The sequence below is a fragment of the Dermochelys coriacea genome, chromosome 2 (genome assembly GCF_009764565.3).
Source record: "Dermochelys coriacea isolate rDerCor1 chromosome 2, rDerCor1.pri.v4, whole genome shotgun sequence".
Taxonomy (NCBI): domain Eukaryota; kingdom Metazoa; phylum Chordata; order Testudines; family Dermochelyidae; genus Dermochelys; species Dermochelys coriacea.
In genome coordinates this window covers 66,686,748-66,830,926 of record NC_050069.1, presented here as the reverse complement: position 1 = coordinate 66,830,926, position 144,179 = coordinate 66,686,748, and the positions used below count along the sequence as shown (strand labels likewise).

The 144,179-nt window shown below is 42.2% G+C and overlaps 1 protein-coding gene and 1 long non-coding RNA gene across 4 annotated transcripts; both read right to left on the bottom strand.

Moving 5' to 3' along the window:
• Nucleotides 1-54,651: 54,651 nt before the first annotated feature.
• Nucleotides 54,652-58,766, bottom strand: LOC122458518. The gene is made up of 3 exons (XR_006278559.1): nt 58,702-58,766; nt 58,327-58,503; nt 54,652-54,795 (listed from the first exon to the last, which is right to left on the bottom strand). It is a non-coding gene; the product is annotated as an uncharacterized LOC122458518 (long non-coding RNA).
• Nucleotides 58,767-82,524: 23,758 nt separating this feature from the next.
• On the bottom strand, nt 82,525-138,013 carry CA8 (carbonic anhydrase 8). 3 transcript variants are annotated; one of them, XM_038391094.2, is made up of 9 exons: nt 137,701-138,013; nt 136,475-136,666; nt 131,889-132,013; nt 103,528-103,623; nt 98,912-98,974; nt 96,810-96,858; nt 94,838-94,950; nt 86,154-86,327; nt 82,526-85,744 (listed from the first exon to the last, which is right to left on the bottom strand). In XM_038391094.2, exons 1-8 carry the CDS (start codon nt 137,777-137,779, stop codon nt 86,193-86,195), a joined length of 852 nt encoding a protein of 283 aa, XP_038247022.1. In that variant the 5' UTR covers nt 137,780-138,013; the 3' UTR covers nt 82,526-85,744; nt 86,154-86,192. The 3 variants fall into 3 exon arrangements, 2 of the variants coding, with proteins under 2 accessions (XP_043363754.1, XP_038247022.1); XR_006278821.1 differs by lacking the exon at nt 82,526-85,744 and adding an exon at nt 88,897-89,066 and having other exon boundaries at nt 86,200-86,327; nt 137,701-137,980; XM_043507819.1 differs by lacking the exon at nt 98,912-98,974 and having other exon boundaries at nt 82,525-85,744; nt 137,701-137,975.
• Nucleotides 138,014-144,179: the final 6,166 nt, after the last annotated feature.

Here is a 144,179-nt window from a genome sequence, read left to right as displayed (position 1 = left end):
ATCATATTACAGGATAAGGTGTAATGGGAGTAAAACTGCATTTCTCAAGAAGTAGCATGAAGACTATTTTCTGTAAAGCCAGGTGCCTATGTTTCCATTAATCTAACTGTATACCTTGGAGGAAGCCATAAACTCTACTACAAAAGGTTTGAAATTGTTTTTCTGGACCTATAAATGTTGAATATCTCTGGACCCTGTGAGGCTGGAAGCAAGTCCTACTGGAAAGCAATGTAGGGCAGAGACAGATCCATCTTCATGGCATTTTTAGGTACAGAAAAGCTATTACTGGTCCACATTAGGTAGGTGGAAGGGGAAAATTTCTAGATTTGGTGAGAGGAGGAAATGTTTTTGCGTAAGGTTGTGGTGTTTTTAAAAAACAAGAACCCAGCAGCCCTTCGCTCAGTGGGTTGGCATGTTGGAATAAGACACAGAAGATGGATTAGTGGGCAGAACGCAGCTGATGCACCAAAGGTGCACGGATAGCAAAGCCACACTTCTCTGTGGGGGGGGGGGTGCACCATCAACAATAGAGCAATGACCTCTGTGTGTATAGATATATATAAATGCATGTAAATATGTGACCACGGATCATTACAGATTAGTGCCTGTCTAATGGAAAGAACTCCTATATCCTGGAAAGATTTTCTGCTATGAGCTCAAGGACAATCTTTGCCTTACCCAGGGGATAATATATGATTTTGGAGTTTTGCGTGAAATTCCTCTACTGGGTGGGATGGATTCAAGTTTACTCCTGTGTTCTCACAAATGGCTGAGCTGTTCTTTGAACTCATGCCATAGAAGTATGTGTTCTAGGAGCTGAAGGTGAGTTCTAGTCCCATGTAACCTGTATCCAGTTAGTGATTGCTATGATGTGGTGTATGCTTTCTGCCATTGATTGCTGCAGATTGATATGTAGCTGTAGGGTTGATGTCGTCATGTGAATCCTAGATGTAAAGTTTTTCCTGTACCTGTAATTTTCTTTTCTTTTCCTAAGATTACTTTAATGGGTAGATGATATGAAAATAATATTCTGCATTGCTATGGTGCCTTCTCTCTGAGGATCTCAAAGAATATAGATATACTTTAGAAAACACCCCATAAGGTGGATAAATATTATCCTCATTTTACAATGATACTTGCAAAGTTAAGTAATTTGGTCAAGATCTCATAGGAAATGATACCAGATCCCTTGACTCCCAAACCCATGCTTTAAATAAGAAGACCATATTTCCTCTCAAATATAAGTGAGCAGTAAGTACAAATAGACTTGAATATTTTGAAGCTTATACCTAGAATCTGATCTGGATCTGAATTTCAACTAAATTAAGACCAGGGAGTTCAGAGCTAGTATTCCATTATGGATCCTTTTCTAACAGTGGTCAAAAGTGATGGCTGTTCAGGCACCTGTGTGAAATGAATGTATGGAAGTATTCTAATTCCCAGTGGACAGATGCTTATTTCACATTAACAACCATTAAAAATGGCACTCTCTGGCAGCTGTATCAGCAGCCTTGTAAGAAAGATATAAAAACATGGAGTTTATACTGCCCTCTAATCTCTAGGGAAGGTCATGTTGATGGTACAGTCTGGAAAATCAATATGCTGACATTACAACTTCTGTACCTCTGTGAACATGACTTCAGGTCAATATAAAAGGGACTTCATTTTCAGAACGTGCAGAGCACCTACTCTCTGAAAACCAAGATTTTTAAGATGTCTCAAGTTGGGCACCCAAAACTTGAGAGTCCCAAAATCATTATCACTTTTTGAAACCTTGGCTTCAATCTTGGAGGCCATTTAATTTCAAGACTACTGACCTGCATATTTTTTTTGAAATGTATTGTAGTACAATATTAAACTAATTAGATGGTTTAATGATCGATCTAGCAGAGAGACAGATGTGGCAAGTAAAACTTAATTGTTCAGTGACTGGCTTACGAAAGCTTTGGGATATAAGAGTGTCAGAAGGTACCAGGCCCTCTCAAGGGGTCAGGGGCTCAGCCTACAGGCTCTACCAGGCGGAATAAGGCAACTCAGGGTCACCTGGGACTAATTAACTCACTAAGTATCTGGGAGGCATTTAATTAGGCAGAGGAGCACCGGGGCACAATAAAAGGAAATTACTCCCAGTGGTGCTAGGTAGGGGAACAGAGGCTTTGGGGGAGAGGAATAGTTCACATAATGTAGAAAGAGAAAAGTCCTCTAGAGAAGGCCTCTCTGAGGGAAGTTCATGAAGGGGGGCAGGAGCTCACCAGATAAGGAAACCAAGGAAGAATACTTCTGGGTGGGAGAGTTTCTGAAAGGAAGGGACTATGAATGCTAAGTCTCAGAGAAACATGACTCTCATGAAAGACTTTATCAAGCCACACCAGAAACCCTAGATTACAGGAATTACATGATGTCCTGAGGAAGAATCATCACAGTTGAGCCTCCGTGGGGACCTTCCCCCAGCTAGTGACAAGGGGCCCCCGACTCTACAAAACACTTCTGAGTCATGAAGATCTCACTGGTAAGGGACCTTGGACATAACTGGGGTTGATGGACAAAGGTTGACTGAACCCCTGCTCTCTCCTGCTAGGGATGCTGAGTGAGAGGCCTATTCAAGTGATGTTCTGCCTTTTGGATTGAATAAATTAGACCCTGAAAGGGGCCCTGTTCAATATACAGGGCTTATTAAAATAGAACGTATTACAAATCTTACTTAGGAAAACTGAGGCAACAATGCAATGCCAGCGCTGAACTGAGCTGCTAGGGGTGAGGGCCCCCATTACAAAGAGAAATAGAAAAACTGATGCATACTTTTATAACAAAGAAAATGGAGCAATTCTATTTTACCCATCCACACAGAAAAATATACTGGTGGCCTAAACCTTCAAGGTTTCCCTTCATTTTGTTAATGGAGAATTAGAGGAACAAAGATGATGTCTGACCCATATTTATCAGAAAGATCTGTCCAGAACTCACACCCTCATCAGGAATAAATATAAGGACACAAATGGAATGGCTGTGTTTTCTGTTTGAAAGAATTTTTTTTCTCCATGATTTTTAAAGGAAGGTGAATGTACCATGGAATGAAACAATGTTCTAAATAATGTATGTAACAGTTGTGTTATGGTAATTGGTAAGTGATATTATTATTATTTCTTCTGGGAACGTCCAACAGAACTTCATAGAGTATGATCTTCCTACAGAATTTTTAAACCAGCATATTTATCATTTTGTTAGGACTATCATACTCTATAAATCCTAAAAGACTTCAGAGTACTAGCCACAGAACCCTGTTTAATTTATATAGAACCCTACTGATTTAATCTGTAATTCTGTAGGATTTTCCATAAAGGAACTAATAAATAACTGGGGAAGAATCCAGGCTCTAGGCTCCAGCTTGAGAATCCAGACCAGTTGTTTGGGGAGATGCCAGTAAGGATAACAAAGCTCTGTCCTTCACTCACCTGGAGATCATGGAGCAGTTGCAAAGCCATAGGCTGAAGTAGTCTTTATGGGTTACTTTAGGCAGGGAAGAGAAGATGTGCAGAATTATGGTGCAGAGCAATTGTGCAGAGCTGGTTCAGATACACCTCCCCTCCATCAATGTCTGGCAGGGCTTCATGAGTTCTGCTATACAAGGACTTTCTGCAGCCACAGAGAAAGGGGCTGGATTTGCCGCTCATAAAGAAAAGGATTTCCACACACTTTACAAGGGAGAATAAATACAGCAGACTATAGCCTCCCATCTTGCATAACTACCACTGATGTTAATGGGAGTGTTGTTTGCTAATGAAGACCACATCATGACCCAGTATTAACCCCATTTCACAAGTGGGAAAACTGAGGCACAGAACAGTGATGCCCAAGGTTAATACGGTGAGTGACTGGCAATGCCCGCAATAGAAAATTGGTCTTCTGAGTCTCAGTTCCAAACTCTATTAAACTAGTTTGCCTAAATATAAGTGTAAACAGGTGGAGTTTCCAGTCTGCTCTCATCAGAATATATAAACTTGCTGCATAATCCAATTTTAATCCCTTCCTGGAGTTTGTCTTTATTTGTAATACAAGTAGCAATACAAGAACAAACTTCTGACTAAGACTTTTTCCACAAACTTGGCTGTTCCTTGGTTTCCCTTCAGGACCTCCTTTGTCCCAGCCCCTACTTCCCTCTGAATCAGGGAGAGGTATTTCAAACCCTCCACATTCAAGTTGGATTTAACAAAATGCACCAGTCATTATGACTCAGCAGTAACTACTTGCATCTCCATACATGTTTCAAGCACCGGGCATATGGATTACTCATCAAAAGAGTCCTGCTTCCATATATAGGGCCTTGTTTAGGGCCTTCTCTTCCTCTTTATTTCAGTTTTATTCAACAGAAAGTTAAAAAAGGGAGCTTCAAAATTGTAAAACAGAAGTAATACAATGGTGAGTCAGACTCTTGGATTCTACCAGTACTGTAGTTCCATTCCCTAGTAACTATCCTATTTTCTCATCTTGTTATGAAATATAATCAAGTGTCACTAGGTTTGCCAGGATTCCGGTTTTCAACCGGAACACCAGGTCAAAAAGGGACTCTGGTGGCTCTGGTCAGCATGGCTGACCGGGCCATTAAAAGTCAGTCAGCAGTGCAGCAGGGCTAAGGCAGGCTCCCTGCCTGTCATGGCTCTGTGTGACTTCCATAAGCAGTGGCATGTTCCCTCTCCAGCTCCTATGCATAGGGGCAGCCAGGTGGATCCGCACACTGCCCCCACCCCAAGCACCAGCTTCGCAGCTCCCATTGGCTGCCTGGTCACGCCTCCGCATAGGAGCTGGAGGAGGGACATGCCACTGCTTCCAGGAGCTGCCTGAGGTAAGTGCTGCCTGGAGTCTGCACCCCTGACCCCCTCCTGAACCTCAACCCTCTGCCCGAGCTCTGATCCCTCTCCTGCCCTAAGAACCCCTTGGTCCCAGCCCAAAGCACCCTCCTACACCCCACCCCAAACCTCTCATCCTCAGCCCCACCCCAAAGCCTGCACCCCCAGCCAAAGCCCTTACACCCTCTTGCATCCTTACCCCCTGCCCCAGCCTAGAGCCACCTCCTGCACCTCAAATCCCTCATCCCTGGCTCTACACCAGAACCCACACTCCCAGATGGACCCCAATCCCCTGCCTCAGTGTCGAGCCCCCTCCCATATGCTGAACCCCTCAACTCCACCTCTCAGCCTGGAGCCCCCTCCTGGTCTCCAAACCCCTCATCCCTGGCCCCACCCAGAGCCTTCACCCCCTGCTGCACCCTAACCCCTGAGACAGCCCAGTGCAAATGAGTGAGTGAGTGAGGGTGGGGTGAGCAAGCAAAAGAGGGAGGAAGGTTGGAGTGAGCATGAGGTGGGGGGGCAGGGTAGGGGCAGGGCAAGTGTTTTTGGATTTGTGCAAGTAGAAAGTTGGCAACCCTAAGGGCTTGTCTACACTGGCAATTGACAGTGCTGCAACTTTCACTCCCCTGAGCACAGCAAGTTTCAGCACTGTAAAGCACCAGTGTAGACAGTGCACTAGCACTGGGAGCTATGCCCTTCGTGGAGCTGTTTTTTTTAGAGCGCTGGGAGAGCTCTCTCCCAGCGCTCTGTCGCGACGATGACACAAGCCACATTAAAGTGCTGCCGCGGCAGTGCTTTAATGTTGCCAGCGTAGACTAGCCCTAAGTGTCAAGAGACGAAGACATGAGAGTTGTAATGCCTCCAAAAGCCCATTGAAAATATAGTGGTATAAAGCATAAATGCACTGCTTTAATTTTTGAAAATGTTGTATTTTGATTGAAGGGTGATTCCTCCTCGGGCTTATAAGCAGTACAAAAAATAAGAGTACTTAGCCAGTCAAAACAGAAGGCCAGATCTTCACCTAGTGGAAATCAATCTATGCTGATTTAGACCAGCTGAGGATCTGGCCCTCTAGACAATGTTGAAAAGATGAAAGATCTGAAGTTTGATGCTGATGTTACATGTATAAAGCAGAATGAAATTCTCATACCTCATTCTCGTGAAAGATTATAATTGTCACATGCAATGGTATATCTATATTAGAGCAGCCAAAGAAGTTCAAAAAGTGAGAATCCTCTTCTCATGCGTGAATTAAGGATCACAGCTAAGGCAATTACAGCAAGTTCTTCAGTGCTGGTTGCATTATACCACAGCATCTTGACACACAATCTCTGAAAAGAAAGGCTGACATATAAATGCAGAGAGACAAACAGAAGGAATGCAAGCATACCCTAACCTCTTGTTACAGTGGATCAGTTTGAACAAGGTTGCAGTCTATCCATCTGTCAAACACTCAGTTGTGAATTTGAATGAAACAAAATTCTGTTGCCAAACAGTTCATTGAAATGCCAAAACTAGCACTTAGCTGAAACATATATACAGAGTATTTTGTTTTTCTAGTCGCATTCCAGTGTTGTAGTCCAGCTGTTCCCAAGTATACCAACTTAATCACTACAGATGAGGGATTATAAGGTTGGGAGAGCAGAAGAATAGTACCTCTATGAAATTTCACATGTGAAATTTAAGATATAGCATTTTTTAGTTGGCCTGTAAATGACAAGAAATGGAAATACTTTAATTAATCAGCCTTAAATGCATGTTAAAATTATTTATGATGTGCTTACTAATAGATAAATTCCACTTTGATGGAATGCAGAATTTGTTTAAGAGGTAAAACTTGCTTTAGCATCAGAGTGGAAATATATTTTGGACTGCATCTGGTCTTTGAATTGACTCAGTAATGAAAAAAACTACTTTGAAAAAGCAATCAATTAGCTACTCCGTGACAAAACAAATATTTCAGAGTAGCAGCCATGTTAGTCTGTATTCGCAAAAAGAAAAGGAGTACTTGTGGCACCTTAGAGACTATCAAATTTATTTGAGCATAAGCTTTCGTGAGCTACAGCTCACTTCATCGGATGCATTTGATGGAAAATACAGTGGGGAGATTTATATACACACATAGAGAACATGAAACAATGGGTTTTATCATACACACTGTAAGGAGAGTGATCACTTAAGATGAGCCATCACCAGCAGCAGGGTGGGGAAGGAGGAAAACCTTTCATGGTGACAAGCAAGGTAGGCCATCTCCAGCAGTTAACAAGAACATCTGAGGAACAGTGTGTGGGGGGGTGAGAAATAATATGGGAAAATAGTTTTACTTTGTGTAATGACTCATCCATTCCCAGTCTCTATTCAAGCCTAAATTAATTGTATCCAGTTTGCAAATTAATTCCAATTCAGCAGTCTCTCGTTGGAGTCTGTTTCTGAAGTTTTTTTGTTGAAGGATAGCCACCCTCAGGTCTGTAATCGAGTGACCGGAGAGATTGAATGTTATAATTCTTGACGTCTGATTTGTGTCCATTGATTCTTTTACGTAGAGACTATCCAGTTTGGCCAATGTACATAGCAAAGGGGCATTGCTGGCACATGATGGCATATATCACATTGGTAGATGCGCAGGTGAACGAGCCTCTGATAGTGTGGCTGATGTGATTAGGCCTATGATGATGTCCCCTGAATAGGTATGTGGACAGAGTTGGCAAAGGGCTTTGTTGCAAGGATAGGTTCCTGGGTTAGTGGTTCTGTTGTGTGGTGTGTGGTTGCTGGTGAGTATTTGCTTCAGGTTGGGGGAGCTGTCTGTAAGCAAGGACTGGCCTGTCTCTCAAGATCTGTGAGAGTGATGGATTGTCCTTCAGGATAGGTTGTAGATCTTTGATGTTGCGTTGAAGAGGTTTTAGATGGGGGCTGAAAGTGATGGCTAGTGGCGTTCTGTTATTTTCTTTGTTGGGCCTGTCCTGTAGTAGGTGACTTCTGGGTACTCTTCTGGCTCTGTCAATCTGTTTCTTCACTTCAGCAAGTGGGTATTGTAGTTGTAAGAATGCTTGATAGAGATCTTGTAGGTGTTTGTCTCTGTCTGAGGGGTTGGAGCAAATACGGTTATATTGTAGAGTTTGGCTATAGACAATGGATCGTGTGGTATGATCTGGATGAAAGCTAGAGGCATGTAGGTAGGAATAGCGGTCAGTAGGTTTCCGATATAGGATGGTGTTTTTGTGACAATCGCGTATTAGCACCGTAGTGTCCAGGAAGTGGATCTCTTGTGTGGACTGGTCCAGGCTGAGGTTGATGGTGGGATGGAAACTGTTGAAATCATGGTGGAATTCCTCAAGGGCTTCCTTTCCATGGGTGCAGATGATGAAGATGTCATCAATGTAGCACGAGTAGGGGCATTAGGGGACGAGAGCTGAGGAAGCCTTGTTCTAAGTCAGCCATAAAAATGTTGGCATACTGTGGGGCCATGCGGGTACACATTGCAGTGCCGCTGATTTGAAGGTATACATTGTCCCCAAATGTGAAATAGTTATGGGTGAGGACAAAGTCACAAAGTTCAGCCACCAGGTTAGCCGTGACAGTATCGGGGATACTGTTCCTGACGGCTTGTAGTCTATCTTTGTGTGGAATGTTGGTGTAAAGGGCTTCTACATCCATAGTGGCCAGGATGATGTTTTCAGGAAGATCACCAATGGATTGTAGTTTCCTCAGGAAGTCAGTGGTGTCTCGAAGATAGCTGGGAGTGCTGGTAACGTAGGGCCTGAGGAGGGAGTCTACATAGCCAGACAATCCTGCTGTCAGGGTGCCAACGCCTGAGATGATGGGGCGTCCAGGATTTCCAGGTTTATGGATATTGGGTCGCAGATAGAATACCCCAGGTCGGGATTCTAGGGGTGTTTCTGTGCGGATTTGTTCTTGTGCTTTTTCAGGGATAAAATAACAGAACGCCACTAGCCATCACCTTCAGCCCTCAACTAAAACCTCTCCAATGCATCATCAAGAATCTACAACCTATCCTGAAGGACGACCCATCACTCTCACAGATCTTGAGAGACAGGCCAGTCCTTGCTTACAGACAGCCCCCCCAACCTGAAGCAAATACTCACCAGCAACCACACACCACACAACAGAACCACTAACCCAGGAACCAATCGTTGCAACAAAGCCCTTTGCCAACTCTGTCCACATATCTATTCAGGGGACACCATTATAGGCCTAATCACATCAGCCATGCTATCAGAGGCTCGTTCACCTGCGCATCTTACCAATGTGATGTATGCCATCATGTGCCAGCAATGCCTCTCTGCCATGTACATTGGTCAAACTGGACAGTCTCTACGTAAAAGAATAAATGGACACAAATCAAATGTCAAGATTTATAACATTCAAAAACCAGTCGGAGAACACTTCAATCTCTCCAGTCACTCGATTACAGACCTGAGGGTGGCTATCCTTCAACAAAAAAACTTCAGAAACAGACTCCAACAAGAGACTGCTGAATTGGAATTAATTTGCAAACAGGATACAATTAACTTAGGCTTGAATAGAGACTGGGAATGGATGAGTCATTACACAAAGGAAAACTGTTTCCCCATGTTATTTCTCCATCCCACCCCACCCCTCACTGTTCCTCAGATGTTCTTGTTAACTGCTGGAAATGGCCTACCTTGCTTGTCACCATGAAAGGTTTTCCTCCTTCCCCCGCCCCCGCTGCTGGTGATGGCTTATCTTCAGTGATCATTGATAAAACCCATTGTTTCATGTTCTCTTTGTGTGTATATAAATCTCCCCACTGTATTTTTCACCAAATGCATCCGATGAAGTGAGCTGTAGCTCACGAAAGCTTATGCTCAAATAAATTTGTTAGTCTCTAAGGTGCCACAAGTATTCCTTTTCTTAAAACAAATATTGTCACAATATTTAATATGATCTTCCATTAAGAAATCTTTAATTGTAAGATAATCAGTGAAACAATTGCCATTGCATTCCTATCTAACCAATTCTGCAATAACCTATAAAAACACATGCAATTTGGGAAACACAGAGTCAAAAAACCCTGTCTGCCTGCATTCTTATTCCAGTCCATTGTACCCCTTTACTCATATAAGCCTTTCATAATATAAAATATTTCTTCATTTCCAACAGATAATACTTTCAGTTGAAAGGTAATTTTTGAAGTCTATTACTTGCATTCTTAGTGCAGGGTACAATGTAGCATTTTGTTCTAATATGCCATTGAAATTGTTTGAGTAGGTACACCATGGAATCAAATATAAAATGTCAAAATGGTTTCCATTAACTATGCACATTTGCACTGCTTCAGTTAATGGGCATGTTTTTGTTCTTCTCCTTCATCTTTGCATCTATAAGATGAAATGATTCAGTTAATGTAACTGAAAAGTACATTGAAAAGGTAGGACAAATTACAAAAGCATCAAACCACAATTCCACCCACATACTTTATTTCATAATGAAGTTTAATAATGACAAAAATTGTCTTTAGATTTAAACATCAGTCATTTCTGCAATTGTGGTTAATGTGAAAATTTCACCCACAGTATTGTTTTATGAAAACACAGTAGAAATTGTACATCACATTTTAGACTGAAATGTCATAATGAAACCTTAACTAGATATTATTGAAATATATAGTATGTTAAAAGTAATTTGCCATAACTTGAGGGATTGAAACAGAGACTTTGTCCCCATCAGCATAACAGATGTGAAAAGGTTCTTTCTCTTTTATAAACTCTGTATTGTGCTTCACTGCCATTATGGTGAGAGACTCTTTGATACCATGTATCATATAAAATACTGTTGTAATAGCTAAATGACTTGTTTTGTGCTGATAGTGTCATAAAATGGAGAGGGTTTTATGAGAGTGAACAGCACCACAAATATTATTTTCTCCAAAGGACACAAAATAGATTTGTCTTCCCTTCATTCTCCTACTTCTATACATTTTTTTTTATTTGCTACATAGCCATATGAGGCATGACATGTACCAAAAATGTTAGCCCTTGAGTGGGCTGTATTCAGAAGCAAACATCTCTGCAACTTGGAGGTCACAGCTCAGGCTTCTGCACCCAGCTGAGTGATTCAGCAGCACAAACTTTCTTCATGTTTACATACGTTCTTGCTGCAAGGAGCAAAACCGGGATGGAGACTTAATTGAAATGTTCTCAGTCAGCTCTGAGCCTGGTTCAGGGGAGGCTAAAGGTTATCCTTCTCTGGTTGGATGAATTTTTAGATATTGAAATTTAATTTGGGTCAAAGTTGGATTAGCTGCCATGGAAATTATACTGAAGTCACTCTTAAAAAAAATACATTTAAAAATACCTAATGTCCTGCATGTTCAGGTTCTGTTAGCTGTCAAATGAGAGCACCACTTCTTTCGATAAATACATTTAAAGCTAGTTTTCTGGGAAACCTATAACTAAGCACCAGCAGGGTGAGATGAGGCAGGCCAGCATGAAGCTTTCCAAGAAGAAACAGGTGAACCAGCCCTACTGTGCCGATCAACAAAAGAGCAGTTTCAGCAACTCTGTCTATTAAGGTATGCACCATAACAGAGTTCTTGTCTATATTTGTTGCTTCTTTATACTTTGCTGGTGGACTGGTGTTTTCTCCAGTGCTGATCAGTGGAATTCTAGATGTCTTTTGCTGTAATGAACTAAATTCTCAGGAAAATGTTATCATTCGTCAGCAGATGGCAGTATAATATCATGATCCTGCATTTTTTTTCCCCCTAGATGCATGAAGATTTAAGAAGCAAAAATGGGTTCAAGTGACTTAGGACTGGTACTACTGATCACAGTGACACTGGAGAGATGACATTGCATCCCAAACACAGGGCACATTTGGATTTGACTATATCACAGAAGGAGAGTGTTCTGTTGTTTTTACTGAAGAAATATTTGTTTTGTTATTACTGAGAAGTGGTGAAAACTAATAGAATACTGACACATTCTTATAATATGATCTGTCCTGTGAATTGCTAGTTTCATGACATCTGAACAGTCAGGATGCTCTATATTAAAAGGAGGGGCATATTTCTTTTTGAGAAGAAAATGTGTAATATTATTAGAGTGAAAAGGGACACAAAGACATTTATGGGTAATGAGGGTACTTGGCATCTTTGAAAATCAGAATTAATAACTATCCTAGTGTACTTTATTTACAGTATGTGCCATTCCCTCAGAACATAACTTCCCAAAGGCCCCCGTACTCCTAAACTAGCTTAATCTGAGGAACCACTGACTCAATTATTTAAGCCAGCAGCTCAGACTAGGACCTCTCTGCTTCCAACCTGTTAATAATGGACCCTTTTCATTTCTAAAAGGCTGTATGCTTAAATTCCCACAATAAATTAAAATATTTAGTTCTTTATGCCCATAAACTCCAGGTATGTCACACACAGTTCCTGGGCTGATTCCTGAGGAACCTCTAGGATTAATTTGGCAACACTAAACACTCTCTATCCCTCTTTCAGATACAAGTGGCCAACCTGATTTTGGCTTTAACCCCACTCGCTTCAAGGGGGTTGCAGAAGGCTCCGAGCAAAAATAGGCTCAAAGGTCACAAGTGTGCTGCTAACTTCCCTTCAGACTTAAAGTCCCGCATTGTTTTGCTAGTCTTATAAAAATGTTTATTTTTAATGGTAGTAGTAGCCTGTAATGGAAAAAGGAAATGGATTTCGAGCTGTGAGGGTGGGACCACAGATGTGGGAACTAGCAGTCAAATTACCTGTTACGTTCCATGTGTCAACACACTTCACCATGACTGGAAGTTTGTGAAGCCACATATTGCTAGTGACATTGTGTGAAGTATCATTAAAGTGGCTGATGCCTTCCTTCCTCCCAGGTTTGTAGCTCAGTACATGGGCAAATCACGGCAGGGCAACCATTTGCCTCATACATCATGCTTAGGGCATTTCCTAAACCTGGTGGCAAAGGTCTTTCTCACAGGGAATGCAGCCGGGGGTGGGGGAGGTGTTCTTGATATTATCTGGAAGATCAGCGCGTACTTTGGCCTGTGCATCATGTACTCACAGACTTGGTGACACCGTATATAGTTCATGGATTTGTGTTGGTTTTTCCTGTTCATGTTGGGGGGGAAAAGATCCACAAATGTCAATTTTTCATTTTGATATTTTCTAAACAAAATATTTTAATTTTTCAGTTCAAAATGGACTTTATATTTAGAAATTTCCTTCAAATTTGTTTTGAATTTTTTTCTAAAATATCAAAACACTCAAATTTGAAATGAAATGTTTCATTTTGGATTGAATGAAATATTTCATTCAACTCAAAATGATTTTTTTCCAGCTTTTTGATTTGATGCAGATTTCTACCAATTTCATTTTTGGTTTAACCCACAATAATTTTTTTATCAATTTTTTTTTTCGAAACTGCCAGCAAACTGCAAAATCTGGTATTCATGAAGCTCTACTTCCAGAACACCCATTAAAGCTTTATCTTCCTTTCCACCAAATGAAGCAGGAGGGGGTGTAATTCCCCATGTCACATGGTGGATTAGCTCTATGAACAGCATAGTCAACTCATATCAGACCAGGAAAACAGCAGTGTGCACATTGCACTGGCTGAATGACTGCAACTGCAGACTCTGTAGTCCTGCCTATACCAGTGTTTTGGGGGAATCTCTTGCCACTGCAACTCCCTCAGGGTAGCTAGTGCAATCAGGCCACTGATGTTTCTAAAGCTAGAGCAGGATTAGACTACGCAGCAGTCAAAACCAGTGTTCTGCTGCTTTCACTGGTAGTGAAAGGGGGATGATTTCCCCGAAAATGCTAGACGCAGCTTAAGAGGTGACAAGCTGTGACCCTTTGACAATGCCATGAGGCGTCTCACTTGGGGCGATGTTAGCATTAGTCATGTTGTTCTATTGATCTGTCTGTATGGGGCAGGGGGCCCACAACCTCTTTGGCTGAAAAGTGCAAATGGCAGAAAAAAATTCTACGTGGAAGCTAATGAAGTGATTCCTGGGGCTTATTCTCCAGAATATTCATGAAGACTCTGATGCTGCATTCACCCATCTCTAATTCAGTGTAAAACACCATCTCCTTTCATTAAGGTTAAGGTGGAATTGCTTGCCCTAAATGCACATGGGTTGGGTCATTTGTTATTGACTTGTTGAATGGTGACAGTGCTCAACTCTGTACAGAGCAAGGACTACATAAGGTCCCCAACAAGCTCACTAGATATTGTGTTGAAAAGGGGATGTCTCAGGCCCAGCAAGGAATAAGAAATTAATGAAACCCTTATTCACTGTTACAATATTAACCAAAAAGAAAAGGAGTACTTGTGGCACCTTAGAGACTAACAAATTTATTAGAGCATAAGCTTTCGTGAGCTACAGCTCACTTCATCGGATGAAGTGAGCTGTAGCTCACGAAAGCTTATGCTCTAATAAATTTGAGCTGTAGCTCACGAAAGCTTATGCTCTAATAAATTTGTTAGTCTCTAAGGTGCCACAAGTACTCCTTTTCTTTTTGCGAATACAGACTAACACGGCTGCTACTCTGAAACCTGTGAATATTAACCAGTTAAGTGTGGTCCATAGTTTCAACTCAAATGATTGCTGGCTTACTCCCATTATAACAGCCACCACTAAACATCTTTTTAATCTCTTGTGAAAGATGCAGAAAAAGTAGGAAAACAGTAAAAACATTTTGAAATGTAAAGTATTAAGGAAGGGGTTCATTTTAATAATGTCCCTTAGCCTCTTTTTCCTTTCAGTGTAGAGGTTTTTTAATAGGGACTGTTTGACAGTCTTTTAGATAGTATTAAAGACAGAATTAACTGGTGTATTTGGGGTTATTTTGTCTTTTTTTGTTTGTTTGTTTGTTTTTGGCGGGGGAGGGAGTTAATTTACAGAGTCTGGAGCTCTCATAGTTAGTGGAGTCTGCTCCTGCTTCCATTAAGACAAACCAAGGCAAACACACACAAAAGGGAAGAGAAAAGGATAACAAATGCAGCTTCTGTCTTTGATGTTGACTGTAACTAGCAACCTCACTGCTGGACAAACAAGGTCCCAACACGAAGTCTGATCAGCCACCATAAGACCTGGCAAACTTGTAGTGTTAGGCTGTTTTTAAGGCATTGCTTTTATCTGCCTCTGGCCACAGGTTCACAGCAAGTTTGCAAGAAATGGAGTTGTCTTGGCTGGCTAAGCCAGACTCTTATTAGAAGTCAAAAAGAGACGGAGAGAGGAAAGAAGAGAAATAAGATGGGGAAGGGAAATGACACATGAGGGAGGGGGTGACAGCAGGAATCCGAGTCTCAGACATGGGATTTAGCTGAAGCTGGTAGAGGTGGCGATGTCATCAGTATGTTCTCTCTGGCCTGGTTGGCTAAGAACATCTTTCAGGATCAGGATAAAAAGGCCCAATGGTCTCATGGTGGAATCTAGGGTCCCAGAAGACAGTGAGTGTGCCAGCCAGGATGGAAAAACTGGCTTTTTCCAGTCAGTATGTCCTATTCCGTTCCATTTAGTGACCCTATATGTCCAAGAAGAAGTGGCTGCCTCAGCCCATTAACATTAACCAATCAAAACACATTTTGGTGGTTTCTACTGTAAACATTTCCTCCCATGTTTAGAATCTTTCAGCTCATTGTCATGCCAACCCGTGACTACCAGGACCTTGCCTGGCCCTTTATCAAGTGTCTATTAAGCAATCCAATTTGTCCCAGTCTATTTATCTCCAACTTATATTAAATTTTATAAATAATTTTAGGTACCAGGCTGATTTGCACTTTTGTCTGCACAATGTAGCTAAGAGGCAAACGAACAATGCATGGGACACTAAGTGACTCGGGTTCATGGCACAGCAGTGCAGCAGTTCATTTTTTTTAATGGCTGAATGAGAGTATTGCTTATTAAGGCTAATAGGCTGCATGGAAGATGGATATTTTTGAAGAGGGATTTGAATGAGGAAAATCCGAGATCGTTGTGCACAGGGATCAGGATGGAGCTCCAGGGTTGGGGGAAGCATGACAAAATGCACCAGGGTGAGAAGACCAGAGAGAAGTGAGGTGTGAATGGGGAGGGAGGAAAAAGCAGGGAGAAAGGAGAGCAGAGACACAGGTCAGAGCAGAGTGGTCCAAAGGTCTGAAAGTGAGGCCAAAGATCTTCAGACTTGATATAGAAAGCAAGAGGGAGCAGTGGAGACACTGAAGAGGAGGGTGATTTTTGTGTGCTAGTTGGACTGGGACTGCAATGACTTGAACTCCTTGTTAGGAATTTCCTTCTTGCCTTTGATTAAACCTATTTGATTGTGTGCCCTAGAGGAATGCACAGTGGACTGGGATTTAGGAGACATGGTTTCTATTCCTGGCACTACCAATGGCATGCTTGGTAACCTGGGGCAAGTCCCTTTGCTGACCTGTGCCTCAGTTTCCCCTTCTGTAAAGTGGGGTTAATGATGCTGACCTGGTTTGTAAAGCTTTGAGCTCCACTGCTAAGAGTAAGGTACTATTATTACTAAACATGATTTTCATACTTTACCTGCCAGAATACCAGTCAGTCTCTGAAGCTTGCTTCTCCCATGAGCTGACAACAGAGCCACTGCACCCAGTCAGGGTGAGTCCACCTGAGGTCATAAAAATTTGCATTAGTTTGTAAATATGGACTGGTTGAAGGTTTCTTTCGGTGCATATGGAGGTGTGTGGTGGTCTGGCGGTTATGGAAATTACATGCCTTCACTTTAAGCATTCAAACAGAGCCTCAATAATTAGCATCCTTTTGGATCCTGGACAAAGTTTTCATTCATAGGTGCTTCACAATTGGACCCATGGAAATCAATTATTTTACTCAGCAGAATCCATTTTAAGCTTTTGTGTTAATACTATGTCAATCACTCCTACTTTCTTTTTGTAACAACTGTACATTGATTTCCAGTGACTGTATATTCAAATAAAACTTATTGCAATACTTTCACTATTCTTGGCTGCTAAAGTTGGTGTGAGAATGCCTGCATTTGTTTTTTCTATCAGCTAAAGTTAAGTCTCCTAAGCAGGACAAAGCTCCTGTAGTTAGAACTGGATTTTTTTCATGACTGTGAATGTATATAAGGACTGCATATAACAACTGCTGCAAGTTACCATGTTGCTCCTTTACATCAAATGAAAATCAAATATTGAGAACTGAAAGCCTTCAGGGCATCCCATTAAACTATTTTGTATGGAAATTAGAGAAAGCCTGCTGTGGTAACTGATGCATTCTGGTCTTCCTCCTGACCCTTTGATTGAACTCAAAGCAAAATAAAGAAAAACACATGTCTAAAATATGACTTTTGGCTTTTGATTAAACAGCAAGCTGACAGAGACACAGTTCCTGAGACTGGGCTAAAAACAGTTGTTATGATAGTCACAACCCAGCATTTATGGGATATTGTGGTGGGATATTGTACTCAGAACTGTCAAAATCAGATTTGCATGGCAAGAAACACAGTTTTTTCCCCTAAAAAACCCTTCTTACCATCATTACACTAACTGCTCCAATTTCAGCATAACTTCAAAGCCAGCCAAACAAATGGGCCAATAGGGCCTCCAATCTCAAAAGATTATTTAATAAGGTTGCAATAGTGTCCCATTGGATGTTACCTTCTGACATTTAGAAGGCCCCAGGTACCCCTCCTCTTTTCCTTTCTCCTCCTTCTCTTTGTGAACTATCTACGGTATTTCTAAGGTGTCTATTGCCTTGTATCTAAGTTGACCCTGCATCAGGAGATGATACAAAAGACCATCCCTGGAGTGGCCAATTTGCCAGCTAGTTCTACCAAAGATCATTCAAAGAGAGCTCTTCATTGGGTCACTCATCATTACCACTGAAGATGTATTAAGAAAGCTCCCTTTCCACATTGCTAAAACCACCCGAAATCATGAACATCATAGTCCCTGTCAAGGTGGCTATACCCTGCAGAAAATCCTCAATGGTGCAATCTCTGTGAGTATTTCACTGAAGAGCATCTAATGAGCAGCCCACACAGGGTTCCAAAGTCCACCAGAAGAAATACATTGAGCAGCAAGATTAATTCACAGTTTGCAAATTCTGCTCACTGGACTCTTGGAGGTTTTTTTGTTATAAATGAATATTGAGACCGCCATTATATTCCTCTATCTGTTGCCAGTGCCGTTAACCCTCTAATTCATTATGCTAGCTAACCCTTAATCAGAGATTAGATCTGAAAACATATAGTGAATTTAAAAATAAAGTATAAAAACCAAGTTATACCATAGAGCTATCGCAAAAAAACCCAAAAAAAGTACACACTTTTGTAATACAGATATGGCAAATGATGAAGATGCTGCTATCATTTATGATTTCCTTCAAAATGGACACTTTTATTTATAAATGAATGGTTTTGTAATAACCCAGTTGCACCTTCATAAATCTTACCAATTTACAGCTTTCTGTAAGGCATCTGATGAGAAATGTGTTCACTCTTTCTGGATTTAAAATAGAAAAACACAATAGAACAACTTCATTGGCAGGTTCAGGCGGTCACTTAATATATAATAAAATCAGGAAATGAAAGTGCCCTGTGGCACAGGGAGAAAGACCACAAGAACCCATTTTTAGAGGACACAAGAAAGTATTTCCTGTGTTTCCTCAGTTTTCAGCCTTAAAAAAAATTAACTGTGCCTCTTTTCAATAAACTAAATATTTATTCAAACCTTCAACTTGTTATTTCTTCATTAACAAGGTTTCCCCTGCTGCTCTGTGGAATATATGAGTAACTTTGCAAATGTCAGAAGCGCTCAAGTTGAATCAACCGGGGGAAGTGATAACAAGGCTCATAATCAAGTGGAAGTACAATAGTGGCACATTTCAAGCTGAGAAATAATAGATCAATACAGAAGGCTCTTTCCCATGAGATAATACTGCCATTTGTTCTTATTTTGAGATCTGTTTCTACTCACCACGTCACAAGAATAATGCATTTTTGTTGTAACCTCCAATTTGTAGATGGTAATTTGAATTATAATCGTAGACAACTGGACATTATTTCAGAAGGGAAATTTTGCATTGGAAATATAGAGAAAGTGAGTTTGAAGTAAAGGAGTGTTTAAAAAATCACGATTTAATTCTGAGAATCTTGCACTTAATATATGCATGAGTTCTAATTACCTGGAATTTCAGCAATGCAGTGAAACTATCCAATGTCTTATTAGGAAAATAAGAAGGTATTGCAATGCTGGAATTTATTCTGGCATAAGGAAAAAGACTGTGCAATCAAACTAAACATGCCTATGGGGTTTTTATGAAAATTGGTCTTTTAATCTTGAAACCATATGGGTTTTACATTTAATTTTGGGGATCTATAAAGGTGTTACAATTGTGTGATTTAGGAAGAGACTGATATGAAGGTTTCTTTTGGACTTGTTTATCTTTGAATTTATATTGTCTACAGTATCAATAAAATTGCAGTGCATTAACCTCATTAATATCATTTAGCATGAATATTATCTCAGGATCCTTCTTCAGTGTAATTAGTGGCCAGAGTTAAAGTAAGCGCATTGTTTCAGAATTACAACTCCCATGTCTCTCTCCAGTTCCTGTTAGTTAATAATAGAGTGCATTCTGAGTCACTTTAGTACTTTTTCATTTCTAAACTGGACTGAATTGCATGTGCAGAATATTGTTCTTTCTCTATGGAAAAATATGTACATCACATTCCCTTCACATTATACACCGGATCCTATAGGTCTTTCTTCATAGGAATAATCACACTGAAGACTAAGGAGCTACATAAGTGAATAAAGGCTAGAGGATCAAATCTTTGTATGAATGCTGAGATGGTTTGTTCTCCTCTGGCCAAGGGAATTTGTAGCAGACATTTTTTAGTAAAAGTCCTTTCCTTCATTTCATCATGGGCCACATCCCCAGCTTTTAAATGAGCACAGCTCCATTGAAATCATTGGGACTACACTGATTTATACCAACTGAAAATCTGGTTTTATAAAACATAAATGTGCACACACATGTGCATCTCCCTTTGGCTGATCAATGGTCTTTTCATTTAAGAAATTAGTAATCTGTTATTTATACTTCGGACATATATCTCAAGAGAAGACCAGCAATCAAAAAGAAGGGAAATAGCCTACTTATTCAACACATCTTGCAAACCAGGGACCAGAACATCTGGACAATATGGCCTGCATAGGGGGTTCCTCCATAAAGATCTACTCTCCACCACACCAACATACATCCTAAACAGATGAGAGAGGAGGCAAGGTGTCTCCATGGCTCCTTTTTTTTTTTTTTGATACCTCTCCAATTGCCTGGATCCCACCATGGCTATCTTTGCAGGGTCAGGGATCTACAGCCTAGTGTCACATCAACCCCTCCTTGGTCTCCTCCATGCTAGAGAAATTTTTTGAGGCCAATGACTGAGCAGGATACAGAAAATGATTGGACATTTATTTTCATAAGAAGTGTATCCAGAGTTAAGTTAAATAGGATTTGTTTTAAGTTACCAATGCTTCTGGATATAGACTAACCTCCCTGGCTGATTGATTTAGAAAGAACTTTCCCCCATGGACAGGTTCATTCATTACCTCTAGCTTCAGGGGTACCGCTGGTACAGGCCTCTGCTGGAGACAGGATACTGAACAAGATGCAATTATATGCTATGACAAGACCTGAATTCTATCTTAAAATGGGGGAGGGTGTTGAGACAGCAGTGTGGCTTGGGGGATGGCTTATTAGACCTGTCTAGTCAGAAAGCCGGCACAGAGACACAGGAGATCCATGAGGCTGGGGACAGAACCTCCCTGCCCATTCTATAGAGTCAAAACATCCCATCCAAATGATTTAGGGAAACCACACAAGACACTCTACCCAGCAGTTCCTAACCTTGGAATCATAGAATATCAGGGTTGGAAGGGACCTCAGGAGGTCATCTAGTCCAACCCCCTGCTCAAAGCAGGACCAATCCCCAACTAAATCATCCCAGCCAGGGCTTTGTCAAGCCTGACCTTAAAAACTTCTAAGGAAGGAGATTCCACCACCTCCCTAGGTAACGCATTCCAGTGTTTCACCACCCTCCTAGTGAAAAAGTTTTTCCTAATATCCAACCTAAACCTCTCCCACTGCAACTTGAACTCCTCCCTGAGAGTGTCTCTCCATGTGGTCACACTCTTCGTACAGAGTATTTTGTTTCATTAACAGCTATGTATGGTGCGTGTGCATGCATGTGGAGTAGAGGGTGATATTTCATATTACTAACACTTTATCTTCTGTATACTGGAGATTCATGAAGTCTGTAGCAAGCACATAACAATACTGGAAACTGCAGGAAGAGTGGATAAGGTGCCTTTACTAATTTAGAAAAAATCCTGCCAGTAGTAACCAAGTAAAAACACATGTGAGCTGCCCCCTTCACTGAGTTCATTAACATTACCCCACATGGATAATAGAGAGACAAGGTGGGTGAGGTAGTATATTTTATTGGACCAACTTCTATGAGCGAAAGAGACAAGCTTTCAAGCTTACACAGAGCTCTTCTTAAGGACATTTTGGGGATCACCCAGACCAGTAAGAGATTTTCTTACTGCCTGCTTTATAACTTTGGTGCCTCAGTGCTGTCTTGCTATGACTCAGAGCCTGAACACCAGTAGCCAGCCTACCAGCAAAAAGGTCTCCCCCTGGCTTCCACCAGCCTAGATGCTCTTTATAGGGTGACCTCAACAGCCCTTCTGGTCCTGAGTCTCTCCAAATACATCTCTGCCAAGTTCATAACTACCAGACACTTACACATTTCCCCTCTGGTTCATCACCCCTGAATATGTGAAACCTGCTTCCCAGTTATCAGTTCACTTTGGGAGACACACTCCACACACAACAGTTTGCACAACAGAGACCTGCTTGGGATGAAAATAAACAAATCATAGATTCAGTGATGAAACAGTAAGGACAATTACACATACAGGCTATACAGAAAAAAAAACAAAAATGCAACCTCTTACACTTATACATTAGATCAAAATCCCTTTTCTAATGCAAGTTACCTATTGCCTTTGCTCCATTTCCCAGCATGCCCTCTGTCACAGAGGTGATGCCACGTTTCACGGAAAGCACCTTGTCTACATGCTAGCCCTCAGTTTCTTACCCAACAGAGATAAGTCACTTTCCTTCAAGACGCTAGGCTGAGGGAGAGAAGAATAAGGATTTCTGCCATGATCCCTGAGGCACTTTAGAAGTGTCAAGCTGCTTGAGATAGATGTGAAGTGAAAGTGGTGAATTCAGTTGATGACCGCTCTTCTTCTCATGGCAATGATGCCTGTGAGCTGAAAAACCCTCTTTCCTCAATGTGTTTAGAGGTGTAAATCTTACTCCCAGTTTGATGCACCTGGCATGAGGTACTTATAGATTATCAGTGGCTGTGCTTGTTAGGTTTCAGAGTAGCAGCCGTGTTAGTCTGTATTCGCAAAAAGAAAAGGAGTACTTGTGGCACCTTAGAGACTAACAAATTTATTAGAGCATAAGCTTTCGTGAGCTACAGCTCATTTCATCGGATGCATTGTTAGGTTATGATCTAGAAGTTTGCTATGATGTCTTGAAGAGTAAGAAACATATTCTTTAGAAACAATGGTAAATTAGGAGCAGACTCTGTTGTTGCTACTCTGGACTATGGTGATTGTTTTAATACCAAGGAGATCCTGTATTAAAAATCAATTACAAATAACATTATTCAAAAGTACATGCTATTGCCACCCAAGGGACTGGAAATGAAACCACATAACTATCACCTCCTAGAAATAGTATAACTTTATCCTCTCTTCTTTATTCTAATGGAAATTATATTACTTTGTAGGCAAGGTCACCTGGATGCAGAACTTTGTATTTACCACTCTTCTGTACTATGTGATACCATGATCATACTCAACTAAATATGAATCTAATGTGCTGGGGGAAACCAGACTGTTTATTTTCAATGATCTACAATAGTCCAGCCAACTCCCACTTTCTCCAGAATTTGATGATGTTATGATGCAAAACTCTAGCACAGCCCTAAGACTGGCCTTTCCATAAAATGAGACTGTTTTAAAAGATAGAATAGGTTTATTTTCAATTTATATGAAAATTTTATAGAAGCCTAATTGTACAGAAAGGCTGCCCAATATTATTTCTAACAACCAGTGATGATAATATGGTTCACATTGTATTATACACAAAGACACTATATTAAAAAAGCATTATTAAGGTTGAAAAGTCAAGCACTCAAAAATCAGGAAGTGCCAGAATTAGAATTGCCCATGAACCCTTAATTTAGTCCTCTTGAGTATATGTCTTATTTTACAGTCTCTAATTACATGATCACATACTATTTTTATAGGCCCCTTGCCTCACTCAGTGCACAGAACGGACCTGCTCTGGGAATGAATCAGGGTTGTAGTGCGAACGAGGCTGTTGTTTGTAAGATCCTGGCCTCATTTGTTTCAGAAGTTGGTATGCATGTAGCAAATGAGGCAGGGGGTTGTAGAAAGAGGATAGGTGGTCTCATGGTTAAGGCAGTTGAATGCTGGAGGTTGGAATTCTATCTCTGCCTCTGCCACAGAGCTCATCCCCTCACCTCAGGGGAACATTGTGAAAATAAATTCATTAATGTTTGTGAAGCATTTGGATCCAATAGTGAGGAACACCACAGAAAAACCCATGGGGACGTTAATAATTCTGTCTTCGGAGCAGTGTTTGAACAGTGTGCAGTAAATAAGGCCTGGGGCCACCCACTGAACAGTGAGGAGAAAACAAAATATTGAATAGCTGCTCATTAACTGAGAACCATTCATCCTGTGCACAGAATGAGGCAGGGGTATTGTGGAAATAGTATGGGAGCATGTAATTAAAGATTGAATCATAATGCACATGCACAAGGGGGTGAAATTAAGGGTGCACAGGCATTTCCTGACTTTTGAGTTTTTGAAATGTCATTTTTTGGCTGTAATTTCCTAGATTTTTAAAAAAGCAAACTGAAAAAAAAAAACCAGAAATGTTGTCATAGGGCATCACATTGATACCCATATGGATCATCAAGGTTGGAACCTTTAGCTCCACTACACAGACTTCTGCCAATTAAGCTACCCAAGTAACTGATAGGAATAGTAGCTGTCCTCCTCTGTGCAGCACAGAATTAGAGCAGGGTGAGTTTCACAGATATTTACTGACAGCAGAGGAATAGTGAGATTCAGGAATCTTGGGTTCCATTCCAGGCTCTGGAGGGGCATGTGCTCTAGTGGGCACAGACTCTTCTGCCCTTCCCCCCGATCCTTGGCCATTCTGCCCAGAGGTGCTGACTTTCTAATGTGCTGGGGGATGCTTGAACCCAGGCCCCACCCCTGCCCTGCGTCATTCTGTCCCCTACTCCGAGTGCCCCACCCTCACTCCTCCCGCCTCCTGCACATCGCTGAACAGCTGATCATGGTGGGAAGGAGGCGCTGGGAGGGAAGGGAAGGCACAAATCGGGGGGGGGGACGCTGCCAGTGGGTGCTCAGCACCCACCATTTTTCCCCCCTGTGCTTCACCCACAGAGTTGGCGCTTATGATTCTGCCCCATCCCTTCAACCTGATCCTATCCTAATATTGCCTCTTTCCTTCCTTGTCCCACCTCCACTCCTCAGACTTCTCATCCCAGTCTCCATGCCCATCTAGTCCTAGTCTCTGCCTCCAGATTTGCTGTACAAATCTCAGTCTACCTGCGTCAATCCCAGCCCCTCCCTTGCCCACGCCAGTATTCTTACTAAGCCAGTGCCAATTTCCCCCAATTTCCCCCAGCTTCTCCTTTCCCCTTTCTCCCCCACTCTTTCCCTGGCTTCTTGTACCTGTCTCATTGCCCAGCCGGTTCTAGTTCCCCCCACTACCTTGTAACATCTGTCTCCCCTCCCTTAACCTTGTTTTCCCCCATTTTGAGTCCCAGTCTCCTTTGTTGTTTGTTTGTTTGTATTCCCACAGTGCCTAGAAGTCCCCATCATGGACCAGGACCCCATTGTGCTAGGTGCTGTACAGATACATAATAATAAGATGCTCCCTGTCCTAAAGACCTTGCCCATCCAGTCTTCACTCTCGCCCCTTTCTTCATCTGATCTCAGTTTACTCCACCCAGCCTACCGGCTCTATGTTCCTCACCCACATTTTCCTCACAAGCTCCCAGTCCCAGCCTCCCCTCCTTCCTCTTTCCCTGTCCTAGGCTCCTGGCCAGCCAGTCCAACCCACCCCCACTCCCTCCTAGCCCCAGTCACCTTTTTCCTCCCTCCACAAGCTCCTAGTCTCTTTGCCGAGCCAATCCAAACCACCGGTTCTCTCCTTTCACCACCCAGTCCCAGTGTCACCACACTCCTTGTCCCACTCCATTCCTTTCCCTCCTCCCTAGTCCAGATTTTGTCTCCTCTACATTCAAATCATACGGCTTCCTCCTCCACACTGCTTGGGCCTAGCAGGAGGATCACTGAGAACAAAGGAGTGACAGGCTCCTTGCTTTCAGCTCCAGTGCCCAGCCCCAGGCTGGCCTGAAGTAGCTATTACAGGGAAAGTCTGGCTTCATCCCTGTAACCCTCGGCTGGAGTATGTTCAGTCACTCTGTGGGGATGGCACATGAGCAGTCCAGTCCCATATAGGTTCTATGAGGGGGATGTCATGTAGTGTGCTCAGTCACACTGTGGAGCTGGTGCATGCACACTTGAAGCTGTGGGAGGCCTGAGCATGCTCAATGAGGAAGGAGCCTTCAGAAAATTTAGCTGCTAAAATTTAAGAAGTTTCTACTGAGCATATGCAAACTTTGATATTTAATAGATTTATAATTTGGACAAATTTGGGTGGATTTTCACAGGATTCAAAAAGACGCATCCCTGACAAAAGGCCTCCCCCTGCCAAATTTCAAGTCCATGCTCCAGAGAGGGTATTTAAAGATATGGTTGCCATTTTTTAAAATATGGGTAAACACTGTATTTTCCTCTTAGCCTCATTCTCAGAAATGGCTAAATCAATTTGGCTGAAATTTTCCAAAACTTTCAGCGTTAGACAGACAGGTGGCATGTAAAATTTCAACCCAACTGGTTAAAGTTTGACCAAGTTATAAGTAACTGAAAACATAATTTTACAATGGGAAATGTTAGACAATCTTAATAAAAGGTGGCACTGCCAGTTCTGCCTTTAATACCTTCTTTTAAAGGAGTCCTTTCTAAATATGTGTTTCGAGAGCTCATGTCATATAAAGGGGAGCTATTAAGAGGAACCACAGGGTATCAGTGATGTTAAGGGGGAAATAACCTGATAGCTTTCAATTTTTAAATTCATGCTAATATAAATCATTTCATGCAACCCAACATCCATAACAAATGTACATCTTTCTACCACCAGCCCCCAAGCACCTTCTGAAGGGGTGGCACTGTTATAAACTCACAGAACTTACCTTGTGTCGCTTAGAGAAATAGGATATTAGCCATACTCACATCTCTTTTTTTCTTCTTTCTCTTTGGCTTTACAGAAGCTTCAGATTGGAAATCACTCCCTAAGTATCAGTTCTTAATAATGCTATGCCCAGTGTTATGAATAATTAAATATATCTTTGGCAAGGAACTCTGGGTCTATGCTTTCAGAACCCAACATTCAGGGAGGTCCTCAGCAAAATCATGAACATAATTTGAATCTTATACTTAGTTCAGGTTTCATTCTCTGCCCTTACACTGCAGAGCCCATGAATAGAACATTGTCTTCTCGGTGCAGAGTCTCAATAACTGGACATTTTCTGGGTCCCTGGATTTGTACAATGAGATATCTACTCCAATCTGTGTGCATAATGCTCCAATGACTGCTAGGAATGGCTGCAATATTGATGCCTTTCAATGTAGATCACATCATTCACAGAGCAAACTTCAATAAAATGATACTGTAGTTAACAAGTTTTATAACACAAAGTTACTTTAAAACATGGAACTAATCAGAGGGAAGCTAGTTTATGCATGTCACAGTTACATTGAATTGTCAATTTATAAACAAAGGTTTGCTTCACCCATTGTCATGTATATCAAGTAAGTCATTAATCTAAACTAATGAACCTTAAGCTTTATGGCAGACAGTTTTTATGGAGCTCCTTCTTAATGATATGTTTGCTTTTCATTACAATTCCAAGAGAGCCCATTATCAAGAAAGAAGCACATTATAGCCAAAAAGCCTAGAAACCCACTGCTTCTGCTCTTTGTTGAGGGCTCACAATAAGCAGCACTTACATTTATATATTCATAGAGCTCTCTAGAATGAAAAACATTAGTGAGAAACGAATAACGAATTCAAATAAGAACCGAAACAGGAAAATAATGCATCTGTTGCCTGATCTTTAGTTAGTTAGTTAGCTATTGATTTTTTGATCGTGCCCGAAAAACAAAAATGGAGTAACTTCAAACAGATCCATACCCATGTCTATTATGGATTCATGTGCATGTCCATTATGGAAAAGTATAAGTGACTGCATGCTGTTGGCACAAAGCTATCATTATTATGGGGTAGTGTAGGATATTATAAAATGCCCTAGCAACAGCAACTAAAAATCATGTGTATTTTTGCAGCTGTCTCAAGGATAAGATTGTTTAAATGGCCGCTGTGTATGACTTTGATATCAGAGGGCAGAGGAATAAACTGGTGGACTGTTCCTTGTTCCATTCTGTTCATTCAAAGGGTACTGCAAACTTTGAGATTAAATGCATAGATTTTTAAGGAATGAAAGGACCATTTGATCATCTAGTCTGACCTCCTGTATAACACAGGCCATAGAATGACATGCATTTACCCTTTGTATTAAGCCAAATAACTTATTTTTGACTAAAGCATGTTTTCTAGAAAGGCATCCAGTCTAGATTTGAGGACATCAAGAGATAGAGAATCTATCATATCACTTGGTAGTTTGTTCCAATGATTAAACACCCTCACTACTAAAAATGTGTGCCTTATTTCTAATTTGAATTTTTCTAGCTTTAATGTCCAACAATTGGTTCTTTTTATGCCTTTCTCCTCTAGATTAAAGAGCCCTTTAGTGCCTGATGTTTTCTCCCCCTGACAGTGCTTATACATAATCACAATAAAATCAATAATGTATTATTGTGAACAAAATTTTATTGAAAGAAAAGGAAAATAATGAGATATATAGGTTACCCCACCTGGTTAGCTGTCTGCAGGCTGCCTCCAGACATTGTCCTATCATATCCTGTAAATTGGTGAGGAACACGATCTTTTCAAAAAAGAAAAGGAGTATTTGTGGCACCTTAGAGACTAACAAATTTATTTGAGCATAAGCTTTTGTAAGCTACAGCTCACTTCATCAGATGCATTCAGTGGAAAATACAGTGGGGAGATTTAAATACACACACAGAGAACATGAAACAATGGGTTTTATCATACACACTGTAAGGAGAAAAGGAGTACTTGTGGCACCTTAGAGACTAACAAATTTATTAGAGCATAAGCTGTAGCTCACGAAAGCTTATGCTCTAATAAATTTGTTAGTCTCTAAGGTGCCACAAGTACTCCTTTTCTTTTTGCGAATACAGACTAACATGGCTGCTACTCTGAAAACTGTAAGGAGAGTGATCACTTAAGATGAGCTATTACCAACAGGAAGGAGGCGGGGAAGGAGGAAAACTTTTTGTGGTGATAATCAAAGTGGGCCATTTCCAGCAGTTAACAAGAATGTCTGAGGAACAGTGAGGGGTGGGGGGGGGATAACATGGGGAAATAGTTTTACTTTATGTAATGACCCATCCACTCCCAGTCTCTATTCAAGCCTAAGTTAATTGTATCCAGTTTGCAAATTAATTCCAATTCAGCAGTCTCTCGTTGGAGTCTGTTTCTGAAGTTTTTTTTGTTGAAGGATAGCCACCCTCCGGTCTGTAATCGAGTGACCGGAGAGATTGAAGTGTTCTCCGACTGGTTTTTGAATGTTATAATTCTTGATGTCTGATTTGTGTCCATTGATTCTTTTACGTAGAGACTATCCAGTTTGACCAATGTATATGGCAGAGAGGCATTGCTGGCATATGATGGCATATATCACATTGGTAGATGTGCAGGTGAACGAGCCTCTGATAGTGTGGCTGATGTGATTAGGCCCTATGATGGTGTCCCCTGAATAGATATGTGGACAGAGTTGGCAACGGGCTTTGTTGCAAGGATAGGTTCCTGGGTTAGTGGTTCTGTTGTGTGGTGTGTGGTTGCTGGTGAGTATTTGCTTCAGGTTGGGGCACTGTCTATAAGCAAGGACTGGCCTGTCTCCCAAGATCTGTGAGAGTGATGGGTCATTCTTCAGGATAGGTTGTAGATCCTTGATGATGCGTTGGAGAGGTTTTAGTTGGGGGCTGAAGATGATGGCTAGTGGCGTTCTGTTGTTTTCTTTGTTGGGCCTGTCCTGTAGTAGGTGACTTCTGGGTACTCTTCTGGCTCTGTCAATCTGTTTCTTCACTTCAGCAGGTGGGTATTGTAGTTGTAAGAATGCATGATAGAGATCTTGTAGGTGTTTGTCTCTGTCTGAGGGGTTGGAGCAAATATGGTTATATTGTAGAGCTTGGCTGTAGACAATGGATCGTGTGGTGTGATCTGGATTAAAGCTAGAGGCGTGTAGGTAGGAATAGCGGTCAGTAGGTTTCCGATATAGGGTGGTGTTTATGTGACCATCACGTATTAGCACCATAGTGTCCAGGAAGTGGATCTCTTGTGTGGACTGATCCAGACTGAGATTGATGGTGGGATGGAAATTGTTGAAATCATGGAGGAATTCCTCAAGGGCTTCTTTTCCATGGGTCCAGATGATGAAGATGTCATCAATGTAGCACAAGTGGAGTAGGGGCATTAGGGGATGAAAACTGAGGAAGCGTTGTTCTAAGTCAGCCATAAAAATGTTGGCATACTGTGGGGCCATGAGGGTACCCATCGCAGTGCCGCTGATTTGAAGGTATACATTGTCCCCAAATGTGAAATAGTTATGGGTGAGGACAAAGTCACGAAGTTCAGCCACCAGGTTAACCGTGACATTATCAGGTATACTGTTCCTGATGGCTTGTAGTCCATCTTTGTGTGGAATGTTGGTGTACAGGGCTTCTACATTCATAGTGGCTAGGATGGTATTTTTAGGAAGATCACCGATGGATTGTAGTTTCCTCAGGAAGTCAGTGGTGTCTCGAAGATAGCTGGGAGTGTTGGTAGTGTAGGGCCTGAGAGTCTACATAGCCAGACAGTTCTGCTGTCAGGGTGCCAATGCCTGAGATGATGGGGTGTCCAGGATTTCCAGGTTTATGGATCTTGGGTAGCAGATAAAATACCCCAGGTCGGGGATCCAGGATGTGTGGATTTGTTCTTGTGCTTTTTCAGAGAGTTTCTTGAGCAAATGCTGTAGTTTCTTTTGGTAACCCTCAGTGGGATCAGAGGGTAATGGCTTGTAGAAAGTGGTGTTGGAGAGCTGCCTAGTAGCCTCTTGTTCATATTCGGAGCTATTCATGATGACGACAGCACCTCCTTTGTCAGCCTTTTTGATTATGATGTCAGAGTTGTTTCTGAGGCTGTGGATGGCATTGTGTTCTGCACAGCTGAGGTTATGGGGCAAATGATGCTACTTTTCCACAATTTCAGCCTGTGCACGTCAACGGAAGCACTCTATGTAGAAGTCCAGTCTGTTATTTCTACCTTCAGGAGGAGTTCACCCAGAGTCCTTCTTTTTGTAGTGTTAGTAGGAAGGTCTCTGTGGGTTAATATGTTGGTTAGAGGTGTGTTGGAAATATTCCTTGAGTCGGAGATGTTGAAAAAGGGATTCTAGGTCACCACAGAACTGTATCATATTTCTGGGGGTGGAGGGGCAAAAGGAGAGGCCCCGAGATAGGACAGATTCTTTGGCTGGGCTAAGAGTATAGTTGGACAGATTAACAATATTGCTGGGTGGGTTAAGGGTACCACTGTTGTGGCCCCTTGTGGCATGTAGTAGTTTCGAGAGTTTAGTGTCCTTTTTCTTTTGTAGAGAAGCAAAGTGTGTGTTGTAGATGGCTTGTCTAGTTTTTGTAAAGTCCAGCCATGAGGAAGTTTGTGTGGAAGGTTGATTCTTTATGAGAGTATCCAGTTTTGAGAGCTCATTCTTAATCTTTCCCTGTTTGCTGTAAAGGATGTTGATCAGGTGGTTCCACAGTTTCTTTGAGAGTGTGTGGCACAAGTTGTCAGCATAGTCTGTGTGGTATGTAGATTGTAATGGATTTTTTACCTTCAGTCCTTTTGATATGATGTCCATCTGTTTTCATTTGGAGAGGAAGATGATGTCTGTCTGTATCTGTATGAGTTTTTTCATGAAGTTGATAGATTTCTACTCCATAAGGCTAAATTCAGTGCCTTGCATAATAACAGGTTTCAGATTTGCAGCCGTGTTAGAAAGGAGAGTACTTGTGGCACCTTAGAGACTAACAACTTTATCTGAGCATAAGCTACAGCTCACTTCATCGTATGCATTCGGTGGAAAATACAGTGGGGAGATTTCCCCATGTTATTTCTCCCCCCACCCCACCCCCCACTGTTCCTCAGACGTTCTTGTTAACTGCTGGAAATGGCCCACCTTGATTATCACCACAAAAGGTTTTCCTCCTTCCCCCCCTCCTTCCTGCTGGTAATAGCTCATCTTAAGTGATCACTCTCCTTACAGTGTGTATGATAAAACCCATTGTTTCATGTTCTCTGTGTGTGTATATAAATCTCCCCACTGTATTTTCCACCGAATGCATCCAATGAAGTGAGCTGTAGCTCACGAAAGCTTATGCTCAAATAAATTTGTTAGTCTCTAAGGTGCCACAAGTACTCCTTTTCTTTTTTGCAAATACAGACTAACACGGCTGCTACTCTGAAAACTATCTTTTCACACACAATAAGACTTTGAATTGAAATTAAACAGCTTCCATCAATCTGTGGTGTATTGAAAACTATTTTCACATTTTGAACTACCACTTTAAATATTCCAGGATTTCCTGGTCTTGCTTGCAGGCTATGGGGCACTATAGGGAAACATGTGATCTGGGTTTCACAGTAGTCAGTCAGCAGAGAGCCAGCCTACAGCAAGGGTCTTGAGTTGTGACTCTGTTCCTTAAAAGCATCCTGTTTTGTCTCTCTCTGTTTTTGGTTCTTGTGGGGTAAGATTCTGGATTTTAAAGAAACAAAGTCATATTACTTTGCAACTTTTCATAAAGAATATTTCATGTTTTTAATCCATCTTCTCCATTTGTATGACATGAACATTACACAATCCAGGTTATATGAAGATGTTGTGACAGTTGGGGAGATATGTGTATCAACTTATGAATCCCATTTTTATTTTGTGAACACCATTTATTCCCATAACCTTTCATTGTGGCTTTGAGCCTTTATTTTTGTAGCAGGAACTTGACAATGACTACAGAGATTACATCTGGGAAGCTTTGCCAGAGGAATTGATGACCTTCAGCATTGAATGGTTTTACCCTGGTGGACTGCCGGTTTGTTATCAGCAGGGACATTGCTGTTGAAAGACGCTGCCCAGATGCTGACAGGGTGTTGGAGTCTGGAACTTCCCAAGCAGAAGCACATGGGCAAGAAGCTGTTTTAAAAGAGGAATACTCTCAGAACAAAGGGAAGCCATTATTCCACCACGAACAAGACAGCCGGGTCAAGAAAATAGAAAGGATGACTAGCCTGAAAGACTCGGACCAAAAATCAGATCTCAAAAGGGTGGTGAGATCACTGAGGGAGATTGCATACTGGAGCTTTTTTTTTCCATAGATCTGTAACTCCCTTGAGCTTGTTTATGAGTAAAATAAGTGGGTATATGAAATTCCTTTGCTAAGCCTGTCTCTCCTTGATTTACTGCCATGTCTAGAAAACCAGAGCCATCACAGCAGGTGGACTCTGGGTGAACATATCTAAATAATTGAAGGCCCAGGAGAGCTAAAATATTGGTTCCAAGGTCTAGGCAGCCAGACTGCAGGATCCCACTATTCAAGAAGGGTGTCAGGCATGGGGTCATGTTTCTGAGAGACATAGAGTTAGGAACAGTGATCAGTCACCACCCAGACCCCCCAGGGCTTACAGGCATGTGGGATTCAGCAGTTGCATCCCATCACAATAGACTGTGTCTTTTCACAGAAAAAGACTGGCCCAGTGTAACAGGTGGTATAAAACAAGACTGGTGATTTTCCGAGTTTACAATTATATTGTATCCCATTTTGTGTTCATGGGCCAGGCTCCCAGGCTGCACCATATTTCCCATGATGCACACAAAGACATGTGAATCCCCTGACATATCATGCAACTCAGTCTGCATTGCACTGTGGACAAAATAGGGGTCCAAACTACAACTCCTGTAAGGCAAGAGAAAGAACAGTTTAATGTTGATCTGACTTGAAAGGAAGTGTTTCAGGTCAATTCAACAAAACAAGATGAAACATTTCAATTTCAGGAATGTCAAAAGTTTAATTTTGATCAAAATATTTCTGAGTCAAAATTTTTAAGAATTTCCGTTCTGGGAAAAATTTCAAAATGTCAGCTTTTTGTCTAATTTTATTGGGTCAGAAACAAATATTGTAATGTCAGAATTTCCCATGGGAAGTACATTTTTATTGTGGCTCTGCTCTACTTCAGAATTTCAATGATCTCCTAGCTAAAATTCTGCCACCAAAAAAAAGAAAAAGAAAAAAACAGAACAAAGATAACGAAACATGAGATAAACTAGTTTTTCAGCTCTCGGGGTTTTCAAAGAGTCAACTGCACTTTAAAGAGTAAACCATCAAATAATCCAAAGAGCATATCATGATAATCCACCAAGCAAGAAGTATGTAATGTGCCATAAAATGTATTTTTTAAAAAACTACACAGCTTTTAAATGTGACCTTCATCTGGTTGTCTGGACTGGTTGCTCTGCAAAGACTTAAGTCTATATTTAACTCTAAGTATATAAATAGTCCCACTGAGTTCAGTTATACACATGTTTAGATATTTGCTGGATCAGGACCTCAGACTGCAAGTGCCCATGTTCAAGGACAGTGACCTCCTTTATTTTATATGTCACCATGATGGCACTCAGTTAACAGTAGTACTGTTAGCTTCCATGAATGAAGCAAAAATGTATAATGAATTATGCTGTACATTGAAAATACATTTTGTAGGAATTAGGTCTCAGAATTAGTCATTCAGCATTGTTCAACACTGTAACTTTTCAAAAAATACCATTTTAGCACCTCTTTTCTCTGGCCATACAGTGAAAATTGTACAAGAGCTCACCCTCATTAAAAAACCTCCTGCCTTGGTGCAATCTGAAAGTATTCTCAAAAGTATTTAGCACCTTTCTGCTGCAACTTTATTAGCTTATAAAGATCCTCAGCTGGTGTAAATTGGCATCGCTTCATTGAACTCAGACACTATTTACTAACACTACTTCATTAAGTTGAGAACCAACCCTTCAGAGATGCTATAAAATTAACTTCCAGAGTATCTGAGATTTTTATTTAGTACTAGGCATTAGAATAGTACTTCTGGGAATCACTATAGGGAATCTGTCTGAAGTTCTTCCTCCATTTGTAAATACTTCACCATGCTGTAATTTATGTGGATATCAAATCCCTACGTCTATAAACTATAAATATTGGTACTTGCATGTGCAGTCCATTCACGTCTAGTAGATATTTAAAAATAAAACCTACAGAGAAAAAAAATCTTCTTTCAGTACACTGACATAGACCTGCAGTGAGACTTTTTTTCTTCTTTTCCATGGGAATAAAAAAAAAGTCTGCTTACTACATACCCATTTACATCTTGGCTTTGGATTTACAAGAAGACAAAAAAAGTCTGTTTACATTAGCATTAAAATCAAAGAGAGGCTTTCACTCTAGAAATGTCAGGCACCATTACTTTCTGTATGGTATGATAGTGCTGCATCTGTTGATGTCAAATATGGGCATTATGTCTATCTATATATGAACAATGAGGCCTGTGAACAGCCTTTGTGGCAAGCCATAGAAAATTGTTTTCATATATGGAAAATATAAGTGCTGTTGAAAAAAATACCAGAATTACATGCTGTAAGGAAACTATACACAACTGACTAAAGAAACTACTTACATTGCATTCTTCATTTTTTGGAGGAAAAGGAAACAGTTCCCATTATGGAGTGAAGTGACTTCTAAAGTTTTGTAATAAAATCAGATGTGTTACAACATTGGCATAAAATTAACCACATCCATCAGTCTTCTAAACAACTGGTATCAGTTGGAGTGTAAGGAAGGATGAAGTAAACTCCAAAGATAGAATATAGGTAATTTTTAAAGAACGCTGTTGTTTTTAAGATTCAGTATAAATTTGTTTTTACAAAATATGTAAAGAAGTGCCTATCAGAGGATGATGTGTAAATAAAGGACCAGAATCATTATCTTTTAGGATTTAATCATGCAAACCTTTTCTCATGCAAGTAATCCTTACTCATATGGCAGTCCCATTAACTTCTATGGGATCATTAATGTACATAAGCTTTGCAGGACCAGGTCCTTAGTTAATAACATACATAGTCAATTACTGATCTATGCCTATTTTCCTATACCTTGGTGCTAAATTGTATTCAATCAATTGCAGTATATGCACCTCTTGTTCTGTTTTATTTACCTGGGTATTCATGCAATTAGTGTTATCACACATTTCACTCTTTCACTGAGGCATCCAAACTCCCTGAGTAGTGAGATTAGCATTACAAGCACATATTTTATAGATCCAGTGTTTTTAAAATAGTCCAATTTGGACTGAGACAGATTAAAATGACACAGTCTAGCAAAATATAAATCTCAGATCTGCCCTGCTATTTAAATTTATTTGCTTCAAATTTCTTCTCTATATTTTAACAAGATATCATAAAGGGATTTTTTTAAGCTGTGAAATCCATTATCTTCAAATGAATCATGCCTACTTCATTTTAAAGATACTCCATACTCAGAAAATTCCTGTAACTTCACTTTTGACTCAATAGATTTTATTGTTTTTCAGGTTAAAGTAAACATTGTGAAGTAAAATAAAACTAATAAAATAAAGGAATGGTGCTAATGGACAAGATGCACTCAGAGTTTAAAACAAAGGGAGTTTAAAATAAACTCAAAGATTGTAGTATTCAGGATAAAAATCCAAGAACCTGTCAATAAAATCCTTCTGAGGAAGGAAGATATACTTCGGTTGCTGCTGTTCTGCACTTCTTTAAACTTTGTATCAAAATTGCCCATTTTCTCATTTTTCCAACATTAGTTTCTTAGATTTGGCAATGATTCATGGACATGGGTCAGGAAAAATTCTGAATATGGAAGGGGATTATGTCCAAGGGTTTCACTACTATTAGAAAACATTCTGAATCTAAAAGCTTTGGGATTCCCAGTAATGTGCTGGAATTATATTTCATTTAAAAAACAAAAAAAATCATTTTCAAGTGGGGAGAGAGCCACTGTGTGATGTAAGGAGCACACCTTAGTCATTCCATAGGCCTCTAATTTCCCTTTTTATGGTATTCTAAAGACAAGTACTCATTATGGATGAAATCGTGGACCCATTGAAGTCTACATCAAAAGTCACATTGACTTCAGCAGGGGAAGGATTTTGCTCAGTATGTCTAAAATTCTAGTGAAAGCTACTTAGAGATTAGTCAATATAAGTAAATATTGTCTAAAGTTATGAAACCTTTCATTAGGGTCATTTTTAAAATGTATCACAAATGTGTATGTGCACTCTGGAATTGAATATATTATGGAAATTGAATGGTCATTGCAATATTGTCAGCCTGCATATATGGCTAATTGAAAATACATTCCCCTGCAGTTTCAGCTATAAACATCATGGTAATAGCTTTTCTTGGGCTATAGGGGGAAGTTTGTTTTGGTTCTGATTTTGGTTCAAACTGAAGCCAGGAATATCAGAGATTTAAAAAAAATTAAAATAAATAAAATTAGCCAAATATTTATGAGCTTCCAGGAATGTTTGGTTCTAACTGATACTTGAACTCATTTTCCAGTCCCTAAAACTAGCATTGATCTAAGCAGGAAGTATCTATTAACAATTTTCCATCATTCTAAGAAAGTGATACACTTTAGGCTTGAATATCACATGCAATAGCTCATATCAGAGCAATCCATATGCTACTTATCTCTGTTAATCTGTCAATTGGAAGTGCTAAACCAGAAATGTATGAGAAGACGTTTTATCATGGCATAGAGTTTGGGATCCTTCTTTAGGTTTTTTTTTTCCATCTAACCAAGACCTTGGACAAATTACAAATTATACTCCTGTCAATACTTACTTATGACTCTGCTTCCTCTGATATCAGTGTTCAGTTTCTCTTACCAAGGCACCAATTAATGACTGCCCCAGTTACCAGTTCAGAAACTCAGTACAGGCCATTTTAAGTAAAACAATATTTATTGGCAAGTCTAAAGATATACAGAGAAATTAATAATATAAAAGAGAAGGATAAAAATAAATTGTGTAGATGAATTATAGCAAGCAAGTATTATGAGTCTGGCATTGAATTTCTGTTACAAATTAGAGTATCAGACTTCTGACATATAGTATTAAGATTAGTCTGTCTCATCCACATAGCCAAAGCTACTTTCTCACTGATGTAAAGTCACAAGTCCAGAAGAATTTATGTCAATGTAACCAGAATTCCTATTTCATACAGCCCACTTTTGGTTGTATAACTTCAACAATGAAGTCTAATTGAGCAACTAACATTACACCAGCTCATCCCAGACTAAATCAAGATAGTCGTTTTATTTTGTGAATACCAGCTTCACTGATTCAAATTCCATCCGCCGTCAAAGAGGTTTCAATATTAGGGTTTTTTTTTTAAGTGTCACTTCCTCTAGCAAGGTCTTTACTCAACAGCAAATAACAGTTTGTGACTGGACCTTTCTTGGGTAGTTTGTTCCAACTGAGTTTCACGTCCTAAGAGAAAGCAGTTTTTTGTATCAGGTATATTTTACCATCAGATGAGCTCACTGATCTAATACAAAGCCTACCACCCTTAAAAAGTTAACAGTCACAAATTGGGCATGTGGCTTTCTTTCTTGCTTATGGCAGAGAAGTCACCTCTGACCTCACAGAAAGCTTAGAGAAGTGACTCAGTAACTTAGGAGTCTATTACAGGAGAGGGGGAGTGAGGTTCTGTGGCCTGAAATATGCAGGAGGTTAGACTAGATGATCGTGATGGTCTCTTCTGACTGTAGAGTCTACAAGTCTATGCTGAAGCCCAAGTGTCTCTACATCCTTCCAAGTTGTGATCTCACACGATAACTGCCTCCGATGGCATCCTATCTGTTTTGATTGTTTTTCTTACATTGCTACTGTTTGGCTGTTTCACAGTTGTTAACGTGTAACTTCTCTGACAATTTTCTGGTTGGTTTCTCTTTTGTTCTCCCTGGACAAAGCATTTTACAGGGTTAATTCATTGATATTGCTGAACAGACTGATTGAGTTCTTCAGCCTTTCACCAAGTAAACCATGAAGAGGTCACTTCTCAGGTGCTGGAAGGTCTATTTAAGATTAATAGCAAACTGTGCAATGTCTCTAAGGCATGCCCTCACTGCTTGCTCCTGCCTAGCATAGAACATAAATATTCACTAAAATTCCCTGATCACAACTCAGTTCTTTATCCTTCAGTCTGTGCTCTGGGCCTCATTAACCTACAAAAACTCCCCCTCCTTGTTCCAAGACTTGTTTTTTTGTTTGTGTTTGTGTTTTTGCTTTTTGTTTTTGCATTGGTTTAATAGAGAGATGTTAGGAGAACACATCACATGTCAGAAAATCATGCTAGCTACCAGGCTGCCAGACCAGGAAGAGATGGAGTTATTCATGTCTGAGGGAATGAAAGATGAAGATATGCTGTCTGGGAAAGCCAAAGTGAGCTTTTACAAGAGATGTGATATATCTTGAATTTAGTAAGGATTTGACACAGTCTCACATGACATTCTCAAAAGCAAACTAGGGAAATGCAATCTAGATTAAATTACTATAAAATGAGTGCACAACTGATTGGAAAACCATACTCAATGTATAATTATCAATGGTTCGCTGTCAAACTGGGAGCATGTACCTGGTGGGGTCCCACAAGGGTCTGTCCTGGGTCCAGGTCTATTTAGTATTTTCATTAATGACTTGAATAACAGAGTGGAGAATATGCTTATAAAATTTGCAGGTTTCATGAAGCTGAGAGGGGTTGCATGCACTTTGGAGGACAGGATTAGAATTCAAAATGACCTTGACAAATTGGAAAATTGGCTTGAAATCAAAAAGATAAAATTCAATAAAGACAAGTCCAAAGTACTGCACTTAGGAAGGACAAATCAAATGCACAGCTACACAGTGGGAAATAACTGAATAGGCTGCAGTACTGCTGAAAAGGATCCAGGGTTATAGTGGATCACAAATTAAAATATGAATCAAAAACGTGATGCAGTTGTGAAAAGGGCTAATATAATTCTGGAGTATATTAACAGGAGTGTTGTATGTAAGACATGAGAGATAATTGTCCAACTCTACTTGACACTGGTGGGGCCTCATCTGGAGTACTGTGTCCAATTCTGGGCACCACACTTTAGGAAAGATGTGGACAAATTGGAGAGAATCCAGAGGAGAGCTACAAAAATGATAAAATGTTGAGAAAACCTGATTTACAAGGAAAGGTTAAAAAATCTGGACATGTTTAGTGTTAAGAAAAGAAGACTGAGGGGGATCTGATAATAGTTTTCAAATATGTTAAGGGCTGTTATAAAAAGGATGGTGATCAATTGTTCTGTATGTGCATTAAAGGTAGGACAAGAAGCAATTGGATTAAATTTCTAACTTTCTAACTACATGAATTGTTAAGTCTTCCCAGAGAGGTTGTGGAATACCCATTTTTTGGGGAGTTTAAGAACAGGTTACACAGATACATTTTAGCCATGGTTTAGGTATGTTTGGTCCTGCCTCAGCACAGGTGACTGGACTGGATGACCTCTTGGGGTCCCTTCCAGCCATACATTTCTCTGGTTCTATGGCCTCCAGTTATGATATCCAGTTTTCCAGATCAAAAGCTGAGGTAGCAATGCTGAGTCCTCTCTGTAATGAGTGGGATATATGCTTAAAAGAGCTGTAAAATGGAGTGTATCCTCAAAAGAGAGAATATTATCCCTGGTGGAATAGATGAATACAAAAATCCAAGCCATGACCAACCTACAACTGTCTAGCTTCTCTTTAGTAGACATTTTTGCTCAATTTTAGCTACATATTTTTTAAAAAAAAGAACCAATTCCCTCACAATAAAGTAAATAGCACGACTGGTAAACGTTCAAGAAACACTGGCAGAAAGCCCCACTTTCAATATTTTGATTAGTTCTGCTTGGCTTGTAGCACCAGTTGACTGAATTTAAGATTGTGCACATTAAATAGAATAATGTCTTTATGGTAACCTGGCAATTATTTAACCAGTGCGTTGTATCCCAGACTTCATCTTTCCCAAATAAATGAAATAAATTCCTCAGCCTTCATCCAAAGTGAGAGAGAATTATTATGACACAAATACAATTCATAGTAAAAGATAATACACTTTTAACATGCCTCACTTTGTACTTGAAAAGCATACAGCATACTGCAGAAAAATCACACATATACAGCATTCTGACTTTTCCAGCAGGCTGGGCACCCAAAGCTCTAGGCGAAGTCAGTGGGAGTTGTAGATACTCAGCACCTCTGGAAATAAGGCCCTATTTACTGCAAAAGTGGAGTCACAGCAAACCTTATGTAGATCTAGAGTTCCATGATATACTGCCAAAATTTTAACAGGGTCCCTTAAATTTCTGCCAGAGTCAGTGATAGGTATGATGTTCCCTGGCTAAAATAGTCTTCAGAAAATCCATCAGTTCCATACCCACTCCCGCCATCAGCCCTTCCATCCTCACCTCTGACTCCCAGACCTGGCAGCCATTCCTCAGAGCAGCAGTGATTTTTTCAGATACTCTGCAGTCTCTCATGGTGTAGAGATTTGTTGGGGTGGGGAGCAGGTTGTAGGCTGGGTGGTCGGTTGGGAAATGGGTCTCCATTTTTTTCTGGTGGTAGGTAGTTCTTCAACTGCAGATGGTCTCTCTTAGCAGGTGTAGGGCTGAAATTAATGAGTCTCCAGGCTCCCTCAACCTTCAGGTTGAGGTTGGGTGGGCAGGCACTGACAGATTACTCCCATTTAGTGTAACAGCAGCTTGATGCTGCCTCCTCCTTGTATGCTGTGGAGTAGCTGTGATTGGGGCCACGGAACTATGCTATGTGTCCCCTTATAGGTATGGACGGTGGGCACATAAGCAAACTTCCCCTTCTAATGGATGCCACAGCCATAGTAATAACAGGTGCATGGCAGTTGCCTGATTGAGCCCCACAATTCCCATTTTAAACATCACTGCTAGGAACCGTTTTGCCTTTGGTGCACTGTTAGTCTGGAAGTCAAATATCCCAAACACCTGAGAACTGAGAGTTTCTCAGCCCATACCCTGAAGCATTTTCTAAAATGCTTAGAAAATGAATTTTAATGTTCATTTTTAGTTGAACCAGAATGGAGAGAAAAAACTTTTAAAAACTATAAGATTGTATTAAATATATTAATACATTTCTGAAAAGCCTTTCTATTAACTCATTGTGATATTTTTATTGTTTTAGATTTCATTTAATCTGAATGTAAAATCAGACTTAGGGCCTTGCAGGAGCCTACAGCCTTCCCCAGTTTTAGGAAATCAGACACATACACTTTCAACACAAGTTGACATGCCTTCATGTGACATTTCTAAGGGCAGTTCTACATTCAAATTAGATTCCATATTGGGTGACTCTAAACAAAAAATATTCATCATATCAATCTGAAAGTACATTTTTTTTGTTTTGAATTGTTTGTCAAAAAATCAGCACATTTTTATTTGACTGAAATGAGTGATTTTCATTTTGTTCAAAATATTTTGTGGAAATTAACTCCTGTTGAGTCAAACAGTATGGAATTGAAAGGGAAAAATCATTTTTCTGGATTTTCCTCCCATTTTTCTCTTCCTTCCCTCTCTTCTTAAATGGAAAAAAGCAGTAAAGAGAGGGGAGGGAATAAAAACTACCAACAAAAGGGTTTCATTTTTATTCCATTCACTTTTAATAAAAATGATTTTTTTAAATTTCTAATCAGTTTGAAAATATTTTTTTCATTTCGAATCATTTAGTTAAAAAAATTAGAAATGTTCAAACAATATAAAAATGTAACAAGAAATGTTCATGTCATTTGAAAAGGCCTTTTTTTTGTCAAAAAACCTTTTTGATGAAAATGTTTCAAACAGCACTATCTGAAACTGTAAATTACTTTGTGTAGCTGTAGCCCTGTGCTGCACATACTCTGGCTCTGCCAATGTGATATATGCCATCCTGGTGCCATCAATGCCCCTCTGTCATGTACATTGGCCAAACTGGACAGTCTCTACGTAAAAGAATCAATGGACACAAATCAGACATCAAGAATTATAACATTCAAAAGCAGTCGGAGAACACTTCAATCTCTTTGATCACTCGATTACAGACCTAAAAGTGGCAATTCTTCAACAAAAAACTTCAAAAACAGACTCCAGCGAGAGACTGCTGAATTGGAATTAATTTGCAAACTGGATACAATTAACTTAGGCTTCAATAAAGACTGGGAATGGATGGGTCATTACACAAAGTAAAACTATTTTCCCATGTTATTTCTCACCCCCCCCCCACTGTTCCTCAGATGTTCTTGTCAACTGCTGGAAATGGCCCATCCACAGTGTGCATGGTAACACCCATTGTTTCATGTTCTCCATGTATATAAAATCTCCCCACTGTATTTTCTACTGAATGCATCCGATGAAGTGAGCTGTAGCTCATGAAAGCTTATGCTCAAATAAATTTGTTAGTCTCTAAGGTGCCAGAGGTCCTCCTTTTCTTTTTGTGGATACAGACTAGCATGGCTGCTACTCTGAAACTCCAGAAATTGGCTCCATATATCGCCATTGCAGAGGATAGAATACCACATGAATAATAACTGAAAGCTCCCACATACAGTCAAACCAAAACTCTTTTGGGATTTCTGGCATCACAGTGGTTGGAAAAAGTCAGTTCTGGGAATACACATTTGCTAGAAGGCTTACCAGGATAGAACTGTTCACTAGGAGGGTGGTGAGGCACTGGAATGCATTACCAAGGGATGTGGTGTAATCTCCTTTCTTAGAAGTTTTTAAGGTCAGGCTTGACAAAGCCCTGGCTGCGATGATTTAGTTGGGGATTGGTCCTGTTTTGAGAAGGGGGTTGAACTAGATGACCTCCTGAGGTCCCTTCCAACCCTGATATTCTATGATTCTATGAACTCTCAGTTCCTTTTATGGGGGAAAAGCCTGTTCTGGACAGATTTATTTATAATAATCATGATGATCTGATTGTGTAAATTATAATAAATTATGTGACAAAGCTCTGTCCTTGCCTCCACAGGTTCCGCATTTCCTGGTGGATTTCACTAGCCTCGGACGCTCACTGTGACCCTCCACGTAACCCTTCTCTCTCTAGAGACAAGGGTCACAGTCTACTGAGCCATTTTCATCATAAGCCAGCAAGGGAGGTGAGGAGAAGTTATCCTTCCTTGCACAGTCTCTGTTGTCTCCCAGTCTCAGTGATTAATCAGGAGGCAAAGGGGCGGGGGGGAGAAGAGCCCCGGCCCACCCTCTACTCCAGGTTGCAGCCTAATAGTATCAGCTATGGTAGCTGACCTTTTAGAAACATGACATGTACAATTCTCTGGGCTACTTCCCCCACAGCAGCCCTCACTTTCTCAAGCTCCATTTCACCCTTACCTCAAGGCCTCCTTCCTTGTGTCTGATATGGTGTGTACTACTCAGCCTCTCCAACCGCGCAACTTCTTCCCACAGCTCCTGACATGCACACCCACCTGACTAACTGGGAGGCTTTTAACTAGTTTCAGCCAGCCCCTGATTGGCTTCAAGTGTCCCAATCAACCTAGCATTCTCCCTGCCTTCTGGAAAGTTCTTAATTGGCCCCAGGTGTCTTAATTGACCTGGAGCAGCTACCATTTCACTTATCTTGGTACCAGGGATTTGTTTAGCCTGGAGCTAATATATCTATCTCCCACTACTTTTCTATAGCCATCTGGCCTTGCCCCGTCGATGCAGCTCCTGTTCTGATCACTCAGGAACCAGCAACCTGTTCACCCAGTGGCTAGTAGATCTGCCTCTGACTCCTCTGCTGAACCCAACTGGCTTGAAGGAAGGAAGGAGGGAGATTGCTGCTGCTGCTGCTGGCCCTTGGGCTCTTGCTGCTGCTGCTACCACCGCTCCAGCTACTTCCCTGTCTGGGCTGGGCCAGACACCACCCACCCCCCTTCTCTGCTACCTGGTTGCTGACTAGCTGCTGGACTCCCCCCCCTTGGGTGCTGCTGCTGCTCCATTTGCAGCCCCTTGGGAGGGGGGCTGCTGGCCCGCTCCCTGGAGGGGGGAGTGAGGGACCCCTACTCCAGCCATCGCTACTGCTGCTGCAGACACCACCACCACCACCACTTGCGAGAGGTCCTTTCTGCCTGCCTGGCCACCGGGCTGCTGCTGCCTTTGCTGTCTGGGAGCTGCTGGACCCCAAAGGAGGAGGAGACGAGGCCATCTGCTGCTGGGGGAGCACACAGGGACTCTGCAGACCACTGTGGAGGGGGCCTTAAGACTGAGTAACTTTTGAACTGTGCTCTTGTGGTGGGGGTTTTGACTGTGTTTGTGGGGACACCAGGGGTGTGGCATGGAGCCTACCCCCCAGTCCATCCACGTGTCTCCCCCAACCCTTACCACCACCATTGTCGTCGCTGCCCCCTCCACCACCCCCAGTGGACGCTTACCATCTGCCTCAAGCTCCTGCCTCTGGGACTCCACTGCTTGCTTGGCCAGCCGCGCCCTTTCACGACCTTTTGGGCCTGAAGCAGCAGCCAGCCCGTACTGATTTTTTGAAAGCGCACGTGGGCGCACGTGCCCCCCCACCATCCCCCTGGACTGGACCCCTTTAGTGAACCCCCAGCTTTGTCCCTTGCTACCTACCCCATTTGCCCCTTGCAGCCTTTTTGCCCTCCCCTTTACCCCAACACTCGCTGGCTTCAGTTTTGTTTTGCCTGCCCCTCACTTTTCCCTCTGCAGGTTTTGTTTGTTTATCCAGCCCCAGCCTCTGAAGTTAGCTCCTCAGTTCCCTGTCCTGCCTCCAGCCTGCTTCTCCCCCATCCCCGCGGGGTACCCCTTCCCTGATTGGCCCCTTACTCAGTGCGCCCATGCCCCCGCCCATGCGCTTGTGCTCTTCCCCTGTTTGAGTTTGCCTCTATCTCACTGCACCCCCCTAACATTGTTGTGACCTCCCTCCCCTAGTGCAGCTAGAGGAACCGGATTCCTATCCTGAGTCAGTGACTGTCCCCTACGAGCCCTTGATACCCCCTGTCCAGCCCCCCGCTTTTGGCGCCCTCCTACCCTGCCTGCAGCCTAGCGGGGAGGAGCGGTTGACCTGCCTCCCCTTTCCCCTCCTCTCTCTGGTGTTTTCCCCTCCCTCCCTGCTTATTATGACAGGGGACACGACGGGTGGGGCTCCTCCAGCAGCCCCAGATACCCCTCCCCTGTCTGCCCCTCCGTCACCCCCCCAAGCCTCTAGCTCCACTGCTGCCAAACCACCTGACACCACCCCCACTGGGGCACTGGCAGCGGCGGGCACCGGGGTGACCTCTGCTGCTGCCACGTCCCTCGGCCCTTCGGATTCCAGGGGAGCCCCCCCAGCTGGCGGGAAGGGCCAGGGGAAGAAGAAGGGGAAGGGCCCCGCCAAAAAGATCAGGCCCTCCATGGCAGGGACTGCCCCCACTGCCGCAGCCCAGCCACCGGCCGCGGCGTCCCTACCCGCTGCTCCCTCCACCAGCTCTGTGGGTGTCCCTCTCTCGGCCCCCAGGGCGCACGCCCAGGTGGTGGCGGCCCCCCCACCTGCCGCTACATCATCTCTCCTGCCCACCGTTTCTGCTACCAGCTATAGCGGCCGGGGCCCCTTTCCCACCATGACCAGGGGGCTCATTACTGGATGCACTATTCCACGGGGGAGGCCCGGTGCTACCTCTGCCGGGCGATGGGGCACATCCGGAGGGACTGCCCCTTGGCCCAGCAAGGAGGGGCATCCAGGACCCCTGAATCCCAGCGGGTTTGTCGACCCCATCATCGCTGGCGCCCCTGGTTGCCCGGCGCCTGGAGCCGCCCCTCCTCCCTCTCAGTCCACCACTGCTCTCGCTCGGCCCAAGGGGCGCTCCCCCCAGCATGCCCAGACGAGCGGGACAGCCCCGCCTCTGCTGCCTGCAGTCCGGCGGGGCATCTAGAGGAGGGTGCAGCAGGGATACCACCGAGCGTGGGAGAGGGCCTGCCCCAGGGGGATTTTTCCCTCCCTCATGCTGCCCCACCGCTGTCTCCCACAGTCCCTGAGCCATCGTCCCTGCCTCCCGACCCGATCCCTGTTAGCCGGCCTCTTGATGATGCCATGGAGAGCTGAGCCCTAGTCCAGGGGAAGCGGGGCAAGCAGAAGGCTTGAGCCCCGATCCCTTCCACCGATGCAGAAGCCCCCCGGAAGACCAGAAAAGGGGGCACTGATGCCGAGCCCTCTGCTTTGACAATGGGCGCGTTCCATCCCCCAGTGCCTGCTGGGGAGGGCGTGGCAGCACGGGAGGGCAGTACCGTACCTCCATTGGAGCCCCTTCCCTTCCAGACCCCCAATGGACCCCTCCTGTCCCGTTACCATCCGGAGCCCCTGTGAGCCCCGAGGCGAGTGTCACTTCGGGCATTGGCGGGGAGACCTCCAGGGTGGTGGAAGGGGAGCTCCCCTCCATCTACGAGGAGATCGAGGCTCTGGGTCTGACCCCAGTCACCCAGGGGGAGGACAACCCTCTGCCAGCGGGCCTCGATCTGAGCGACTTCATCCTGACCCCCCCTTCTCCATGCTCCTCCTCTAACTGCTGCTTCTGTTCCTGCCCCCGAGGGTTGCCTGGGCTCCTCCATCTGCCCAGCTGCAGGTGGCACCCTGCTGTCGGCCGCCGAGCCCATTGAGGCGACGGCCGGTGCCATGCGGGTGGGACCCAGGCCCCACGGGCTGCCCCTTGTGGGCGTGGGGCAATTGACCTCTTTTCCGGGCGGGGACCCCACTGGAGATGCTGTGGCTTTTCCGCCAGCCATGGTGCCAGAGCCCAGCATCGTGGAGGGCCCCCTTCCCACCCCACAGTCCCTTGAGCTCCACCACGGGGGGCCAATCTCCAGCTGCGTGGCTCCTGGAGCCCAGGATCCTGCCTTTGCCCCTTTCCCTACCTCTGCTTCCAACCCCCATCCTGCTCCTACTCTGGATCCCTGCCCTGCGCTTGTTATCAATCCCGTCCCTGTCCCCTCCACCTCCCATGATATCATTGCCTCCCCTGGGGCCACCACCTCCTCGCCCCCAGAGGATAGTCCCCAGGGAGCGGCCTCTGTATTTCCCAGTCCCACCTAAACAGGGGCTGCTATCTTCCCTCCGCCGCCCCCAATTGAGCTGGGGTTTGAGGGGGGCCATGTGGTGCCAGCCCATCGGGCGCCACATCGGGTGTCTGCCCCTTGCCTGCCCATCTCGGTGGGCCACGGGGCTGTGTCGTGGTCCCTCCGGAGCAAAGCCGGGGGCTAGTGACCCCGGCCCCCCATACGCTGCGAGAGGAGCTGTGGGAGTTCCTTGAGGACATCTGTGGCTCCCGTAACAAGGTGCAGCTCGCTCTCCAGCGATGGGGGGACTTCCATCTTATCCTCTGGGCCGCGAAGGCCCTCACGGGGAAGGGCAAAAGGACCAGGAAGCAGGGCATCGCGGCCTACCGGCGGGTCCACCTCTTCCATGACTCCTTACTCACCTATGGGGTAGGTCACGGACTGTTGCGCGGCCCATCGGGAGCCGCAAGCGTCCCTGCTGGCGAGGATCCCCTCCAGCCCTCCTCATGACACCTCTTACCATCACAACGTTGAACACCCGCGGCTGTAGGATGGGTCTCCGCAGGTCCCAGGCCTTCCTTCGTGGGGGGGGGGGGTACTCTGGGTTTTCCTGCAGGAGACCCATACGGTTCTGGCTGCCGAAGACAGCTGGCAGCTGGTTTGGGGGGACAGGGTCTACTTTAGCCATCTCACAGCTCGTACGACTGGAGTGGCAACCCTGTTCTCCCCCAACCTACGGCCCGAGGTGCTGGGGGTCGCCGAGGCTGTGCCAGGCCGCCTGCTGCACCTCCGGGTCCATATGGTCAATCTTGTCAACGTCTATGCCCCGACATCAGGCCCGGAGCAGCTGCGTTTCTTTCAGCAGGCTTCCGCCTTCCTCTGCACTTTGGATCCTCGCGAGTGCCTGGTCCTGGGCGGGAACTTTAATACGACCCTTGAGGAGCAGGACTGCTCGGGAACCGAGCAGTGCCTGGCCGCCGCGGATGTCCTCCGGGAGATAGTCAACCATCACTCCCTGGTGGACGTCTGGCGCGACCACCACCCGGACAACATCTCGACGTTCACCTTTGTCTAGGTGGAGGTCCATCGGTCGCGCCACTCCCAGTTGGACTGCATCTACTTATCACGTTTCCACCTTTCACGGGCCCACTCCTCCATCATTCGGCCGGCCCCCTTCTCTGATCACCATTTAGCCACCGTGACGGTCTCTCTCTGCGCGGAGAGTCCAGGGCCGGCCTATTGGCACTTTAACAACAGCTTGTTCGAGGATGTGGGCTTTGTGGAGTCCTTCCGGGAGTTTTAGCTGGCCTGGCGAGGTCAGCGGCATGCCTTTCCCTCGGCACAGCAGTGGTGGGACCTGGGGAAAGTGCGTGCCCGGCTCTTCTGCGGTGACTACACCCGGGGTGCCAGCCAACGGAGGGATGTGGTGATAGGGCAATTGGAACGGGAGGTCTTAGAGCTGGAGAGGCATCTGGCCACCATCCCCGAGGATCCATCCCTCTGCAGGGCATGCCGGGAGAAGAGGGAGGAGCTCCGGGCCCTCGAGGACCATTGGGCCCGGGGTGCCTTTGTTCGATCCCACGTCCGCCTCCTTCGGGAGATGAATTGAGGCTCCTGCTTCTTCTACGCCCTGGAGAAAAAGATGGGGGCTAAGAAGCATGTCACCTGCCTCCTCGCGGAGGATGGCACCCCGTCACGGATCCAGCGGAGATGTGCGGGAGGGCCAGGGCCTTCTATGCACGCCTTTTCGCCCTCGATCTGAGCGATCCTAACGCTTGCAGAGTGCTCTGGAACGGACTCCTGATGGTCAGCGCGGGCGATTGAGACCGGCTAGAGCTGCCTCTCACTCTGGCTGAGTTGTCAGAAGCCCTCCGCCGCATGCCCACTAATAAATCTCCAGGCATGGACGGACTGACCGTGGAGTTCTACCGTGTGTTCTGGGACGTCCTCGGCCCAGACCTAGTCACTGTCTGGGCTGAGTCTTTGCAGAGCAGGGTCCTCCCTCTTTCGTGCAGGCGAGCCGTGCTCGCCTTATTGCCAAAGAAGGGGGACCTCCGTGATTTACGGAATTGGTGTCCCGTCTCGCTCCTCAGCATGGACTACAAGATAGCGAAAGCCATCTTGCTGCAGCTAGGGTCCGTGCTGGCGGACATGATCCACCCAGACCAGACCTACACCATCCCAGGCCACACCATCTTCGACAACCTGTATCTGGTCCGGGACCTCTTGGAACTTGGGTGTAGGGTGTCGTTCGCTCTCCTGTTCCTGGATCAGGAGAAGGTGTTCGACAGGGTGGATCACGGGTGAATCATGGGTATCTCCTGAGCACTCTGCAAGTGTTTGGCTTTGGACCCCGGTTTGTGGGTTTTCTCCAGGTGCTGTATGCCTCTGCAGAGTGTCTGGTCAGGCTCAACTGGACCCTGACCGAACCGGTCAGCTTCGGGCAAGGAGTACGGCAGGGGTGCCCCCTCTCAGGCCATCTGTACGCTCTGGTGATCGAGCCCTTCCTCTGTCTCCTCTGCAGAAGGTTGACGGGGTTGGTGCTGCAGGAGCCAGAGCTGCGGCTGGTCCTGTCGGCGTACGCCGATGATGCTCCTCGTGGTCCAGGACCCGGGCGACTTGGCACGGATGGAGACCTGCCAGGCTGTTTACTCGGCAGCCTCCTCCGCCCAAGTCAACTGGGTCAAGAGCTCTGGCTTGGGGGTATGGGACTGGTGGCAGGCGAGCTCCCTCCCACCTGCGCTTCAGGCCATCCGGTGGAGTGCGGGTCCGCTGCTCTATCTCGGCATTTACCTTTCTGCCACGCATCCGTCTCCACCGGAGAACTGACACGGTTTAGAGGGCAGGGTGGTAGAGCGGCTCCAGAGCTGGACAGGACTACTCCAGTGTCTCTCCCTTCGAGGGAGGGCACTGATGCTTAATCAACTAGTCCTGTCCATGCTCTGGTATCGGCTCAATACCCTGGTCCTGGCCCCGGATTTCCTGGCCAACCTCCGGAGTTGATTCTGGAGTTCTTCTGGTCAGGACTGCACTGGGTCTCTGCAGGGGTCCTCCATCTACCCCTGGAGAAGGGAGGGCAGGGCCTGAAGTGTCTTTGCACTCAGGTCCGTGTCTTCTGCCTCCAGGCCCTGCAGAGGCTCCTTTATGGTGCAGGTAATCCTGCGTGGAGCATATTGGTGCACGCCTTCCTGCACCACATCCGGGGGCTCCGATATGACCAGCAGCTCCTTTATCTCCATCTGAGAGGTCTTCCGCGAGACCTCTCCTAGCTGCCGGTCTTCTACCAAGACCTCCTTCGGACCTGGAAACTGTTCACAGTGACCAGGTCCGTGGCGGCCTCCGTGGGGGAAGATCTCCTCGCGGAGCCCCTGCTACACATCCCCCAGCTCCATATGCAGGTGGCAGAGTCCCCCACGGTGCGCCGGAAGTTGGTCCTGGCAGAAGTCACCAGAGTCGGAGACCTCCTGGACTATGACCGGGGAGACTGGCTGGACTCACTCAGCGCATGGGGCTTTCCAGACCTCGTACTCCCCTGTGCGTATTTCAGGAGGTGAGGGCCGCTTTGCCGCCCGCTGCTCAGGTTTATCTCGACCGGGTCCTAAGGGAGGGTGTGCCCCGCCCACCCTCCACACCACGTCCTCCGGACCTTTTCATCGGGCCCCTGTTCCGTGGACCCAACTGGCCCCCCCTCCCCTTCACTGTGAGCCGGCTACACCAGCTGCAGCCAGTCCGTTTCCAGATCGCACCAAGGAAACATCTACACATGCTCGTGCTCCTTCACATCCTCACCCTCGCGTCCCGCCCTGATACAAAATGGTGGGACCTCCTGCCACCCCTAGAGGGTGAGGAGCCCCAGTGGGCCGGCCTCTATTCCACCTTGGTCCCGAGACCCGCCGGGGATATCAGTTGGCGGCTCCTTCACGGGGCCGTGAGCATGGGCGTGTACTTGGTGCAGTTCACCCCAATCCCGGACACCTGCCCCTTTTGTGGCGTGAGGGAAACCCTGGTGCACGTCTACCTAGAGTGCGCCAGGCTGCAGCCCCTATTCTGGCTCCTCACGAATATTTTGTTAGGATTTTGGTTGCACTTTTCCCCTCACCTTCTTCTCTATGCACTCCCTGTCCGTGGCCCCACCAAATCACGGGGCCTCCTGGTCAACCTCCTCCTGGCCCTGGCTAAAGTGGCCATCTATAAAACCAGGGTGAGGAGGTTGGCCAATGGAGTCTCCTGTGACTGTGGGGCCTATTTCCAATCCTCTATCAGTTCACGCCTCTGGGCAGAGTTCCTCTGGCCAGCGTCCGCTGACTCCCTTAACACCTTTGAGGAGCAGTGGGCACTGTCCGGGGTGCTCTGCTCGGTGTCCCCATTTGGTTCCCTTCGCTTGACCCTTTTAACCGCATCCCTGACCCTGTTGTTCATTAGTTGTCCCCCCTTAATTATTTGGCTTTCCAGGTCCTGTGGACCCCCCTCTTAGGCTGGGGGGGGGGGGGAATCCTTTAATAGTGGACAGGCTTCACCGACCCACTTCATTGATCCCAATACGACTACTTTTCTATAGCCATCTGGCCTTGCCCCATCACAATTGTTATTGCAATTGTACTCATGAAAGGCCAAAAGACTTGTGCCTAATATATCCTGGCATAAGAGAGTTGCCCTAAGAGTATAGGCAGTGGACTATATTTTGGGAATGGGATCCAAGCTCTACAAGAAAGAGGAGAGTGCTTTGCCCTAGACATCCACTTTATTTCAGAAACTTTTCCCAAGGGTTGTGTTTTGCTCTCGGTTCCGCCCACCTCTGGAGATTCTGAACCCTGTGTGGAAGGATTCTGTGGGATTGGACTGGACTGGATCAGACTGGACCAGGCCAGTGGGAGTGGAACAGAGCTGTCTTCATAGCAAGGATCTGACTGGACCTGAGGTGGCAGTTCAGATCTGGTTTCACTAAGACCTGAGAGATGGGGTGGTGCAGGCTTGACTTTTCAACAAGGACCAATCAGACCACCAGGGGCAGAGTCGATGTTCCAGAGTTGGACCACTAGCTTCACATTGGAGCAGAACCTGCTTGTGTGGACTTCTTTGGACTGGAGCACACAGGTAGAGTAGAGTCAATTCCTGATCCTCCCCTGACAATTCAGTCTAACTGGACCCATGAATAAGGTTTTAGGAGGGTAGGGATTGTTTTGTGACTAATCAGCCCAGATCATCATTATTTACAGGTATTGATTACAATGCAATAGAAGTTAGGAGTCTACATATCTCTGAGGATCTGAGCCTAAGTTCTGGACCACAACAAACCCGACGACTAATTCTTTGAGCTTTGCTATATCCATGCTTTTGATACTGGTTGACTTTTGCTCATTTAATTGTGTGTGTACCCTAAATAGGGATTTCCCATAATGGACTATAGAAACAGCTTTATGATTTGTTGACACACAACAAAAGTAGGGTACTAAACTGCCAGAGGATTTTATGGGCTGCAGTTTACTTCTGTTATCTGGTCCTGCTGCAAGGAGACACTGGCTGGTGAGTTATCATCCACCTTCAGAGGGAGAGATTGGGCCACCTGATGTGTTACATGTCCCAGCAGACATATATATGTGCTTTTGGCTGACATCCTGTGTTCAAAATTGGAGTAAGTGACAAGTTATAGTGTTTAAAAAATCTAATGGGTTTGAAAAATGAATCCTAGTGGGAAATAATATGCCGTTAGTTAACAGAATTCACTGTATTGACTATATGACTTTATTCCTAATATAATATCTTTGTCAAATTAATGTTAATCCACTATTTTTACTACTGCAACTGAAGCTGCTCTTAGCACTATAATTGGGACAAAATTATTCTACAAATTTTTATATTGACAAAGCCATAAAAAATAAATGAAATTGCAACTTGTAATACACCCAGAATAACTTTTTTTCCACAGACTTTCAATATTCTGTTTATTTGATATACTACCATAAGGCAAATCTGTACTAGGGAAATAGGTTGTATTTAAAATATTTGCTAAGGTGTTTTAACTAAAACAGTTTTAAATAAGACACAAGATTTTGTTTAGTGTAAGAAGGGCAAATCATGTTTTAAAATGTTAGCTAGTCATGGTCAAAGTAAAATACAACCAGCTAAAGTTTTCAAACATCGTTTGTTCAGCCTACATTAGATGCAGAGACCTGTTAAAAATCATCTTGGTTACAATGTGCTAGCACAATCAATTTTTCTGGTCTGGAAAAATAGCTAAATTAGGGTTTGATCTTGCACTATTGGAGCCAGTTGTATGGGATCAGGGTCGGACCCTTAATGAGGTATAAAAGCAGAATTAGTGCATGGTAAGCATACCTGAAATCTATCTGTATGATACATTCTCAAAGTACATATATTCTAGAAGTATACTATTTATTTAATAACAGGCAAAATTGGAGGGTGCTGAAATGAAATGTGCTTTTTCAGCTACAAAGTATATACTTTCTTGTTGACATAGGATGTAACTTAAGTAGTCTTTGACATTTCGCTTTGAGAAGATAACAGACCTTGCTCTAAGACACCAATTTTAAAGGCTATCCTATTATCTACCGCTGAGGCTCTTACTACTCCTTTTTACAGTAACCATTTTTCAAATGACTGGGAGTCACTTTTTCAGTCTAGTAAACATTGTACTAGACTGTTACTTTAAGCACTCCTCATTCTTTGCTGTTCCTAAATAGCTGACTGTCCCAGATCTACCACATGAATTAGTGCAATGGAAAAAAAAATTCAACCACTACAATGGCTGCTGTTTTTTCGAGAAGCTGCAATGGAGAATGGACTTTGATCTTGAATAGACATTCCCACTATTAACAGTGTTTTCAAGTAATGAATCAGACATTTGGGTCATTTAGTATTATGCTAATAACTCAAGAATTATTGGGAACAAGGCATCAGAAAATCTAACACATAACAACCCTTTTTGCTTCTCACTATGTTCTGTCTTTTTTATGACCTGTTGTTTACAATGAAATTTCCAATGTCGTTAGAGAAGTTATACTACCTCTGGTGGAAAGTCTGGTTATTTTAATCTGTTTATATGTTGATCCAGCAAAAAATGTGCTTGGTACATCCTCTGGTGGCAGCATTTGGAAACATCAGTTTGATCTGTAAAGAACCAATTCTTTAGCTCATGAACTTGTTGCATCTGAGCTACCTTTTACTATTTACACAGCTCTAACTCTGAACAACACATATTTCACAATGAAAGCATACAAGCACCAAGAAAAGCCACAGTCCCTCAATATACTAAAGTGGCTCAAGTTAACCATGGGAATGCATATTGGCTATATAGATTCGGAACAGCTGATGGCACTGTCACTCCACAGGTCTGAATTTGTATGTTGCTGTTATTCCATAATCCAAAATTTAGGAGTACAACTGTAATTCTAAAATGGAAAAGAGACAAAGTTATGTAGGTCATAATTCCACCACCCTTAGACTAGTTAAGACTTAAACAAATAGTCACAGTGAACTCAGTGGCACTGCCCGTAGGAAAAAATACTACCCAGTGTGAATAAGGGTAGCAAAATCAGGTGCCAGAGTATGTGGTCTCAACCTTGCTTCTCTGTGTATTTCAATAAACAATACAAATGGACAAAATTATTATTGCAGCACTTTTCCACTAGGCCAACTGGTCTAATTTGATTGTTTAGAAGTTGTGATGTCTCCTCACTTTTACTATATTTTTCATTGCTTAGTATGACAGATGCCAATCCACCACAGACAGTTTGTTGTAATTTAGTAAACAACATTGACAGCAGTACTTGGAGTTGGATAAGATAGGCGTGAAGTGATATTAATTTTAAATCTGCTAATAAAAGACAGCATGATTCATGATCAGGAAAGTGTTTCCTCCTCCCAAAATAGGACTTTTTTTTCGTTTAGGGAGATACTTATATAAAAAGTTTTTGAATATATATATTTTTTCAAAAAGTAATATAACTATATATTCGTGGTGTGTCTGTGTAGATATACATATATATATATACACACACACATACACATAGCTGTAAGGGAGTAAGCAGTATTGAAAACTAACTTTTGTCATGAAAGTGAGCAGATCTTACTCTAAATACATACCCTGCAGAGTCAGAAGGTGCCCTTTTTACACACACACACACACACACACACACACACACACACACACACACACACACTTCCTTAGAGAAGTACTACACTTTAGTCAAAACCATATTTCCAGCATCAGCCAGAGCAATAACCTAACTGGGCCTAGGAAATAAAATAGGGAAGAAGAGAGGAAGAAACCCCTCTCCCGCAATGTGACAGAATCCAGGGAGTCCCAAGAGAATCAGGCTCTGTACTGTACGGGGACAGTTCACAATCCAACTACCGGCTTCACAAATCCTAATCTCCCACACCAAATACATCTTTGGACAGCAAAACTGAGCTGGCTTTGTTGCACCAGGGACCTTGACATACTTGCACAAAGGGGGGAAAGACTATAAGCGCACTCCTGCTAGCTATGATTTATTTTCTCTATAGTATCATTAGGAACAGAAATTCTTGGATATCTGCTAGGTGTCACCAATCCCTATTTTTAGGCTGGGATATAAAAAGTATTTGATTAATAATGGGCTGTCTGCACACTATTGTTTATTGTTTATTGTTGTGGAAGGGCGAGGTTACATTAAAGAAGACACAAACACTGAAGAACAGATTTTAAAAAGTATTTTAATAATTAAGGAAATGTCCAAAACTTTTGGGGGTCCATCCATTTATTAGTAACTGCCATCCACACTACTGGAGTCCCAGTACATTTGCTGTGCATCAATGGAAAAAGAACCATATTGTGTTCAGTGAATTGATTTAGTCCAAAGCAGACTAAACCTCAGCCTTTGCAGGTGTCTAACCTGAACCCAATCTTCTGCTGAAATTTGGATTTGCTCTTCCCACCCAATGTCTGATCTCCAGCTGTGGCCATCCCAGATGCTTCAGAGGAATGAGGTAAAAAAAGCAACCCCAGAATACACTGAGTGTGGGGAAATCCCTTTCTGACCCATGTCAGTGGCCAGTTGAAACCCTGAAGCATGAGCTTTTAGAAACCTAAAACATAAACCAGAAGTTTTAATATACAATAAAGCAAAAAAGCTGAGTCCTGCCCTCTGCCATTATAAGCAAATTGTCATATAATTGCACTCAAATTTTCCCAGGTCTCTCTTAAAACCAATTACATTGTTTGCCCCCCACAACTCCTATTGGGAGGTTGTTGCAAAAATCTCACCCTTAGATAGTTAGAAACATTATTCTAATTTTCAGCTTGAATGTGTTCATGTTTATATTCATTTGTTCTCCTACCAACATTGTTCTTCAGCTTAAATAGCTCTTCACCCTCCCTTGTATTTACCCCATTAATGTCTATACAGAGAGCAATCCTAACCCCTCTCAACCTTCTTTTTGCTAACCTAAACAAGCCGAGCTCTTCCAGGCTCCACTCATAAGATAAGTTTCAGAGTAGCAGCCGTGTTAGTCTGTATTCGCAAAAAAAAATTTTCCACCAAATACATCCGATGAAGTGAGCTGTAGCTCACGAAAGCTTATGCTCTAATACATTTGTTAGTCTCTAAGGTGCCACAAGTACTCCTTTTCTTTTTACTCATAAGATAGGCTCTCCATTCCTTTGATCATCCTAGTAGCTCTTCTCCGTTACTTGATCCAGTTTGAATTCATCTGTCTTAAACATGAGTGACCAGAATTGTACACAGTATTCCAAATGAGGTCTTACCCAGGGGTGAAAGTAATAATAAATTCTTACCACTATGGGGGCTGGCTCCGGCCCCTGGAAGGGGCGGGGCCTTGGTGGAAGGGGTGGGGCCTCGGGGGTCAGCCTCCCCCAGCCAGCCCATCTGTGCTGCCCTGCCCAGGGCTCTGGCAGCAATTTAAAAGGGCCCAGGACTCTGGCCACTGCTGCGGTAGCTGCAGCAACCAGGAGCCCTGGGCCCTTTTAAATTGCCAGCCCCAGGGCAGCTGCCCTTCTGTACCCCCCTCCCCCTGTCGGTGGCCTGGAGGGGGCAAAAGGGGCAATGACATTAAAGCACTGCCACGGCAAAGAATCCTCCTTAAAACGCTGCCACGGCAGTGCTTTAACATCTCCGTCCCTTCCCCACCACCTCCACCCCCCTGTCGGTGGCACTGCCTGTACGGACCCTACCGGCAGTGCCTCTGAAGGGGGAGGCAAAAGGGGCAGGGATGTTAAAACACTGCTGCGGCAGTGCTTTAACATGGGCTGCATACGGGCAGGTACCAGCTTCTTACTGGTATGCTGTACCGGCCCGTACCGGCTCACTTTCACCCCTGGTCTTACCAGTGCCCTGTACAATGGCATTAATATTTCTCTCTCCCTACTGGAAATACCTCTCCTGACACTTTTGCCTTTTTCACAGCTGCATCACACTGGTGGCTCATAATCATCCTGTGACTGACCCATTCAACCAGGTCAGGTTGGATAGCCAACTGAACATGAGCTCCCAGTGTGATGACATGACTAAGAGAGCAATTTCAGTTCTTGGATGTAGAAGCGGGGGCTATCAAATCAAACTATGGAAACATTATTACCACTATATATGGCATTAGTGAGACTTATTATGGTACCGTGTTCTGGTGTCCACGTTTTTAAAAGGGTGTGGACAAACTGGAAGGGATTCAGCAAAAAGCTACAAGAGTGATCTGAGGTCTGGAAAAAACAGCTTTATAATAGACACTAAAGAAGCTCAATCTATTTGGTTTATCCAAGAGAAGGTTAAGAGGTGACTTGATCACAGACTATAAGTGACTACATGGGGAGCTGACTGCTGACACAAGAGGGCTCTGCAATAAGGATGGTCAAGCTAGACAAATTAAACGGGAAATAAAATGCAAATTTTCAACAATCAGGATAAGTGATCATTGAAACAACTTACCTGGGTATGTGTTGGCTTCTCCATCACTTGAAGTCTTTAAATCAAGACTGGAAGTCTTTCTAGAAGATATGCTCTAGTTCAAACATCTATTATGGGCCTGATGCAGAAATCACTTGGTCAAATTCTATGGCTTGTGTTCGGAGATGAGGCTACATGAATATAATGCTCCCTTCTGGTCTTCGAATTTATGAAAAAAGTATTTAGGAACAACTAAGAGGACACAAAACTTTTATAACACTAGAGAAAAAACATACTACGTAGGTGATTTGGACTGGATGGACTTATTAATCTCTTTCTTATTTCTAGACCCAGATCCTCCAAGCCTGGTATGACCACTTTGTGTTGGTATGTTATGTTATATTAACCCGGGCATACCTGGACATGGGAGGATCATCACCAAGTAGTGGAATTTTCTGGTATCAAGAAGTCTTTGTTTTTGGATACCCTTCTACCGACTTCTGTCACTCAGGGCCTGGGAAAGCAGAGGTGGTTGGGCATCCCACTACTTTCTGATCCCCAACTACTACAGCAGTGTCTACGTTTAGTAACTGGGGTCTGCTTTCAGACCCCATTGCTCTTTCCCTGGACTCCTTTCCACATCTTCTGGCTCACCCCCTCTCTGGGTTTACCAGCCCAAACTCCCTCATCCCAGGGAGTGACTGCAGATTATTTCCCGTCACCCTTTTCTGCTGCCATCTTCCTGGCTTTATACCAGCCTTGCCCATTCCTTCTCAGCTGGGCTCCATCAACAATCAGTTTTTCAAGCTCTGGCTCTCCCTCAGGTGCAGCCTATCAGGTTAATTAACCTAAATTAGCCTGCTCTGCCTTGGGTAGGGTGGATGCTCGATTACAGCTTGTGATGGTAGAGGGAGCTACTGGCTGTTCTATACTTTTCAAAATCAGTCCACATACTTAAGTGCCTAAATATGGATTTTGAAACCTAATTTTAGGCCCTCACTTTTAAAAATCTTGGTCCAGGTGTTTATTTACTTAGAGTACAGGGGGAAAAATCATTCTATTTGTAGAGCCTGATATGACTGGCTGGGATTTCAGTTGTTTTCCTGTTCTAGTAACTACTACATGTAAATTTAGGTTATTTAAAAAAATCACCTCTTTCTATTTTTGGGACTTTCTCTCCATAAAAATTGATAAAGTCAGAGATTTATTTTTACGTCAGTTGAAGGTAAAACTTGGAACTCTTCTTTAACAAAATGCCAAAAACTTTAACATCATGTCTCCTAATGAGATAAATTAATTAGCATATAATGGGCAAAAACACATGAAAAACAGATGAGAAATTTCTATCAAATAGAGTCATAGAGTTTAAGGCCAGAAGGGACCACCAGATCATTTAGTCTGACCGCCTGTATAGCACAGACCACCAATACCACATAGCACCCAGATGCTAAGCCCAACAATCAAAATTAGAGATTAAGAGGGACCAATGCTAGAGGCCTCCATAGTGGCAAGGAAATGATTAAGTGAGATGTCCCCAGATAATCCTGTCAAGTGACTGCACCATATACTACAGAGGAGAGCAAAACAAACCCAAGATCACTGCCGATCTGATGTGGGGGGAAATTCCTTCCTGATTCCACGTATGGCAATCAATTAGACCCTGAGCAGGTGAGCAAGAACCAGCCAAGTACCTGAGACCATGCTCCATGCCACCTCAACTGTCTGGCCTCCCCCACCCAATGTCTCATCTCCAGCTGTGGTCATCTCTGATGCTTCAGATTAAGGAGATCAAAAAACCTTGCATTCTGGGATGTCTACTGCATTTCCAAATCCCTGTGTACATGTAGGATGGTCTTCTGTTATTTGCTCATATATCTATATGTTCCTCAATTCCCCCAATTTCTACCTCTAATAGAAAGAGGGAGGATAGTTTCTTTCTGAGACCTAAGTACGATGGGAGAAGATTTAGGGTTGATCTCCAATAGACTTTCCTTAATACCAGTAGGGGTTTCACACCCCTAAAACCAGAATCTTTATATTTTTTTAACATTTGAATGTTGATTTACACAGGGACAAAAAGGGTGTGTGTGGTGGGGGGAAGCTTTCCATCCCTCCCTGCCCTGTAACGTTTAATGTCGCTTATGCCTACTGTTGCAACACTGGGATTAGGAAACATTGTAGGCTTTTCTTGTAAACTAGTTCATCCACCAACAATAATTTCAGAATTTTTGTAAATAAGAAAAGATGTCCCAGTAATGGAATGCAATGAACCTGGTCTGGTTTATCACTCCCACAAAAACGGAAAAGGAATGCATGCAACTGCTCTGGTTTAAAAAGAGGTGGCTGTTACTGGGTCTATGAGGCTTTCTCCCTGCTAGGGAAAGATACCACTTAAAAGGAAAGGCTAAACTAATTGAAAAACTGTTCCCTGCTCAATCCCTCTCCCAGCTTAATTTAAGTGAAACAGTCATAGTTTGATGCTCACTGTTACCAATGACTAAAGAAAACCTCTGGAACTATCGGCCAGAAAGAAAAGGAATTTTCTCTTCTTTCACTGTGTTTAACAAACGAAATGAGTCTGAAATGAACTTTTATAATGCTCATTAGCCATTCACTGACCCCCCCCCAAATGTAAATCTTGATGGTACGGTAAGCTTAGCTATAGAAATCGATCCTAAAATGAGAATGAATGCTCTAGGATGAGATTAGATTTTGTAGTTTTGTAAACAACTAGTGTATTTTAATTGATCAACAGCTGTAAGAAAATGGGCAAATCCTGAAAATGACTTGTCAGCCATATCTATACAGAAATGAGAAATTGCACAATACTGCTACAAGGTAGAAAATCAGGCATGTTATAGACTATGCATCCACTGACTGAATCTATTTGAAAAAGGAATCCATAATACTAGGAATTGGCTCTATTAGGGAAAAGCGATAGGAACGTGCATCTTGCAACGAAGAAAGAAAAGCAGGGTGAGAAGAAAGGCTGAAAGCCAGTGAAGACAGGAGTGGTTGTAAGCCCAGAATAACAGGATGTTGAAGATGATCTGGGAATTTGCAATTTCTTCAGAGCAGACCTAGGCTTCCTGATGGAGGAAGGTTAAAAAATTATGTTGTTTGCCACTAGAATGCCTTGACATCTGCTAGTGTTTATCACAGAGGCAACTTCCATCCTGAATGTGTGAAGCATAGATGACAGGGACCTTTGCATTTGTGTCTCAAACCTAGAGCAAAATTTGAGGTTCATTAAATTGAAAAGCTCTTTGCCAATTCATATACTCTTCTGGATTAAATTCTTGTAACTCTGACATAGTGTGCATCCAGAAAGGAAACACTGGGCAATGTACCATCAGTTGTCTCTTAGATAATTCAGTAAGAAAATGTCTGAAATAGAAATCTCAGATATTTCCTTATACACAATTTCTGCTTTTTGGTTAAGCATCTTGCTTGGGCTAGGATGTTCTGTCACACAGAAAAAGTAGTATGGGCAAAAAGGTATGTTAGTTGCATTAAATTAGCTCATAGTTAAAAATAAGAAAAATTTGACCTCTAGATGTCCCAGTTTGTTCTGTCTTCTCAGTGGGCTCTATTCTGTGAAGCACTGGGCACCCTCAAGTCTCACTTGAGTACTTCTGTACTTCTTGACTATCTTTGTTTCTTGCATAGTGCTGAACACATGATTTGCAATGGACAAATAAATAATAACAGTTAACTTGCACAAATAATAGCCAGCATAAAAATCCAGCGAGAATGCCTTGCAGTTTGCCACAAAGACAACTTCTGAAAGCATGGCAGGGGCTAAAAGTAACTGGAAGTTCAGCTACAGGCCTCCACAATAAATAGATCTCCATCGCAGTACAAGTGCTGCCAAGGAAACGGATGCTAGAAGCAGCAAATATGTGGAACACCCACAGAGGGAGCAGAATTGCACAGCTGCAGTTGCTACAGTACCTATGGCTACTTGCTAGGGTATGTCTCAGTGAGTCTGTGTCATGGCTGGAGTTCTCAGATCTCAGGACCCGGTTCTGCCAGGGAGGTGGTGACCCTGCCCATTTCCCATGCTGAGTCTCTAACTTTCCTCTTGACAACCCTCTTGTTAACATTGACATTGCATCCACCCTTACCCACATGTACACTTGCTACAGCTGCCTCACAGCAATCTTTGTTATGTTTACTGCCTCTTCTTTTGAGCCAAATACCCTGCTTAATGGGAATTCATGCCAATTTAGGCAGCAGTAATTTCTATTTGATTGTAGCCATCTCTTTCTGAATTTTCTCTGGGACATGATATGACCAAGAGAAAAGGTCCTATCCATAGATTCCTCTTAATTTTTATGGCTCTGTTTTTCCATATATAGGACTTCCCTGCAGGGTCTGTCCAAACCTAATCAAAATTTTTCTTAAGCCAGGGGCACTTGTAAGACAACACAGCTTCCAACTTCAGACAGAATCCACACAGCTTGAGTTTCATCTTTGTATCTCTTGTTTACCAAGGACCACGCCCTGTCTGGAATGCTATATAGCACACAGCCATCTACTGGCTGAATTTCAAGTAAACATCAGATCCATGCAAACTTTTCTCAAACTCCTCTTGGTCTGAAGGCATCATGCATAGGACCCTATCAACTTAGACTTCCGCTGCATTTGAGTTTCTGTGTGAAATAAATCCCTTCACTTTGGCCCTTGCTGTGCTGTGGATCCTTTGGGATACTCTTGCCTCTTATGTTTCAAGAGGTGATTTTTTTTATAGTTTACTTATGGTGGGTTGGCTAAAACATACAGTGCTATGAAATCAAGTGGTTCAAAATGCTGAAGCACTTTTGCTAAATCACTCTCTCTAATTTCACTCTAAACCTCATGCACTAGGTAATTGTTACTGTCTTCCTTCCCAATACTAGATTGCTTTCAGGATTTTTTGTGTTTGTTTTTTATTTGTTTCTTGAGTAAACATTTCCTTATCTGTGTGAGTTACTGCAATTTTCTGAACCCCAACTAAACCTTTCCCCTAGTTCTGGCTTGCTTTTTGCTCAACCCATATTAGATTGTTCAGCTAAAGAGATCAAGCCTTTCTCTAATTATGATCCACAATCACGGAATTCATTTTCCACTGATATTCTTTAATCCATCAAAAATAAAAATCAAGTTACACACACATTTTTTCAAAGTTGCTTTTAAATATATCATATAAAATATTGTTGACATGACATACAGTATGCAATTGTATGTGTTTCACTCTGTTTCCATACCTTTCATCTGTTTTATATTCAGCACTGTCAGATGTTTACAGAGGAGGCAGTTTAGAAAGCTCTATTTGTAGTGTATATTTATATTAAAGCCCATGGGAAACAGTGGGCTTTACCTCTGTGTAAGATTAAGATGTTTTTGTCTCTGACACAGACACAGATATCATCTGAAATAATGAGGACATGCAATTCCTTTTGTGCTTCCGAAGCTCCATCCTTAGAAAACGCTTTGCTTTATAAATGCTGGAATGTACGGTAACAAAGGGTGTTTGTTGCATGTGGGATGAAATGCAGTTTCTCAAGTAAAGCTTTGTTTACTGTCTTCCTGGAGGAAACAAAGCAGGGAGTAATGATGGGCAATGGACATGGGAACTTCCAAGATGTAAGTCTTAAATTAATAATAATAATAATAATTAATAATAGAAGAGTTCCCAACCACAGACTTGCTGCAAAGATGGAGACTTAATAAGCAAATTCCTTTTTCCCCTGTGATATGAACAGCTGATAATATATATAGGCAGGGTAACACTACCTTTATTTAGGTTGCCTGATACTTCCCATTATAGGGCCGTGTTTTCAGTTGCTTATAACATTGCCAAACTTAAATCATTTGGGCTGAAATTTTCCATACTGGGTATCTGCCTCAGGTTGAACATGTTGGAAAATTCTAGCCAAAACAGTTCAGTTGTTTCTTAGTATAAGGCTAGGGAAAAATTCATTATTTTGCCTAAGTTAAAAAAATCTGGTGACCTTTTATCTGAAAAGGATCAGCGCCCCTCTGCTTTGGAGCAGGGACTTGAAATTTAAGAGGTAGGGGGGCCTTTGTGTCATGAATGCAGCTTTTGGTATCCTTGTGAAATTTGGCCAAGTTATAACCACTTTGAAAAACTGAATTCACGCACGCTCAGAGACTTCTTAGAATATAGCAGCTAAAATCTCCACAGCCCTGTGTGCACTGGACATGCTCTAGCCTGAGTCTGAGCATGACTTTCTCAGCAATTGTAGCTCTGGGCTGCTCTGAGTCAAGGAAGGACTGGACACCAGAACCAAGAGCAGGGAGCTTGTCTCTCCTATGCTCTCAATAACCCCCTGCTAGGCCCAGCAGTGTGGAGGAGGAAGCTGCCTGATTTAAATGCAGTGGGGACAAAAGCATGACTGGGGGGAGGAGAATAGATTGGGACAAGGAATCTGGGGAGGAGACTGGAACAGGAATCTGTTGTGGTGGAGAGCTAAATGGGGACTGGCAGTTGGGGAGAGTGGGAGTCAGGGGAAGGAGACTGGGAGCTTGAGGGAGATTGGGACTGGCTGGGCAAGGAAACTGGGACTGGGAGCCAGGGGGACACTTGAACTGGCTAAGCAAGGATACTGGAACTGGGAACAGAAGAGGGGAATAGAGGGAAGCTAGGAGCCAGTGAGTTAAGAGAGAGACTGAGATCAGACAAGGAGCTGGATCAGGGGAGACTGGGACTGGTTGGGCATGGAGACTGGATTAACAACCTCAGGGCACAGGGGAGACACACTGATGAGAAGCTGGGCTGTGAGGGGAGGACTAAGATAAGGAGATGGAGAGAGGGGGTAATGAGATTAGACAAAGAGCCTGGGGAGGAAGACTGGTACTTGGAGTCAGGAGAAACAGGAAACCGGGAGAGGGGCAGGGAAGAAAGGGTGCCTAGAGGCCAAGACTAAGAGACAGATAGGATAAAGAGAAGAGCCCATGAGAAAATGAATAATTCTATCTTCAGAGCAGAGTTTGAATAGTGTGTGGTAAATAAGGTCTGGGGCCACACACTGAACAACAAGGAAAAAACAAACAGTTGAATCAGCACAATCCATCTTGTGCACTGAATGAATGAGGATTCCTGAGGAAAAAAATAGTATCTGATCATGTAATTAAACACTGTATTATAATGCCTATGCATTGGGGGTGCGGGGCAGTTAAGGTTGTGCAGGCAACCTTAATTCTAGTATTTCCTAACTTCCTGAGTGCTTGACTTTGCAATCTTAACAAAGTTCTTTTAATGCATTTTGTATGCAATATATATAAAATTCTATATAGACACATACACACTATCTGTGCATTGTCCACCAGTCCAACATCATGAGATGTGGTGTGAATTCTTCCCCAGCCGCCTGACATTCAGTCAGCAGGGCAAGACTGTAAAGGACTGACCCATCCCAAAGACCAATGCCTGGCTGACAGTTCCATTGTGGAATTCAATCAGGGAGGAAAAAGCCATCATCAGGTCAAAGATTTTCCTCGTGCCACACTTCCAAACCAAACCAAGTGAAATCTCTCCTCTTTTTCCCTCCCCAAACCTGACAGTAAGGGAGTCCCTCATTTTTACAAGGTAGGAAGTCCTTCCTCTCTCCCGCTTTGGTGTACATGACAACCATGGAAGGATTAATTTGTACAAGGCGGCTGCCTCCACAATAACGAAGCAACAGCATCATGTTCTCCAGGTACAATCAAACAATGAGAGTTTGGTCTCATGATGTAATGCTCAACTTGGTAGGCTGTGGCAGAGTTTTGGTGGGTGGGGTTTCTGTGAGACAAGAAAGATCTGGAACTCACCCTCTCCAACTTGCTTATGCAGTGTCAATTAAGTTCAGTTTAACAATTCTCTCAATAAAATTTATTTTTCTAAGTTGCATCCTCATTTTTAAGCATTTTTTCACTAAGCTCAACTCATCTATAACAATGATGGGCCCTCAGTTACTCTTTGGAGATCAAGCACACACACCAGATAGTCCTTTCTGAGACAACTTGTATGCACCTGGAGCCTGTTACTCTTCTCCTGTTGGAGTTACATCAGCTGGAGGGCTGTAAGAATTCCTGTGGGCTATCGAATGGGTCAAGGAAAAAAAAATTCAGCCCCTAGGCAGTGGGAAGACCAATTAAAGAAAAGGTTCTTCCCCACACACTTTCCTGCCCAGAGTTGGATTTCTTTTGGTTTTCTGCCGCAAGACTAACTTTCTCTTGAAGGCTATACATGGTTGGTTTGGATCATGCCAGGAATCTTTTGTCCTACACTGCAGAAATTTTGTCTGTGAAATTATTTTATGCCGAACACCCTTAAATCAGTTTCAAAGAAGTCTTTAAAATTGTATTGAGAACCATAAAAAATAAACATATATCCTAAATATTCTTTAAGTGTTATATGGCAATCTGGATCAGAAATGTGTGTAGTTTTAAAAAAGAAATTATTAGTCTGTGGCCATATATTATCCTCAGTACACATTTATCATGTACTATTGTTTCTTGGAATTTTTCAAATATATTAATAGGCACCCATACCTCTAGATGTCTCACTGAGGTGTTCTATTATTGATAGAAGCTGTGTGTGCAGAATGATGGTAGCATAAGACAGAGGACCAGATCTACAGACCTCACACCTGAAGAATTCATATTGAAGCCAGAGAGATTTATCCATCTTTATTTACCAAAAGGAAAGCTTTCTTAACACACAGAAATTGGTTTGACAACAACCCTTTATAATTAGGACAGTATGATATATGACCATGTTTACTGTTAGGGTGAGGTTTAGCTGTAAATGCAAAATACTTATGCGATTGCTTTTTTGTTTTTCTTTTCTTCAAAAGTCTAACCTTCAAAAATAAAAATAATGTTGAAGAGCCAGGTCTGCTAAGCTCCCTCCCTTCCTCAGTTGTAGCACTTTAACCATTATGAGCATCAGTGCACAAAGCAATGCAACAAAGTACAGTAAACACGGGAATGGAACACAGGAAAGGGAAATAATGGTTATTTTTAAGGGAGACATTACATCATTTGCTTGACAATGTATTCCCTATTTCACAGCCAGGATAACATAGTACAGCCCAAGATAAGGGACATATTTTATTTGGAGAACATATATAGCTCAGATTTCATCATAATTTGTCTTATTAAAATTATAGATCCATAAGCTAATATTCAGCTGTTAACATGTTATGTGCAAATGGGGAAAGAACTATCACCAGTTTTCTTTTGAATGAGCTAAGTTTAGAGCTTGGTTAGTTTACATTTTGGAGGTTTCCCAAAGGCTAGAGACCCAGGGCCAGATGCCCAGCTGCCAAAAATTGGCCTAGGTCCATTGACTTCTGGCCCCTGATTATTTTTTAAAGGAAAGCTGAGCTACTGGAGCACACCATGGCAGGTAGGAAACTAGCAGTTCACTGACAAAAGTCTAGCCGATCCAATCCAGTCCCTGCGGAGTAGAGGCTGCTTTACGTTTGCCAGCTCTGACCCTTTTTCCTGGAGGGCGAGTCAGAGACGCCACCTTCCCTGACAGATAGAGGCTCCTCAGTGGAGGAAGGATTTCAGGCACTTATTTTGTTGTTATCAGTGGTTGCTAACTGCTGCTGCAGATAGTGGGAGTTGCTGTCCAAGAGAGGAGAAAGCAGCAGCAGCAGAAGGCACTGAAGTGGCTCCTTTGTTAACAAGGTGGTAGGGGTAGCTGATGCTCCAATTATGTGCATGCTGATTGCCAGTACTGAACATTTGAGTCCCAACCAGACAACATGGTTGTTGGCCCCATGGGGAAAAGGTTTTAAAACCAGGTAAAAAATTGAGGGTGGCAGCAAGTTTAACCCTAAAAATTCAGGGTGAATTTTTCATAGGCATCGAATTCCCCTTTGAAAATCTCACCCAGTTACTAGTTATAAGGAATTGGCCTCTTGTATGATGAAAACAAATGGGCAATTTCATTATGAACATGTGTCACATCTGCTGCTTATTGCATGTCGTCTGTGCATTTGTTGCATTGTATGGTATGACAGTCAGCCTTATTTATGTCTGTGTTCTCTCTATGTGATAGTGATGGCTTCTGTTATGTACAGCATGCCCCTGACACATACGGTAGTGCATCGCATTCACTCTGCTTCCCCACCTTTGTTTGATGTTTGGGTCTGCTCTATTGTTCCCAGCTGCCCTAGTATGCACATAAATGATTGCGAGACTCCATAACTGTTTATGCAGTAACTGCTCATTATGCAGTTCTGAAAACCTGGATCAAACATGCATTGTGACACTGCGCCTAGCATAGCCCGCTGATGCCTTCGTGATTGATGATTCACCAGTCTGCTCCTCTGTATTAACCCTCCTTTTGTGAGCCCTGTGTTTGCATCTCCATTGTGCCCCTGCATGGGGCTCACCATCTGTGACTGAGAGTTTTTCTGCTCACTCAGAACCATGAAGCAACGTGCCCTCTCAATCCCTGGGTCCAGCATTGATGATACAGGGTATGCTGTTACCTATGTAGATCCAAGCCACCACTGACAGCTTTACTTTACATGATATTTTCATCATCTAGGCTGCAGGTTTCATCAGTCTGGCTCTGCTTCCCTTTCCAAAAGCCACGCCCTTCTTCCCCATGTTGTGTGTGGACTGGGCTCAGACACCAGATAGTGCTGCCCTCACTACAGTACACAGTGCTAAGAGGCAGCACAGCATTGCACCGGTTTTAATCTAACTTGCCCCTTTCATCAATGTGCAGCACCATGTATAACCTCTCCCTCCCTTGTGAATGACAAAGCACATACGTGGATGAAGCCGTGAAATTTTCTGTGTAAGGACTGAATATTTCTCTTCAAAACTCAGCTATTCAATGCATAGAAAATAATCAACACAATTGTTTACTTCAACATCAGTTAATTTTCCAGACTTTAAAAAGAATCCTAATAATGCAAATTGCATTCTGCTACATTTCAAATAAACTATACATTGAGGTTTAAGGGCACAGTTTTTGCAGGGATGGTGAAGGGAGATTCCAACCAAGTTCTTTCCATCTGTGCAATTATTTCTGAAGTTGTATAAACTTCCCCATGAACAAACAATTATTTTATTAACATTGTAGACTGCATCTTCGATCCCTCCTCTTCAAGAGAACTGTTCGATAGTGCCAACACATGAAGAGATATTACTAAATAAAATAAAAAAATCAAATGTCCAAAACACGTGCATTTGATGTGTGTGTGTGTATATTCACATTCAAACTTAAAATTAGTATTATTTGTATTGTAGGCAGCTACAAAGTTCGACAATACATCCGATGAAGTGAGCTGTAGCTCACGAAAGCTTATGCTCTAATAAATTTGTTAGTCTCTAAGGTGCCACAAGTACTCCTTTTCTTTATGTCAGTAATAGTAATTAAAATGTAAAAAGATAACAGCAGTGACTGGGAGGTTTTTAATGTGTTTTTCTTTTTTAATGTACAGCCCATTCCCAGAATTTCACTGGACCATGTGGATAGGCCAACTGTCACAGCTGTCTATCAAGACTGAATTAGATGAAGGCAGACAATACAGGCTTTGTGGTTAAACTGAAGCAGTAGTCTCAAAAGTTTCCATTTCTCATCCCAGGGCACTGTGGGAGCATTCCCTCTCTGAAAGGAGAGTGGAACAATTATGTTACTGAAATTCCTCCACAGTGGGTCTGAAGGACTGTTTATGTCTTGCTAGGGAGACAGAGGAAACTGAAGCAGGAGTTTAATGACAGCAGGTGGGGAGAGTTGCAGAGTGAATCCTTCAATGACAGTATGGACTGATACTCACTTACACCAGTGTAAATCAGAAGGAAATTCACTGAAAGCAATGGAGAAAAACTGGTGTGAGGAAGATCAGTCATGCCTGATATTTCTGTGTAAGTGTTCCACAAAACCCACTGCAAAAAATTAAGCCTTTGTTGATCTGAATTTTATAGCAGTTACTTCTCCTCTATTTCCAGGAGAATGTGAAACATTTAATAGAGAAGGAAAAAAAGTCTACATGAACATGTTAAAATGTTAAACATACTGGTAAAATAGTACCATCATCATAACTTCAAACCAACCCTAATGCTGTACCAAGCAGTGAATTGCCCAGCCAGACCAACTGGAAACCTGCTGTTAATGTGCATAATACAAACAGTAACTAGAGAGATAAATGTAACTGTAGAGCATGGATTCAGGGGCCCAACTGTGTGAAGTGCTGAGCACCCTGCAGTCATTGTATGTTTGTTGAGGTTACTATGTACCTTGCAGGAATTGCTCAGCATGTTGCAGGCTGAAGTCCAATTTTCAATTAATAAGGAGATTCATTTAGGTCTATTCTATAGACATACCTAGGGAAATAATATTATTATTTATTATTTGTTTCATGGCAGTGTCTAGGACCTCAGTCATTTATCAGGCTCCCACTTCTCTAGGTGCTATACAAACACATCTCATCCATATCCTTCCAATCAAATGAACTGTAATGCTCTTCACCTTACCTATCCAGAAATGGCTGGTGTGAATGTAATGAACTATTTCATTGTATTGGACAAGTAACCTTACTTTACTGTTAAAAATACCGCATGTAAATCTATAAACATGGAGCACCAAGTGCTGAGGTGTGAATGTTCCTCTGAAAATGTGTTGGCTTTTAGGCAGAGCCCCCTCCTCTCTGGAGAGCCCCAATTCTTTAAAAGGTCCTGGGGCAGCTACTCCCTGGCAATATGGCTATGCTGTGGCTGTCTTGTCAAGGAACGAGGGAGAGCTGCAGGGAGCTAAGGGGCTAATGTGGAGGGGGCACAAAGGCATCTATACAACTCTCCCCATGCTTCCAGCTTATTCCCCAATATCTTCACAACTCTCAAGGGATCCATGGAGCTTGAGGATAGGCCCAATGGAAGGATGTGAAGTAAGTGCCCTGATGGCAGCCTTGCCAAGTTTTCCTCCCACCGCTGGATGTATCTTAGACTGTAAACTCAAGTGTTTATAGAGTGCCCAGCAAAACACAGAGGCCCCCACAGCCGTACACATGGTACATACCACTGCTGGGGTAGAGTTGCCTGGGAGGAGGAGGAAGGCAAAAGGAGCAGTTTGCCTCAAGCCCCCAGTTTGAGAAGGTCCCAAGAGTGGTGTTGTGACCTGGTGCACCAGGCTGCAATGCCACTCAGTAACATTTGGCCTGGTGGCCCCTCCATCATGACAGAGGGAAAGCTGGGCCAAACTTGAATGGTGCTATGTTAAATTAAAGTGAGAGTAGTTCAGTTGTGTGTGCTATGTGAGAAATGTTTAGGGGTGCTCCTGCAATGGATCCCCACTCCTCATTGTGGCTTCATTGGGGTCATAAACTAATAGCATTTCAAAACATAAATAACTGGTATTATTGGCATAGTTATTGAGGGGGTTATTAGGCAGTTAGGGCATAATCCATAAATCACTGAAGTGAAAATATCAATAGCCTTAGTTTACAAGTTCTGGACCACAGTTTTCAAAAACAGCTGGAAACTTAGATTTCTAAGGCTAAATGTAGGCAAATCTACCTTATGACACACTGACACTTTCTCAATCTCAATTAGTGCTAAACTAATTAAGAAAACTGTTCTATACACTACAGTGAGTAGAATCTCTCTTCTTTCTTGGCTAATCCCTCATGTGATGTAAGGGTGATTGAGAATCTAATTACTCCATAATTGAATGCACACATGATACATTTTTCACGACTTCAAGCTTAATGCTTTTGATCCAGAAATCAAAGTCAGTGAAAGTAAGTTGAATTAGGATTTGGGCAACTATTATATTAAAGGAAGGTTTGTGGTAAGGAGTCTAGTTATGCATAAATGTGAGGATTTTGTATTGTGTTTATTATGCAAATATATGTAAAGTATTAAGCGAGAAAATGTTAATTTCGTTAATTAATAGTGTTACAAGTTTACCCTTTATTCTTGTTTAAGAATAATTTTACTACCATGTTATATTAAAAGTAGTAATGTTCTATTAGATAAATCTTGCACTAGAGATAAATATTGTACAAGATTTTTATCAGCCAAAACAACAGCTTTTTTTATCTGAAGGAATGTTTTTGGGAAAAAATGGGTGTGTGTAATAATCAGAAAATTCCCCAGGTGAAATGTTTCTTTTCAGTTTATGCCCCTGATCCTGGAGGCTGCTTTCCATAGGTAGAACCTGTACCATATGAAGTCTCATTGATTCCAGTGAGGTACTATGCAGGTAAATTTATAGACAGCAGCTTGCAAGATCAGGGCCATAAACTGTAAACATTTTACCTGGGAAATTTTGGGGGCCTATTATTAGAATACCGCAGTATAAAACAATTGCAAACGAAGTAAATATTAACACATTTAAATAACCATAAAAAGCCACTGACAATTCATTCCACATTCTGAAAAGCATTGTTTCCAAGGCAATTCTGCTGATCTCTTATTTCAAAGATCATTTCTTGCATTAAATAATTTATTGTTTAGGAGATTACAGAACCATCTTAATCAAAACAGTTTGAAATCACAATGAAATCATAGTTTTTGTGTCACAAACATAAGACTGGAACTTCAGATAGGAAACTAGCAGTGGTGGAAGTAGAAATCATTTCTTGCTGGCATGCTGCACTCATGGGAGGGACACAAAGCGGGGGGGAGGGCACATTACCTCCCCACGTGACCTGCTACATGACTCCTCCTTGTCCTGCCCCCAGCCCGAGATCCCCGTGCTCTCCCCGTCCCCTCCCTATGATCCACATCCATTCCATGTTGCCTGGGGGGGACTCTGTTCTCCTCCCACTGCACTGGAGACTTCTGCTGTACAGACCCCAGGCAGGAGGACTCAGGAGATGCAGCTGCATGAGAGGGCTGTGGGCTGGGCTGGGGGAGCTGCGCTGGAGGAGCTGCTGGTCTGGGGCCACCTGGTAGCCCCAGGTTCTGCTGCTTTTGCTGCTGCGGTTCCTGAGAGATCAGGGCTCTCCAGAATGGCAGCAGCGAAAGGAGCAGAAGATCATGGGGCTGCTGGGTGGCCCCATGCCAGCAGCTCCTCTGGTGCAGTTGCTGTACCTCCCCCATCCCCACCCCCAACCCTCCCATGCAGCTGTGTCTCCTGGGTCTATACAGCAGCCCCGCTGGAGGACAGGGCTGAGGCAGGGGAGGGGCTGGGGGCAATATAGCGGCCACATTGGAGGAGCTGCCAGAGTGGGGCTGCCTGGCAGCCCCAGGTTCTGCTCCTTTTCCCCGCTGCGGTTCCTGAGAGAACAGTTCCCAGGAGAGCCCTATACCGACCCTAGCCCTGTCCTCTGGTGGGGCTGCTGTACAGGCCCATTCCCAGCCAATGGGAACTGTGGGAAACAGTGTGCCACAGGGACGTGTTGGCTGCCACTTCCCGTAGATCCCACTGGCCAGGAATGGCGAACCACGGCCCCTGGGAGCTGCACAGACAGTACACATCACAAAATGTCTTGCGGCCTGCCAGCGGATTACCCTGATGGGCCACATGCAGCCCGTGGGCCACAGGTTGCCCACCACTGATATAGATGGTATTTTATTACTCTGAGGTAAAGTATTACACATATTTTAAACATGCCAAACAACTGTTTTTTGTTTTTTTAATGGATAGCTCTTTGCTTGTCACAGGTTTATTTTTCTAGATATAAATTATAATTAAATAATTTTAGTTCACATGAAAGTGCTGAATTAGAAATTAAAGAGCAATGCAGGGTCTTGTTCAAGTTCCAAACAGGTAATTACATTCAGTCTACCTAAAATTCCCCCACTATGGTTTCAGCTGGCTAAAGCCCAGTATACTTCGCTTCTCTTCTAAACTGTTGTGTAGTATTGCAGTGTGGTGTTAAAAAGTTGCTGCATGTCATTTGAGAGGTGACTGTACTTTGTAGGATTTCTTGGGACTGCATGTGCATGCGTGTGTGCATGCATACTTATATATATGTATGTCCATCATTTCTAAAATGCTTGATCCTTGAGAGCTGAGGCACTACATAAATATAATGTATTATTATGGTAACTATTTAATAACCTGTAGTCTTCTGCTTATTTTACAGAACAGGTACAGTTTTGTCAGTAACAATTTAAGCTCCCTGTTACTCTGCTTCAACCCTATTGTGCTGAGACTTTATCTCAATGTGAAGGATCTCTGTAGCACAGTATCAATGTCCATTTAATTCTTGGCTTCTCTGCTGAAATTGGCAATAGATGTGCTGCTATCCGTGATGATGGTTTTTATGATGTGGATTCTTGTCTACATGAAATTAAGTGAAAATATGTACTAGTGACCTAAAGGTAACCAATTCCCTAAGCTATCTCTTGATTTTGTTTAGCTTTAGAAAGAAAGCAAAATATTTTGTTGTTGTTGTTAATAGTCTAAAAGATTTTGATGTGCTATGTATGTATCTCTCTACCTATCTCTATTTTGGTATTTAAAAAGCAGTTCAATTACAGGTTAAACAAAGACAATTCCAACAATGTGTTCATTCTGAAAATGTAATTCCATCTGGCAGATAGGGATTGATCATACCTGGTGCTGAGCACTCTGGCCCAGATCCAGTGACACAAAATCATAAAAATGTAGGTCTGAAAGAGATCTTGAGAGGTCGTCTAATCCATCCCTTCTGTGCTGAGGCTGTTTAATTATACCTAGACCATACCTGACAGGTGTTCGTTAAACCTACTTTTAAAAACCTGCAATGACAGAAATTCAACAACTACTTAGATAACCTCCAGTGCTCAACTACCCTTACCATTAGAAAGATATTTCTAATATCTAACCTAAATCTTTGCTGCAGACTGTCTATTACTTTTTGTCATACCCACAGTGAACTTGGAGAACAACTGATCACACACCTCTTTCTAACAACCTATTACACATTTTAAAACTGTTATGTACCTGCTCAGTCTTCTCTTCTGAGGACTAACCAGGCCCAGTTCTTTTAACCTTTCCTTACATGTCATTTTTTCTAAATCTCTTAATATTTTTGTTGCTCTCCTCTGGATACTCTCCAGTTTGTCCAGATCTTTCTTAAAGTGTGGCAACCAGAACTGGGCACAGTACTACAGCTGAGGCTTTATCAGTGCCAAGCAGAGCAGAACAAAAATTACCCATGTTTTACACTCCTGTTACTACATCCCAAAATGATATTTGCCATTTCCCAAAAACGTCACAGTTGACTCACATTCAATTTGTGATCCACTATCTCTGCCAGATCCTTTTCTGTGGTATTTCTGTCTAGCCAGTTATTCCCCATTCTGTATTTGTACATTTGATATTTTTTCCTTCGTAACTGTAGAACATTGTACTTGTCTTTACTCAATTTCATCTTATTGATTTCAGACCAATCCTCCAATGTACCAAGATCATTTCGTGTTCTAATCCTGTCCTCCAAAGTGCTTGCAATCCCTCCTAGTTTGGTGTGATCCACAAATTTTATGTATTTCATTATCCAAGTCATTAATGAAGATATTGAATAGTATTGGATCCAATTACATATTTAAGCACACACAGTGTAAGTGTAACGCTGACAGACCTTGGTTGTTGGCGGGTGGGATTGAACAGGGACCTGTCCTGGGACCTCTGGAGCTTAGTGCATGAACCTTTACTGCATGAGCTAAAAGCCACATGGCCCTTAGTTAAGGCTGAGTTACATATGCATGTAGGTTGTCCTGTTGACTTCAATGGGACTAGTGCTGTGCTCGAAGGTAAGCATATGTTCAAGTACTTTGCTGAATTGGGGCCAGAGGGCTAAGCCCCATACAGCAGTCTTTGCAAAAGGCTAGATTTTGGCAATATACAGTACAGCCTTTTTTTAAACCTGAAATTTAACAGTAAAACTAACCCATTTTTTAAATACTGAACCTTAACCAGTGGATACAGTAAGAGGAATTGAAATGGCTGTGATAGAGTCATTAACTGAAAAATGGAACAAGGTTTAAATGTGCAAATGTTCTATTTCTTCACTTCTAAGACATCAGTCTGTACATTTCGAACAAACCCATGTTGATAGTATTTCTTAAAACTAGGCAGGAGAGAAGAATGGTAATCACATCAGAGTGATGAATGACTGATGAAAGCTTGTTCCAGCTTCTGTATCAACAGAATAGGAAAGAATAAAAGCCCAATGTGTTGGAATTTCCCTAGGGCAGCTTCTTTGTGAGCCTCAAGAACCGCAAAGGCTTCTAGTAAGTGAGAAAAAAGATACTTATTGATTGGTAATGTCAACATCCGTGAAATGTCAAGTTTGCAGAAATCTGCCGCAGCTGTTTACTCAGCAACAACAAACTAACAGAACCACAGTTTCCTTAATTCAATCTCATAATAGCAATGCGTTGCTGCATATACCATCCTTTACCTGGGTTTGCATTCATGCTCTGCAGTGTGACATACTTTACAAACATTATATGAAATGTATGGATGCACATCTATTTATATGATTCTCATTCCTATGGGCTGCACTGACCCTTTCTGCAGTGCCCTGTGTACGGGGAGGTGTCTAGTTGCACCATCCAAGGACAGCTCTCTGGATCATGAAGGGAATCATTTGCATCACCTGTTTATTGGGTGTAGACTATTACAGTGTCTTCTCTCCTCACTCCAACATACTGCCAACTCTACTGGCTAATATGTTAGGGGATGGCACCGAGGTTCCACACAATCTATGCCCCTTCTCAGAGGGGGAAATACCAGACATGCAGCTCCTACTCCTCCCCACACCGAGTTACTCCGACCCCCGCTCCCTGCTCTTCTGTGCAACCATCAGAAGGCCAAGCATAATTTCACCCAATGATGTTTTAACACCTACTATTTATTTTTCCTATTACCTCCATTCCATAGTTTGGAACACTTGTGATTTTATTTATCAAATTATTTATAATCTGAGTTATTTTCTGTTACTGCAATAAAGGCCGGTGTACATTGGACAAACATTTAGTTATTGACGTATTTAGTATTAGTTAAGGCTGAATACATCAACAGTTCCACCATAAATCATGTTTTCAGAAGCTTTCAAATCAGCCATAAAAATCAGCATAGGTTGTGACTTGGAGGAAAAACTGTCATTATATCTGAAAAAAATCTATTTGATTTAGGACTACAATAGAAAAAGAAGATACTTTAACTGCAAAAATACTTATATCTGCAAATATTTTCCCCCCAACAATTTTTTAGCACGTGAACTTAGGGCCTGATCCCCTTGCAGTCAATGGAAAGATACTCTTTGATTTCAATGTCCTTTAGATCAGGCACTTCTGGCCTCATCTTGCACCATCCAGGTTTATGGGAGGTCTGCCATTAATTACAATGTGCACAGGATCAGGGTCATAGGCCCCCGTTCTGCAGGGTACTTAAAAATGTGTTTAACTTTCCACTGAATTCAAAAGTTTAAAGTTGGAAACATGCTTAAAGACCTTGCTGATTCAGGTCTAGAATGTTCAGCACTTTCTGGATCAATAACAAAAGGTACGTCTACATCGGGGTGGGGAAACTACACCCATGGGTCAGATCTGGCTTGTCTTACATTTCTGTCAGGCCTGCCATGACTAACATTTCTGTCCGGCCTCCTCTGCCCCCTCACGATCTCTGAATCTGGGCTGCTAAAAGTCCTGCAGTGCAGTGGGGTGCACAGGCAGGCTGCTTGTCAGCCGTGGCCCCATGTCGCTCTTGGAAGCGGCAGGTTGCTGCTGACACGTCTCTGCATGCCCCTGGTGGGGGGGGGGGGAAGTGGATCCGCATGCTACCCCTGCCCCCAGCACCATCCTCACAGCTCCCATTGGCTGGAAACTGGCCAATGGGAGCTGTGGGGGCAATGCTTGTGGATGCAGGCAGCGCACAGAGACGTGCCAGCAGCCGCCGGCCGCATCCACTTCCGGGAGCAGCGTGGGGCCACGGCATGCAGGCAACCTGCCTGAGCCCTGCTGTGCCGCTGGCCGGGAGCTGCCTGTGGTAAGTGCCTCCCGGCCCCCACCTGCACCTCGCACCCCCTTCCACACCCCAACTCCCTGCCCCAGGTCAGAACCCCCTCCTGCATCCAATCTCCCTCCCAGACCCTGCCCCCCCACACTCCAACCCCCTGCCCCAGCCCAGAGTCCCCTCCTGCACCAAACTCCCTCCCAGAGCCCACACCCCTCACTCTCCCTCTGCACCCCAACACTCTGCACAAGCCCGGACCTCCCTCCTGCAACCTTCTAGTGTTGCAGCATTTAGGCATCACAGTTTGTAGCTTAACTCAGCACCTATGGAAACTGTTGACATACTTTTAGCTTAGATTATTGGGTAACAATTGCAGTCCAGCAGAGGAGGCTCTAGGAAAAACACCAAATATTGCAAGATTTGCGATATCAGTCATAAAGGTGCACAACACAGCTCCTGTTTTCAGTTGCTCAGAACTTCTTGAAATAAATTGCTATTGAGCAGAAAACTACTTGTATAGTATTTGCCCCAAAATAATTTTTTACATAAAAGTTTTAATGGAATCTGTGGATTTTTTTTTAAGTCCTGCATGTCGTAGGACAAATATACTGCAATGAGCTTTACCTGCACTAGCTGTGTTGCAAGTGGCAGGTGTGGTTTGAGAGAGACTGGAAATGGAAACAAGTCTTCTGGGATATGTGTGTGCAGCGTGGGAGAGGGCCTACCTGTCACCACCAGCTCCAGGAGAGACCAGTACTATTGTATAAGGGATCTGGCTGTACTTTGGTCATGTTGACAATATGGTTTCACCTCAATTATTTGAAAACCCCTGCGACAACATCTTTTCTCATGCGTAATGGCCGTTCGGAGGAGGGGGCCTGGCTTCAGCAACATCACAAAATAAAGCCCTATCTCAGACATGAACACTGTCAGGTACTGGTGTTAGCCCAGTAGTTGAGATGTCAGACTACTAGCACTGAGGGATAACACTACCTGGGTAATTTTCATTTTATAGAGTTGCTAGTGGATTGTTGAGACTGGAAGGCAACTGCAGAAAAAATTACTCATTTGTTTAAATGTTGAATGAAAAAACCCCTACCCAGAAATATATTCTCTATATCATCTCTTCCTTCAATTTGTGTAGCTCATAAAATCCACTACCATATATTGCCATCGATGTATAACACATCGTTTGACAATAATCGCCTAGACCTTTGCTCAGCTCTGTAAAGCTCAGTCAATGTTGAGGAGCAGATGTTCTGCAAATTTCTGAATGTGGCATACACACAGCCCACATCCTGATTCACTAGGAAACAATGAAACCTTTCAAGCACCCTCTTCTCTTCCTCGCTACATAATACACTTGCCTGAATCATTTAGCTCCTCCTCCCCTGATAGACCGGTGAAGTCAGGGGGAACTCTGATGTTACTGGAGTGGGCCTCCGTACTCAGTGGCAGCAAGCCTGCTGCCAAACCATGCTAACTTGAATAATGGGAGAAAATGGTCAGCTCACCTACTCATAGGAATACTGATAACCCTATGTGTACAGGTTTCAGAGTAGCAGCCGTGTTAGTCTGTATTCGCAAAAAGAAAAGGAGTACTTGTGGCACCTTAGAGACTAACAAATTTATTAGAGCATAAGCTTTCGTGAGCTACAGCTCACTTCATCGGATGCATTTGGTGGAAAAAACAGAGGAGAGATTTATATACACACACACAGAGAACATGAAACAATGGGTTTATCATACACACTGTAAGGAGAGTGATCACTTAAGATAAGCCATCACCAACAGCAGGGGGGGAAAAGGAGGAAAACCTTCCATGGTGACAAGCAAGGTAGGCTAATTCCAGCAGTTAACAAGAATATCAGAGGAACAGTGGGGGGTGGGGTGGGGGGGGAGAAATACCATGGGGAAATAGTTTTACTTTGTGTAATGACTCATCCATTCCCAGTCTCTATTCAAGCCTAAGTTAATTGTATCCAGTTTGCAAATTAATTCCAATTCAGCAGTCTCTCGTTGGAGTCTGTTTTTGAAGCTTTTTTGTTGAAGGATAGCCACTCTTAGGTCTGTGATCGAGTGACCAGAGAGATTGAAGTGTTCTCCAACTGGTTTTTGAATGTTATAATTCTTGACGTCTGATTTGTGTCCATTCATTCTTTTACGTAGAGACTGTCCAGTTTGGCCAATGTACATGGCAGAGGGGCATTGCTGGCACATGATGGCATATATCACATTGGTAGATGCGCAGGTGAACGAGCCTCTGATAGTGTGGCTGATGTGATTAGGCCCTATGATGGTATCCCCTGAATAGATATGTGGACAGAGTTGGCAACGGGCTTTGTTGCAAGGATAGGTTCCTGGGTTAGTGGTTCTGTTGTGTGGTGTGTGGTTGCTGGTGAGTATTTGCTTCAGATTGGGGGGCTGTCTGTAAGCAAGGACTGGTCTGTCTCCCAAGATCTGAGAGAGCGATGGCTCGTCCTTCAGGATAGGTTGTAGATCCTTGATGATGCGTTGGAGAGGTTTTAGTTGGGGGCTGAAGGTGATGGCTAGTGGCGTTCTGTTGTTTTCTTTGTTGGGCCTGTCCTGTAGTAGGTGACTTCTGGGTACTCTTCTGGCTCTGTCAATCTGTTTCTTCACTTCAGCAGGTGGGTATTGTAGGTGTAGGAATGCATGATAGAAGAAACAGATTGACAGAGCCAGAAGAGTACCCAGAAGTCACCTACTACAGGACAGGCCCAACAAAGAAAACAACAGAACGCCACTAGCCATCACCTTCAGCCCCCAACTAAAACCTCTCCAACGCATCATCAAGGATCTACAACCTATCCTGAAGGACGAGCCATCGCTCTCTCAGATCTTGGGAGATAGACCAGTCCTTGCTTATAGACAGCCCCCCAATCTGAAGCAAATACTCACCAGCAACCACACACCACACAACAGAACCACTAACCCAGGAACCTATCCTTGCAACAAAGCCCGTTGCCAACTCTGTCCACATATCTATTCAGGGGATACCATCATAGGGCCTAATCACATCAGCCACACTATCAGAGGCTCGTTCACCTGTGCATCTACCAATGTGATATATGCCATCATGTGCCAGCAATGCCCCTCTGCCATGTACATTGGCCAAACTGGACAGTCTCTACGTAAGAGAATGAATGGACACAAGTCAGACGTCAAGAATTATAACATTCAAATACCAGTTGGAGAACACTTCAATCTCTCTGGTCACTCGATCACAGACCTAAGAGTGGCTATACTTCAACAAAAAAGCTTCAAAAACAGACTCCAACGAGAGACTGCTGAATTGGAATTAATTTGCAAACTGGATACAATTAACTTAGGCTTGAATAGAGACTGGGAATGGATGAGTCATTACACAAAGTAAAACTATTTCCCCATGGTATTTCTCCCCCCCACCCCACCCCCCACTGTTCCTCTGATATTCTTGTTAACTGCTGGAATTAGCCTACCTGCTTGTCACCATGGAAGGTTTTCCTCCTTTCCCCCCCCTGCTGTTGGTGATGGCTTATCTTAAGTGATCACTCTCCTTACAGTGTGTATGATAAACCCATTGTTTCGTGTTCTCTGTGTGTGTGTATATAAATCTCTCCTCTGTTTTTTCCACCAAATGCATCCGATGAAGTGAGCTGTAGCTCACGAAAGCTTATGCTCTAATAAATTTGTTAGTCTCTAAGGTGCCACAAGTACTCCTTTTCTTTTTGCCTATGTGTACAAAGTCTGCCAGCCTTTATAGATATAATAGCTAAGGCATAATAAAACCAGAAATATATATGAGTGGAAGTGACCCTCCATAAAGTAACCTTCCCTGTGAATGGAGGAAGCATTCTCTCCCTGGCCATTATGTAGATGCCATTCTGTGAATTACTGGGGGTAGAGCTGGGTCAAAGAGATGTGCAGTACAAGAGATGGTGCTATCACTGGCATCATTCGCTGTTCTTTTCTGGTGGGAGCTCTGAACTCCACAGCTGCTATTAAGCAGAGCTAGTCCAAAGCTTCTGGCAAAACATTTTTCTGTTGGAAAATACTTTGTCAGCAAAACTGATTTTTATTTTTTTTTTGCCAAATTGTTTAGATTTTGACAAAAGTGGTTTTGGAGAAAAACTGTTTTGAACAGGTCAAAACATCCTGTTTTGATGTTTTCAGAATGAACATTTTATTTTTTTATTTCAAAATGTCTTTTTCTTTAGAAATGTACTTTATTCTGTATAAAAATAAATAGGGTAAAAGTCAAAATGAAACATTTTGATTAACCTGAAAAGAAAAAAAATGAAAATGTTGAAATTTTTATCTTTTCATCCCAATTTTGGATGCTTTTTTCCCCAAATCTCCAAATTTTTCATGGGACAGAAAATTCCTTTTCTGACTGGCTTTAATAAAATTCACAGGAGGATCCAGCCAATGTCAACACAGTTTCTATTCACACTACACTGTCACTGGGGAGAAGAAAATGCAGAGCATTAGCCATCCCAATGTGATGGCTTTACATAGTAGAGTAGGTGCCTTCCCCATGGATCCCTGAGGCTGCAGTCCCTCAACCCCTCTCACCAATGAGGAGAGTGCCAGGAACACTCTGCAAACTGAACGTAAGAGTTTCCTTTCTTCTTCCCCTCATCTCACTTCTTTCTTTAGACAGGGGTGATCAAAGCTGGACTGTGCATGGGGCAGTTTTTAGCCTTCATAAATCATATTCTGAGTTCCTCAGAGACAAACTCAACAGTGAGGATATACTCTTCCCCCTTGATTAGCTTGATGTTATCTGGACTACTGCATCCAAAACTAAAAAGAAGACTGCCCTTGGCAAAGTGAGTTTCTGATAAATAATTCAATCAGGTGTAGAGCTGAGATCCATGTCTTCTGTAGACTTATAAAATGCTCAGAGCCACAGAACTTTTTCAGTACTGTAGAGTCCTTAACTAGCATAGCCCAACAGTGAATACTACCATTTTACATATAAAAATCCATCATTTGGAAATTGAAACTGCAAGTTATTTTGTGAAGCAAGGCCAAGGCAAATCTGATTATTTAAAACCATTATTTGTAGGTGTTGACAAATGTAATAACATTTCAAACATAAAAGCAAAGGGCGATGTTTTCACATTTCAATTCCAACAGTTATAAAAGAAACTCTTTCATGCTTAAAATTCAAAGTCAGCATGTAAAGTAATTTCACTGTTTCAGAGACCTGAATTACCTACAATGGCCTGAGGGCATTATTCACTCACAGAGGAAAAACATGTAGTTAAATATTGCTGTGATTTTCCTAAGTAATTTTTCTGCAGGAGACAAGTTGAATTGAATAACCCATTTCATGATTAAAGTGATGACATTTTGTGATTGCAGAGGCCAATGTAATTGAGGTTTCAGTGGACTTAGGGATGTGTCCAAAAATTAAATATAGGAGTGTGGAAGCAATGCTGACAGAGAGACCAGTATTTAATTTTCACTGTTGAAATCTGTGCAGGTATGACACAGATATGAAATACATGGTAAGTACTTACCTAGAAAATGTTTTTAAGGCTTGATTAAAGCTCTCCACCAGAATGCTAGGCCACTGCACTAGCCTATTTAACAATTTATGTTATTCATATTATCTTTATGTAAAGGATTACTACACTAAGAGAGACCATTTATAACCCATTGGTTTTAATGGCTCCATTTTCTGATCTTTTCAAGTTACCAATCTACCACAGGGGCCATCTTCTGCCTGATCACTTGTTATGCCAATCAAGATTGGGAGCTGGAGCCCAAAACATAATCTCATAAAGATGAGGAATGAAATCCTGGTCCCACTGAAGTCAAGTGGGAGTTTTGCCATTGAATTAATCAGGCTAAGATTTCACACTCTGACAGGATTCTGAAGTACTCTCCCTTCTATGTACACCAAACCAAATGGTAGCATTCTTTCAAGTGGGGTTCAATATGTGCTTGTTTTCTCTTTAACCAGTAGTTCTAAAGGGGCCTGGAGCTAAGAAAATCGTTGCTTTTATGTATTTGGATTCTTCCTGCAGAGCTGAACGGGTTATTGGTTAACTGTGGCCTAATTGCTCTTGTAGTATTTAGTTGAAGTTTATTTTGGTACAACACTCAGACACTCCAGGGCTAGAGAAGTTTTATAGATGATCTACTCATCCATTTGCCCAGAGTGAGAACGTTTCTTAGTGGTTGAGCAGAATGTCATTATTTTTTCTATTTTGTTTGCAGTGTTGTTGTAGCTGTGTTGGTCCCAGGAAATTAGAGATGCAAGGTGGGTGAGGTAATATCTTTTATTGAACCAACTTCTGTTGTTGAGAGAGACAAGCTTTTGAGTTTACACAGAGCTCTGCTTCAGGTATGGGAAAGGTAGTCAGAGTGTCACAGCTAAATACAAATTGTTAAGCATAAGGAGTTAACACGTTGCAAGAGACCATTCAAGGTGAAGTGGGCAGGTAACACCTCTGCAGTCATAGGACAAAGGAGGGTTGGTGGGTTACTGATTGTTGTAATGAGCCATAAACCCAATGTCTTTACTGAGTCCATGATTTTAAGGGTCTAACACAGTTATGAATTTAAGCTCCCAGACTCACTTTCTGAAGGTGTTATGCAGGTTTCCTTTGTGGCCTGAGAGATCAGAGATGGAATGATCACTTTGTGAAAAGTGTTTGGCCATGGGTGATGTGGTGTTTTTGTCTTTTATCATTTTTCTGTGTGATTTCATTCAAGAAATATAGTGATTGTCTCATTTCACCCACATGGTTGGGGCATTTGATGCACTGGATGAGGTACATCACATTATTGTGACATGTATGTACAAGACCAATGGATCCTGAAATGTATGTTGTGCGGGGAGGATGTTGATCATTGTAGCTGTGGAGATATGTCTACTTATTTTGCATCATCAGTCATTACAGAGAGCAAGTGAGTAGCTTGTGCATCTGGAATGGTCCATTTTTTTGACAATGTTGGAGGGCTATTAAATAATAATGTTGGTTACCAAGTTGGGACCGATCCTATTGTCTGCATAGTAAGTTCTCTTTTATTCAGTGTAAGTATATCCCATCACCAGGCTGCTGTGTACATTGATTATCTAAGTGTAATGAGGGTTGGTAACTTATGCTGGGATATTGAGGGATTTTTAAATGTAAGGTATGGGGAAATAGATTAACTGACATGTGGGTAGTGAAAGTTCAAATGTGTATTTGCATCTATGTACAGGACCCAAAGTCATCTTTTAGTTCTTGTTCTTCAAGCCAGTGGAAGCTAAACACATTACTGAGACAAGAAACAATCACACCTACTCTGATTAATGGAACGACAGATTAACATTAGTCATGAAAAGGCCAATTATTCAGCATCCTTTTCTGCATGCATTGGCTGTGCCTAACTAATTGTGCAGCATTTGGAGTAAAAGAGTAACATTTTAACAGAGGACAGAGGAGATCCAAATGAAACAACCCTCCTTTGAGATGAGGTCATTTTCTTCCATCTTTATCAGTCTCAAGGAGTGGAGCTCTGTAACACTAAAATGACTCTTTGGTGACTGGAGTCCTAAAAATACAAAATGTGAAAATCAACCAGTGCATCCATATCACTAGGAAAATCTCACTTGTCCTCAGGTTTAGCACACTTCTTATCACAGGAAACCAAATTGCTCTATCAGGGCCCAATCCAAGGTTCACTGAAATCAAAGAATTTTAAAGGATTTCCAGTTGACTTTACTGAGTATTGAACAGAGCCTATATTGAACCTAATTATTACAAGGTGTTTGAGAGAGCAGATAAAGGCAAAACATATGGTGGTATCAGATGAAAAATTAAAATAATGCAAGGTTCAAAGTACATGGGTTACCCAGAGCATTTGTCTAAAAGCATTGTCTCCTAAAACACAATCTCTATTGTGAAAATTGTTTTAATAGACTTACTTTCCATTTTTGTTTTTCTGCTGAATTTTCACTTACCTAAATAAAGCTTTGTTTTCATTGTTGTTTTTTCTTCTGCTACTGGAATGCAGCCTTGATGACTCTGTCGCTAAGTGGCTGAGTTGGTCTAAAGTTATCTCCTAATATTCCATCACAGCCTTCTAAAAGTTCTGCACCTTTAACATGTGTTCTCAGTCTTCGAAACTCTTCTATCTGAAAAAGTAAAGAAATGACATGCAGAATATTTTAGATATTTTGTTCACTGTGGGGCCAATGATCTATTCTTAACTCTAGTTGAATGTGTGGTTTTCAATGCCTAAATATCTGAGCATATAAATTTTCATAATCAAGTAATTGTGGGTGGATAAATTAATTTATACACAAAAACTCCATTTGCCTGGGCAAAATGAGTAGCAGTTACAACAGATGTCAACCTATTTGATTGTGTGCATAATTTCCACAGGGTTCTAGCTCAAACTACAGCTTGTTCTTGGAAAAGTGCTTGCCAAATACTTGGACATTCATACCTCTCCATGCAATTTTAGAAACTTCTTTTGAAAAATTAAATCAGTAGATTAAAAACTGAACATAACTGGAGGAGAAAATGCAGATTAGTGAATGTCTGTATTTTTTAAATTGTTGGTATAACATGAATATGGTATTTTGAGCCAATTATTTTTAAAATAAGTGCCTACATTGTAACTGCAAAAAAATAATTGCACATGCAGAATATGTAGCTGTGTGGGCAAAACAAGAAAGTGTGCGCATATGGTTTTGAAAGCTAATCTCTGCATATCTTATCACCACTTTTTTTAGAGTATATATTCAGGGCCAACCTTTGGGGTGGGCAATTGGTGCAGCCACCCTGAATGCCAACATTTGGGGGTGCCAAATGATCACATTCAGGGATGCCAAATCCCTGGTGTGTTAATTTTTTCTAGCTGTTGTGTTTTGCTTGTGCATTTTGGGTTGGTGCAGGAAGGGCCACCAAAAATGTTTTCGAACAAATCACCTAAGGCCTGTCGTGCAGGTATTTCCCTATCTTGCATTTCATTCTATATCACCTACTATGTATGCAATAACACAACAGACGGGGGCCTCTTTCTGCTCTCACTTAGATGAAGGTAAATCAGGGATGACTCCTTTAATAGCAGCATAAGTCCTCTGTGATATCAGAAACGGTGCCAGAGGGTGAGTTCATAGTGACATATCTTCATTTGTTAAGCATAAGACAAAAAGTAGAGTCCTGCAGCACTACTGAACCAGTCTGTGCACCTTGCTGCAATAGCACACTCTTTTTGACAGTTTGTTTTAAAATAGGATTTTAAATGAATGCAAATTACATGTATTTTAAACAGAAAAGAACATAATAGTAGAAGGAAAGTAACAGGAAAGAGTGATCTGTTAAATAATTAAACTTCATAGAAGAATTACATTTATTTTATTTTATTTTATTTTATTTGGCATAATAACAAAATATAGAGGCTAGATTCTCCCCACTCAAAGTAAAACCCACCCAAGGGGGCTTTTTGTATGGACATCTCTTTAATGATTCTCTCACAGAGACTCCATTGTGTGTAGAAAACCATTTGAAAATTGTGCCATTTTACATTAGCCTCTGTTTCTCTGTCCTAGCACCCAACTCCTCAGCAACCCAACTCCATTGCATCCCTAGACTGGAGCTCCACAGAAAAAGTGATGGAGCCTAGGATCATATCATCATTTCTTGGTAACATCTGTGAGGCCAGGGTGGGGTGGATGATGGGTATTCCTACCATCCATTCATTCTCCTGCATGACTCTGTTTCCACACCCTCCTATAGCACAGATCCCCCAGCATGCCGAAAGGGCTCTGCCAGCCCCAAGGAGGGAAGGGTGTCACAGAGGACTCCTCTATGCATGTATAATAGAGACCAAGGGGTATGTAAATCTAACCCCAGATTTTTAGGAAAGTGAAGTTTCCAAGATAGCTAGTGGTATTTTCTAGAATCTATGTAGCTGCTATATTGGCTGGGGACACAGTTTCCTATTGTAATTCAGAAGATAACCACAATGACTGTTATTTACTGCAAAAAAGTACAGAACCACTTCTTTTCAGATTTATGTGTTTGATTTAATGGCTAGCTCTTCCCTGTAGCTGAGATTCTCTTTCCTCAGAAAGCAGCATGTTGTGTCTCTCATAGCTGAGATGTAAGGAAGACAGCTTGGTCTAAAAAGATGAAAGGAGGGAGGAGTGGTAAGGCTCTTTTAGAATGATTTTAAAGGCAGAGCTTTGTATTAATTTAGCTAGAATACAGATGCCTATTCTTGAAGATTTTTTTCTATTATTTTATGACTATTTAATTCGAACTGAAAATAAACACATTATAGGCCTGGAGACCTAAGAAGCCTGCAGAAGTCAAGTGCTGGTCGAAGCAGTGAGCGGCTTTTCTGAAGGTGGCCTCTTCCACCAGAGCTGAACTGAATCAATACTGGAATAATCTGAAATCACTAGTTGGGAAGAAACATTTCACAAGAACATTGCTTTCATTTGATCATTTCATTTGATCTTTGGAGGACTGGAGACTTCAAATAGAAACAAATCAAGCAGGAAAAGGCCTTTCTGTAAAGGCAATATTTTGGAATTATCCACTGCTGCAACTTCAAATGTGCTGCAGTATACGCCGGGCTGGATCACACACCTCCTGGAGGCTTTCCTCACAGAGCAGCTCCAACACCATTCAGTCAGGAGGGCAGGGTTCACCCCAGTCCCACAGACTGAGTTCTGGGGCCCTAGCACAAACCTTTGATCTGCAGAGGGTCAGAGCCATCGCACTGAGACGCACTGTGCCTCTGAATCAGCTTTGGAGCCCCACTGTCTGCCTGCCCAATTCCTGGTAGCATGGTTCCAGGCCAGACACACTGCATGGCTCTGCTAGCTATGGCTGTCCTCATGACCACTGAGGAAGTGGCTCTGTGGGAAAGATAATACAGGCCCAGGCTCTATTACCTTTCCCGGATAACTTCCACAGGGAAGAGAAGGGAAACTGTGTGACCCATTGGCCCTGCCCCACCCAATGTGTAGTTTGCCACCCTCTGCCAACCTTCCCATGCCTCCCCCCTCCCACAGACACCACCATTTGAAACACACTCTGCAAGGCCCTGCAAGGAAAAAGGATGTTTCAGTGGAGGTTGCTCCCTTTCCCAGAACACCCATTCCACCTGGGAGTGGGGAGATCCAGGCACAGAGGGTTCCATCCATGTTCAGATCCAGGGTGCATGAGCTGATCTTTTGAATGGAATAAGAAGGCCCAATCCTGGTCCCACTAAAATCCATCCAAACACTCTCTTAGAATTCTACTGAAAACCAATTCAAGCCCAAAACGTTAACTATGTAGAACCCTAAACCAGATTAAAGCTCTTTGCTGCATTATAAACACTATGCAGAAACTGCTCGTCATTTATATCACAGCTGGTGATTTATGCATTAACATTTAGGTCAGTTTTACTGATTTCAGACTTTAAATTTTTCTTTATTCATGGTTCCAATTAAATAGCTATTTTCTTCATAGCCCAACACAAACCCAAGAATGTTTCCTATGTGAAAATCAGCTTTGCTTGGAAAATGGACCCATTATCGTTTAGGTCGGTTTTTGTTTCCAGTTTTGCTTGAAAATTTCATGTACCTTAGTAACACTTTCTATGAGAACAGGCACTTTTTTGAGTGAACAAAATACTATGAATCTCCCATAGTTCTTTATTTTTCTGATCATATTTCCACACCACTCCAGACACAACCATCTATTCCAATAACTATTTATTTTCTTTAAAAAAGATTCAGCACAAATGAGTTAGACAAAGGGGCTAGAGATCTAGCCACTCAATTCAAAACTAGCTAACTCTGACAGTGAGTATAGCAGAATGACAGCTGCTCACTGTATCACTGTTAGAAAGCCACATTCTGATTGGCTCAGAGGATACAATTGTTCTGTGTTTCAGTGAACCACAAAACAAATTCTTTGTAAGTGTCCAGTTACAAAAACAAATTGTCCAGGAAAGTCTGAACAAGCTTTTACCTATTTTCCTTTCCTTTGGAAACATAATAAGAGGGAGAATACTATTCTTATTACAATGTTACATTTCTGTAGTATATAGGAATGTGCTTGGCGTCTCCCAAAACAAATTAAGACATTGTCCTTCCGATTGAAATAAAGGTAACATGAGAAGTGAGAGTCATAAACAGACAAGAGAAGGGAAGGGAGGAAGAAGGAGAAGGCTGCCACTAGGAGGGAGCAGTTATCCTGTAAAGGCTTGATCTTCTTCCTGTTGACATCAGTGACAAAAATCCAAGGGCCAGAGTGTGGACCCCTTGTTCCCACTGCTGAACAGTTACTTGGCAAAAGCCATCCAGACTTCAGTAGGACTGCTTGTGAAAACAGCTGCACAGTCAGACCCCAATTGACTGCTGGGAGAGTAGGATCAAGCCTTAACATCCTAATAGTTCTGTTCCTTGTTTGTTCTTTTGTTATCTCAGCTACCAAAGTGACAAATATGTATTGAACCTGATTCTTCTCTTACACTGGTGTAATCAGGAGTAACTCCACTGCAGTCAATGGAATATAAAACTATCATAAGTAAGAGGAGAGTCAGGCCAACTGGTTGCAATCCTTATCAGCCACTCATAACTAAGTCTAGATCAAACCAGTTTATACAAGAACTTCTCTACTGTCTTTGTGCCCATATTAAGCAAAAATATGATATGAGTCATCAGTGTGCCCTTGTTGCCAAGAAGGCAATGGCATATTGGGCTGCATTACTAGGAGTATTGCCAGCAGATCGAGGGAAGTAATTATTCCCCTCTATTCGGCATTGGTGAGGCCACACCTGGAGTATTGTGTCCAGTTTTGGTCCCCTCACTACAGAACGGATGTGGACAAATTGGATAGAATCCAGCGGAGGGCAACGGAAATGATTAGGGGGCTGGGGTACATGACTTATGAGGAGAGGCTGAGGGAACTGGGCTTACTTAGTCTGCAGAAGAGAAGAGTGAGGGGGAATTTGACAGCAGCCTTCAATTACCTGAAGGGGGGTTCCAAAGAGGATGGAGCTACACTGTTCTCAGTGGTAGCAGATGACAGAACAAGGAGCAACGGTCTCAGATTGCAGTGGGGGAGGTCTAGGTTGAATAGTAGGAAACACTATTTCACTAGGACAGTAGTGAAGCACTGGAATGGGTTACCTAGTGAGATGGTGGAATCTCGATTCTTAGAGGTTTTTAAGGCCCAGCTTGACAAAGTCTTGGCTGGGATGATTTAGTTGGTGTTGGTCCTGCTTTGAGCAGGGGATTGGACTCGATGACCTCCTGAGGTCTCTTCCAACCCTAATATTCTATGATTTTATGAAAATGAAAATGTGTTGGAATGTACAGGAATAGGAGATGTAAACGTAGTTACATAAACTGTATAATCTTTTCCCATTATTTCTATTTTTCCTTCAGCATCACATTATATTAAAATCATCTCTATTACCAGGTTAATAATAGGAACATAGGAATTGTTAAATCAAAACAGACCAATGGTCCAACCAGCGCAGTATCCTATGTTCCAATAGCAGTCCCCAAATGCATCAGAGGACTATATTCAAAAAGACCCTGTAGCACACATGATTTTGTAATACTGCACTATTGAGGGATATTTCTTTTCAATCCCAACAGACTGATCTTGTTAGTGCTGAAGCATGAGGATTGATAGTCTTATAATTTGTCTCCTCCCTTGTATAATTGCAGATGCCATTATTGTTATTTGTATAAATGTCTGATCCAGTTATGAAAATTTAGGAAGCTAATTTCTTCAACAACATCCTGCAGAAGAAAGTTCTACAAATTAATGATGTTATGTGAAAAGTGTTTTCTTTCAATCCACTTAAAATTTTCCACTTTTGTTTTTTACTGAATGCCTCCCTATTCTTGTATATAGGAATGAATAATAAATTGAAATGTCCTATTGGCATTTTCTGTACCATTCAGAATTTTATATACTGTACTTTTATTATACGTCCTCTTATTCTCCTTTCCAAAGTAAATAGTCCTAGTGCTTCTAATATCCGCTTAAATGAAATTGGCACATGCACTGATACCTATATAAAATAGTCCAAGTCATTACCTAGAGCTGAAAAGCACAGAGTACAATTCAAGGATGACATGCTCATGTGGCGCATACCTGTCCTCTGCACTCCCTTGATTCTAACACTATTCCATGCATAGCCAGTGCCCCTGCCAGTATTTTCTAATTAGACCACGAGTAGAAATGGTAGAAAACACCCCCAAAAATCAGTGTGGCTTGGGATGCCCCAACCTCCCAGGCTGGTGGATAGCCATATCCACTTCACCACTATGTCAGCAGCAGGGAGAGTGTATGCAGTGTAAGCCCCTAAGTGGGCTCTTCATGACTACAGGATCACCCTTCAACTGGGGTGATATTCCCTGAGCTGTTTAGGCCAAGTTAAGGCCTAATCCAACCAACAGTGCAGCATAAAGCAGCTGCACCACACTGAAAGATCTGGCCTACTGACACTAATCACTCTTCTTTCCTTTCTCTGCACCTCATGTATTACAGCTTTCTTTCTTAAAGAAACCTGACTGAAAGTTTATTTGGTAATCAAGGTGAGAGGATAAAGCTGAACCACTGATTAATATAGTGGCAGCACAATATGTTCCACATTAAGCTCTATCCCCTTCACAATACATCCTAGTATCTAGTTTGCTTTTTCAACCACTGCTGTGAATTTGTGTGTCTTCATTGTAGTAGCTATGACCTCTAGATCTTTTTTCTATGTTAACTAATGTGGAATCATTGGTGTGTAGGTAGCTTAAATTGTGCCAGCCACTGGGCACTAATTGCCTTAATTTGCCGATCATATTTACTACATGGCTAGCTAACAGGACACAGGGTTGCCTAAGCTAGTGATTTAGGGCAAAACTGGCCACCTGTTAAGGTGAATAAGGGACAACTTAGTCTTTTTATTTCATCACATGAATAGCCTCTCTCATATTGCTAGCAATATTTCTCCTAACAAATACCAAAATCGCCAGGAATTTCTGTGATGAAAAAAGAGATTTAGTAAACTTCTCTCCACAATAGCCCACAAAATCTATTAGCATTTTCAGTTGTGTGCATTGTGTTCAGGGCTTTGTATTTACATTCTAAAATATTTTATGGATGATCAGAAAATACAGAATATAGGCTAAAAATATCTAAGTACTGTAAAGCAGAATGTCATTCAAGGCCTCAGTCTGATAGCCACAGTATTATTTGATGCATCTGAAGAAGTGGTTTTTTGCCCACAAAAGCTTATGCCCAGATAAATCTGTTAGTCTTTAAGGTGCCACCAGACTCCTCATTGTTTTTGTGGATACAGACTAACACGGCTACCTCTCTGATACTTGAGTATTATTTGTTTACCTTCATATTTAAGATCTTTTACTTATCATATCATACTAGGATGGTTATAGCAATTGACATAGATTAATACAGAGTATATTTTTCATAACAGTTATTCTGAGTCTGCTGATACCAACAGATATGTTTTTATTCAATCAGTGCTAAATTGTCATGAGACATGCCCTTTCAGCAAGAACATAAGTGTCAGACTCATGATTAGATATTTTTAAGTTGCAGTCACTTAATTTAAAAAGCTTTCAGAGTAGCAGCCGTGTTAGTCTGTATCCGCAAAAAGAAAAGGAGGACTTGTGGCACCTTAGAGACTAACAAATTTATTTGAGCATAAGCTTTCGTGAGCTACAGCTCACTTCATCGGATGCATGCCTTTTAATTTAAAAAGAAGTTTACTGGGAGCTCGTGCCTTTATTCTATGATTCAATATGAATTATATTGTTGAATTAATTTCTCATATTAAAACAAACACTGTCAACTTAAAATAAGTTGCAAACAAACACATTTATTTGTGTTAGAAGTACCACCTTCGATTATTAAAAGTGAAAGAATTTTTAAAAATCCAGTTTGTCACTGTTTATGCTCTTTTGTCTCTGCTGTTTTGCCTTCTCTCAGCACGGACAATGAAAAATCAATGCATTCATATTCTATGTTATAGTTAGGTTCACCTTGCTCATTGCTGGTGTTCCTATGATTGGGTTTCAAACACTGCAGGGGAATATTTATGTGTTCAGCACCAACAGTTTCCGTTCATATTTTTTATTTATGTTGTGCAGAAAGGCTTACATGTATTATAGATGCTTCTTTTTTAAAAAATGGGCCAAATTTATATTGACTGTTCATTTGCTAACTTTTATTATGTAAATTTAAGAAAAGAGTAAGATAAATTAAATAGAGTACAAAGCAATAGAGTTAACTCGCACTATTAACAATTTTCATTCTCCAGGACACAGTGTCTCCTAGTGTGTCCTTGTTCCATTAACATCAAAAAGAAGTGATATTTGAAAGCTTTTGATTACAAAGGATTGAATTTCTTTTGCTCATTGATTTCTTGCTTTCACTTTAGCAAAGAATTATTTTAAATGCAGATGATAAATGATAACAAGATTTTTTTCCATCTTTGACCTTTCCACGCATTCACTGACTAAAAAGGTTTAACATTGACTTGAAAAGCCATGTACAGATTTAATGAGATCTTCAAGGAAAACTGGATATAGCATCATACTGTATATTTGCAGGCTATAACCTTTAGCTCAGAACCATATTCTCAGGTCACTTTAAGCACAGTTATTACCTGCAGTTGGGATACGGTCAATGGATATCGAAATAATATCCAGGTAACACTTTCACTGCAAGGTGGGATGGTAAGGGAGCCCTCATATACCCAATAATCACGTAGAAGAGGATCTGAAATTAAAAGGATTATTTAATGTTAATGTAGTAATTAAAGAGTTTCTATTCACATATACACAGATTTTATTATAATAATTTATACTTACTCTGTCCAAGAATCTAAAACTGCTAAAATCTACAGAAATGGCTATTATCCCTATATTACAGATGTGAAAAAGCAAGGTTCAGAGAGTGTACATCCTCAGTCACACAGCAAATATATGACTGAGTGGAAAACCGATTCCAGGTCTTTTGATTCCCTGGTCCTCTGCTCTAACCATTAGTAAGTGCTGCCTCCTTTAGGACTAGACTGTGCCTAACCCTGCCTGTATAAAAGGGAAGATGAAAAAATTAGTTCCTTTCTTGGTCAGAGGAGATCAGACACAGTTCCAGGCTCTGATCCTGCAGGAAGCTCAGAGCTCTTTGCTGGATTGGGGTTTAAATTCTTGTGCTCCCACAGTGATAGGGCCAAGAGCTGCAACAGAAACCCCATGAGGAGGAGCAGGTATGGCGAGGGCTGTAGTTATACACTCCCTCCATATCCACATGTGCACCTTGGTCATCATGAGGAAGAACACTTGCTGCACCCTGTAAAAGTGCCACTGTATGCATTCTCCTAGTTCTCCGTTAGGCATTGTTCCACTGCAAACATTTTCACCCTCACCCAACATGGGCATGGGCTTAAAGCCACAATCCAATCTTTAATTTTAGGCTGAGCTGGTAGGCAAGGGTCCTGTGGAAAAAACCAGTATGTGAGCATGTAATTAAAGACTTTATCATAATGCATATGCAATAGGGGGCTGAATTAAGGCTGCATTTGCAGCCTTAATTCTGGCATTTCCTATCTTTTGAGTACTTGACATTCCAACCTTAAAAATGTTCTTTTAATGTAGTTTTTTGTCTGCAATGTGGAAAGAGACTGCCACAATGGCATGGAATTTGGTATGGAGGCAGCCCTTACAATGGAAGCTTTGTTCTGGAGGAAACTGGTAGAACTAGTCAAAAAAGGGGTCAAATTTTCATGACACCCTGCAATGCGGTTGGTTACACTTATTTGTCTTTGTTGGTCTAAGACTTATTTGCTGTGTGACTTTGGGCAAATCACTTAACTTCTCTGTTACCCATGTGTGATGTACATATCCTACCATTTGGAGGATGCTTTCCGTTGACATCAAGCCCAACGGAGCTGTGGGGATTAATTATCAAATTTTGTACAGTAGTTGTTTAGAAAAACAGCTCTGTATAAGGAATTACTAATACCTACCCTCTGAAGCCTGGAGGAGGAGAGAGCACTGCACAAAGATAGCACACAACTTTCCCTCTAACCTGGGTCTAATGTCTCCCCCAGAGCCAGCAGGGATGGGAGATTATTAAACTGGCTGGCCAGAGAGTAGCGGATGCTGCACAATCTTAAAGAATATACTGGCATCCACACTCCCCAGGCACACTGGAATGCCAGGAAGACACTGTACGTCCACATCACCCCAGGCTGGGTCTGTGCCTCTAGGGCACCAACGAAGCCACTGATGTATGCTGTGACTTCCTGTGAGTATCACAGTTGGCAGCTGCATGGCAGAGGCAGTAATCTTGAAAACAATGTTAGACACAATGAGATATATAACGGGTACTCAGTGGGTAAATTGTTGATAGCCAGACACTGTTCATCTCCACTGCTGGTCAATGGAGCACCCATGTCCTGATCTACAGAGAGTTTGCTGGTAATTCAGCTGCATTAAGCTGTTCTCCAGGAGAGAATGAGTTGCAACAGGATTTTGTAAAGTGGCACTAGACATTCAACTATTCAGAGCACAACATATGTAACAGTACATCTACAGTAGTAAGTAAAAGTTTGCTGTATATGAAACAACACCTACCTGGTAATAAAGAGTTGGGATTAAAACAGGGTATTGTTTTGGACTTCCCCTGAAAAATCAATACAAATCCATCTCATCGCCAGTTCTCATTAAAAAGATGTTGAAGGGAAAAAAAGAAGCCTTTGAATGTTGTCATCACAGTAAGCCTTGAATTTCCATCCCTGGCAACCACTGCTGACAGTCTCCATTGAATCATCATTATATTAGTCCTTGCAGCTATACAACCCTTTTATTTATTTATTTTATATTTTCTGTCCAAGGCTACCAGCCCATTTTTGTAGATCTCTGCTACCTTAGTCTCTCCTTTTGGCACAGAGCCCCCTGTAAGGCCTTGATCCTGCATCTCCTGCATTAGTTTCAGTGGGATTCCACATAGGTGAAGCAATGTGCCTACATGCAGGACTGGCCCCTAAGTGAGCTTTGTCCCAAGCAGCCTGTTTACTCCATTATTTCTAAGGGCCAAATTCTGCCCATAGATGCCTAATAGCAGATGGCCTTTGACAACATGTCCATCCAAGGACAGAGTTCACCACACAATTGAAAATATGTCTTTGATTTTCAAAAGTGAATTTCAAAGCTTTGGGTTTTTTTGCAAAAAGATGCTTTACACCAACATCAACACTTTATAAATGTAAAAATTACCAGTGAGTGTGGGGGGGGAAGGTTTATTCCCTGGAAGAATATTTTGTTATGTTGCATGTGGGTTTGTATTTAATAGCAGATGGCAGGATCTCTGCAGTGGCTATCTTGCTCTAGGAAAGGGGAAATGGTTTAAGGAAGATCCTTTTTATTGTTCTTTGGTTACATTTGATTTAATTTTTATTTTAAATTGGAAGCACCTGGAGATTATTAACAGGTGCGATAAAATGAATTAACTAAAAATGCATTTTAAAACGAAGTGTTTGAAATTCAGTTCCCTCCTACCTTTACATGCCAAGTCCTGAGTGTCTGGATTTGTATTCCCCACATCAAAATGCCTAACACAAATCTAATCCAAAGCCCATTGACTTCCACTGACTTCAGTGGGTTTGGATCAAGCCCACCTAGCAGGAAGTGTTGTGCTTCACTCTGTGACTTGTAAAGCTTGTTAGAAAAATGTTTAACATACCAATTCTAAGTATTAGCAAATATATTATAATAAATTTCTCATTAATCTCTTTTAATTATGGCAAAGTTGGGTTGACATTGAAGATGTGATTTTTGGGTGTGACACTTTATAATATAAGACTATGTTGATGTGCTTAATGCAAATAAAATGTATGTATGCACAAAGAATGTATCATGCTGGCCCACTGAATTCATGAGTAAGCATTCAGGATCTTCCTTTTTTTATCTGTGCTACCAATAGAGTATAAAGCGTTCTATACAATCTCTCTCTCTCTCTCACACACACACACATGTACACGAACACAAACACACACAATAATAGTTTATAGAAATGAATGCTACACCTGGAGTACATAAGATATTGTCCAATTAAAACAACATTTAAAATTCAGATTAATTAATAATAATTCATAATTCCTAAAATTCCAATGCTTCAGTCTTTTCAGACCTATAAAGTACTTTTCATTCATCGATCTCAAAGCTCTTTATAAACCCAGATCCCCTGAATACCATTCCAATGCCATATCTAATTCACTGACTCTCTTAACAGGGTTCCATTATGCTATAGCCATATTGCAGTTGTGATTTTACCTGGGTGTTCGGTCTGCATATTCTGCTCTTGTATAATTTGAAACCTGACAGGTTGGGGAATACTGACAATGGGGTTCTCTGAACATTCAATACAGATCTTTCTTGGTGGTTGAGTTCACATTGACAAAGTATTGGTATCATTAAAAAAAATCAATACTTGTGAACCGTTACTGGTATATGAGATTAAAACTTTCCCTGCAGTCCGAATAGGAAATAACTGTACTAATTGTGTCTGATTTATTGTTAAATGTTGACTTTTAATGGTGACCACTGTATTGTGGCTCCCACATGATATCTTAATGCAAACATTTCTGACTTCTCTGTTTCAGTTTATCTTCTTTGCCCGTCCCCCCATTCAGTCCATCTCTGTCAACTATTTCTGTTTTCCTCAGACAATTCCTCACCTTGTACTGGATGTCCTGGAGAATTTCAGTTACGACCTTTAGGCCTAAATGTTCCTTTCCTATCTGAAACATAACAAACAAACAAGCAAACCCAAAAATGAACTTCAGTGCTGTGTTGTTTCTGAAAACTAAGAGAAAGGTCAACAAGTCTGGCCAGTTCAGTGCTTGTTTGAAGTTAAGTTATACAACCTTGGATTAACCAACTATTCTGGTACATGGCAAATTCAAACAAGAGTTACTAATTTACATACAATAAAGTCATTGGCTTGAATGAAACTAGATTTAAGTAACTTTAAAACAGTAACAGAAACTGGCAGAATTTTTTAAAAAAAAGTTAAAGTCAAGGCTGATAAGCCTGAACTCACCTTGTTTTGCCTCCATAGTGTTCACATGCTTCATGTAAGGGTCAAAGTCATGCAGCATCGTGAGATATAAATGCCCAGGCTACAAGTTGTCCTTACACATTTTTGTTAGAAAAGTACATAGAAGAGAACTTAGTACACAAGCATGACAGAAACCTTTGAGTTTGTCCCCATAGTATTGCATAGCTGAGGCTTTGTGCTCCACTCCTTATTGCCAACTCTGTCCACATATCTATTCAGGGGATACCATCATAGGGCCTAATCACATCAGCCACACTATCAGAGGCTCGTTCACCTGCGTATCTACCAATGTGATATATGCCATCATGTGCCAGCAATGCCCCTCTGCCATGTACATTGGCCAAACTGGACAGTCTCTACGTAAAAGAATGAATGGACACAAATCAGACGTCAAGAATTATAACATTCAAAAACCAGTTGGAGAACACTTCAATCTCTCTGGTCACTCGATCACAGACCTAAGAGTGGCTATACTTCAACAAAAAAGCTTCAAAAACAGACTCCAACGAGAGACTGCTGAATTGGAATTAATTTGCAAACTGGATACAATTAACTTAGGCTTGAATAGAGACTGGGAATGGATGAGTCATTACACAAAGTAAAACTATTTCCCCATGGTATTTCTCCCCCCCACCCCACCCCCCACTGTTCCTCTGATATTCTTGTTAACTGCTGGAATTAGCCTACCTGCTTGTCACCATGAAAGGTTTTCCTCCTTCCCCCCCCTGCTGTTGGTGATGGCTTATCTTAAGTGATCACTCTCCTTACAGTGTGTATGATAAACCCATTGTTTCATGTTCTCTGTGTGTGTGTATATAAATCTCTCCTCTGTTTTTTCCACCAAATGCATCCGATGAAGTGAGCTGTAGCTCACGAAAGCTTATGCTCTAATAAATTTGTTAGTCTCTAAGGTGCCACAAGTACTCCTTTCCTTATTGAGGATAACCTCTCATCGAAGCTAAGGAAAGTTTGCTTGGATAAGAAGTGTAGAGTCATAGCTCACCCCTTTCTTCCCCACCCCCCCATACACATCCACACCCTTTTTATACTCCAGGGGTGAAATCCTGGCCCCATTCAAGTCAAATGGCAAAACGTTCCCATTGACTTCAATGGGGTCAGGATTTCACCCCAGATCTTTATTGAATGTCATTGAGAAGCAGACAAAAGACACATGTAGAAAGAAATTTTTAAAATGAAAGATCCAGATTATTAATGTAGATTTAAAGTAGCCAGGTTGCATCGTAGAATCAGGGCCCAATTCTAACCTGAGATATATACATATGCTCACACATATATGCACGCCTGCCATTGAATTCATTAAGAGCTGTATGTACATGTACATGGGCACAAATGCACTCAGATAGTTTACAAAATGTCATTGTTTAAATGCAGTATGTTTCCGAACTAGGTACATAAGCACTAATAGAGCAGCATGGGCATATTTAAAAAAAAAAACCTACGGAAGCAAAAAACTTCACTGCACACACAATTCTCCCCCTCTGGAGAGGATGAGAGAAAGAATGAACCACTTATGAGAGATGTTACTCACATTGCTTAATGCCTAATTGGAAGATACTAAGATGGTGAGGGTCTATACAGAGTCTATCTAAGTCTATACAGAATAAAATAATAGATTTACAGTTTCCTAGGACCAAAACGGACCATTGTGATCATCTAGTCAGACCTCCTGTATAACAAGGGCAATAGAATAAAATACGGGGAGCATTTTCAAAAGCACGTAAGTGATCTAGGAGCACAGGCCCCATTGACTTTTAGTGGGACTTGTGCTCTTAAGTAGGTGATTTTGAAAATCCCTCCCTAAAAATCAGGAACTCATAAAACTTTCTGGACTTGATTTTGATGTCACCATGCATCATGATTTCAGCTGAGTTATTCCTAACTTACACCTGCATTGTGAGAGCAGAACAAGCCCCCACAGTGTTTTTACATTCATAAGAATGTTGACAAGATTGAAAGAACTAAAATTCAACTTTTTTTCTAATCTGCCAAATTTTTGTAAATGCCTGTGGATGGGAGGAATTGGAGTGCAGGGGAAACTTGTATCAAGGCAGGAATAGGTTTTTTTTAAAAAAATGTACCCAACACTTGAACTGACTAGTGGTCTTGGGGGTGCTAGGGCATGTGTTTGCGCATATAGGTTTTTAGGAGGAAAAAAGTTTCTGTAGGAGTTTGAAACCTCCAATTATAAACAGCAGTGGCTTAAAAAAAAATCACTCTTTCTGCCTTTAACAGAAGTGAAAAAAAATGTGACTCAATTTGTTTTCTCACTGGACCATTAATAAGTAGCATAAAGCAAACTATGATGTTTCTTTATACAATTTTTAATTATGTGGAGCCTTTCTTGGCTAATAAGAAAACATCACGGAATGCTTAAGGCAAGAGACAGAAGTAGAAAAAAAGATATTGGTTAAGTTTCAAAGATTTATTTAAGAATTGTATGTAACTTTGTAAGTGACTCCAAGGTTATCTCTGCTGGAATTAGAGGGTGACTTACATAAGCAGTTTTGACATAAGCCTGTAGGATAAGAAGTGGAGAGAACTGAGAATTTCTAGCATTACTGTTTAACAATTCTATCTCAACACTGAGACTGTAACCAATGTACCTTTACATTCAAATAGAGGTAAATCTCAGAGGTGCTCAGAAGCACATTATGGAATATGACTAATTAATAGTATAACTGTGAAAAAAAATCCATTTGATCTAAACGTAAATCATAACTCTTTTCCTTGAACCTCCTTAAATGGAACCGTTCACTGCTTGTCATGACTAGGGCTGTGTGAAATCAATGTTTTGGGTTCACGGGGGTTTTGGGAATCAAAAATGATTGGCTTTGTTCATAGGGTTCACAGCTCTTGAAGCCACTTCAGTATCACTTAGAGTCAGGAGATCACATGAACCCACAATTTACTCCCAGGGTCACCAACAGGCCACACATCCCCTTTATTTTTGACTTTTCAGGAAGGGCTGTCCTGTGACCACCATCACCCAGCATCTCCCAGTCCAATGTCTCTGAAGAGGGAAAGTCTCTCCCTACCTTATGCTTCTGTGCACAGGCCACACTATGCTGGTGTCCTTGGGTCTAGCACAAACTCTCTATGGGGTTACCCCTATTGGCAGCACTGGCCTGTGCTAAAGGGCCACAAAGTAAGTGGAGACTTATCTACACAACACTCCTCCTGTCCCCGTATCTCCCAGGACTTGAATAACAGGATTGACCAAGAGTGGAAGGGAGCAAACTTTAAGTGGACTTGGTCCCTGAGAGCTCTAGGAGGTGTTGTATCCCAGAGGCACACTACCTCCTTCGGTTCCCACTGGAGGGTTGTGATTCCACACCTGTTCCAGCACAGGCCTGTGTTGTACTGCCACCATTTACAGGTAGCACCATGCTACAGTACACAACAGTTTAGGACAAGAAACTAAGAATTTCCTTTTCCAATTCACCCTTCAGGGTGAATGGACGTAGCCTGGATGTAATTACCCAAGCAGAAGTTTGGCCAGAACATCAGAGCTAACAGCCTATTTCATATTAAGAACAAAGAAGTGGTCAGCACTTCAGTTTTTATACAGAGCTGTAGCAGCAAAGTGCCACCTAGCATGCTAGTGTTCAGCACTGACTGAGTGCAAAAGCAGCGTGGCACCTTCTGAATTTCCAACACCACTTCCTGCTGCCACCTAGGTCATCTTTAAAGGTATGTCATTCAAGTACCTACCCAGCCCACTGCTGTTTAGCTTATATGCCATGACAAGGCTGCAGGGCAAGATGGTTAGATGGCACGTTTTCCATTCTTTAGTTACATTATTTTAAATATGTTGCTTTTAATCAAATATCATTTTAGTTACATATACACTAAAGATACATGTAAACAAGCACTTCTTGTAATCACTGTTCTCTCTGAGCTGTGTGTGTGTGTGTGCACACAGATCCTCAACCCCATGCACACGGCGAAATACCGCGTGCACAAACATTTGCACAGAAGCACAAAAATTTGCACAGAAGCAATTTTTTACACACACAGCCTGTCAAAAATTTGCACAGAAGAAATGTTTTGCGCACATGGCCTGTCAAAAATTAGAGGGAACGTTGGTTGTAATAGAATACAAGCAGTTGTCGATTTCTTTTGTTTTCTGAAATCACTAACAGTAGAAAGTAGAAGGGGACTCTTTTACAGGAGCCAAATGATAACATGTGATCACCACAGTAAAATATTTACCTGCACAAACAGAGCAATGATAGCTATACCGTGCTTCTTCCCCACTGCTTCATCAATACTGCTGTACCGTGTAGAGTTCCAGTGGATTAGATGGAGCTAAAACAAAATGATACAGACAATGTCACCAGTAGATAAAAGTTTCTGTGTACCTGAAAAATAGGAAGGTGATTTTAGCTAACAAAGCTAGCACATATTATAGAAGATGGAATCCCATGATGACCATTATAAGTCCAGTAAGAAAGAAGGTACTGTTGATAGCCTCCCCTCCTATTTTAACCACAGAAAGGATGCCTTGCATTCAGCTCTCAAGTATCCATGACAAAGGCATGGATCAATGTGGTAGCAGTGCATTACATATGGTGTACTCCCTCATTTTGACGCACTGATATAAACTCTGCAAACTCAACCCATCGACATTACCTCTCACTGCCAGCTAGCTCTCTTCCAAACCTCAAATGCATATATGCCACATTAGAGTATGGCTGTGGACATGGATTTTCCTAACGTTCATTTAATTGGCTGGCTGTGCCTTCTTGATAGTATATGTCTCCTGAACTACCACTGCAATGGTGAACCGCTGGGACCTCATCACTGAACAACAATCCCTCCTCCGCCCCATGCTCATTGAATGTAATGGGTTGGCAAAAGGTTAAGTGGGGAAAATGTAAACACAGGCAGCATGACTGGGGAGAAGTGGAGACAGGCAGCTTGCAGATGCGAGAGATGAAGGTATTGGTGGATAATAAGTGTGTATTACATTGCCTTTTTTCCCCCAAAGTGCCAGTAAAAGCTTGTGGATGTCCAGCTACTTTTAACCAGCTTCCTTGAATCAGGGCTTGAATTAGTTGCTGCACGTGTAAACAGGAAGCAATAGTCACTGGCTGGTAAAAGGGAGGTCTTATTCTGGCAAACTTGTAAAGCTGCCCAGCAAGAATTGGGAATCCCTGTCATAGAAGCAATCTGTTAATGAAAAGAAAGAAAGGGGAAGACTGACAGCTTTATATAGTCAATGGCAATATGCATTTCAAACAGCTGACTGTTTCCAGCACTAATGATAACACGTTATCTCCTTGGCTGTGGCCCATAGCATTGCAGAGGTTTCCCCCACTCAAGCATGCCTGCTTTTAAGTTTATCTAGGAGCAGACCTGGCACATTCCATGCAGATAAAACAGCTACAAAAAACTAAATTTAATTCCCTGTTGTAAAATCGAGTGATCGATATTTTGAACTGTTACGTGTCTGAGGAGTGAAAATGTCACCTGTTTATCTAGCATTTTTCCCAGTTTCTCAAAAAATAGTCTTTAAAATAGAGTTTTTCTCTGTCTTACTATTTCTGCCTGGCACCCCCAAGCAGTGATGACTGCTCTCCACTCCCAGAGAGTTTGCTTAGATTGCTTAGCATCTCCCCTGATCAGGCCCTCAGACTGCTGCCTCATCCCTTATTTCAGCTCAGATAGAAACCAAACATACAAATCTGATTATCATTCCTTCAGAAACATTCAATAAAGAATCTTTAAATGTACTGTTACAAATCAAATTAGCATATTAGATCACTTTGTTCATTCTGAACACAAATATTTGACATGATAAAGAAAACTCCAAGCTAAGTTTTGTTAGAAAGTCCAGTTGCATCTAGCAGTGCTAATATAAAAGGCACATACCCATAGCTACAGAAGTTATAGGCAAATAAATTACCAGCTAAAACACGACACAGAACTAAGTTGTGTCCCTGTATGTCCTGTATTCATAAAACCTTACTTGGAATCAAATCAATGTGAAGGAGCAAATCATCTTGTTTAAGTTTACTATTTAAATGGGTCCTTTTGTAACTTTGTTTTTTTCATAAGTTTGAAACTTTCACAAAATGACCTTTATTTCCATTTTCACTTTTTAATATTAAATGATTCTATAAAAAGTAAAACAAAAGATCAAATAAGGACAATTTAGTTACTAATACTGTCTCTAGGAAAAAGTTTAACTAATACAACCCAATTAGTTTAGAAGGCAATGCTATACCTTAAGTCAGACTATTTGTCCAAAATTTGATTAGACTGGAATTTGCAGATATTACATTAGCCACTAGAGGGGGCTCACGCAGTCTCATGAACATAACAAACCTTGAAATTAACAAGGAAAAATCTACTTCCTACAAACAGGTCTGTACAGACACCCAAAAAAGAATAACATTCCAGTGACTGGTTTCAGAGTAGCAGCCGTGTTAGTCTGTATTCGCAAAAAGAAAAGGAGTACTTGTGGCACCTTAGAGACTAACAAATTTATTAGAGCATAAGCTTTCGTGAGCTACAGCTCATTTCATCGGATGCATTTGGTGGAAAAAACAGAGGGGAGATTTATATACACACACAGAGAACATGAAACAATGGGTTTATCATACACACTGTAAGGAGAGTGATCACTTAAGATAAGCCATCACCAGCAGCGGGGGTGGGGGGAGAGGAGGAAAACCTTTCATGGTGACAAGCAAGGTAGGCTAATTCCAGCAGTTAACAAGAATATCTGAGGAACAGTGGGGGGTGGGGTGGGGGGGAGAAATAACATGGGGAAATAGTTTTACTTTGTGTAATGACTCATCCATTCCCAGTCTCTATTCAAGCCTAAATTAATTGTATCCAGTTTGCAAATTAATTCCAATTCAGCAGTCTCTCGTTGGAGTCTGTTTTTGAAGCTTTTTTGTTGAAGGATAGCCACTCTTAGGTCTGTAATCGAGTGACCAGAGAGATTGAAGTGTTCTCCAACTGGTTTTTGAATGTTATAATTCTTGATGTCTGATTTGTGTCCATTCATTCTTTTACATAGAGACTGTCCAGTTTGGCCAATGTACATAGCAAAGGGGCATTGCTGGCACATGATGGCATATATCACATTGGTAGATGCGCAGGTGAACGAGCCTCTGATAGTGTGGCTGATGTGATTAGGCCCTATGATGGTATCCCCTGAATAGATATGTGGACAGAGTTGGCAACGGGCTTTGTTGCAAGGATAGGTTCCTGGGTTAGTGGTTCTGTTGTGTGATGTGTGGTTGCTGGTGAGTATTTGCTTCAGATTGGGGGGCTGTCTGTAAGCAAGGACTGGCCTGTCTCCCAAGATCTGTGAGAGTGATGGGTCATCCTTCAGGATAGGTTGTAGATCCTTGATGATGCGTTGGAGAGGTTATAGTTGGGGGCTGAAGGTGATGGCTAGTGGCGTTCTGTTATTTTCTTTGTTAGGCCTGTCCTGTAGTAGGTGACTTCTGGGTACTCTTCTGGCTCTGTCAATCTGTTTCTTCACTTCAGCAGGTGGGTATTGTAGTTGTAGGAATGCATGATAGAGATCTTGTAGGTGTTTGTCTCTGTCTGAGGGGTTGGAGCAAATGCGGTTATATCGTAGCGCTTGGCTGTAGACAATGGATCGAGTGGTATGATCTGGATGAAAGCTAGAGGCATGTAGGTAAGAATAGCGGTCAGTAGGTTTCCGATATAGGGTGGTGTTTATGTGACCATCGCTTATTAGCACCGTAGTGTCCAGGAAGTGGATCTCTTGTGTGGACTGGTCCAGGCTGAGGTTGATGGTGGGATGGAAATTGTTGAAATCATGGTGGAATTCCTCAAGGGCTTCTTTTCCATGGGTCCAGATGATGAAGATGTCATCAATGTAGCGCAAGTAGAGTAGGGGCATTAGGGGACGAGAGCTGAGGAAGCGTTGTTCTAAGTCAGCCATAAAAATGTTGGCATACTGTGGGGCCATGCAGGTACCCATCGCAGTGCCGCTGATTTGAAGGTATACATTGTCCCCAAATGTGAAATAGTTATGGGTGAGGACAAAGTCACAAAGTTCAGCCACCAGGTTAGCCGTGACAGTATCGGGGATACTGTTCCTGACGGCTTGTAGTCCATCTTTGTGTGGAATGTTGGTGTAGAGGGCTTCTACATCCATAGTGGCTAGGATGGTGTTTTTAGGAAGATCACCAATGGACTGTAGTTTCCTCAGGAAGTCAGTGGTGTCTCTAAGATAGCTGGGAGTGCTGGTAACGAAGGGCCTGAGGCAGGAGTCTACATAGCCAGACAATCCTGCTGTCAGGGTGCCAATGCCTGAGATGATAGGGCGTCCAGGATTTCCAGGACACAAATGAATGGACACAAATCAGACGTCAAGAATTATAACATTCAAAAACCAGTTGGAGAACACTTCAATCTCTCTGGTCACTCGATTACAGACCTAAGAGTGGCTATCCTTCAACAAAAAAGCTTCAAAAACAGACTCCAACGAGAGACTGCTGAATTTGAATTAATTTGCAAACTGGATACAATTAACTTAGGCTTGAATAGAGACTGGGAATGGATGAGTCATTACAAAAAGTAAAACTATTTCCCCATGGTATTTCTCCCCCCCACCCCACCTCCCACTGTTCCTCAGATATTCTTGTTAACTGCTGGAATTAGCCTACCTTGCTTGTCACCATGAAAGGTTTTCCTCCTTCCCCCCCCCCACCCTGCTGCTGGTGATGGCTTATCTTAAGTGATCACTCTCCTTACAGTGTGTATGATAAACCCATTGTTTCATGTTCTCTGTGTGTGTATATAAATCTCCCCTCTGTTTTTTCCACCAAATGCATCCGATGAAGTGAGCTGTAGCTCACGAAAGCTTATGCTCTAATAAATTTGTTAGTCTCTAAGGTGCCACAAGTACTCCTTTTCTTTATTCCAGTGACTGTAATTGTGACGGTATTGTCCTTGGTACTGCAGAAAACAATACCCCATATCACTGCTATTAATTTTATTTTAAATGTCAGCGTAAACCTTTCCTTCTGTGACCGTAACAATGGTCTTGAACGTTTAGAGAGCCCATTACTTTGACTAAGTCAACAGGCAGATCTGAGCTAAAGCCACCATGACATTCAATGTGTTGTTACGTTCAAAGAGGTAACATTTGTAATCTGACTTTTTTTGCATTCTGACAGCAACGTTGCAACATGTTGTTTTCTGAAGTTCTAAAAGGAAAATGCATGACTTAAGATTTTCCTCAATGAGGGGGGAGAATGTACAAGCCCCATATAGCACAACATCAGCATCCTTTACATGTTGAGAGGCAGACTGGCCTAGTAGCTAGGGCCCTAGACTGAGGTATAGGAGACCTGGATTCTATTTCTGAAGCTGACCTGCTGTGTACTGGGGAGCAAATTACTTCACTTCTCTGTGCCTTCCCCACTGTGTCTCACCTATCTATTTACACTGTAAGCTCTTTAGGGCAGAGACTGTCTGTTATGAGTTTGTATGTTGTCTAGTACAATGAGGCCCCAATCTCGGTGTAACATGACTGATAATTGTAGCTCCGTTATTAAGAAAATCATTAGTGGTCAAATTTTGCTGTGGCCAGTCTACAAGGAGGAGCAGAAATACTGTGAAGTGCGTCCTGTGCTACAGAAACTCTGGTGGGGATTTGTGCTGTGAAGTGCACCTTGCTGCTGCAGTGACCTGATGAAGATCAGGATGATTGTGGTCCACATCAGAGGAGGACAACTGCTCTTGTGTTCTTGTAGCTGTAGAGCTCTGTAGTGGATCTCCACATCCACAGACCATTTTTGTGGATCATGGATCAGATGAGGATACAAATTTTGTATCTGTGCAGGTCTCTATGTATCTGGTTCTGTCCCTTGGCTTCAAAGGGTTGCTTGAGCCACCTTGTGGGTACAGAAACAAAGCACTGAGATGACAGTTACTACTAGGAGATAAAAATGGATGCAGATGGAGACTAACAGAGGGGCGGAATAGGATGGGATTAATTAAAAGACTCCTGAATTTAACTGTGATGAGAGATGGGCGCATATGAGCATTAGTTAGGGACAGATTGGGCCTGGTTTTTGCAGGTTCAAGGAGCCTTCCCTCCCTCAAGCTCCAGCTACAGTGGGAGGCTCTGCATTCTCCTGAGCACATGCACTATTCTCTGCTAGTGACCACTACAAAGCTGAGAGTGGCAGGAAAAATATGGGGGGACAGTGCCACCCCCTCAGGTAAACACACAGTGCATGCTCCTAATGGGGTTACAGTGAGAATGTTCCCAGTGCCTGCTGGAAGAGCTCCAGGAGACATTGTGCATGGCACTTCACAGACAAGAAGGAGACAAAGGCCTTATCCTCAGGAGTTTACAGTCTGAATTAGACAGGCAACATAATGAGAAATGACCACAAATCATACTATAAGAATGACCACACGCCTCACTGCATTCACTCTAGCACTGATGACTTTATACATGCACATTTAAACAAATAAATCGATGGAAAGCTTCATTAAAAAACTAATCAAGCTAATTCTCCTCCAGGAAGGGAGGAAGAAAGGGAGTTCAAAACTGTACCTCTTCCTTCTAGTGTTATATACTTGGGAATCACTCAGAGGCTAAATTGATGGAGGCCATATAAGTAAATAGATAGGTACATTAAGGGGGAACCCAGAAACGTAGACGTCAGAAAACAAGTGGAAAAACAATTCTGCTCTTAGGAAAGCATTGTTTTCAAACTACCATTTATTTTTTACTCTGTGTGTGTGTGTGTGTTCTTTTGTTTGTTAGTTGTTTTATTTGTAATATGGTTAGGCATACAAAAGCCAGGTGACAACATGAGATACAAAAATAAAAACAAGTACTGGTGGCAAAAAAAAGAAAACTCATCTACCAATAAAGATTATACAATTTGAACTCTGAGGATTACATTCCCCAATTGATAGAACATACAATTCCCGTTAATATTCCTGGGAGTTGGATGTCTACCTTGGAAGAACTGATCCCAACACTTTTGAAGATTTTTATAATACAAATATATGATGCATTTGTAACCTGTATATTTCATAGCTTCACTTTCCATCCAACATGCAGCAATTTATATTCACTATTCTGAGAGTGATGCTAACGTTTTGATCCTTATCAGACTAATGCACAATATTCTGCTAACCTTCATTTTACACTAATGTGAGGCAGTCATATAAAGAGCACATATTGGTGATACCCCAGACTGATATGACTATAACCACAGATCTGGTAAAATAATAGACTAAAATCACTAGATTATCATTGGCAGTTTATCATTATGTGGTTTTAAAGCATCCATCATTCAGAGTAGAAACAAGCTGAGACTGTCAGTACAACAGGAAAGGTTCTGTACAATTTACTCAGCTGAAGTTTTGATTTTCACTGGTTATGATGTTTTTATTGAGCCAAAAAGAGTCAGCTACTCTGCTACTCTGCCAGTCCGATGCACAATGGGAAGTATTTGCACAAACTATAAAACTAGGAAAAGGTCATTAGCTGTCAAAGAATAACTTATTTTCCTCAGAGGAGAAAATAATAATTCAGAGGATTTTATTGTAGCTGGATGAGTGGCAAGTTAGTAGCGAGTTCCTTTCAAAGTGAACTGAAGCTTTAAAAATGGTAAATAAATAACACTGCACTGATGAAATTGACTTGTTCTGCCATCAGGTAGAGAGACGTTTCTTCTTAATGACAGATTTCAGAGTAGCAGCCGTGTTAGTCTGTATTCGCAAAAAGAAAAGGAGTAGTTGTGGCACCTTAGAGACTAAAAGGTGCCACAAGTACTCCGTTTCTTCTTAAGTATCACTAAGAAACTCAGATACTAGATTGAGCCTAGGAGAAATATTTCTTTCTGTAGGGGCCATATCCTAAGGACCTTACTTAGTTTTTGCTCCATCCTTCCTTAAGCCAAACACGCACTGATCTCAGTCCTTATGGCTTTACTCAGACAAAATCCCCTCTGACATTAACTTGAGGTTTGCATCAGTAAATAAGGACAGAATACAAACTCTGTTTCCAGGCCACCAGAGCAAGATATTTTATGTCTGAATGAAAGGATGGGGCCCTGGGGTGCTGGAGTCTGACACGGAATCAGAGGCATTCTCAGCACTGCTGATAGGTTTATTAGTTCTGGCAGTCAGCTTCTCTCGATAACAAACAGAGTCACAGAATCTTGTAAAAGTTCACTCCTGACTAGGTCAATGGCTGTTCTATGTAGCTCAAAGGGGTCATGAATTCACAGAGAACAAAAGTGATCAGTTAAGCTCTGATGTCAGCCAGTCTTATTCTTACACATCGAGAAACCTAATCAGGAAGTGCTATATCAGGTACCTGGCTGCTGACATCCAGCAGGGCAAACTCTGGATTGCAATGTTGCCTAGTCTTCTAAGCTATGCCTGACTTGACTCACTATTAGCCCTGTCCTTTACTGCCACATTCCCATATCCAGCTGTTATCTGAGTGACGCTGTATGGAAATGCTCCCTACGAAATAAATCACAGCTCATTATTTATGATGACACATCTGATTAACAGTACAGATTGGTGTAGGATCTTTGAGATCTGGGCTCAGTGGTTGTGGTGGGCAAATGGGAGCCAGTTACCTACTAGGGTGAGTTTGTCTGTTTCCCTTCTGAGGAAGGGAATTGGCTCACCCTTGGGAGGCAGAGTCTGTCTGGGAAGGGGAGGCTGAGCAAGCCATCTGTCTAGGGAGATAGACACACAAAGGTTTGGTGGATCTAAACCCCATTTAGCCTTAATCCAGCCCTGACTACAAGTATGTTATACATTTAGACAATAGAGAATAATTTGCCCAGTTTTTCTACATTAAAAAGTATTTTTTTTACTTCCTTTAACTGTTATAAGAGGAATTATGAAACCCTCATTTGGTATTTGGACAAACATAAAGAACCATTCCTCCTGCACTAGTCAAAGGACAGTTTTAATAGTAAACTAAGCAGCTGGGACTGGAAAGGCAATTACAGGCCAGTTCATGCTCCCTCACAGGCAAACGTCTATTGACTTCAGTGGCAGTAGAACTGGGCCCTGACAGAAAAAGTCTGCACAAGGCAACAGCACATTGGTTCACAGAACAGAATGCAGCATGAAGCACCTGCACAACCAGTCCAGCTAGCAGCCATGGCCCATGACATCCCTTTAACATGGTGATGTGGTCCTGAGGATTAGCTCTGCTCATGAGCCTACCAGTTGTGCTCTTCCCACACTGAGCTCTTTTCCACACTTCTGTGAAGAATATGGCTGAGGATTTAAACGTCACAGTTGTGACACTCTGTGCCTTGGGGAACCCCCTGCATCCCCATGTTCATCCTTATAAAATGATTGTGTGGTATCTAATGCAAAGTTTGTCCTGTCGGGTGTTTTTGGAAGGCTCATGATGCACTGAGCATTGTTGTTATAGTAATGTTATAGGTTTTAATTTCATGTATATAATTATGAGGCCGAAAATGTGTTCTTGTGGTTTAAAACAAGCCCAGGCAAAACTCTCCAGAAACAGAGGGGCAGTTCACACCTCATCAGGGCATGTATGGGACAAACCCAGCCCAGCCTCACAGGAACAAAAGAGGCTAGAATAGGCAGCAACAAAAGATCTGTTGGACTCTTGAGTGAGTTATCCCCCTTCCCTTGGTCAGTCAGGGACTATGATGAGGTAATGCTCACCTGACCCTGAAGGGTGGGGGGACAAAGCCAAGAGGGAAGAAAGAACATGATAAAAGGGAGAGATGTTTGCCATGCTCCTCTTCTTTCTTCCACCTCCATCTACAGACATCACCACCAAGTGGCTGAAGCGCTGATCAAAGGGGAGAGCCTGAAGGGCAACAGCCAGCCTGTGGTGAGAAGCATCTAAGTTTGTAAGGGCACTGAAAGTGTTAAGATCAGCTTAGAATGCGTTTTGCTTTTATTTCATTTGACCAAATCTGACTTGTTGTGCTTTGACTTATAATCATTTAAAATATATCTTTTGTAGTTAATAAATTTGTTTGTTTATTCTACTTGAAGCAGTGCGATGGTTTGAAGTGTGTCAGAGACTCCCCTTGGGATAATAAGCCTGGTACATATCAATTTCTTTGTTAAATTGACGAACTCATATAAGCTTGGAGCATCCAGCGAACATAACTGGACACTGCAAGACAGTGGTTCCAAGGGTTGTGTCTGGGACTGGAGATATTGACTAGTGTCATTTGGTTGCACAATCCAAGTAGTTTACATGCCAGAGGCTGTGCAGGAACAGCCCAGGAGTGGGGGTTCTCACAGCAGAGCAGGGTAAGGCTGGCTCCCAGAGCCAAGGATTGGAGTGACCTAACAGATCACTGGTCCAGATAACACCAGGGGAACGTCATGCTGTGGATTCCCTCCATATATCCGCTTCACTACTTATTCCCCACAGGAAGGCAGAAATATGGCATGCCCACTGTTGGGTTTTGGGGGAGGGGCAGGGAGGATCTGACAATGCGGGACAAGAATGAGGATCATAGTTAGCAGATATGTACAATAATATGCTGCAATTGTTGAAGAATAATTTTTCAGATGTATTGAAGTTAGAAAAACATTTTGTTGCTACTGTAACTTCACTATGATTACTGAGCATGTGCTATTTTTGTAATCAGCTATTCATTTTCTTCCATTGCCTGAATTCTTACTCTCATTGGCTAATTATTACAAAGACTCCCTTCTTTTATGCAAGCAATGTCAAATGTAAAATAATCCTTGGGAGCCTGTTTGTTTCTCTGTCAGAACTAGGTTACACAGAAATTTCCCATTAGCTGTGCAACTAGGTACTGTAATCTCTGGAATATTTTGTTTAGGCCAGCATTGTTGTCAGCTAAGCATATTTCTAAAGGTTTAAGACAAAGACTGTCCCCATTAGTTCTGTGTGTCTCTAAAGCTCAAGAGATTTCAAGGCTCTGTTTGGGTGAGCTAAGCATCACAGAGCTTATCGAGAGGGTATCCAAATGTATCCTATCCAAACCTGATTTCACTCTGGTTTTAAATATTGTATGAATACTGTGGAATGGCCCTCTCAGACAAAAAGGAAGTGCAATACAAGCATGGAGTAGAAGTTACAGCTGCTAGGATCAGCATTAACTTCCAGACAGATATCTGCATGAATAGCAACCCAATTCAGAGGGAAGCCTGCCACCAACAATGACTACTGCCCAGCCACCCCTTTGAATCTCCCTCCTCCAAATTGCTGAGCTCCTCCAACGTGTGGCATGGCTACAGGGGAGCCTCTTCTGGGTCCCAAAATAGAGGGTAACTCCTGAGCTTTTCCACCTTGTTGTAGTCTTCCTTGCTCTCCTTCACATTTCACATCTGAGGTATCAGAGGGCATGCTCTAATTTAGGTTGCACCAAAAGAAAGGCAGAGAAATCCAATATAGGCATCCCAGTGCAAAGGGTTACATATAGATGAGTGCATCATTACACATAAAGACTACAAATGCCTCTATATGCAGGAAGCTTGAAAACACAAATAGGTTGGCTTTCATGTACTGGTTAAATGAGAATGAACTGCATTATACCATGATTTCTGGCTGCAATTTATACTAGAAAAATGGTTTTGGTAGAAGAGGAAGAGAAGTATTACTACATATTAAAGAATCTATGGGATATAGAGAGAGTGTCTTAGGAAGAATAGGTTTTCTGTATAGAGAAGAATACTTATGAGGTAGATTCAGCAGGAATACAAATCTGAGTTCATTAAAATTAGGATGCACATGGGGCTCTCAATCAGAACAAAGATGAAGTCAAAGGGCACAACTATGGGGGAAAGCAAAAGCCGTGGTAAGCCATCATCATCCTTGCCATTGACCTTGGGACTGAACCTGCCCTGGACATAAATTAGAGCATCCTAAGGGCTGCTCTAACTTATACTAGATAGTAGAGTCCTCTAGAGCAATGTTTCTCAACAACCGATCCGTGGACTGTCACTGGTCCCTGAGATCTCCCTGGCACAGTTTAGGAAGGCAACAAGCCAATCCCTGGTATCAAAAAGGTGGAGGAACACTGCTCTAAAGGATGTTCCACAGGTTCAGGTTTGCCACAGAGCATCATGTTGTGGTTCCACCCACAACATGACACAAAAGTGGAGGAGAGTGTATGAAATAAAGGGAATCTTCACCTGCCCATTTGGAACTGGTATGATGTTCCTTTTATAGCTTCTACAGTGCAAAGGGACCCTAGTGAAAGCTTAGGACAGGGGTTCTCAACTGGGGGTCAGGATCCCTCAGGGGGTCATGAGGTTCTTATGGGGGGGGCCGCAAGCCAGCAACGTCCACCCCAATCCCGCTTTGCCTCAGCATTTCTAATGGCGTTAAATATATTAAAAAGTGTTTTTAATTTATAAGGGGGGGGTCACACTGAGAGGCTTGCTATGTGAAAGGGGTCACCAGTATAAAAGTTTGAGAACCACTGGCTTAGGATATGGCCCAGAAATGTATGTGAGATTAGAAAGGCAATAGAAGATAGTAGAATGGTAATGTGTAATTTCAGCTACCCAAATACTGAGTAAACAATGTCACATGAGGGCATGACTTGGAAAACAATTTCTTACTACCATAACCAATAGCTTGTGTGAGCATTTAAAGGGGAGAAACTTGACTTACAGCTGAATTGTTTTAGGAAGCAAGTGTGTTTGAGCTAAGACTGACCATAATATACAGTAATTAAGTTCCACATCCTCACAGGGGGATCATACCAAGGAATACTACCATGGCACTCAATTTCAAAATGGTGATTTTTTTAAAAATAGTAAGTTAGTTATTAACAGCCTGAAGGGGAAAGTTAGGAAATTAAAATTCATAGAAGCAGTATAGAGGCTGTTTGAGAATATCTTAGTGGCGAGACAGAAGGTCTGTGTAGCCCACAACACAAAAAGGAAGCAGAAAAGTGAACTAAACAAAAAAGCCTGTGTGGTTAAATGGCAAGGTGCAGGTGTTCAGTCAGGCTAAAAATATATCATTTAACCACGCAAATTCAGTCTGAGTGAAGCTAAGTGATAACTGAACAGAACAACAACTTTGGCCAGAACTTGCCTTTCCTCCTTAGTCCCTTCCACGGGTGCAGAAGGCTTGATGGGAACTACCTTTTTGTTCTGTGTTTGTATAGCAACTAGCTCAATGGGGCCATGGTCCAGGACTGGGGCTTTAGGTGCTACAGAGGACAAATAAATAATAGTGAAAGCAATGTGGGTCTGATTCCAGTGTGGCTCTGAGGAATAGGGTACAAGGATCTTGAGCTGAGCATCCACATCACCTGTATAGTTTTGTTCCACGTGGGATACTTGCAGGCTGTTGAGGAGAGCTATCGGTGAATGGAGATGCACCTGGGATGCTAACAAAAGCTATATAGTTTATCATTACAGGCTGGGCTTTTCAAACGAACCCCAGGGATGCTGAAATCTCACTGAATTTTAACAGGAGTTGGGCACCTAACTCCCTTAGTTTTCTTTAAAAGCAGACAAAAAGGCTGCTATACAGAGAAATGAACAGAACTTTGTGCCCACGTGACAGAGCGCTATCAGCAGCACCCTGAACACTGACAGTCTGGAGAAGGCTGCAGGTCCAGCTGTAGGCAATTATACACTTTCTGGAGGGCATTGTGAGCATTGGGCTAGCAAGGTAATTGGAGAGAACATAAGGGGAGGAAACAGGAAGCAAGGGGCAGCTCAGGAGGATGTCAGAAGGAAGCAAACAGTTTGCATGTGCTGCAGGGAAGCCTTCCCCGGCTGTAAGACTGCATTGCATGGTAGTACTATGTAAGAGAGGAGTAAATACACACCTTGGTATAAGATAAGATAAGCAGCCCAGTGTGTATGGCTGGCTATGAAACTACCAGAACTAGCTAGGCAAAGAGGTTCACCGGGTAGTAACAGAGGCACCCTATTACAGTCCATCTTTGAAAACAATAATAAAGATGATCCTGAGAAGTATGGACTGGAAAGCAGCATTTCAGTGCTAGGGAACATAGTTGACAAAAATCATTAGAGTTAGAAGGCACCTCAACGAGTATAATGGGGAAAAAACAGCACATCTTCTGCTAGGGTAAATGGTATCTCTCTAACCTGTCGTAATTCACTGAATGAGAAGGAAGAACCATTGGATATAATTGACTTTGAAAGTCTAAGGGCTGGTGATATAAAATCCATCAGAATTAGTATGACTATTCATATGTTTATTTACTTGTATTGCAGTAGGCTTTACAAGAAAGTTAATGATTGGAGCCCTATTGTGCTAGGTTCTGTAAACATACACAACAAAAAGATAGTCTCTGTCCAAAAGAGATAACAGGTGGGTACAATGAACAGATGTGAGGAGAGCACAAGGTAACAGTGAGATGCTGTTTAGCCAATTTCGTACCCATGGGGTGAGATGTAATTCTGAATCATGGATTAAAAACTAGCTAAGAGATAGAAAGCATAGATTAGGAATAAATGGCTTGTTCTATAGCAAGAGGCTGGTAGGGGTGTAGCCCAAAACCAGCACTGACTAGTGTTGTTCAATTTATTTACTAGCAACCTCGAAGAAGGGTTGAAAATCTGCTGGCAACACAAAATGATGTAATTAGTCAATAAAGGGACGGATTGCAAGGCACACACCAAAGGGCCTGAACAAAACTAGATGACTGCATGGCACACTTACAGCTAAAATTCAATTTATATGAGTGAAAGCGCAAGGAACAGCTGAAACTATCCATAAATACGGTGATGGGTTCTGAATTAGTTGTAACATTTCAGGAAAAGCTCTAGGTGTCATTGTGGACAGTCCAGTGTGCTTAAGCAGTCAGAGTAACTAAGCTGTTAGGATGTGTTAAGGAAGGAATAGAGAATTGAGACATTACGTATAAATCAATGGTATATCCTTATGCTTAACAGTAAATTCACACATGACAATCTCATCTTTAGCAAAGCATTTGACATGGTCTCCCACAGTATTCTTGCCAGCAAGTTAAAGAAGTATGGGCTGGATAAATGGACTATAAGATAGATAGAAAGTTGGCTAGATTGTCGGGCTCAACGGGTAGTGATCAATGGCTCCATGTCTAGTTGGCAGCCGGTATCAAGTGGAGTGCCCCAAGGGTTGGTTCTCGGGCCGGTTTTGTTCAATATCTTCATAAATGATCTGGAGGATGGTGTGGATTGCACCCTCAGCAAGTTTGCAGATGACACTAAACTGGGAGGAGAGGTAGATACGCTGGAGGGTAGGGATAGGATACAGAGAGACCTAGACAAATTAGAGGATTGGGCCAAAAGAAATCTGAAGAGGTTCAATAAGGACAAGTGCAGAGTCCTGCACTTAGGACAGAAGAATCCCATGCACCGCTACAGACTAGGGACTGAATGGCTCGGCAGCAGTTCTGCAGAAAAGGACCTAGGGGTTACAGTGGACGAGAAGCTGGGTATGAGTGAACAGTGTGCCGTTGTTGCCAAGAAGGACAATGGCATTTTGGGATGTATAAGTAGGGGCATTGCCAGCAGATCGAGGGACGTGATCATTCCCCTCTATTCGACATTGGTGAGGCCTCATCTAGAGTACTGTGTCCAGTTTTGGGCCCCACACTACAAGAAGGATGTGGAAAAATTGGAAAGAGTCCAGCGGAGGGCAACAAAAATTATTAGGGGACTGGAACACATGACTTATGAGAAGAGGCTGAGGGAACTGGGATTGTTTACTATGCAGAAGAGAAGAATGAGGGGGGATTTGATAGCTGCTTTCAACTACCTGAAAGAGGGTTCCAAAGAGGATGGATCTAGACTGTTCTCAGTGGTAGCAGATGACAGAACAAGGAGTAATGGTCTCAAGTTTTAGTGGGGGAGGTTTAGGTTGGATATTAGGAAAAACTTTTTCACTAGGCGGGTGGTGAAACACTGGAATGTGTTACTTAGGGAGGTGGTGGAATCTCCTTCCTTAGAAGTTTTTAAGGTCAGGCTTGACAAAGCCCTGGCTGGGAAGATTTAGTTGGGGATTGGTCCTGCTTTGAGCAGGGGGTTAGACTAGACTCCTGCGGTCCCTTCAAACCCTGATATTCTATGATTCTATGACTCTATGATCTCAAATAAGACATAGCAGAAATATTGACAGTCCTTTGAAAAACAGAATTAATAGCAGAAAGGGCTTCCATAGGGGGAAAGACTCTAAAGACTAGAACTATTTTTGGCAGTTTGGAAAGACAAGTAAGGATCAGAAATACAGAAAAAGCCAGCCAAGTTCTCCTCTTTACCCCATCTTACAATACAAGAAGGGATTAATTTTAGCAGAAATGCTTCATTTTAGGGCTGTCAAACGATTAAAAAATTTAATTATGATTAATCACACGATTAAAAAAATTAATTGTGTGATTAATCGCACTGTTAAATATTTTTGGATGTTTTCTATATTTTCAAATATATTGATTTCACTTACAAGTACAGTGCTCACTTTATATTTATTTTTGATTACAAGTATTTGCACTGCAAAAAAACAAAAAATATTATTTTTCAATTCGCCTAATACAAGTACTATAGTGCAATCTCTATCATGAAAGTTGAACTGACAAATGTAGAATTATGTACAAAAAAAACTGCATTCAAAACCAAAACAATGTAAAATTTTAGATCCTGCAAGTCCAAGAAATCCTAATTCTTGTTGAGCCAATCACTCAGACAAACAAATTTGTTTACATTTGCAGGAGATAATGTGTCCTCTTCTTGTTTACAATATCACCTGAAAGTGAGAACAGGTGTTCTCATAGCACTGTTGTAGCCAGTGTCGCAAGATATTTACATGCCAGATGCGCTAAAGATTCATATGTCCCTTCATGCTTCAACGACCATTCCAAGGGACATGCATCCATGCTGATGACGGGTTCTGCTCGATAACAATTGAAAGCAGTGTGGACCAACACATGTTCATTTTCATTATTTGAGTCAGATGCCACAAGCAGAAGGTTGATTTTCCTTTTTTTGGTGGTTCAGGTAGTATAGTTTCCGCATCGAAGTGTTGCTCTTCAGTGATTTCTGAAAGCGTGCTCCACACCTCGTCCCTCTCAGATTCTGGAAGGCACTTCAGATTCTTAAACCTTGTGTCGAGTGCTGTAGCTATCTTTAGAAATCTCACATTGGTACCTTCTTTGCGTTTTGTCAAATCTGCAGCAAAAGTGTTCTTAAAATGAACAACATGTGCTGAGTCATCATCCGAGATTGCTATAACATGAAATATACGGCAGAAAGCGGATAAAACAGAGCAGGGAACATACAATTCTCCCCCAAGGAGTTTAGTCACAAATTTAATTAATGCATTATTTTTTAAAACGAGCATCATCAGCATGGAAGCATGTCCTCTGGAATGGTGGCCGAAGCATGACTGGGCATATGAATGTTTAGCATGTCTGGCACGTAAACACCTTTCAGTGATACAAAAGTGCCATGCAAATGCCTCTTCTCACTTTCTGGCGACACTGTAAATAAGAAGAGGGGAGCTTTACCTCCTGTAAATGTAAAATAACTTGTTTGTCTTAGCGATTGGCTGAACAAGAAGTAGGACTGAGTGGACTTGTAGGCTATGAAGTTTTACATTGTTTTGGTTTTGAGTGCAGTTATATAACAACAAAAAAATCTACATTTGTAAGTTGCACTTTCACGACAAAGAGATTGCTCCTCAGTACTTGGATAAGGTGAATTGAAAAATACTATTTCTTTTGTTTATCATTTTACAGTGCAAATATTTATAATGAAAAATAATATACACTGATTTCAATTACAGAATACAATATATATGAAAATGTTGAAAAACATTCAAAATATTTAATAAATTTAAATTGGTATTCTATTGTTTAACAGTGCAATTAAAACTGCGATTTTATTTTTTTGAGTTAACCGCGATTAATCAACAGCGCTACTTCATTTCCATTGTGCATGAGGTCAGGAAACAGGGAGGCCACACTGGGAGTCTCTGATGGACACAGAGATGAATGCTAAGCAGCTCTCTCAACAACGATGGGAGTGGCAAGATGTGACTTTGAGCTACCTGCATGTAATGCAGTAAGCCACAGCTGCCACTGCAGGCCATGGGCTTTAGTAGCTCCTGTGGCCAAGCTGCAAGGTTCTTCTCTCTTTGCCTTGGTTTGCAGAAGGACCTGATCCCTCGCAAAATCTTTTAAGTTCCCCACACACAAAAGTCTTTTACTCCGATTTTGCATAGGAGACCAAAATAACACCGTAATAATCAATATGATTAACAGGCAGTGGTCACTGCCATAGAGTACTGTGGGGGCAAACAGCTCAGTATGATTGGTAGAGGAACTAAGAGAAGTTTGTGCAGTTAGGCCACCAAAGGTAACAATACAAGGGTCTTGTGTCAGGTCATATGCTGTTCACTAGTTATGGGAAGAATAAATTTCACACACCCCCATTGTATAATTAGGGGGTGCATTATAAGTAAATTATTGTGTGTTCTACAATTTTCCTTTAGTGAAGAGGTTGGACTATGATAATTCATTCAATTTGTTCACACGACCAGCTTCTCAACTGAAATCAGTGGGCCTAAGGTAACTGCCATTAATTTCCAGGGATTTAAAACCAAACTATTCACCTAAGGAAGGACTAGTCATTTAAACAAGGGCTGCAGGACAGGGGCTCTTAATCTCACTGATTTTATTTTTATACATTGATTTATCTAATGTAGGCAGAATAACAAAATGATCACTCCCATCTGATTTATTTCATTTTTACAGATAATTGGTTTGATATTTGCTGTAAGGTGACCTGAGGTTCTTCCTAAATGGATGACAGTAACAACAAGAGTAGGTTATTTTCCAAACATAATCTTCATTTCTCTCCAATGAGCAGTTATACTTAAATAGTACACACTTCAAGGAAACTCAGAACAATTTTCTGTTCAATACTGCCCATGTTTCCAACAATAATAATCTTCATTGTGTATCTTTAATGGCCTGCTGTTGAATTGCAGTTTTACGTGCTGCATTACTATTGTGTAATGACTTTTTTCTGAGATAGTCTGTGATTAAGGTACTAGATTGGGACTCAGGAGAATGGTCTGTCTACATAGATACTTATTAGAGCTGGTTGAAACTCAGAATTTTAAATCCATGAGGAATTCTGACATTTCAAAATTTCCATTCATCCTAAATCATAATGAAAAGACATTTTCCACAAAGTGGGAAAATTTTCATTTCAGAAATATCTAAATGATCTTACAAAAATGTTTCATTTTGACTTTATTATTTTGACTATATTACAGTATATTATATTGAACTTCATATAGCGTAAAAGTTGAAACAATAACGTTGAAATGAAATGCTTTGGCCATATGGAAACTAAAGATTTTGACTTTACCCAAACAAAATGTTTCGATAATTTTTGGTCAAAAATGTCAATGAAATCGATACATTCCCGCAAAACATTTCAATTTAATCAAATCAGTATTTTCCAGAGGAAGACTCTTCCACTGGAAAAAAAAATGTTACCGACTCTAGTATTTATGTATCTAGATACTGTAGTATCTGAGTGCCTCAGCAGTTTCTGAGCATCTATGAATCTGGGTTCTGTTGCCAGCTTTGACAGACATCCTGTGAGACACTGGTCAAGTCATTTAGCCAATTTTCCATCTATACACTGGGGATAATAGTGCTTCCATGCCTTGCACAGCTTCCATAGGGATGCCATGAATGCAGTCCCTGCTCTCCACCTTCAGTGCTCCCCCTAGGATGGTGCAAGTTCCAGCTCAGCCTTTACTACACACTGTGGCTAAGTGCAACAGCCTAGCCCTAAGTGAATACAACAAGATTTGGTTCTAGTGTGTTGGCCTTCTAGGCAAAAATTAGCCCTCAACCACAGACCTCTTCCATGGCTTGCTACTCATTTCCTTCTATCAAACATTCCCTGTGTGTCATTTCTTACCCAAAAGGGTATCTTGCTTTCTGGCTGATTTATCTGTAGTGGGGACCTTCCATTTCTTAAATGCATACCAGAATCCTTTGTACTGGTAGCAGTGGTGCTTCAGAGGAACTATTGCAGTAGCCAGCACAAAAGATTCTCAGGTGTGCATGAGACTCAAAAGCATCTACTACACGATTGGGCAAAAACAGGAAAATCCCTGGAAAAGGGAGCAGGTGGGCAATGAGCAGTTTGGGATTAGTCTGCTGGTGACTTTTCCCTTAAATGGTGGTGGTTGAGTAGTATCTTGTATGTCTTCCCAGAATCACACCTGGATTAAATTGCAGGTTTTGCTCACAAAGAAGGCCCCAGACACATTCAACATAAGCAAATGAATACCCTTCTTTCAAAGAGCTGGAAGAAGCAATTCTCTCTACATGTGGCTAAATCAAAGCCATGCCCGCCTGCTAGCATATCAACCATTAATGCAGTTGGTGTGCCATATGAATCAACACTGCAATACTGTACAAAGTTCTTAGATATATTCTTTGCAAAGTATAAACTATGTGTGACTGAGCAAAGCCATAAGCACTTGGGGTTCATGTTGGTGAATTACCTAGAATCAAAGTACAATTTAGGGACTGAGAGTGATCATTTGGATCAAATTATCTGTCAACAACAAATAACAAATCTAATGATGAAAGAGCTTAGCAACAGGTAACAAAGCTATTTCAGGAATCATATGCTGCTCATATTACTTTTAAAATTATGGTAATGATTTATTTCATTTTGTCAGTTACTCTTTGGTCTACTGAGAGGGGTAGAGAGGGTTTCCAGTTTTGCACAACAGCCAAAAAAAAAACACAAACTAGTAAATAAGGGGAAAATCTGAAGTTCATACTAAGTGAAAAACTGCTGGAAAATACTTTTTTGCAGAGCTTCAGCTAGATTCAACCCCCAGTGTAACTCCAAAGATGACTCTGGAGTTGTACAGGAATCAGCCTGATTCATAAAGTGTATGTAAGGGGTACATATTATAATTATACCTGTATTCTATAAAAGAGGTAAAATAGTGTATTTCTTTTTCACCAGTGACGGTTTGAATTTGGATCCAGTTGTGAATAAAAGAATAGTTGTTAGTCATAAAAAACACTACTTTAAACACTACTTACATTACTAGTCAACAATGATGCTAGACTAAACAGTCATTTAGTTATTTGACTATTAAGTTAATATTCTATTAGGGAACTTTCTTTATTAAAAATACTTCTTAAAAATTATAAGCAGAAAAACCTAAAATTTAAAATTAAAATAGCAGAATTAAGTTTTGTTAAAGCACTCTGAGCCAACTCCTGCTTGTAAAGAATGAAATTCACCCCCTTATTTTGAGATCGTAAATGGATCGTAAGCAATTCATAGGCTTTGTGCTGCTCCTCCGCAAAGGAGTGAATTCCATCCTTTACAAGCAGGAAATCAATGAGATCATTGAGGTGAATGAGATGTAGGCCAGTGTTTAAAACATTCCCATTTGAGTTTATGGCCCAGATCATAGTCACATTAAAGTTAATAGCAAAACTCCCACTGATTTCAATGGTGCAAGATTGGTGTCTAATCTTAGAAAAAGTGTTGTTAATATGGGCCTGCTTGCCTTACTCCTCTCATCAGACTCAAAGAGGTTGATGGGAGTATTTGTGTGAAGTATAGGCAGTAGGATTTGTGTGTGCATGGAGAGGAGTAGAGATTGCCGACCCTGTGTTACAATTACATGTATATTATTTGTGTTTGCTTTGGTTTATCAAGCAAATTTACAAATGAGGCACTAAATCATTGAATAAAATAAACAGCACAAAGGCCTCTGAACTACGTATTTAGGGTGACCATATTTCCCTATGCTGAATATGGGATACCTGGTAAAATTACTCATATTCAAGCTAACTCAATGGCAATCAGAACTATGCAGTACAAATGTTCAAATTAACATCAAGATGTCTGAGTCCCTGTCAAAAAGAAATACTGCCAGGGATGAAAGTAACTTAAAGGACTTACCGGTATGCTGGAGTCCTGAACTAGGGCGTTGCCTCAACTGAAAGAGGAGTGGCCTCAACCGGAAGAGGCTGGGCCTTTAAATCACCCCAGAACTACCAGCTGCAGCGGTGGCTGGGAGCCCCAGGGCTCAGGGGTGAATTAAAGGGCCCAGGGCTCCTGCCGCCATGAAGCTCCAGGCCCTTTAAATCACTGCAGGAACCCTGCTGCTGCTACCCCAGGGCTCCAGCAGCAGGGCTTGGGCCACGCTTTAAAGGGCCCGGGGCTCCCTGCAGTGGCAGGTGCACCGGGCCCCTTAAATACCCCCCCGAGCCCACCTGCCGGAGCCATGAGGCTCCAGCAGCCGGGCTTTGGTGGTGATTTAAAGGGTCTGGGGTTCCGGCCGCTGCGGGGAGCCCCAGGCCCTTTAAAGCGCCGCACGAGCCCCACTGCCGGAGCTCCAGCGGCACTTTAAAGATCACAGGGCTCCCCGCAGCGGCTGGAACCCGGCCCTTTAAATCACTGCCGGGGAAGCCAGTCTGGTCCAGCACAGCGTACTGGCTCTTGCCGTTACGCCGTACTGGACCGTACCAGCTTACTTTCACCTCTGAATACTGCATAGTTGGATTCTTGTTATTTATCTTCTTATCTTTAAGGCTTTAGGGTTCACACAGGGAGAGGTAACACACATACACATTCATGTACACCTCTCTCACAAGGTGGTGGGGGGTGACCAACTGATCCAACCCTCCCTGCCCAGCGCTCTCCATCCTCCATGCCTCGCTGGGACCCCAAAATGGACCCACCTCTCCTGGTACATGGTGCCACATCTCCCAAGGCAACTCATGGGGGGATACGCAGGGTCACATGCTCCCCCTCCCCAGATTTCTCCTAGGGTTCACGCCAGAATGTGTCCAGTAGCAACTTTCAGCACTGTGCCATAGGGCAGGGACAGGAGCTGCTTCCAGCTGCAGGGGCAGGAGGGGGAAGGGATGTCCTGGACTGGGTCTTTGCAGAGCTCATCTCTTCTCCCCGCCCCGCTCCCTTGTGGTTGGAAGCAGCTTGTTCCTTCCTGCCCACACAGTGTTGAAAGGCAGCTAACACCTCAAGGCTGCTGCTGGCTACTGACATAACCCAGCTGCCTCCTGTCCCCCAGCTACAGCGTGGGCAGGGAGGGCTTAAGCCCCATGGATGCATTTTGCACCAGGGCCCTGGGAACCTGACTGCAAGGGCTTCAGCTAACCCAGCCAGAGAGGTGGCTCAGCAGAGGAGAATAACTAGGGGATGGAGCAGCAGCCCTGCATTCCCTGGGGAAAGGACCCAGGGCGGAGGTGGAGGGGGAACAGGTGAAGTGGGTAAAAAGCCCCTGCCGCAGGGCCTGCTGTGGAACCTGCAGGTCTGGGGTGTGAACAGGCTGGAAATCGCTTTCCCACACACACACTCCAGAACTTAGCTGAGGGACGGAGAGGCTTCCCCATGCCAGCGCTGTATGGGGTGTTTGGTCCATGCAGGGCTTAGCTCCTCCTGGCCAGCGCCCCAGGCCGGAGGGTCTTGGGCTTTCTTGGGAGTGGCCTGCCCAGCCAGAGGCAGTGGGGGAAGGAAGGAGCCTGCTGGCCAGGCTGCTGATGAGCTGAGCGCTCCAACCAGGGGCTGGTTCTCTGCACAGTGCTGGGAACAGGATGCACCCCGCATGGGCGGGAGGGGATATGGAGGAGCAGTGGGGCTCGGGGGTGTGAAATGGCAAATCAAGGAGAAGACAGCAAGGGAGGAGCACGTAAAGGGCTGACTGTTGGGCAGCAGAGGATGACGCCTGGCACCTGCCCACACTCACCAGCTATCACAGTGTTCAGCCAGTGTCAGCTGGAAACAGGATGGGGGGAGCAAGGCCCTGATGACCAAGAGCCAGCATACAACAGGGGCTGTGCTGACAGACCAGCATGGGGAGCAGCCAGCTCCACCACCAGCCTTGTACACCCACCCCCACTGGATCTCCCCCCAGCTCACTGCTGGTGGGCGAGTGGATGGTGATCAGGGATCCAGCCAGCAGCAGGACCCGCCAGTACTGATGGGGGGGGACAAAAAATATGGGATCATTTGTCTTTTTTTAAGAAAAAGTTGGGACACCTGCAGGATGGCTTAAATATGGGACTGTCCCTTTAAAAACAGGATGTCTGGTCACCCTATACATATATGCAAAATAAGGGGTGAATTTCACTCAAGGGCTTGTCTACATTACAATAAAACACTCACAGATGGCCCATTTCAGTTGACTTGGGCTTACAGGGCCTCAGATGTGGAGCTACAAAACTGCAGTATAGACATTTGGGCTCAGGCTGGAGATTGGGCTCTGGGACCCTCCCCGCTCTGGGTCCCTGAACCCAGGCTCCAGCATCAGTCCAAACATCTCTACTGCAATTTTATAGCCCTGCAGCCCAAGCCCAAGTCGACTGACATGAGCCATCCACAGGTGTTTTATTGCAGTGTAGACATACCGAAGGTGAGCGGAATTTCGTCCAAAAATGCTTTAACAAAACCTAATTCAGACATTTCAAGATTAATGTAAAGTTCAGTATAAACCTGTGCATTAGAGGCATGGAATTTTTTTCCACAGAAATGAAAGAGGGCAGATTGGTATAGTCTATATATCTGATTTGAAAGCTGTGCTCATTAAAAAAAAAAAAAAAAAAAAAAGAACCAAACACTATGTATTGCTAAACAGATGGTGAAGATGCTTGCTGGAGAGAAATGTAATATCATAATTTTAGTCTGAAGCCATAAAATAGTACTTTGTCTCAATTAAATACTTAATATGGCATCATTTCAGATGAGCAAAAGAATATCTAATTGTTTCATTTAGACTGGGTGAGTTTTGCGTATTACAGCACTTTTAGTGATAGTTATTGTCATGATGAAAAATACTACAGAACAAATGAGTTTGTTTTATATTACATTACTCAAAAAACTATTCTATTTTATTTTATACTTTTGTTTGGCTTTGCTGTTCAAAACTCATTCAGACTCCGCAGGCAACAGTAAGGTTTTGTGGGTTTTTTTAATTGAAAATTTATGACAGCAAAAGGGAAGGTTTTTCTCTTCCTCTACATCTTGGAAAAACTTGGAAATGATTTGCAGCTTATTTCCTTCCACTGATAGTTTGCACAAGGTTTGGAAAAAGCATACTGCATCTGGCTAGTAATGTGTGCGTAAAACAAGCTAACATCAGCCAATATTTTAAAGGGATGGATTCTACAGAATTCTCCACTCTGCTCCCAGTCAAGTTGCTAGCATTGTGAGGACCCATTTTTGACCAGTGTCAGTTTTATTTTATAGCAGCTTCCTGTGTTTGACTCTAAAAATTAATTGTTCTTTTAGGGTTAAATTGTGCTATTTGGCCCAGTCCTGAGCAAATACAAGTGTATTTATACGCCATCCTCGGACAAGTTCAGGGACAAACTAGGACATTCAGAGACACCTCTCAGGCACAATTCCCTCCATACTTCTCCCTTGCTCCAGTAGAGTGGTAATTTGCTGTCGGCCTATATCAGCAGTAAATTGCTAACCTCCACCCCTGCACCAGGCAACAAGTAGGAGGGGGAGAATCAAGATTCCACACGTTGGCCACCCCTTCCTTCCCCTTCCCCACCCACCTTCTGGAGGGGGTGAAGAGTAAGGAGGTTCAGCACCCACTTACTTGTTCATCTCCACACTCAAGGCTTGGGTAGTTCATGCACAGGTAGAAGCGTAGTTTTTACTTCCTTTTCTCCCCTGTATAGATGTGTACTCCATGTCACAATCTAGCCTTTGTATCTTTCAAGGAAAAGGAACTAGATCCTAATCTTCTATTGTTGAGCTCTTTATCAAACATGTAGCATCAGCAGCCTGAGAGAGTAAAGTATCCCTGAGCATGCTCAGTAGAATACTGCATATGATTTCTGAGGAAGTCTATATGAAATACCTCCTCCCAGTCTTTGGCTGCAAGGCAAGGTTGGGCATTGTATTTCTTTCCAGGAACAAAGGGAGGAGGATTGTGAACAACATGTACAGTACATATTTAAAAAGGTGTTACAATGTTTACATTAGACTGCAGTTTGCCGCTTTGCCTGCAGTTTGCTGCTTTGTCTGGCTTTTCTTGGTTATTGCAACTAAAAGTGTTTCAATTAAAATGATAACAAATATATTAAAGTCAACATTTTGATTTTTTCCATTACGGAAGCTGAAAAAACAAGACTTGACCAAATTTCTGATAATAATAAATGAATAACAATGAACTTAGCCTCTGAGTCACATGAACAGCCGTTTTATTAAAACAACATTGTAAATGATCTCAAGTATTCGTCCCAGAGGTCTCAGTACAAGCCTAATCTATTTAGCCGTGAACCGTAATATCCTAACCCTGTACAAGATTCCAAGATGTCTAGTTAGAAAATAGATTGTTACACTTAGAGATACAGGATATTGCTTAATTTCTATCTAATAGTTATGATATCAAGGGTAAAGAACCAGAGGAAGGAACTATACAGTAATCCTCTTCCAAACATTGAGAAGTGACATTCCTTTCTAAAGTCAGACTTTACAAGGGTTGTTACACTGATATTCTGTAGCTGTTCTGTAATAGCTGGCCCAGTTTATTAATGTCAGGGTGTGTAGGATTGTTCCTATATCATAGAGTCGGAATTCAAGATCAAACTGCTGCTCTGATCAATAAATACAGAGAGCCAGATACTCATATCAGCTATATCAGTTGAAATCCAGAGTTAGTACATTGGCTTCAGTGGAATTACATGGGATTTTAATGGAATAATAGAGATTACAGTTTTACAGTATGATATTTGGACAAAATTTAGCTGCCCTGTATGCCTAAGACTAGAAAACTCACATGTAGAAGGAGAACATGGAGCAGAGGTTTTCTACAGAGAATGTGGTTCCTCCACCATTTCAATCTCCCCAAAAGACATGCAAAGAAATCAATCTACAGGCTGTCAAAGCAGGATAGTATGGGAATAAGAGACATGGGGTTACAGGCCTGTATATCTGTCTGTACATGACTTCTAACCCCAGAGTGGTAACTTTCCCCAAGAGAAGAATAATCTACTTGGGGACCTGTGTGTAAAGTTGCTCATTTATGCTGCTTTTACAATGTATTTAAAATAGATAAATAAGTCTTAACTTCCAGCCATTAGAGCTATCCTACTGTCACCAGTAGCCAAGATCCTAGGATCAGAATTTAACCAAAAACAGCTTTGATGCAAGAGATGAGGTGGAAGCCAGCTTTCTCTTCTCTAGATCTATATACACAGTTCTGTGCTAACTGTAATGAAATCTTGGTTTGACATCCCTCACTTTGTCAGGAATTTTTAGTACAGCTGTCATGCTGCCCTTAAAGGAGGCTTACCCTGGATTCCCATAAAGGCTGATCAGATCTGCTGGCTAATCCCTGGACCTTTTTCATGGTTTTCCTCCATGCTGACCCTTTTTTACCTACTGATTTATTTTTTAAATGGAGATTAACTTACTGGGGGCAAGTTTGCTTTATATTGCATCAGTTGCCCACTGTCACAAAGGGCCACTGGAATTGCTTTGGCATGGGGATGCATCTATACAGTAAAAGAAGGTGTAGAAGCTGTTATTTTGGTGAGTCCCCCATGTAGGGGTAATTTTCCTGAAGCCAATTCTGCAGCAGACTGATGCGAAGCAGTCAAAGCAGAGGCCAAGATATGACCAATGTTCCTAACCCAGTTATTTAAACTACGCATTAAACCTGTACCTATTCCACAACTCCATGTGGATTTTTATATTTATTTTTAAAATAAATGCTGATTTTTATCCTTTTTCTTTTAAAAAATTCTATTCCAGCAGAGTGGGATCCACTGGTTACCGTGTAACCAGCCAGAAACAAATGTCCAAGCACTTGAAGAGGAGAGCATAAATGGATAGGAAATTCCATTTCTAGCTTCTAAGGGATTATGATAAATAGCAAGGCAAAAATCATTTTAAAACCTCTGAAAAAAGGCATGAAAGTCTCCTTATAACACAAAAGATGAAGTGCACAGTAAATGAAAATACTGGAATGATCTTCTGCAGCACAGTTGCAATCGTGGAACATCAAGTTGAGTATCTGTGGAACAGCTCAAATTTTAAGATTGCAGTACATCTTTACCCTTCTTTCCAAAGCTGACTTTCACTCCATGCTATGATTATATATAAGAATTTCATATATTCTCCAGGTTTCAGACATCTAAAGCTTTTCATGAACAATTTGTTTATGCTTTTTTTAAACAAGTTTACCCCAAATTATTATTTTCCATGGAAAAGCTTCCAGCAGCTATTTTCCCCCAACTATAGCTATTAGTCAAGGTGACATAGGAAGTGTTGAAATAGCAGATCTTATTAGAATGCTAATATTATTAAGACAGAAGTTAATAGTTCTGCAAGTTAACTTTATGGCCAATTAATCATGCAATACGATGTATGCTAGAGGCACATTACTAAAGACGCAAATCTCAATTTACTGGCACTAAAGCACACTTCAGCAGACGGTTTTTTTGTATGAAAAATGCTAAGCTAAAATAAAAGCTGTTTTGAACTACCAGGTTATCAAGCAATGATTTAACATCTTGTGTATAGCGCAGGTGTTTTCAATACAATGTCACTCTTACCTCCATGGGAAAAGCTTTAAAATTAACAGTGTGTTCAGAGCCACGCTGGTTTTCTCTCCCCCAGTGAAACTGAACATCATGTAGTTCAAATTCATGTCCCCGAGGTAATGGCCCACCTACTAACACTGGAAAAGAACACAAATGAAGACATACTTAGTTTTCCAAGCAAACAAGCTGCTGAGTACATTGACCGCAAACAACTGGGAGATTGTTGCAAACTTCTGTATTACGATCTATCTTAGAGAAAATGGCAACAAAGCTAACATACCTGCCGCCTTTTCTCCTGTATTATTACCCATCTGCAGAATCACAGTTCATTCTCAGTTATATAAGGCTATGAAAATGGTATTATCTGGCATTCTGAGTTTTACAAGGTGGAACAGCTAGTCATATTGCAAGATAAAAGCATTGTATGCTTATCACTCCAAAGAGTGAATAGGTTTATAGACTGATAGCCAAACAGTAGCTCTGTGTTCTAACCAGATGATGCGGTTTCCTTCTGGTGTCAAACTGCATAATTGCCTCATAGCTATACAAATGCCTCACTTGTATCACCTGTGCTTGTTGTACAGAAATTGGTCATGAAACTCTGGCATTCTTGGCTGCCAGTGTTTTGTTAGGTAATTATATTTCAATAGACACCACCTGTTAGGCTTGTGAGTTGCTCTTGTGTTCTGTGAGCTTGTACTAAATAATCTTAAGATTCAATAACAACACTATACTATATTTACTTAAAGTAAGCCACTAGGAAGATGCTTCACAGTATTCTAGACTGCCAGAATATTCTTACTGCTGTTTCCAAAACCCACAGTTGTGAAAGTGGGATAATGCCTTAAAATTAAACAACAAAAAGATCCATCCCCCAGTCAGAGGAGATGGAAAGCAGTATAAATTATAACTTGAACATTTGACATTAATCTAACTTTTTGCAATGCGATATACACAAAAGTGTACATATCTGAAGCCAAACTTTGGCCCTCACTTCCATCAATGCCAGAGTTTGGTCCAATGAGTCCTGAAGCTGATTAGGACCAAATATTGCCCTCAGGTACATGCTTAAAACTCTTCACGGAAATCAATAGGAGTAATGTTCTCATATACAAGGGCAGATTTGGAGCTTAGAGTGCTTACAGGTCTGCTTCAAAGCCCATCAAACTTTAGTCTCTCACTGTCTTCAATAGACTTTGCATCGGACCCTCTCTGACCAGTAAATTAGTGAAAATTAAATAGTTTTTGTTGCATTATGTTGGGCTTTATGCAATAAAGGATCCACAATCTTAAATAATTTTATCTATGTGAACTAGATACAATCTCATTTTCAGCTTGGAGCACCAGCTATGGTGAAATACTACTAACACACAATATTATCATATTGAACTGTTTGCCAAAAGAATTGTAACATTCCAGACGTAAAACTCACCAATTAAGATTTCTACTATAAGTTACAACAAAGGACAAAGTCACCCATACAATTAGTATGTCTTCCACATCGACAGAATATAAAGCTTTGATGCTCTTTGCTAAGCATCATCACAGTTATAAAGTCTTTCAATTGTAAGACAGCAGGACTGTCCTAAAATGCATGTGTAGATTCAAATTTGCATCTTATATTCCTCTTAACTATATCACTATTAACAAAGTGCTACATTGTTAATGTGATAAACATTGAGGAAATCAACATGTCCAGAATACAGCAAAATCTGATAATGTGTTATATTAATATTATATCTTTAGTAACACAGATTTTTTTTGGTGAAAGGAAGTATTATTCCCATTATGGGGGTTATTTTTCTTTTTTTTTTTTTCCCACCAAATGCATCCGATGAAGTGAGCTGTAGCTCACGAAAGCTTATGCTCTAATAAATTTGTTAGTCTCTAAGGTGCCACAAGTTCTCCTTTTCTTTTTCCCATTATGTGTGTGTGACTGGAAGTACTCTCTACTGTAATATTGTTTTGGATCTACAGGACCATCACCAAACCTATCTATGAGGTTTAATTCATAATACTCATCCCATGTTAAGAGTATTTATTGTCAGTGCATAGAACATATTCATGTGCACTTTGCCTCTCTGCAATGTCTGATTCCCTACCAGAAAATCATTCTGAAACGGTCAGTCCTTGTAGAGTATATTTGACCTCCATTGTGGTCAAAGGAGAAGTGTTTCTGCTAGTAGAATACCCTTGAAAATATTTCTGAAATATTCAAGAAGGCTCTCAATCATATCTATTCTACTCCATTATAAAGTCAGTCATGCTTCTTCCATCTTATATATCATACATGCACAGTGCCGAAACTGGATGCAACTTGTAAAATGTTTACAAAGTCAAATGAAGAGTCTGAATGTATGTTCTGAATTAAGGATCAAAAGAACCATCATTAATGATAGCTCTATAGACGACAACAATATGCGCACTGTGCAATGATACAACTGAAAAATATATAGTCTGAAATGGAATAACCATTGATTTTAATATATACTTTAGTCATCTACTTTATATATTTGTAGGCTTTTCTATGGCTACTTCGCTATGTATATGGGGACCTCTCATACATTAATTGGCCATATTTTCAGAAGTGCTCAGTGCTCAGCAGCTCCCATTTAGAATATCTGGTTAAATAGATTTGTCTTCATAGCACCCTGTGAGGTGGCAAGCTGTGGGAGCTGCAGCAGGATCCTAGGTCTGGCCCGTTTAGGGAACTGGACACAGAGGCGTTCTGTTGTTGGTGGTCTTTAAGCTTAAGGGAGCTTATTAACGCCTTCCTCCCCCTCTGGAGGCAGAAGACATACACCTGTAATGAAAGATCTATCCTGATTTTACAGGTGGACAACGGGGCACAGAGAGATTAAGTGACAGGAAAGCTGTGGCAGACCTAGGAACAGAAGATGGGACTTGACTGAGACTGCCAGCTTATAATTAGACACTATCATTCTGAATTCCTGTTGGTGACCTAGAGGTGACTGTACTGCTTTTCAAGGACCTCATATCCAGACATGTATTACTTTTTAACTCTCTGTAAAAATCTCCCCAACAGAAGTTCCCAAACTATGGCCCATGTACCACTGATGGCCCTCAGAACACTTGCTGTGGTGAATTGACTGGTCACATTGTGCAAGTTTTCATCCTTGTTAAAATATAATAAACACCATACTTTCTGAACATCATCATTAATCCCTAGGGCTACCTTGACAGACTAAAGTTCATCTCAAAGATGTACATTGCACACCTGTTTCTCCTTCCACTACACAAATCTGCCACCTATATTATCGGTTTGATGAAAATAAACATCACAGTCCAGATCCTGAGCCCTTGCTCTGACCTCTTTGCACTAACCGAGCAGCTGGGGACACTGTTCCCTCTAAGCTATGCAGATCCTAAACCCCATGCACACGGCAAAACACTGTGCGCACAAAAATTTGCACAGAAGCACAATTTGCACAGAAGAAATTTTTTGCGCACATGGCCTGTCAAAAATTAGAGGGAACATTGGCTCGGAATTCCCCCAGCACGGGTGAATAACCAGCTGGCATAGAGCTGGCTCTGCACCACCCTTCCCAGACTGCTTTGAGTAGGTGGCATGTCAGGCAGAACAAAGCATGGCTGGAAGGCCTTGGGCTCTAGCAATCTTGTGCTTCATAACAGCCTCTACAAGGCTGTTACCAGACAGCACAGTTCTGAGACTCCTCTAACTTTATACAGGGTCTGAACTGGCCCCTGTCTACCACAGGACTGCAAGGCCACAAAGGATTGCCTCTCTCCACCTTCCCTCCTGACTTTTAAGTCCTGCACTGAGCATAGCTCAACCAGACCCAACGTTCTGATCACAGAATTCTACATCCAGAATTTCAACTTTCAGTTAAGCTGGAAATCGTGTTTTTATTGCTTCCTAGTTATTTTTGTGGTAAATACTGACCCTTTAAAACTGAAGGCCTATCAACATGCTAAGTTTAATTCAAGTATCTTATCCTAAATGAACCATCAAGGTCCACAGTGATCCATATAATGCATCATCAAAAGCCATGGAAGTCAATGGAAAACTCCTGTTGATTTCCATAGACTTTGAATCAGGTCCACAGTTTCTGTCAGCCATACATATAAAATACAATTTGGGTTCCACAACGTCTTAGTTATATTCTGGACAATTTCTAAACTTCAGACACTGTTGGCTCAAGTGAATTAGGTCACACCATCACAAGCGGAAATTTTGAACAATGTTGCATGCTGCGAACCAGGCTGGCATCAGCAAACTTTCTTGACATAAGGATTAATTATTAGATTTCTAACAGCAGCAAACTTTCTTGGCATAAGGATTAATTATTAGATTTCTAACAGCTTCACAAAAATGAAGGTCCAGTTTTGGACCATAACAATCCAGCTACCCACAAAGCTCACTCCTGCTTCCATTAAAGTCAGTGGCAAAACTCCTATTGACTAAAATGATGCAGGATTTGGATCATAGCCCATTTATAGAAGTGAATGTTCTTTCTCATTTCAGTTACTGTGTAAAGAATATTCCTTAAGACAATCTAAACTTTATCATCTATTTTATTGTGTTCGAAAAAAATGTAAACAATGATTAAGCATACCTGATTTTGACTTAAGGACAATTTGAATGGAATGCCCATCATTAATTACTTCACAGTCACGGCAAACAACATAGTTTGGTGATAAACGTACTTCTAGTAGTGAGGGGTCATATTTGGCTTCTCTTGAATTCAAGTTAATAGGAGACTGGTATTCTCCATTAGCATCAGGAAAGATCAACCCCCACTCGACTCCTAAAAATAAAATGAAAAACTATCATGTGGAAATAAAATATGACTGCTTTTCGTGAAGGACTTGCAGCTTTAACCCTTACATACATGCAAAAATATATCATTGAAGAGACCCCTTCACTTAAAGGGAGACGGTCAAAAAAATGCCGTAAACAAACTAATTCCTTTACCCCATCCATCTTTACCCCCCCATACATGCATCCGATGAAGGGAGCTGTAGCTCATGAAAGCTTATGCTCTAATAAATTTGTTAGTCTCTAAGGTGCCACAAGTACTCCTTTTCTTTTTGCGAATACAGACTAACACGGCTGCTACTCCGAAACCTGTCCTTTACCCCTGTTACTAATAGCATCTTCGATAGTTCAACATGAATGAATGCATTTTTAAAATCCCATTGACTACTCGTAATTTATAATCAGTTTTGCCTTTTTTGCATTTCTCTGAACTTGGACAATGAAATAAACTAAATCAGTTCTCCTTTGTTTTATAGTTGGTTTCACTCTCAAGTTCTTAGTGCAGCAGTGTCTGGCTTTTAAAGAAAAGGAGGACTTGTGGCACCTTAGAGACTAATAAATGTGTTAGTCTCTAAGGTGCCACAAGTCCTCCTGTTCTTTTTGCGGATACGGACTAACACGGCTGCTACTCTGACTCCTGACTTTTAAAGGCAGCAGAGGAATATTTATTTATTTTAAAATACCTGATTTCTCCTGTTGGGTTTTTGTTTGTTTGTTTAATGGGGGGGGGGGGGAATATTTCTATTGGCCTGAGGTTGCATAAAAGGGTCTTTGTACCAAATATGGATCTGGGGACAAATGAAAGTTGACCGTGCCCCTTGACACCATGATCTCAGCTTCGATATTACCCTGCAAGTTTAGCTACTAAAGAGGAGACGACGTGGTGAAGATGGGCTGCATGTCACTGTACTTTGCCTTTCCGTAGGGGAAACGTCCCTTTCGCCCCGGCACGAGGAAACGTCTCCCTCCTTCGGCCCCAGCCAGCAGCTCGGGGAGCCCGTTGCCCTCCCACCCTCTCCTTACCTTCCTCGTAGCCCCACTCCAAAGCCGCCTCCTTCTGCGGGAAGGACCCGGGTTTCTCAAGGAAGCTCCTGTCAGCCATGGGCAGCGCCTCCGGTGTCCCTCGGAGCGTGCCGGGGGGGTGTGTGTGGGGGGGGGGGTCTCTCTCTGAGCGGGGCTGCCTGGCGGAAGCCTGTTCCCTTCGGGCGCGAGCGGGGGGCTGCTTTGCAGCGCTCTGGGCACGTGTGCGTGTGTCTCGCCGCGCTGTGCGTGTCAAGCCGTGGCTGGAGGTTTGGTTTGCGGAGCGGCCGGTGTGTGTCTTTCTGGGGCCTAACACACAGCACGCGGGGGGGGGGGGAGGGGACCGTCACACCCTGTGTAAGTCTCCGAGGGGATTAGACAGATCAGATCTCTGGAGATTCTATACGGCGGCGTCCTGGAGACCCAGGCGTGAGGACAATGGTGGAGAGAAAGCCAAGGGGGGGGGGGGGGATAGAGGGAATATAGCCTGAGCAGACAGACAGACAGGCATAGCGGGGCGATAAACGGAGAGGGATGATCCTGCTGACAGTACCTGTCCCTGCGTCCGTCTGTCTGGCGATGTCTGCAAGCGGGATTATCGCGCGGGTAGATTTAGTTAATGCAGGTTTCAGAGTAGCAGCCGTGTTAGTCTGTATTCGCAAAAAGAAAAGGAGGACTTGTGGCACCTTAGAGACTAACAAATTTATTAGAGCATAAGCTTTCGTGAGCTACAGCTCACTTCATCGAAATGCATCCGATGAAGTGAGCTGTAGCTCACGAAAGCTTATGCTCTAATAAATTTGTTAGTCTCTAAGGTGCCACAAGTCCTCCTTTTCTTTTTAGTTAATGCAGAACCTCCAGCGCGTGTGTGTCGGGGCTGTACTGAAGCCGTGCCCTGGGCAGCAGCTCCCCGGGCAGATATGAGATGAGAAGTGAACTCTTGCCGGAAGCAAAGGGCTTAAATTGCAGGGAGGGCCGTTTAGGTTGGACATTTGGAAAAGCTTCCTGACTGTCAGGGTAGTTAAGGGCTGGAATAAATTGCCCGAGGGAGGCTGTGAATCTCTGTCACGGGAGGTTTTTAAGAACACCTTAGATAAACACTGGTCAGGAATGGTCTAGTTATTATGTCGTCCTGCCTTGAGTGCAGAGGGCTGAACTAGATGACGGCTTGAGGTCCTTCCCAGTCCTACACTTCTCTGATTCTTACCTTACTCTGATCACAGGTCTTCTCCCTGTAGCCCCCCACCTCTGTCCCCCCTCGCCATCTCTGTTTTCTCCTCACTCTTTCTTCCCCCTCATACCTGTAAATATCCTCACAATCTCAACTGCCCCTAACCGGAGCTGGATTAAGGCAGCTGAGGATCCTAGACGCACCCACTCAGAGAACCCCAGAAGTGGCCCACTCCATCCCACATGACTCTGCCCCTACTTAGATGGGAAACTCCTTGGGACCAGGTCTTTTTGTTCTGTGTTTTTCCAGCACCTATCACAACAGGGTCCTGCCCCCAGCTGCTGTGACAATAAAAACAATAAATAATTGTAATACTTGTGTTGGTGATGAAAGGGGCCTTCAAATCGGCTGATGGCGCCCACTGCCTGTTCGTAAGCCCCTGCTATTGCTGCTTTTCAGGGAGGCTGGGGCCTCCTTGTTCCCTAGTCCAGTGTTCCCCATACTTGGGTAGGCTGGGTGCATCCAGGAGGAGGGAGGCCTCAGCCCTTCCCACCCCAGCAGAGTGCTTACTTCAGGGCAGCATACAGTTGGAGGGAGGTCTTTCCCCATAAACAGGACACACACACACCTGATCCAGGTGTGGCAGGCAGCCTCTTCACAGGGCCCGGCCCCAAAGGCAACCTGTGGAGGTGACACCCCTCAGCTCTGGTGGGGGGGAAGTGAACCAGTCTCATCATAGGGCTCCCTGCTTCAGAGGGCATAAAGATAAAAAGTGATCCAGACTGTTACACAAGCTGCACCAGTGGCAATTGGGTAGGAGGGAGCCCAACAGTAGCAGTCAGGGCTCCCATCTCCACCTAGAGAGGGCAGAAGCAGTTAGAAAGTTCCCCCAGCCACCTGTAGCTAAGTAGCTGTGGCAGCTGGGAGCCCCCACTCCCCATACACACACTCCATTCTCAGCCACTCAAAGGAGGCAGCAGCTCCTAACCACGTGTTCATGTTACTGATGTCATCATATTGCTCCTGGAGCCAGTTGTGACTCTTGGTGAACCTGGGCCTTCCCCAGTTTACCTGTAATGCCTATGATTACTGGGCAGTAACAAGAGTAAAAGTTAATGTCAGTCTTGGATTGCTATTGCAGGAGAGGAAGGAATAGGTTGGAAAAGGGGTCCAAAAATACAACGATAAATCAAGAGCTAACAAGTATTGTGAAATATATGCAACTACACAAGGTAGAAAGAGGATGGGGCAAATTGGGAAGAGCTCACTCGGGTCTGCTTCCCGTTCTTGGACAGGAATACAAATACAGGTTTCTTTCTGCAAGACCTTTATTATTTATTCTTCTGAGCTCATCAAGGGAATGAAACTGTACTAATGAGCTATGTTCAAGGGCAGCAGCTTGTTGGATCCTTTCTAAACCAAGATGTTATTTTCCTTCTTAAGTTTATTTCAGGGTCGCTTGCCTTGCACAATTGCAGCTTTGCTTGACCATGGGGGTAGCACTGCAAATCTAAATTCCATAATTCATCATCTAATGAATCCTTGACATTTATACAAATGAAACACACATTATGTAACAGGAACTTTTGGCACTAAGGAGATCATGTTACCCATCCACATCTGTTTCTTTCGACTGTATCTTGTAATATATTTTTCCCTCTAAGCATTTCTTAAATATACATTAGTTCCTGCTATTGATATTTAAACCAATTGATTCTACACACTAATCATCCCAGTGAAAAAACAAGTTCCTCCTAAAGCTCCTTTGAGCCTGGCCTACCAGACTGCAAATTCATTTCCCTTTCCTTCCAGAATCTCACACATCTCAAAACATTCTGGGGCATCTATAGTCTTCCCATTATACCTTTTAGATACTGTGTTTCATTCATGTCCTATACTAAGTCAGCTCCTGTCGTAGTTTTCCTTTGCGGGAGGAACGTCCATGCTTGAATTTGATACAGGGACGACTGCATGATTGGACCTGCAATTTCCTGAATTGTAATAAATACCCAATACTAGTTTTTCTAGCCTCCATCCACTGCTTAAGAAGTTACTTATATTTGTTCCCCTTCATTTTTACCTTTCCAACTTTTCACTGTCTTTCCGCAAAACGAGACACAGTAGGCAAAATCCTATTGAATATTTGACATTGGATTTTCCCCTAGCACATGTTTAATTTCTCCATGCATCCAAATATCTCATTACTTCCTTGGTTGTGGCCAAACACTAAGTCATCAGGTTGAAGATTTCTATTAATATACTAGCACCTCTGCAGTCTTTTTACTGCTAACTTTCTTGTGCATCAGATGTAGGTGCTGGGTAAAATTTTCAAAAGCACCTGTGTGACTGAAGAAGCTAAGTCCTCTTGAAAGTCAAAGGGATTTAGGGTCCTAAATTAGAGCCAGGTGAAAATGTTCAGCCAAAACTTTTTGTCTGTGAAATATGCAGATTCAACAACATCAAGACATTTTGTGAATTCATTTCAGTTTGGATAAATTGTTCATTTTGAAAACAAACAGACAAAAACATTCTGGAAAAGATAAAATGTTTCATTTCAACATTTTTTAAATGGAAAGTTCTGATTTAGGGTGTTGAAATGACTGTGTGTAGAAATTTTCTTCATTTTATTTTTAAAAATGCAAATTGTTTTAAAAAGGCTCAAAATGTAAATGAAACATTTTGATTCCAATCTAACAAAAAGTTTTGTTCTGCCCGAAATGAATTTTTTTCTTTTACTTTTCAATTTGCAATATCTGTTTTGGTGTTTTTAATTATTTGCAGGTTGACCCAAAACAATTTTTCCCACTTTTCTAGAATTGTCAGCAAACCAAAAAAATTATTATTTGCACAGCTCTCTCTGAAGTGACTTAGGCAATTTTGAAAATGGGGCTCAGTCACTTAGGCACTTCTGAAAATTTTACCCTCTAGCCCCATTCCTGTTCTGTGGCATAGGTGTGATCTACTGAATGTGCATATATTCCACATATTGCCTCACATTCCTATAATACTCAGCCCTACACATTCTAAAAATGTACCTATTCCACACTATTATCTAACTAATTGTATGCTAACACACAGTAAGAGATAGTCCTTGCCCTCAAGAGGCATATATTGTCTATATATAGAAGAAAGATGGAGAGGAAGCGTAGGAACAGCGGCTTGTACAAAGCCATGCAGCAGGTCATTGGCAGAACGGGTAATAGAGCTCAGGTCTCCTGAATTTCAGGCCAATGCTGTACCCTTTAAACCAGGCTGCCTCTCGGGTATCTAATGCTGATACTTTCCCTCAGGTTAGAGTCCTTAAAGAACCATTTGTGGAAAGCAGCAATAAAAGATCTATGAGGAACTCCATGACCTAACACGAGTTCATTTTTCTGTTGCATAATCCAGTCTCTTGGAAATGAGAGGACAATTTAGCCCAAAGACAGCTGAGTTCAGTGGTCTCACATCTGCTGTTGCAAGCTGAAGAGTTGTATTTTAGAACATTTTCAGTGTCTGAGAATATAATATTTAATCATTAGATTGCAATCAGCCATTCTTGTGTTACCCATTATCTACGTTGTAATTATTATTGCTTGTTTATTATTTTATTTACAGATTCTTATTTATATAGCATCAACACTGGGCCAAGCTGGGAACTTTACAGACAGGTGCTTTATGAAGCCGCTATCCCAGCTTCAAAGATCTTACAATTTAAATACTGCTAGACAAGCTGGAATCAAACCTCTGGATCCAAACACCTGTAAGGAACTTTGGATCCATACAAAAAGAAAAGGAATACTTGTGGCACCTTAGAGACTAACAAATTTATTTGAGCCTAAGCTTTCATGAGCTACAGCTCACTTCATCGGATGCATCTGATGCATCCGATGAAGTGAGCTGTAGCTCATGAAAGCTTAGGCTCAAATAAATTTGTTAGTCTCTAAGGTGCCACAAGTATTCCTTTTCTTTTTGCGAATACAGACTAACACGGCTGCTAGTCTGAAACCTGGATCCATACATTTCCACTGACAATGATCCCAAGTGTTCTAGATCTCAATACCAAGCTTTTTAAAGTATTTTAGTTCCAGTCCTCACAAACCACAGGATGAGCTGGTAGAGAGAGCAGTAAAGAGTGCTTAAAAAAAGAAAAGTCCTCTACAGCAAAAAGATCCCATATTAGTTCTGCTGAGCTGTAGGGCAATCCTCATGTCAATTACTGGATTAAGCCCAACTAGGATGCCTCTGGGTTGACAGATCAAAACAACTCTGCCAACCTAAAAGGTTATGAATCGGAGGGATAACAAATCCTAAAAGGCCTCAAACTTTCTTCTTACAGTGTTGGCACACAGTCCAAAGCTCACCCAGGATTAAAGCAGGGGCCCCAGTTTGGATCAGTATTATTTTTCGTTAACGATTTTGCTGATTCAGAAAAAAAGGGTGAATACACGATATTATGTGTACTGTTTCTTTCAGTTGATTCACAAAGCAGGACAGGATGGGGTTGAGACAGTGAAGCAGACAGAGTAGCTTTAGTGATAAAAATGTTTTCCTTATTTCAGTGAAGGTCCTTGTGCTGCATTAGAAGAAAGCAACTGTAACACTCCCTGCCCTCTCTGTTGCTCCAGCCCCACCCCCTTCTCTGCAGGGCACTGAAAGAGAAGAGGAGGAAGAGGATACCTTGCAAGTCAAGTATAGCTTCTCTACTGCAAAATTTACTTCCTGGTGTCCTCTCCCATCCCTCAGAAACCAGCGTGCTAATGCTTGGTGGTGGTTGCAGAAGTCACAACGATCCCTCTGACTCTCAGGAAAAAATAGGATTGATTTGTGATAGGAATGGGATTCCTTCATGATTTACTTTTTCTTTTTTTAAGGCGTACCTGGAAATGGGGCCCCTAATGAAGGGCGGGAGGGGGACACTAGGGATTTATATCTGCCTTTGGGGAGAAGAGAAGTGCCCCAAGGAGTAGTAGACGATGTAATGTTGGCCAGCTGTGCTGAAATGTCCACCTAAAGAAAAAGCTAATTTAGAGTCTAAGGGGGTGAGGAGCACCTGGATTTCTGAATGAATAGCTTTTTCTGTTTTTGCTTTGACTATCTCTGTCTGAGGCTGGCTAGCCACCATCCCTCTCTCAGACACTGTCTGGCTGTTTCTCTCTTGATTTCTTGCCAAGTTGCTTCCTCAACTAAGCTTTGTTGGGGGGGATAGAGGGTAGTTTTGTTTTGTTTTATTCAGATTGAGGAGAATAATCAGAACTGTTGCTAGATTTGTCTGTTAGACTGTGGGGTTAAATATGATAAGGCAGAAAATTTAGCTGCACATTTTAAAGGG

Bases quoted from the DNA above. Each gene is read 5' to 3' on its own strand.
- CA8 (XM_038391094.2), bottom strand. From the start codon at position 137,779: ATGGCTGACAGGAGCTTCCTTGAGAAACCCGGGTCCTTCCCGCAGAAG. The intron at 98,975-103,527 runs GTAAATATTTTA...GTTATGTTTCAG, and splicing joins TCATTGCTCTGTTTGTGCAG to ATAGGAAAGGAACATTTAGG. The intron at 86,328-94,837 runs GTAATAACTGTG...TTACTTTTTCAG, and splicing joins TGACCGTATCCCAACTGCAG to ATAGAAGAGTTTCGAAGACT.